Below are 109,917 nucleotides of genomic sequence, written 5' to 3' on the forward strand. Positions count from 1 at the left end.
TGAGAAATCAGAGAGAAGAGCTGAGGGAAGTCTTGGGGGGAGGTTTTGAAGGGGGAAAGGGGGGAATAATGAATATAATATGTTTTGATAATTTGTTATGTTGAAATTGTTAATAAAAACTTTTTAAAAAAGAAAACATAACATAAAAATAAAAGACTTGCTTTATGCTGTAAATGGCCTCCTTATTTACTTCTTGTGTACTGTTTCTTTTATATGTGATTATTACCATTTTTCCTAATTATGACTTTAAAAACCACAAAGTCTCCTATAGAAATTAATCGAAACAAGTCCAGGTGTATATTTGGGGGCACTGTTTGGTAAAGTATTCTCTGCAGGTTGGTGCTGTTAGCAGAAGGCAAACTGAGTTCAGTGGGCAGTGCCCCTGTTTGCTTTAATGCAGGGACGTCCAACTCCCAAGAGACTGCGATCTATAAAGAACTGGCTGGGATCTACCCATTGGGGTTTTTTTCAACTTTTTAAAGGGACCAAGTCTAAATTTTTGACCTTTTTTTTGGGGGGGGGGGGACAGCTGATACTTCTGCCGCTTTTCTGGTGGGGCTGCGGCATAAATAGATAAACAATAAGTCATCCTGCTAGTGGAAACTCCATCTTCCGTTCTTGAAATTGTGCACGATAAAGGACAGAGGGAGGGGGCGAGGTCGAATGCTCCCCCCCCCCACGGACGAAAAAGAGCCAGCGATCGACCGCGATTGACTTCTAACAACCGGGGGTTGACCTGCCGATCGAAGTCGACCTGTTGGACATCCCTGCTTTCATGGATCAGCCTCCAATGGGTTGGAAGAACACATGTACCTCGGGTTAAGAACTTTGCTTCAGGATGAGAACAGAAATCATGCTCCGGCGGCACGGCAGCAGCAGGAGGCCCCATTAACTAAAGTGGGGCTTCAGGTTAAGAACAGTTTCAGGTTAAGTACGGACCTCAGGAACGAATTAAGTTCTTAACCCGAGGTACCACTGTATATACAACCGTGAGGGTCTCACGGCATTGACAGCCCATCAGACCTCGCTTCTCCATTGCTCACAGCTTTGGCTCCAGCACAGAGCAAGCGGGTCTCTGTGTCTCCAGCTTCCAGCTCAGCTCATGCACAACACTCTGGGCTCTCCTTCTCCTACCTAGCAGCAAGGTGAAGGGGTGGAGGAAAAGCTAAGAGGGCCCTATCACTTAGTTGTAGCTCTTGCAAAGGAGCTCATTCCTTTTTATATATATCAATTTTGTTTTTAAAGGTTTTACATACATTATTATTTGCATTAGTCCACAAACAATCTCAGTATCTTTATGGGGGTTCTTCCAACCCCTGAACTTCCCCCCCATCCCTCTCCCCAGTTTCAAATAATTATCTCTTCTCTTTTCTGCGTCTAAATACCTGAATCCAAACTATTCAATTTCCTTTTTAATATCCTTTGTCAAATTATTTTACAAGTACTAGTCCAATCCTGCTAACTTTTTGAGATATTTGCAGTGCTCCTTCATATATTCTATAAAGTTAGTCTGTTCTTTTTTAAATTTATTGTCCTCTTGGTGTCTAATCTTCCCAGTCAATTTTGCCATTTCGGGATAGTCCATCAGTTTCAATATCCATTCTTCTTTCAATGGGGTTCTTTCTTCCTTCCATCCCTGGGCATACAACATTCTTGCCACTGTTGTCGCATACATAAATAGATCCTTTTTCAGCAAATGAGCTCATTCTTTTGGGATGATGATGAGGACACTTAAATGGCCAGCTAAAGCCATTGTCTTGCTTGCCCATCCGGTTCTGCAACTTCTTCAGGGCAACATCCAGACTGACTCACCTAAGTTCCTAACAGTATGAGTTATGAACAGTCTCACACACCAAAAAAAATATATTTTAAAGGTTCAACATTGGGTGGTATAAATTTAAGAAATAATAAATTTAATAAACAACAACAACAACTGTCAAAACAAAAAAAATTCCTTGCAGTAGCACCTTAAAGACCAACTAAGTTAGTTCTTGGTATGAGCTTTCGTGTGCATGCACACTTCTTCAGATACCAAGTGTGCATGCACACGAAAGCTCATACCAAGAACTAACTTAGTTGGTCTTTAAGGTGCTACTGCAAGGAATTTTTTTTGTTTTGACTATGGCAGACCAACACGGCTACCCATCTGTAACTGGAACAACAACTGTGACTGTGTGGCGGGGATCATTCTATTATTATTGTGTCATGCATTTTGTGGTTTTTATGTTGTAAACTCTCCTGTGATCTTTGGGTGAAGGGTGGAATATAAATTAAGAAAGAAAGAAAGAAAGAAAGAAAGAAAGAAAGAAAGAAAGAAAGAAAGAAAGACACCTTCATTACATATCTTTAGGGACCAGGGGGAAATATTTCTGTATAACCAGGCCTTTGTCTGATTAACATTATATCACCTTTTAAATGTGTTTTTGTTTTATTATGTATTTCCCCCATTTTGTAGTTTCATGTTGTGAACTGCCTTGTGATGTTCAGGTGAAGGGTGGTATACAAATTTAAATTATTATTATTATTATTATTCATTGACCCAATGAAGGCAGCTGGAACTACGCAAAAGATTTTAATAGAATGAAGACTCGGACTGGACTACCCTACAATTAGACTCTTTGAAACAGAGGACTGTCCTTTCTTAAGTAGGACACCCAGACACCCTATGATTATAAGCATTCAGAGTTGCTAAGAATGTAAATATTAAAGGGGAACCAATACTTGCTATCCTGATCTCCATTGATCTGCATGTGTATGTGATTATTCCATGTCAATTAACACTCCAGTTGGAGCAATTGTATTTCTGGGCAACAGAGACATCTGCTGGGAACTGTGGTGGAAAGCATGCTGGTTACACATGGATTTTCATTCACACCTTTGGTACACTTCTATAAATTAAAATATCAGATATAAGAACATAGGAATAATAATAATAATAATAATAATAATAATAATAATAATAATAATAATATTTGTTTATACCCCGCCCTCCCCAGCCAAGGCCAGGCTCAGAGCAGCTTACAAGCAATAATAAAAACAAGTTGAATGATTACAACTTAAAAACAAAATTAAAATACAACATTAAAATATTGAAACATTAAAATATTAAAATGTAGTCTCATCGCAGGAGGAGAAGGAAAAAGAAAAAAGAAAGAGAGGGAGGGAGGGAATCAAATTGGCTCCAAGCCAAAGGCCAGGCGGAACAACTCTGTCTTACAGGCCCTGCGGAAAGAAATCAGATCCTGCAGGGCCCTGGTCTCATGAGGCAGAGCGTTCCACAAGGCCAGAGCCAGCGTTGAAAAGGCCCTGGCTCTGGTTGAAGCTAATCTAACTTCCTTAGGGCCCAGGACCACTAGGGTGTTGCTATTTATGGACCTTGAGGCTCTCCGAGGGGCATACCGGGAGAGGCGGTCCCGTAGGTACGAGGGTCCTAGGCCATGAAGGGTTTTAAAGGTCAAAAGCAGCACCTTGAACCTGACCCTGTACTCCACCGGGAGCCAGTGCAGCTGGAAAAGCACTGGGTGAATCTGCTCCCATGGCAAAGACCCCGTGAGGAGCCTCGCTGCAGCATTCTGTACCCGCTGGAGTTTCTGGGACAGCTTCAAGGGCAGCCCTGCGATGAGCGAATTACAGTAGTCAAGCCTGGAGATGACCGTCGCATGGATCACTGTGGCCAGGTCGGGGCGGGAAAGGGAAGGGACCAACTGCTTGATGCGGCGAAGGTGGAAAAATGTCACCTTGGCTGTTGCTGTAACTTGCGCCTCCATGGAAAGGGAGGCGTCAAGGATTACACCCAAACTCTTAACGGAAGGCAATGGCACTAATTGGGCCCCCGCAAGAGAAGGGAGTTGGTCCCTCATCCCCATGCCATCCCGACCTAGCCATAGGACCTCTGTCTTCGAAGGATTTAGTTTCAATCGGCTCCCACGAAACCATCCAGCCACAGCTTCCAAGCATCTGGTCAGTGTGTTCGGGGCCGAGTCGGTGTGGCCATCCATCAGCAGATAGAGCTGAGTGTCATCAGCATATTGGTGACAGCCCAGCCCAAAGCTCCGGATAATCTGGGCAAGGGGGCGCATAAAGATGTTAAAAAGCATTGGGGAAAGGATTGCGCCCTGCGGCACTCCACACACCAAGGAGTGGCGTGACGACATTTCCCTCCCTAGTGCCACCCTCTGTCCCCGACCAGAGATAAAAGAGCACAGCCAGTTACGGGCTATGCCCTGTATCCCCACGTCTGCGAGGCGGTGGTCCAGAAGATCATGATCGACCATGTCAAAGGCTGCTGACAAATCTAAAAGGATCAGCAGTCCTGACCCGCCTCGATCCAGTTGTCTACGGAGATCGTCTGTTAGGGCAACCAGAGCCGTCTCGGTCCCAAAACCAGGACGGAAACCGGACTGAAATGGATCTAAAGCCGGCTGGACAAGGCCAATGGCCCATCTAGCCAACCTGTAGAAAACTAGCATGCAGGAACCAGGAACTGGTTTCACCAGTTTATTATTATTATAAAAAAAAAGATGAAAAGGGAAATTATTTTCACCAGATAAATTTAACTCTACTGACTTTGTCTCACCACGTGGAAAACAGACACAGCTGTAAACTTTAAACTGGACCTTTTACTTGAGATCTAATTTCTAGATACAACAGAAGCAAACGAGAAAAGTGAAAGGGAGATTAAATAGATTACTCAGGAGTAGACCATTGAGTGTTCTGTTTTTGGGTGCACAAACCATTCAGTGACTGATTTTACCTCAGTACTGTTGCAGGAATTTATGAATAGGTTGGGGGGGGGTTGCCCCTCCAGCAGATATCATGCACATGCAGCCCACTACCAAAACCAACACAATCACTTTTGTGACTTTTGTGATTTGTCCCCACAAAGCACTTCATCACAGTTTCTTCCTATCTATTCAAAGGGCCTTTGCTGCACGATATACCAAATGTAAGAATTCACTGATCAATGTATCTATGTACTGGCTCACTGGGAAAACTTCAGAAATTCCTATAGACATGTGAGCTCAGCTACTCAGCAGCCCCTCTACCTGAGTGATAATTCCTTGCATCCTGATACCTGAGTGCCAGACAGGTAGCCATTCCAGAAATAACAAACCCAGATCAAGACAAAAGGGTGTGATTAACTTGGCTGGGAAACAGGGAAATGTAAAGATCTTTTTTGTTACACTTGATGGGTGTTTGGTGGAGGGCAAGGAGAACCATGGGGCAGGGTCCAGGATGCTCAGATTACTGCCACCCTTAATCTCAGGGCTGTCCTTTGAGCCCCATGTAGAGCAAAAGATTCGGTCCCGTCTAACTTTGCAATTCCATGATTCTGTAATCTAAGGGCATTGCTTTCAAGGGAAATCATTCTCTGCGCACTCAAACACAGTTCAAACACATTCAAAGGTTTTAATAAAAAATAATCTTTATTAAATATTTTTCCAGATGAAATACATTGTTTCCGAGAGATTTGCATGGGGAAATCTTTTCGATTCTGCAATAATAAGGGGCAGTGGGGTGAGGGAGGCCAGGGCCACATCCACACCATTTCATGCGCTGTGAAGCCGCTTTAAACACTCATGGCTTCTTCCCCCAAAGAATCTGGGAGCTATAGTTTGAAAAGGGTGCAGAGAGTTGTTAGGAGACCCCCTGCTCCCCTCCAAGAGCTACAATTCCCAGTTCCCTTGCAAAAAGGGAACTCTACCCCTACCCCTACCCCTGATGCTAACCCTAACTCTAACTCTAACCCTTAACCTTTAACTAGAGCTACAATTCCTAGAGTTCCCTGGCAAGAAGGTAACCCTACTCCTACCCCCTAACCAGAGCTACTATTTCCAGAGTTCCCTGAAAAGAAGAGAACCCTACCCCTACCCCTGACGCTAACTCTAACTCTAACGCTAACCCTTAACCCTTAACTAGAGCTACAATTCCCAGAGTTCCCTGGCAAAAAGGGAACTCTACCCCTACCCCTACCCCTGATGCTAACCCTAACTCTAACCCTAACGCTAGCCCTTAACCTCTAACTAGAGCTACAATTCCCAGAGTTCCCTGACAAGAAGGGAACCCTACCCCTACCCCAACTCAACCCTACCCCTGTTGTTGTGTTGTTTAGTCGTTTAGTCGTGTCCGACTCTTCGTGACCCCATGGACCAGAGCACGCCAGGCACCTCTGTCCTCCACTACCTCCCGCTACCCCTACCCTACCCCTACCCTACTCCTAAGCCTAAGCCTAACCCGCCTAACAACTCTCTGTCCCCTTAACCACCTACAGTTCCCAGAATCCCTGAGGGGAAGCCATTCCTGTTCAAAGCGTCTTCATAGCACTTCCAATGGACGGATGGTGCGCCTAATGTGGCCTAATGTTTCCTCCCTCTTTTTCTTCTCTCCCCCCACTGCCCCATCACTTGCAATGCAGCAGATGTCCGCCTGCAGTCTGCCTTCAAAGCTCCTTCTCTCAGGTCTGGCCACGGCCTTGTCCATTCTTGTCCATTGCTCACTGCCAGTATTTCGCATTCATTTCTCCGATGTAAATAGGGATGTCCTGTGGTTCTCTTCATGATTTTGGACTTGGGGAAAACCTCACCGGCTCCGGACATCCCTGTAAGGCAAAGGCAAACAGGTGAGTGGGATGGCCCCCATCCAACAGCGTCCCCCCAGACTCCTCTCTGTTTGGCTGCCTGTTAACAAACAAGGCTTCCAAACCACTTTGCATCCATCTCTGCCAGCGTAGCCTCACGGCATCCACTAGCCTGAATGCAAACTCTTCCAACAACCACCCACCAGCTGCAGCCTCACCAGGTCCATCGCCAGACATCAACTAGCTTCAGAGCTGAATATCAGTCGCCTTCAAGTAGCGATCCCACCAGCAAGTAAACTTTGTACTTGCCTTCTCCTTGCTCCACAGCATCCCAGCACCGGGTGATTGCCTCCTTCCGCTTGCCAGCTTGCCACCACGGGGCAGGAAACCACCAGGGCTGAGTGCCACCGAGCTACCCGTTTCTCACTGGGGAAGGCAACTGCCGAGGCTTGTGACTTGGCCCACATTTATACCCACTCAGCTGTCAAATGCTTTTGTGGCATCACAGTCAACCCACAAACAATGGCAGCAGATGGGGAGGCATCACCATCACCCCCTCAGCCCTCACAATGGGGGGTACAGCTCAGCAGCCACCACCATTGGTTGTGCCAATATCTGTGAAGGCCACACTGGAAACCCAAGGGGGCAGTAGGGGACATTTTTCAGCCCAGGGGCTGCATTTCCCTCCACACAACACTAGTCAAATGCACAAGCCTTATCTTTGCACAGGAAGCTGTGCAAGGAATGACATGCAGAGAGAAAGTTAGCATCTCAGTAAAAAAGCACTTTTTCACCAATCAGTCAATCAATCAATCAATCAATCATTTATTGTATTTGACTAAAAGCCATTATAGACCCAGTTACAAAAGCACCAAACCCTATAACCCAAACTATAGCTCCCAGATTCGTTTGCTCTTCCGATATCTGGACACTCCTTTTTCAGCTTGTCATAGTCTGCATTCACCGCATAGAACGGAAAGAGGGCAGCACGGTTAAGCGTTATCTCCAGCTTGGACTACTACCATGCGCTCTACGTGGGGCTACCATTGAAGGTGACTTGGATGCTACAACGTTTGCCTCAGTGGGGGAAAGGATCTCTAATCATTCAACTTTAATGGGCTTAAAAACAATTTTGCAGAAAGAACCACAAGTCAATGGCAGAAACTCAGGGATCTATCCTGCTTATTCAGTCAGAGTTTAGAAGAGTGAACTGGAGAGGAGAATGAAGCATCATAGAAGGAACCCAAGGGTCATCTAGTCCAACCCCAAATGCTGTGATCACACACACCAGGCCTTCCAAAGCTGAAGCTTATTATTCCTCCCATTATTATTATTATTATTATTATTATTAGCCCATCTTCCGTAGATTTCAGGGATGGGGCTGATGGGAGTTGGAGTCCCAGCAATCTCTGCTGGACACCAGGATTCCCATTCCTGGCCTATAGGATAACCAGCATCATAACCCTAGTTAAGTATTTTGTACCATACCTTGTACTGGTCGTTGGGTCACAGCTTGTTCCAAGGCTCTGGGTTGCTCTTTTTGTCCCAGCCAGGCAGAGAAACGTGACCAGAGGCAGACAGCAAGGAGTACATCTTTGTAAGATGAAGAAAAACATACAGCATAAAGCGTGACGCTCTGTCCAACTGTTGGCACGTGGTTCTCACCAAATTTAACAATCATGGCCTCCTCAGTGCCACCAGAAGAGCACACTTCTTTTATAATGTGGGATGTAAAAAAGGTCCATCGTACCACAAGTATTTGTAAAAGCCCTTTAAAGCCAGTTAACGCATAGTTACCTAAATGCAAGGGCAGCTTCTCACTGCCTTGCACCAGAGACAGCGGCAAGTTTGTGAGGCAGTGCTGGACAGAACTCGATGCTGGCGACCCAGTCCTACACTTTCTCCATGACAGGCCCCTGCTACACTTTGTGCTTTCTGCACACACAGTTCATTGGCTTTACTCTTCCCAAATACCCGGGTGGCGCTGTGGGTTAAACCACAGAGCCTCTTGGGCTTGCCGATCAGAAGGTTCGAATCCCCGCAACGGGGTGAGCTCCCGTTGCTTGGTCCCTGCTCCTGCCAACCTAGCAGTTCGAAAGCACGTCAAAGTGCAAGTAGATAAATAGGTACTGCTCCTGCGGGAAGGTAAACGGTGTTTCTGTGCGCTGCTCTGGTTCGCCAGAAGCGGCTTCCACATGACCTGGAAGCTGTACGCCGGCTCCCTTGGCCAATAAAGCGAGATGAGCACCGCAACCCCAGAGTCGGTCGCGACTGGACCTAATGGTCAGGGGTACCTTTACCTTTACCGCTCATTGCAATGCCTTGGATACAACTTGGCTGAGGAATGGCAATGCTTATATGGTTGGTTTTCTTACTCTAAAGCTAAGAAGCTGACGCTAATGTTTTACTGTGGTTTTATAATTTGTTTTATAACTATTATTATTATTATTCTACCTCTGGAGCACAGCAGGCAATATTTTATTCAGGTGGTGCTTTAAGATGCAACACTAAAAGAAGTGGCAAAAGGTCTGCCCCCAAGGAGCTTGGAAGGGTGCTTATCAGGCTGGCCCAGCCAGGCCACCAGTCCCTGCCACTGGGTCCCCAGACGCTCTTCAGTGGCAGTGTCGCCTCTGAAAAGAAGCCAAGCTCACTCCCATCCACTCAGGCCACGGATCCCTGTGGCTAATTCTGAGTTGCGTAAAGTGGTGGGCAGCTGCCACGGATGGGAGTCCAGCTTAGGCCCCATTCAAAAGCGCTGCCTCGCATCCATCAGTGAAGGACACCCAGGGGCCACTGGGAGGCGGGGAGCACGTGACGTGGTTTTGCGGGGATGGCAGTTGTCAGCACCATGCCAAGGGCTGATCCTGCCCTGAGGGGTGGCACTTACCTGACATCAGGGTTGCGAAGAGCAAGGCGCATGGTGCACAGGCCGGTCCCTCTGATTCCAATCAAGACGAACAGAGGAATCAGCTGTGATAAACAGAACGTTTTGAGATCAAAAGCCGAAGTTGAAAACCGGAATAAGTCGCCTAAGACAGTGTGCGTGGGAGAGGTCAACTACGAATGACACCAGATTCAGGTGGAAGGCCATGTTGATCTGTCATAGTCATAATAAATAACAGGATGAAAAAATATTTTTTAATAATTCCAGTTGCACCTTAAAGATCAACTCAATATAAGTTTTCAAGGTATGAGCTTTTGTGTGTAATACACACTTCATCAGATACTTCAGCCTTATAACTGTTGAGGACTGTTATGGCAGTTGGTTCCACAGGGAAGGGCAAGGGATTCTTAAAGAGATAGATGGCCAAAATTAGCTTCTAACTGCATTCTATACAAGATCTTAAAGGAGCTGTCTTATTGCAGAAGAATTTTAGAAATACACTTGAAAGAGAAGTTGCCGAATTACAACTCATTACCAAACTAAAAACTATGGAGAGAACTGATCTGAATGGAGATATTGGATTCATGTCCCATTATACATAGTAAAGGTAAAGGTACCCCTACCCGTACGGGCCAGTCTTGCCAGACTCTAGGGTTGTGCGCTCATCTCACTCTAGAGGCCGGGGGCCAGCGCTGTCCGCAGACACTTCCGGGTCATGTGGCCAGCGTGACAAGCTGCATCTGGCGAGCCAGCGCAGCACACGGAACGCCGTTTACCTTCCCGCTGGTAAGCGGTCCCTATTTATCTACTTGCACCCGGAGGTGCTTTCGAACTGCTAGGTTGGCAGGTGCTGGGACCGAACAACAGGAGCGCACCCCGCCGCGGGGATTCGAAGCCCCGACCATGCTATCGGCAAGTCCTAGCCACCCGCGTCCCCTGCCATTATACATACTAAAGCTAAATTACTGGAATTATTAAAAAAAAGATCTTTTCATCTTTCATCTTGTTATTTATTCCGAATGACACCGGGAAGTCTGCCATGGAGGGGTGCAGAACATTATATCCCAAGAGTATCTCTCGTTGCCCCTTTCATAGCTTCAGCAAGCTTGGCTCCAAAGCGGCCGTCAGTCGCGGCTCCCGGTCTCTTAGTGCAGCCTCCTCCAGCTAGCACTGAGATGGTTTTTGGCCTTCGTTCTCCTTCTTTTCCCCAGCATCTTTCTCCAAAAAATCAAGCCTCCAGTAAAACAACCCTTTTCCCTGTCACCTCGGCAAACCCCTGTTTTGCACAGACCTGAGAACCTTCTTAAATACGTAGATGCCCGGCCACTGTTTCATCTTGGCTTGCATTCAGCCAGCTTGACCAGGCTGGTTTGAATAAGCTGGCGAAGTTCTGTAGCTTGCATTTCCCCTTACTATCCCAAATATTAGCTACAGTATTTTTTGCTCTATAAGACACACTTTTTTCTTCCTAAAAAGTAAGGGGAAATGTCTGTGCTTCTTATGGAGAGAATGCATTGTCCCTGGAGCCGAATTGCCCAGGGGCGAAAAGCAGATTGTTAAGTTGTGGGTGAACATATCAGACAACACAGCGATTCTTCAAACAGCTCTTGTTTATTCACAGGTCAGAACAGAACTGAACTGAAGGGTTCAGCCAGCCTGGTTATATAGAGCTCCACTACAAAGCAACTGTAACAACTTTCTGTAACTATCCAATCACTGAACGTCACTTTCAATCCCTTATTTGCATATGTGGACCTGAGTGAAAACTATCTACAGTATCCCCCTGCTGGCCCAGGGTGAGAACTTCAGTACATAACACAGATCATGCTCTCTCTTTTTTTGCTCTTTTTTTTTGAAAGAGGGAAGGGGGTGTTGAAAGGAAGCCACTGATCGCAAACAATCGGAAGCGAGATAAGGGAGGCTAGCAATAAAGGAGGCTGCCTGGGAGGGGGGAGGTAAAGACAGCAAACTTGCAAAGGGGGGAAACAGGAAGACTAAAGCAATAAGGAGAGAAACTAGAAGAAAAGGAGGAGCAAAAAACTGCTCCAGCTAAGGAAAAGACACTAAGGCAAACAAGAGGGAAGGGGGTGTTGAAAGGAAGCAGCTGATCGGTGGGATCGGGAGGGAGATAAGGGAAGCTAGTGATAAAGGAGGCTGCCTGGGAGGGGGGAGGTAAAAGTCCATGGATCCTCAGGATTTTTGCATTGGGTCACCCTAAATTCACCATCAGATCACATAGCATGTCCATGGCTACAGCCTGCACCAAAAAAATCACGCATACACTGTTGCGTGGGGCCAGAATGGCGCAAAAACATGGTTACAAAGCACGGATTCACATGGATCCTCAGGATTTTTGCATTGGGTCACCCCAAATTCACCATCAGATCACATGCCTGTGGCCACAGCATGAACCACAAAAATCATACATCCACTGTTTCGTTCAGAATATTTTTTTTCTGGTTTTCCTCCTCTAAAAACTTGGTGCATCTTATGGTCAGGTGCATCTTATGGAGCGAAAAATACGGTAGATTCTGACATTCATGAATTTATTTATAACTATGTGAAGGAACACCTCTTCCCGTGTACCAACTCCCCTCTGCTGTGTTTTCCTGAGGCCTTAGGCTGAATGATGCCCCCACTGTCAGAAGCACAGTAAAATCGCTTTGAGTCTTGGGGTTTTTGTTTTCTTTTGTTTTTTTAAATCAAGCATTACACAAATTCTTTTAAACAAACAAATAAATAAAATCCAGGGCCTTTTCAGTTGTGGCACCAAACTGTGGGACTGCCCAGCTAGCTCTCTGCCTACCGTTAGAAAATAAAATAAATCGGTATTTTTATTTATGTATCGCTCAATCGCAAAACATCCAGAATGTGTGTACAGCAGTATAAAAAAACATTCAAAGCAGTGCAGAAAAATCTGCAAAATGGCTGGGTACTGGGGGAAAATGGTTCAAGCCACTGTTGCATAGGCTTGTGGGCATAAATAAGTCTTGATGAAGCAGGAAATTTAATTCAGGGATATTTAATTCTATATATATATAGAATAGTAGCCACAATTGAAAGTATCTGAAGCATCCGTCCAATTCAGATCAACAGTCCACTCCAGTTGGACTTTAAAAGACAATCTCTGGTTCTGAATTAAATTTCCAAGGAGCTCAAAGGACAAGATCCATCTCTTTGTGGCTTCTGGATGCTTCCTCGCTTTTGACTTTCACGTGTAAAAAGCTTCATATACAGTGGTGCCTCGCAAGACGAACGCCTCGCAAAACGAAAAACTCGCAAGACGAAAGAGTTTTCCGTTTTTGAGTCATTCCGCAAGACGGATTTCCCTATGGGCTTGCTTCGCAAGAAGAAAGCCCATAGGGAAATCTCCGGGGACCTCTTTTAAATGCTGGCGGTGGGGAGCAAAGCCTTTCGCCCACCGCCGGCCTTCAGAAGAGGTCCTGGACCTCTTCTGAAGGCAGGCGGTGGGCAAAAGTCTTTGCTCCCCCCCCCCCGCCTGCCTTCCCGGGATAGCGGAGAAGCGCAGCGCGTTTCTCCGCTATCCTGGACGGCTTTTGAAGGCAGGCGGGGGGGGGGGAGCAAAGACTTTCGCCCACTGCCTGCCTTCAGAAGACCTCCGCTGTCCCGGGGGCTTTTAAAATGCTGGCGGGCGGCAGCAAAGCCCTCCTGTGCCTGGAGCTTGCGGGGCGGGAGGTGGGGAGAAGGGCTTTTCTTCCCACCGCCAGCCTTCAGAACAGCCTTCTGAACGCTGGGGGTGGGAAGAAAAGCCCTTGTCCCCCCCCCCCCAGCCTTCAGAAGAGGTCGGGGGACAGACTGTCCCCGGACCTGGTCTGAAGGCGGTTTCCATAGGAACGCATTGATTGATTTTCAATGCATTCCTATGGGAAACCGTGCTTCGCAAGACGAAAAACTCGCAAGAAGAAAAAACTTGCGGAACGAATTAATTTCGTCTTGCGAGGCACCACTGTATATATAACTGATACTTATAGTTGGTGTGTGACAGACTATGCATTGCAAACAGGAAAAGTGAACCAAATAGGGAGCTGACCTGAGAAACAATGTTTTATATACAGGGTGAGTACTTTCAAAGAGGCCCCGTGGATACTCTTTTAAAAGACTCACCCTGTATATATATAAAATCAGAAACTAGGACAGCTTCTGTAAACCTGGCCAAAAGAGAGCTTTGGAAGGTCTGAGATGGGTCTGAGTTTGAGACTTTATATCACACACACACGCATGCTATATAAAAACTTTTTTTGGGGGGTAAATATCTGAGTGTTTTATCTGCATACTCCGTTACACAACACACAGAGATTTTATTTTATTTTTATTTTTATTTATTTTTATTTTATTTATTTATTTATATTTTATTTTTATTTATTTTTATATTTTATTTTATTTTATTTTATTTTATTTTTTGTAAATATCTGAGTGTTTTATCTGCATACTCCGTTACACAACACACACAGAGATCCGTCTCTGTATTCTCTCCCGAGACACACGTTATATACACCCTTTTCGTGTAAATATGCGTATGTCTAGAAGACACAGAGACACGCGTGTTTCCAGTCACTTTATTTGCATTCATTGACAACGTGCAGCCGTGAGGGAAAAACCGGGGCGAAAAGCGAACGCCGCCCGTGAGGGCTGAGGCGGTGGGGGGAGGGGGCCGCGGCGTCACTTTATACAGCAGGAGGAGGAGCCTCCTTCCCGGCCCGCTCCTCTGACTGGGCGCGGCCGACCCACCCTCGCCTGGCTATTGGGTGTGGGGGGAGAAGTGGGCGGGGCTCCGGCGGCGGCCGAGGCAGGCGCGGGCCTTTTCCTAACCGTCGTCCGCGGCGCGCGCATTAACGGACTACCCTCCCCCGCCGCCACCATCACAAACAAGCAACAGCGGAGGAGGAGGAGGAGGCTGGCGGTGGAAGGGCTCATGAATATGGAGGAGGTGGGCGTGGCCGACGCGGGGGCTCCTTTCCCTCCCCTCACGCCGTGAGAAAATGGCGGCGGCGGCGGCGGCAGCATCGGCGGCGGCGCTCGGCGTCCGGGCCGCGGGGTCTCCGCCGCCGCCTCCGCTCCTGCGACGGGGCCGGGGCCGGAGGAGGCGGCGCCAGGGCGGGCCTGAGGAGAAAGAGGCGGCGGCGGAGGGCGGCGGGCCCCGGCGCTGCCCGCCTCAGGGCCCCGGCCGCCCGTTTTGCCGCAGCCGCCTCGGCAGCTTCTCGCAGCCGGTTCGGGCCCCCTCGGAAGGCGAGACGCCGCCGCCTCCTCCTCCGCCGCCGCCCGCCCAGACAGAGCGAGGTGCGGCGACACGTATCGTGTGAATGGGTTACGTGTGCGTGTGCGAGTGAGAGTAAGAAATACACGCGACTCGTTGACGTTGTCTGGGCGCGCGCGTGTGCCTGCTTGCGTTTCTGCCTACGTGGGCAGCGGAGCCTCGGGGTGTGTGTGTGGTTTTTGGACGGGCGCCCCAGTTGCCAGCGAACCACGTCGGGATGCGCCCAGGCGCGGCGCGCGTGTGTGAATGGGTAAATTTCACGGGGGCGGGCGTAGGCGCCTGGGTCTGCGGGCAGGTGGCTCTTGTTGTTTGTTAATGAAATTTGCATTCGTAGATCTCGGGGCAGTTCGCAACATGAAAAACACAAGATGCAAACACGAAATTCCGTGGGCCTGTGGGGCTGTATCGCGCGGGGAGAGCAACTCTGCTTGGGGCTTCCCGAGAACGCAGTTTATTTCTAGCTAAATGGACACAGGCATGAGATGCGTGTGGTGGCTGCGGTGGTTTTGCAATGCCTTCAGAGCCGGATGATGCGTGTTGGCCCACCTTTCAGGTGACCCCAAAGACCCGTGTTTTCCACCTGCTTTTAAACACTCTCTGCGAGTCTTGCTGAAATCGATTCCTTCAAGCTTTATTTCCAGAAATAATTGGTTAAATACCCAGAAATAATTGATCGCTTTCTTAAACCTTAATACCCAGAGTTACAAAATGCAAGTTGGCTCCCAAAAAAGAATGGTTTTAAGGAATTTGCTAACCACAACATTGGTGTGTGTGTGTGTGTTTGTTTGAAAACATCAGCCGTGTGCTGGAGGTTCATGTTTTATACATCTTTGGTGCACTTGAAGGAGGAGTGTAACAAGCACATGTATTGTGCAGTCAGTTGCAATTGGCTGTGCTATTTTGTGTTTGCATTCTTGTGCATTGTCCTCACCCCTTGGCACAGTTGGCATCTGTCTGAAGTGTATCTTGTGAAGTGAAGGAGTCCTGTGTGTGTATTTCTTCTCGCAGGGCAGGTCATTCAGGGGAGCAGTCTCTAGACATGCCCCGTCCAATTTTCTTTCTTTATTGCCTTTATATCCCACTTTCTCTCCCAAGTTGCTCAAGGTGTATTCTTCCTCCCCATTTCCCCCCCCCCCCCAACAACGCTGTGAGGTAGGTTAGGCTTAGAACTAGCCCAAGGTCACCCTAGGACAGCGGTTCTCAACCTGTGGGTCCCCAGATGTTGTTGGACTACAACTCCCATCATCCCTGAGCTCTGGCCTTGTTAGCTCAGGGTGATGGGAGTTGTAGTCCAACAACATCTGGGGACCCACAGGTGGAGAATGGCTGCCCTAGGAGTTTCATGGCTGAGCTGGGATTTGAGTCCTGGCCTCCCAGCTCCTAGTCTCTAACCACTACACAACATGGGTTGATCATCCGTTGGCTATGGGGCATGGGCAGTGTGTGTGCATCGACATCCAGCGCACAGGACTTCCGGGCGTGTTATTGTGAGGCTTTTCAAGTGCGTACCAGAGGTACCAAACAGTACAGCCTTTGTGGGTCTCAAGTGTTGTGATAAATTTAGTGCCTGATTGACTGGGTGTGTGAGGCTTGCTTTCATAGAATAGAATCATAGAGTTGGAATAGACCACAAGGGCCATTGAGTCCAACCCCCTGCCAAGCAGGAAACAAGCTTTGAGTCAGGTGTTGAGGGGTGGACAGAGGAGAATGTAGCATTGAAAGCCCAAGAAATGTACAGTGGTACCTCGCAAGACGAATGCCTCGCAAGACAAAAAACTCGCTAGACGAAAGGGTTTTTTGTTTTTTGAGCTGCTTCGCAAGACGATTTTCCCTATGGGCTTGCTTCGCAAGACGGAAACGTCTTGCAAGTTTGTTTCCTTTTTCTTAACACCGTTAATACAGTTGCGACTTGACTTCGAGGAGCAACTCATAGAACGCAGTGTGGTAGCCTTTTTTGAGGTTTTTAAAGACTTTGGTGATTTTTGAAGCTTTTCCAAAACTTTCCCGACACCGTGCTTCGCAAGACGAAAAAAATCGCAAGACGACAAAACTCGCGGAACGAATTAATTTCGTCTTGCGAGGCACCACTGTATTGTGTTGTACATTTGGGCCACAGACCACTTCATCAGTGTACAGTCATACCTTGGATTGAAGTAGCTTTGGGTTGAGCTTTTTCGGATTGTGCTCTGTGGCGACCCGGAAGTAACGTGTTCCGTTGCCTCCGTGTTTCGCCGCTCACGCATGCGCAGACGGTCAAGATGACACACGCAGAAGCAGCGAATCGTGATGCGCAGACGCGGGTTGCGTTCGCTTCAGGATGCGAACAGGGCTCCAGAACGGATCCTGTTCACATCCAGAGGTACCACTGTAAAGAGAAATGGGATGCGTTTGGTGTGTGAGTTAATAAGTGCTTGGGTGTGATAGTCATGCACATTGGGAAAATGCGTATACATCACTAATTGTTTGTGGAGTGCAGTGTTATTAGAACAATATGACACTTAGTAAGTGAGGTGATGTTCCTAAGAACAAGAGGTTGGCTGTGTAATGATGCATATACAAAATATTTTTTCTTAGTCTGCTAATTTCCTGTTCTTGGTTACTGATGGAACGATGGCCACTCCTTGAATCACTTACATGGATTGCAATTGTACACAAACATAAGATGATTCTTTTTTTAGTCACTCTGCCTGTGTATTTGAAAACAACTAACACTCATGGTGCTGAATTAGTCCAAAATATATTTCACATGGTTTAAAGCAGGGCTTTGTGTATGTGTGTTTGAGAGTTTTATCATGGAGTGTGAATTTGCACCTTTTAAACCTGCTCTGGAGATGAGCAAGTGTGAGTTTAGTTTTGCTTCTTGTGTTGGTCATCTATTTCTTGACTTTGTGGGTAGATGTATTGAATGTTCTGGACATAGAATTAAATCATAGAATTGTAGAGTTGGAAGGGACCACAAGGGTCATCTAGTTCAACCCCCTGCAATGTTGGAATCTTTTGCCCAACATGGGCTTTGAACCCACAATCCTGGGATTAAGAGTCTCGTGCTCTACCTACTGAGCTACATAATGTATGCTGGACACATAATGCTGCCAAAAAGAAGATGATTGGTGAATTGAGACGGTGATAGTATGGGGAAAGATTTTCCTAAGGTGTGTATACAGGGATTGGCCCTGTCCCTTCTCTGGTCAAAGGTGCAAGGGTCACCTGGATTTACTGTTATTCTCCAATTCCTACCGCCTTCGGCAAGCTTGTTATTCTGTCCTACAGCAAGGGATTTGATGGGTTTTAACAACCACCACTACCTTGGGCACTGAATCAGATGTCATGAGTAAATTCAGTTTTGTGCCATTTTCCTTTACTTGTCTGGGCTGGATCTCCACTAACCAGATTACCTTCACTATGCCTGCCATGTGTGTGTCCAGGGCTTAACCCTTCTTTTTTCTTGTTATTGAGAGAGCGTTCCTTGTGCAACAGGTCCCTAGATTCCAGTGTGCCATAAAACTTTGTGTTCTCTATGCTGAAAACCTTTTCATCTCTAAAAGAACTTCAGTGCCACTAATTTTATCGGCTCCCCCCATAAATTGACAGTTTCTGGTTGTTCTGGTCTGCTGTACAACTACAGAAAAGAATGAATAGCTTAGTGTTGGACGGAAAGTCTGGGTTAGGTGTAGTTTGACAGGTTTTCTGAAAACTGCTTTTTGAAATTGACTGTTCAGTTCAGGAGAATTCCTCAGATAATGCTGTGTTGAGCTTTGGCCTGCAAGTTGCGCTTTTGCCACTCCTTGATGTCACCTGAGGGGGACACAAAGAGTTAAGGTGGAGTCTTGTGAATCTTCAGATCTCAACCGTTGGCTTTCTTTCTTTGAACAGAAGTCACTGGTTGATTCTTGAGCACACAAAATAGGGGTTGTAATTGCAGTGGGGGGAGTGCACAGCAACATTCCACTGTTGGTTTGATTTGGGGGAAATTACAAATGAAACTTGAATTCATTTATTTTCTGTTATCATATGTACTAGGTTACATTTGTTTGCAATATCCAGCTCTTCTATCTAAATTGGATTATCAGAATGGACAAAAGTGTTCTGTCAAGATTGTGTATGGCATGGTTTCAGGTTAACTAAACGCAGTAAACTGTCACAAACATGTTAAGAAATAGTTTATTCAAAGTCAATTTTTCTTCCCTAGCCTTAAGCATCTAGGCACTGACCAAACTCTGACCTGTTAAACTTCAGAGAGGGTCTTCTGCATTTAGGCCCTGCCCTGCCCTGTCATTAAACTTCCTCAAATAGGAAACTGGATTTTGTTTTGTTAATCTAGGAAATTCTGTCTAGTCTTGAGCAACAGTTCTGTCAGATTTCATGCAAGCCAGTTTTGGGTCACTTCAGAGCAACATCTGCCATGGGGACATGTTGTTTTGTCTTATGGGAACCTTGCACGAGTACACAAAGTTGCTAGATCTGTCTCTCCATACACACACTTCTTCTTATTTGGCGATCACTCGTAGCCAAGTGAGATTGTCTTCCATAAACACTGTTTTAACAATGAGTCCGTAAGTGACTGTGGAGGCCAATTCTGGATCCACATGTCCTTCCACAGTGGGGACACAGGTTTCCGGGTGGGAGTTGATCATGGTGAGGGTTTGCCAAGCGTGCCTTCCTCTTAGCATGTTTCTCCCTTGCGTCCTGAGTTCGAGTGTCTTCAAAGTTCATGACATCTTTGGTAAAGGCTGTTCTCCAACTGGAGCGCTTGCAGGCCAGTGTTTCCCAGTTGTCAGTGTTTATACTACATTTTTTAGATTTGCCTTGAGACAGTCTTTAAACCTCTTTTGTTGACCATCAGCATTACGCTTTCCATTTTTAAGTTCGGAATAGAGTACAGTCATACCTCAGGTTGAATGCGCTTCGGGTTGAGCGCATTCAAGTTGCGCTCCGCGGCAACCCGGAAGTAACAGAGCGTGTTACTTCCAGGTTTCGCCGCTTGTGCATGCGTCGACGCTCAAAATGACGTCACACGCATGCGCAGAAGTGGCGAAAAGATGTGTTGTCGCTAGTTACGTTTGCTTCTAGATGCGTACGGGGCTCCGGAACGGATCCCGTTCGTATCTAGAGGTACCACTGTAGTTGCTTTGGAAGACGATCAGGCATCCACACAACATGACCAGTCCAACGAAGTTGATGTTGAAGATTCATTGCTTCAACACTGGTGCTAAACCATTATTTTTTTTATTTTTTTTTAATAAGTAAAAAATCGACTTGTTGTGAGGCTTCCCTGGTCCCTGGCAGATAAATTTTGCTCACTGCAGCTGACTGGCTGTGTAGCTTTGTGCATGCCTGTGTTATGGGTGCTGCTGGTGTGGGAATCTTGGTGTGTGTGCACACGCGTGCTCCTCCCCCTGTAGATTTATCGTGACCTTGTGCCAAGAAAGGCAAACTAACCTGTCTGGAAAGTAAAAGATACATTTTGCCACTAGAAAGGACTACTGAGAGGAAGACGTGGTTCCCTTTAAGCATTTCCACTCTGTTATACAATCATGCTCCCTTTCAAGTGATAGGGAAATTCAGGACAGGCTTCCTTTGTATAAAGGAGAGCACATTTAGAGACTCTTTGACTTTCTGGCAAACCCTGACTTTTCAAATGTTTGTTAGGGAAAGAATTGACATAAGTCCCTTAACACATGTATGCAGTCTGTGATAATGTACATTCAATGCTGGATGCAGGCACCTTTTTGGGGTGCTGTACATGGGTGGCGCTGTGGGTTAAACCACAGAGCCTAGGACTTGCAGATCAGAAGGTTGGCGGTTCGAATCCCCGTGACGGGGTGAGCTCCCGTTGCTCGGTCCCAGCTCCTGCCAACCTAGCAGTTCGAAAGCACGTCAAAGTGCAGGTAGATAAATAGGTACCGCTCCGGCGGGAAGGTAAACGGCATTTCCGTGCAGTGCTCTGGTTCGCCAGAAGCGGCTTAGTCATGCTGGCCACATGACCCGGAAGCTGTATGCCGGTTCCCTTGGCCAATAAAGCGAGATGAGCGCCGCAACCCCAGAGTCGGTCACGACTGGACCTAATGGTCAGGGGTCCCTTTACCTTTACCTTACACATGTCACCCCCATGTTATCTAGGGCTGGGCAATATGTCGATAAATCGTCCAAAACCAGTTTGAAGTTTGTGATAATGGCTTCATAATTTTTGACCTGGCAGTATATCACAAATGGGCGTTTGTAGTCCAAGCTGATGCCTAGAAGATGGGACAGTGACAGAGGCACACAGTACATTTTTTATTTTTGCTTCTTGCACTTATGTCCACACACTTAACGTTTGAAAATAAACATGCCCACGTGATACTGAAATGGGTCCTGAGTTTTGTAACTTAAATGTGGAAAGTTTTCTTCAAGCTAGCTGGTGATACTGTGTGGGCACAAATTGTGGATTGGCTAACCTGTCCCTTTTCAGCTTCTTATCAGTGACTTCTATTTGTTTTGCGATAGTCTCTTCTTTGCAAACATGATGAGATAAAATTGGATGGCTTTATGGATGACTTGGTCTTGAATTCCTTTGTAGAGAATCTCTGGTTCCAGAGAGTGACTTGCCTGGGCATGTGTTTTGCCAAAGTGGGTGTGGTTTTTAAAGTTGCTGTTGAGCTTTTTACTAGAGATGGCACCGGAGGTAGTGCGACATTTTGAACCCTGCTTAGTTTCACTCAAGTTGCATAGGTAGGCTACCATTGTTTCACTTAATTTTTTAAAAAAAGTTTTGAGAGGCTAAGGGCTGCTTTTTGGATCGCTATTTTAGCATGCAGTTGTCAAGTGGATTCATCTCCTTGTGGTGAGCCCCAGTATGAAGGAAAAAACACATTTCTGATATAGTAGTAAGAATAACCATGCTTAGCTGCATTTCTGTAGCATTTCTGTGAATTCTCAAAACGCTAAACAACTCCTCCACCCCTCTTTCTGCCTGCAGATTTTATATTCAGAGCACCCATCACGTTAAGCAAGCCAGGAGAGCTGCATGAGGAATACAAAAGCCAGCTACGAAAGGTAAGACAGTTGCATTCTGTGATAAGTTATTGCAGCCATGTCATCAAGACCAGGATGGGCAATTTGTGGCCCTCCAGAAGTTTCTGGAGTCCCTCCAGAAGTTTCTGGAGTCCACCACCCATCTACACCAGTGTGGTGTAGTGGTTAAGAGCGATAGACTCGTAATCTGGGGAACCGGGTTCACGTCTCTGCTCCTCCACATGCAGCTGCTGGGTGACCTTGGGCCAGTCACACTTCTCTGAAGTCTCTCAGCCCCACTCACCTCCCAGAGTGTTTGTTGTGGGGGAGGAAGGGAAAGGAGATTGTGAGCCGCTTTGAGACTCCTTCGGGTAGTGATAAAGTGGGATATCAAATCCAAACTCCTCCTCTTCTTCTTCCCCAACACTTTGGACCTTCTGGGGGGGCTTAGTGGGAGTTGGGAGTCCAACAACATCTGGAGGGCCAGATGTGCTCTGCCCTTGTTCTAGGTCTATGGCTGTTAAAGTTTAAAGCAGTCACTGCTACATGTGCCTAGTGTGTATCTGTCTCCAGCATAGAGCCGGTGTTTATTTTGTGCTCATCCTTTTGTAGTACTGACAGATATTCTTGGGGGCTGATAGGATCCATACCCTATTTTTAATAAGCATTTTGCATTCAGGGGTGTTAAGGCATGCCGTAGAGTCTTGCAGATTTCTGTTGTCTTCTCTTTCTGAATGTCAGATCAATTATCTATCTATCCATTTATTTACATCAAATTTATACACATCTCTGTAAATGTGAATTTGGGCAGAATTTTACTACTGAAGGCAACTTGTTAATTGTTGTTCTCTTCCTTGACTAAGAAAGTTTGCTCGGGCACAGTTGAGAACTTCTGTTTCATTTTGTTGGAATCTTTCTCAGCCGTGGTAGAGGATGAGAGAAAGAGATTAGGTGGAGCAAAGGAGATAACTGCGCAATGTTTTCCATGCTTTCTGCAAATTATTATTGCAAGAGCTCCCAACCCTTGTGGAATGTTGAGAGTGTGCCAGAGCTGTACACCTCAGTTTCTCTTCTTGTCTTGCCACTCCCAGTGCTGTCATGACACACAGATGTTGATCCAAGTCATGGATCTTGTGGATCTTGCGTGATTTTTACATGGGGTGCCAACAAAATGACAGTACGCACCCATGGACGCGTTTGGGGGAATCCCTTGTAAAAATCACACAAATTGTATCATGTTTTTAATATTCGGTTGGGAGCCGCCCAGAGTGGCTGGGGAAATAGGCTGGGTATAAATAATAAATTATCATTATTATAAATTCAAGTTGCTTTGTTTTATTTCCACGGGATTCTACTTTTGCCAGGCCTGTGGAAAAGCAAGGAGGACACATGCCTGCAGGGTGCTGTGTGTGCCTGTGTTGTGCAAGTCCTTTGTCTTTTGTGGGTAGAAGACATTGTGCAAACCAGGCTTGATTGATCCCCACACCCATACTCATTCCTCGTTATCGCTCTGCTCATTACCCTCACCTCTTCCATCATTCTTTTTCCATCTCCATTGCTCTTTTTGCCCCTACCATCTCCTCCTTAAAACTATTTTCACTGGGTGGTTGGACACACTGCAAAGCAGTGCCCTAGCTACCCACCATTTAAATTTTCTCCAGAGGGACTCTAGGCCCCATGTACTTTCCTTGGTAAAGCACCCAGTTGCCCTGTAGAAATAGTTATTAGTTTTTAATCCTCCGTGAAGAGCCTTCTGGGAGATTCATTCAAAACTGCAGGATTATAAATAAGATGGCACAGTTCCCTACTGGCCACCAGAGGGGGAAAAATAGAAATGTTATGCATGCAGTATCATAGAGGTGAAATACTGAATTCCTTATACAGATCTTGTAGTTTTAAAGCCTGCAGCAGCAGAAGCCCGGTGACTTTAGGAAAGGGAAGCTGGGAATTGCATATCCTACACAGCTTCCTTGTTGAAACTGCACTAAGATTTACTTCATGCTGTAGAAGCATTCCTGGCAATAGTTCTAATGATTTCCTTTGCAGCAATTGAGGAGAAAACGTTCTCAAGTGTTTCTGGGGCTCGGACTCTGCCACGTGTGCAGTTAGTTGGGAGACAGCTTTTTGTCCACTTCCTGTTTGGCTTGCTGGCCCTGCTCTTTTTCTTCAGACACACTGGCAGAACTGAGATGTGCTTCCTCTCAAGGTTTAAACGCCTTTTCTGAACTTTAAACTGGGCCCAAATGAAGCAGATTCCTAAACCTATGCTCAGGTGGGACTTGTCCCGTGCCTAAATTCAGGAGTTACTGCCAAGTCTTGGGATTTAGTCCTATGCTACACCTGATCTTTTCACTATAATTTTTGCATAATAGATAGGAAAATAGGAGTCAGACCTTTGCTCCATCTTGCTCAATATTGTCGACACTGACCGGCCGTCTCTCTCCAGGGTTTCAGACAAGACATTTCCAGCTCTATCTGGACATGTCAGGGATTGTTCCTGAGACTTTTCTGCATGAGGAACAGCTGCAGCCCCAGTCTTCCCCATAATAACTGCCTTATTTTTTATTTTTTAAAAAGCAGAACCTTGCAACACCAAAAATAAGTAATTATATTTCTAAAATGGCTACCATGAGCCAACTTAGGTGCCTCTTCCAGGCAAGGTGAGTGGTGACCACAATAGGGGCCTTTTGATTGTGGGACCTGGATTCCGAAACGTTCTTCTCAGGGAGGTCTACATGATGCAGAGTCAGACCTTTTCAGTGCTAGGTGAAGATTATCTTCATTTGTTTCCGCCTTTTAGTGTTTTCGGGTTTTAATGATGTGCTTTATCTGGATTTAACGTTACCGTTGTTCAGCTGTTTTATTGTATTTCTATAGATTGCTTTGTTTTTAAGTTACGTTAACTGCTTTGGAAGGTTTTGCCTTAAAACCAGTGTAAAAGTCACTTCTCCAGGCTAAAGAGATCCAGGTCTTTCCATCATTTGTCATACAGTTTGGTTTCCAGTCTCCTCACTATCCTGGTCACCCGTCTTGGGACACACCGCAGTTGGTCAATGTCTCTTTAACTGTGGCACCCAAATGTAGCCGCAGTAATAAAACAGCTGCATTTTTTAAAAAAGAGCAGCAGCCAAAGCAAGATTAAACCAGGACGTGAATTCTCATTTGCTTCTAGTTGAGGGATGAAAAACTGCAAGAAGAGAGGACCTCTGATGATTTTATTCACAAGCTGATTGTTGAGGACGCTACTGATGCAGGGAAAAGAAAAACAGAAGATCAGAAGAAAGAGGAGTCCTTAATGGTCAAAATGACCCAAGAACGTGTAAGTAACTGTGGGTTGTGCTATGCTGCTTTGTCTCACCACCACCACCAAAAAAAAGCTGTATACTTACCTGCCATAGCCAGGATAGCCTGGAGGCATCAGAAATAGAACCTTTTGTGGGCAAAGCATGTGCAGTGCCCCCCCTCCAAAAACTACGATTTAGTTACAGTAGGGTTACCAGATGTCCCCAGTTCCCAGGGACAGTCCCCGGATTTGCAAATCTGTCCCCGGACAAATTCCGTCCCCGGAATGTCCCCAGATTCGCAAATCTGTCCCCGGGAAACGTGGCAGCGGCAGCCTCAGCAGCCCAGAGCCAGCCAGAGCCAACTGCGCTACCAGACTGACTCTAGCCTGCTGACTGCCGCTGCCACTGCCGAAGGAGAACCGGCGGTACAGATCTCCTGTCCCCTTCCCGCTTTGTTTTGACTGATCGGGGGAGGCTCGGGAGTTGCAGAGTTTTTAAAAAACTGCACATTTATGTTTCACAGGGTCCAAAAGAAGGGCTTTGCACCTTGCCTGGCAGAGAAACCGTTCGCCTTGCGCCCTTCCTGGGCAACAGCCACCCGCCCGCGACTCCCGAGCCTCCCCGATCTGTCAAAACAAAGGGGGAAGGGGGCAGGAGATCAGGGGAGGCTCAGGAGTCACAGGCATGCAGCACGCCATTGTCCAGTTTTTTTAAAACTCTGCACATTTATGTTTCACAGGGTGCAAAAGAAGGGCTTTGCGCCTTTATACAATATGCACGTGTGCTTGGGCCCAGGGTCTTTTGCCTCGCCATCCCCACTACTGACTCCCTGTTGCTACTCAGCTTCCTAAAAAAAAAAAGTGTCCCCGGATTCATTGAAAAGAATCTGGTAACCATAAGTTACAGTACATATGGTGGATGTAGGATAAAAAAAAAATACTGCTGCTTTTAATGCAGAAGCCAATAATTTGGGTGTTCCTCCTAGAAATATCTTGCAGACACTAGGGACTATGTCACGTGACGATGGCACATTGTTTTCTCCTGGGACTTTATTGTCAGGTTCATGGCCACACCAAATTCAAGTGCAGAATTGAAGGGGGAACTTTTGAGACCTTGTTTCCTCTGGAAAATCTTGCCGTAGGAAACCACAGATTTTGTTGTTCAGCTGTGTGAACCAACACAGGACAAAGATTCCCACGAATATGGAGTGCAGGGATTGAAAGTGCTGAGCGGGCTCCTCCTCCCTAGCTATAACTACATGAATGTACGGACAAAATGCTGAATGGGATAGGAGAAGGGGGCATCTAACTCAGGGGGTCAGCAACCTAAGGCCCATGGGCCACAAGCGGCCCATGGGGGTCTTTTAGCCGCCCCCGAACTGAGCTGCCTGCTCGGTGAGTCCCCATGCACTGCGCTAAACTGGCACAGCGCGGTGCGGGGCCTTGCTTCCATAGCGCTGGAAATCGTGTCTGCGCAATTTCCAGAAATCGCTGGCGCGCTCATTCTCACACACGCGTGATCTGGCCCACGGAGGGATCTCCGCTGGAGTGAACTGGCCCAGGCGAGGTAAACTTTGCCCACCCCTGATTTACCTAGATGACAACCCTAACCTTAAAACTTTGCTCAAAAGAAAGCCTAGTTGATTTCAGTGGGACTCGCTTTCAGACATGTGTATCAAGAGGTACAGAGTAATCTCCCATGGGATGTTGATGAGCTAAGGATTTTAGGACCCAGGCATAGAAACTGGATTGGCTAGTATCCCTTTCCCTCTGTAATTCCCCGGTGACTGGTATTCAGAGGCATACTCCCTGTGATGTTGGATATAAATCTAGCCATCATGACGTATTAGTTGTGGATAGCCATAGCTGCCATATTACAATGGTATCTTGGGTTCCAAACTCCGCTAACCCGGAAGTAGTACCTCGGGTTGAGAACTTTGCCCCAGGATGAGAACGGAAATCGCACAGCAGCGGGAGGCCCAATTAGCAAAAGTGCACCTCAGGTTAAGAACGGACCTCCGGAATGAATTAAATTCGTAACCCGAGGTACCACTGTATTTTAGTCCCTTAACTCTGAAACCATGTGGCTATATACTGGTCAGGATTTTACTGTTGTGAGTTTCTTTACATCATAACAACAACAACAACAACAACAACAACAATAATTTTATTATTTATACTCCGCCCATCTGGCTGGGCTTCCCCAGCCACTCTGGGCGGCTTCCAAAAATATTAAAATAATGTAATACATCAAACATTAAAAGCTTCCCTAAAAAGACTTCCCTGAGACTTTGCAGTGATGAGCATGTAGAAATCTATTTGACAGTGATGTAAATCACCTTCAGACACAGAGGCAGTATCCCTTTGCATTCCAGCCTCTGGGGAAGAATAGCGGGAGAAAGAGCCGTTTGCCTCTGTGTCATGCTTTTGGGCTTCCCAGGGGTATCTAGGGGCCACCAAGGGAAGCAGGATGCTTGACAACATGGTCTTTGATCTGATCCAGCAGAAAGGCTCTTCTTTTGTTCTTCTCCTGTTGTCTCAAATTTTGGTTACTGCCAACAAATCCCCCTCCGCTCAGTGCGTACAGCGGTGCCTCGCAAGACGAAATTAATTCGTTCCACAAGTCTCTTCGTCTTGCGATTTTTTCGTCTTGCGATGCACGGTTTCCCATAGGAATGCATTGAAAATCAATTAATGCGTTCCTAGGGAAACCGACTTCAGACCAGGTCCGGGGACAGTCTGTCCCCCGACCTCTTCTGAAGGCTGGGGGGGGGGGGGACAAGGGCTTTTCTTCCCACCCCCAGCATTTTAAAAAACCCCGGGACAGCGGAGGACGTCTCCGCTGTCCGGGGCGATCTTAAAATGCTGACGGGCGGCATTTTAAAATCACCCGGGACAGCAGAGGACTTCTCCGCTGTCCGGGGCGATTTAAAAGCCCCTGGGAAGGCAGGCAGGGGGGACAAAGACTTTGGCCCCCGCCAGCCTTCAGAAGAGGTCCTGGACCTCTTCTGAAGGCTGGCGGGGGGCGAAAGTCTTTGCTCCCCCCGCCTGCCTTCAAAAGCTGTCCGGCCCAGGCTTCGCGGACCTCTCCGCAAGCAGCGGCAGCGCTGCCGCTGCTTGCGGACAGGTGCCAGCATGCCGAAGCCTGCGCGCGCTGAGATCAGCGCGCCCAGGCGTCCCCCCCCCCCCCGCCGCCCGGGATCGGGGCATCGTCCCAATGGCGGGCGGCGGAGGAGGCGTTTCCCCCCCGCCGCCGCCCGGGATCGGGGCATCGTCCCGATGGCGGGCGGCGGAGGAGGCGTTCCCCCCGCCGCCGCCCGGGATCGGGGCATCGTCCCGATGGCGGGCGGCGGCGGAGGCGTTCCCCCCCCCCCGCCGCCCGGGATCGGGGCATCGTCCCGATGGCGGGCGGCGGGGGGAGGCGTTCCTGCCCCGCCGCCCGGGATCGGGGCATCGTCCCGATGCCGGGCGGCGGCGGAGGCGTCCCCCCCTGCCGCCCGGGATCGGAGGAGCCAGGCTTCGGAGGAGGTCCAAGGACAGCGGGGAAGACGCGCTGCGCTTCCCCGCTGTCCCGGAGATTTCCCTATGGGCTGTCGTCTTGCGAAGCAAGCCCATAGGGAAATTCGTTTTGCGAAGCGCCTCCAAAACGGAAAACCCTTTCGTCTAGCGGGTTTTCCGTCTTGCGAGGCGTTCGTCTTGCGAGGTACCACTGTACTTCAAACGTAACTGCTCTGCGGAACGGAGGCTCAAAACACTGTTGGAAGAAGCAGTGAACTGCCAGAGTGAGGCTGTTTGTGGTCCACTGTATGCCACATTGGTACTTTTTGTGAGTTGGCGGTTTAAAAGATTGTTATAAATAAGGAAAGTGTCAACTAATCTTTCCTTGATTCCTTCAGTTTCCTGAACGCCTCTCTGATTCCGAGAATGAGGAACCATTCCAGGGCAAATCTGCACATCGGTCAGCTTTTGTCTCCAAGGGAAGCACCTATTCAATAGCATTGGTGGCAGGGTAAGTCCTTGGTCACACTCTGGGTTGTCTTTAGGGGAAAGTTCCAGCTAAGACAGTGGAGGGAGGTGGGGCAGGGAATATTAGGAGAGTGAGCAGATGACTCTGGACTGTGTTATAGCGGCCCAGAATTTGTTCCTGGAATAAACTGCAAATTAGAAACCACTTTGAAATTGTGTGCACATTTATGCAGATGTGTTACAGGGACTGGGGCACAAGGAAGTTGTGACTCCTGGTTTTTGTGGAGCTGTAAATGGGGGGGGCAGTGTTGCATGAAGGGGCAATTTAGCTGGATTTTGTTTGCCTGCTTTGAAATCTTTTTGGCAACCGTGGACCAGAAATGCTGAACAGTTGGAGCTCCTCTCTATAAAGATTTCACAGCCCCTTCATGTTCTGGGTGAGGGGACCCTCTGTAGGTCATGGGCCATTAGTAAAAAATAAATGGTTTTTATATCATATCTGAAGTATCCTTATTACTAATGGGTTCACAACATTTAAAATAAAGCCCAGTCCATTAGAAGCAATAAAACTAAAACTAGTGAAATATGATTTCTAGATAGAGGGATGTGGCTGAACCAGAACAGTACCTTGTTCAATACATGTAAGTCTACCTGCATATATACTGTGGGTCTGTGCCTCTAACTTCCCCCAGGTGAGACGAAGAGGAACATATTGCACAAAGATCAAACTGTTGTTTAATGATAGCATTATGTAGGCATTGTGTTAATTTATTGTGCTTTCCCCACTAAGCTTTTGTTTTCTTTACATCTTTTTAGAAGCTTGAGCTCCAAGGTAGAAAGGAGCCAGAGTTGCAACGATACCCTTCGAGAAAGATCCAAAAGCAGGCAAAGATCAGCTCCAGTCAGAACAAAGGTGATGATGATTTTGAAAATGGTGGCTATCGTGTTGGGTTCCACTGCCTCAAAATGTCCTGAGCTATACAGTGGTACCCCGGGTTACATACGCTTCAGGTTACATACACTTCAGGTTACAGACTCCGCTAACCCAGAAATAATACCTCGGGTTAAGAACTTTGCTTCAGGATGAGAACAGAAATCGTTCTCCGGCAGCGCGGCGGCAGCAGGAGGCCCCATTAACTAAAGTGGTGCTTCAGGTTAAGAACAGTTTCAGGTTAAGAATGGACCTCCGGAGCGAATTAAGTACTTAACCTGAGGTACCACTGTATTGCAGAGTCTTTGATTTGACCAGGGGGCTGCTGCATCTGCTGGCTATCTGTAATACTGAATGTGTGTTTCTTGACATATTCCTTTACTACTGCAGAGGTTCCTGTGGGTGCTTCCATGGGGCAGTTTGTTGTTGACTCAAGCCAAAGACCCACCTAGCTTAGCACCCTCTTTTCACAGAGGTGCCCATAAGACACCCCCAGGCAGGACCTGAGTGCAATAGCGCTCTCCCTACTTGCAAATCTCAGCAGCTGGTTTTCAGAGGCATTTCAGAGGCTTTTACTGCCTCCTGTAGTGGAGGTTGGATGCAGCCTTCATGGCTAGCAACCAGTGGGAGCCTCTTCTATGAATTTGTCCCTTGTCACCTGAAGTTTGGGACATTGCTACAAGTACATCATTTGGGAGTGAATGCCATAGTTTTAACTATGCACTCTGTGAATAAGAACTTTCATCTTTCTGTTCTGAATCTTCGATCATCTAGCTTCATCAAATAACCTTGGGTTCTTACTATTGTACTGCACTATTCTGTCTCTGTCCCCTTTGCCTTCACCATCCATAATCGTTATACACCACTATCATGCCTCCCTCTTTATCCACCTTTTCACTGAATTAATCCCAAATGTTGTGTAACTTCTCCTCATTGGTGAATTGCTCCAGCCCCACAATCACTTCAGTCGTGTGTGTGTTTTTTTAACCTTCCAGCTCTCCAATGTCATTTTTGAGGTGTGTGTTGTACCATAGTTTTGTATAACGTCATGATATTGACAGTTTGATTTCCAATCCCCATTTTTAATGATCTATAACATGGAATTTGCCCCCTTTTTTTTTGTAATGTGCTTGGAGGGCTGTGTTACAGCTGTTTTCATTATTACCCTGAATCTGCCTTCCATGTTAATGTGCAGCAGTAGCAGTTCTCAACGTAATCTGTGAAAATCGTTTTTATCCAGTGGTACCTTGGTTTGCATGCGTCTTGGTTTGCATACGTTTTGGATTACAAACACGTCAAACCCAGAAGTGCATGTCCCGGTTTGCAACCTTTTTTTGGATTGCAACCCATTTTATTTGGATTGCGAACAAATTTTTTTTGGAGGCCCCATTGGCGAAAGCACACCTTGGGTTACAACCTGTTTTGGTTTACAAACGGGCGTCCAGAACAGATTGTGATTGTAAACCAAGGTACCACTGTACTTTGTAAACCCCTTTTGGCATTAAGCTGTGTGTAAATTAGTTAATAATGATACCCACTTGCTCCTTGCAGATAAACCAGTTATCTGGCGCGCCTGCTCCCCTCGTTGGAGTTTTATCGTCCACCCAGAACAATCGCTGCCTCTCCGCCCCAGACCTAACAGCTGATAAGCGCCTTGTCTTCCATGCAGCTGCTTCCTTCTCCGTCCTCCAGAAGCCAGAGCGCTCGATCAGCCCCGAGAGCAATGACAGCATTTCAGAAGAACTCAATCACTTCAAGCCCATTGTCTGTTCCCCCTGCACACCTCCAAAGCAGCTTCCCGACGGTGGGGTTCTCAGTCCTCTAATTATCAAGTCTACTCCGAGGAACCTAACGAGGAGTTTACAGAAGCCAACCACTTACGAAGCCAGTCCCAGGATCTTGAAAAAATGGGAGCAGATCTTCCAGGAACGGCAGGTGAAAAAGACTCTTTCTAAAGCCACCCTAACATCCCTGGCCCCAGAGGCGGGGGAAGATTTTCTGGTTCCTAGTGTGAACTCACTCGTCAAAGAGCCCCCGCAGATATCAAACGATGTGCTGCCGCCTGAAAGCATCACACACGTGCAGGCAGCGACAGACTGTTCTCCTTCCGTCTGTTTTTCAAAGTTTGAAAGCTCTGGCAATATCAGGAGAGACTTGGAGGCGGTGGAAGCACCCGTAGGGAGACCCAACGAAAGCACCCTAAACGCCAGGATTTCTGAGGTCCCCAGCACAAAAGCAGCCTTGCGGCAGACGGAAACGTGTCTGAACGTCGATGCCAAAATGGTGACCCGGAAAGTGATTCGAGTCAGCTCGGAGTTTCCAGAGAACGGGGCCCTCGGCCCATCGGTCAAGGCGGCCGGCAGGAAGCAGCTGAAGTACCTGAACGAAAGTGAGCGGAGCAACTTCCCGAACGGCGTCTGTCTCGAGAAAGCCCTCGGCGACGAGGCCTCGCCTTTGAGGAGGGGCCGAAAGAGACAGTGCAAAATGAAGCACTTGGAACAGGCCGGCTCGGTCAAGAGACTGAGGCAGGTGGCCTGTCACCACGGGGCGCTGGCTGCTCCCGAACCTCCGAGGAAGAGGAGGAGGAGTGAGGCGGAGCAGAGGCTGAGGCAGGAGGAGGAAGACCGCCGGCTGGCCTTGCAGCTCCAGCGGAAGTTTGACAGCGAGAACAGGACAGTGGCAAGGCGGAAAGGGAGAGCGGATCAGTATTTCCTGCGGTCAAAGAGCACCACGGGTGCAAAGTAGCACTTAATGAACAATGTTGCCTTTTCTAGTTAATGTGAGGTTGGTCAAAATGATCTGGGAAGGAGGAAGACCTGTTTTGTTATCCTACCTCCCCCTCCCCCAATTGCGTTTCCTTTTTTTTTATGGTAAGGTGAGTTAAATCCAGTTCACGCTACAGTCGAGGTCTTTGCACAGATGTAGGCTACACTTTATTCTTTTTACTGAAGTTGTTTCTGAGACTCTTAAGACCCACTCACAGGAATGCATTTAAATTTCACTGATCAGAAGGGCATAGACCCGTGTCTACAGCTGAGTCCCATTGGTATGCAAACTGCTTCCAGGTTGCGAGTAGATGACACTATTGGATTGGCATTTTTTGTCACTGAAACCAGTTGCTGTAAGTGATCTTTTAACCTCAGGAGCAGCCTTGAAAGGGAGGGAGGCCAGTCACTTTGAACTGTGGGATACACAGGAATGTATTTAACTATACAGTGTATTATTGAGCATTCACATATATGGAGGCCTGTTTATACAGACCCCAAACTAATAACCTTTTGCCAGATCTGTGGCTGCTATTTGTGCTGTCCATCTCTTAACACCTGGCACAGTCCGTTTGCATTGCCATAGATTATTTTTTGATCCCAAGGCCATGTTAATAGGAGTCAGATTTGCAGTGTACAACTACAAGGCTTCCCACTCTGGCAAGACAGAACTGAAGGCAGAGAAATTGCACCTAGTCTCTCTCACTACCGTGGCGATTTGTTTGTTATCCCAAGCCTTTCTCTTGGTCCTCATCATGCACAGCTTTGGGGGTATAAACTATGACAGCAGCGGAATGACTTCTGTGACTGGAAATGTGTGCGGATGTGTTGTGTGAATGAGACGGCCGTGGAGAGTGGATTCTGTTGAACTCTTCCAGTGTCTGGTTTTTGAGATTGCTGAGTTGAAAGGCCCAATGCAGATGACTAAACTGTCCTGTTTAAAGTGGGTTTTGAATTGGAGATAGGTGGTGTTGGTAATATTTTCTGGACACCCGCCCTAACCAGTGCTCACTTGGTCAACAAGTTAAAGTTTCCACATGTGGAAGTGTGTCATATTTACAATCTCTTCAGCAATGCTTGTTTTCTGGTGTGCTGCAGAGGCTTGTTTTTTGTTTAGTTTTGCTGTATCAGATAGGCTTTTCACAAGCCTGCTTTGTCGTAAGAATTTGAAGAGGATAAGTTGACTCACGATGACTTCAGAAGTGGCCACTGCAATCAGCCAGGTTTGTCCCACACTAGGAGTAGGTGTTTTTAAGCCCCTTTGAACTACGTAGCATGATAGATTGACATTGAGGCCTCTGGGTTTGCTGCTCAAGAAAAGGTGAAAGCCACAAAAGGTGAAATACAGAGTAAATAGTCTATACGTACATCACCCTAGTATGGTTAGAGCCAAAGAAGCTCTCAGTGGGTGGAAACTTGTAATCTCTAAAGACAGGTTGCAGTTTAAAAATGCGCTTAGCACTTCAACAGTCACTTGTAGACCCAGGTTTCTGTGTTGTGCTGCTGTATCCCTTTGGAGGTGGGAAGCTAAAACTTGGCATACTCTTCTCAAGGCTTCCTGGATCACGGGCAAGAGAGCTACCCCCACCTGTCTTCCAGCCTGACTCATTCATTCCAACTCTGCCTTGCGGAGTTTCCTTGGTTATCCTGCAACTTCCTCTCTACAGCTGTTTGCTGGAGGGGCAGAGCTCTTGCGGTCTGCACTGTCTAGCATCAGCCTTGACACTTGCTTGGACCAAGCAAATCTGGCACGTAAGAGAATTCTCTAAAAACTATGTGGAGGAAAGTGTTGCTCTCGCCCTTTGAACTAATTCCAAATTGGTTTGTTTTCCTGGCGAACAGAACTAGAATATGTTTTGGTTTCACTTTTGCTTCATTTCCTTAGGTCCTTACCATTCTATCATATTTAGTTAGAAGGAAGCCCCACTGATTTCAGTGGGGCTCACTTTCTGGTAAGCTTGAGTAGAACTGCAACCTTAAATTTTGCTGATCTGTTAGAGACAGAAAATGCTTATGTAAAATGCAATGTTTCCTTGCTGAAAACCTGGAAGCCATCAGTATTATTCTCAACATGCCAAAGACTGCCATTACAGTAAGGAAACCCTTATGGAGACCAGACCTTTTCAGGCCCTTTGGAAAGATGTGGCCCCTTGGTAAGAAAAGGGGATTGGAAAGACACTTCAGAGGAGGAGAACTGGGCCTTAAAAACTTGGAAAGTATGAGTTCACTTCAGATGCTTATTTCAGCATAATCTCTGGTGAATGTAGAGCACTTTTTCCAAGTGATCACACATCGAGTAACATAATTCGGGTGAGCTGATGATCATGTTTCTTAATGGAAATTTAGGATCATCACTGGAAGAACTATGTGGATTTCCAGTTCTTTTGTTGCACTACTGTACACAGGTAGTCAGGCTCTCTGTTCTGTGTTGTCCCGGCGCATGTTGCAGGGGCTCAGCCCTCGAGACCCATTTAGGGCCCAGTGATGTTCCCTTCGCCCCACAGGCCCTGGCAGGAGATGAATGCTAAAGGCTCCGGCTTAAGGCTGGCATGGAGCAACAGAGAATATCACTCTGCCATGTCTCATTACTGGTAACAATGAATGGGTGAGAGTGAAGGCCTCTTCACCCACGGATGTTAGACTTTTGATCAGTACACCCTTGGGGTGTAGAAGTGATTTAAGTGAGTGCCAGAAACACAGGGCATCCTCAAGGTACACCTGTTGGCAAACTGGGATGGCAGAAGCAATGGCGAAGTCAGATGTGTGATATGGCCCTTAGGCCATAGAATTTGGAAAAGCATGGTCTTGGTCTTGACAGTCTGTGGGAAAGGTAAGGAAGCAAAGCTTTACCCATGTGGTATCTTCACACCAGCGGTCTCCTTCAGGATATGCTGTGAAAAAGTCTAGTGCCATCCATGTGGTCTCAGACAAGAGACTGCCTATGGCTGCACTTTTCTTTGTGGGGTCATCAGGATTTCACGATAAGAGGCACAAAGGACAACTCCAGAAATTATAAAGGAACAAACCCAGATTTTTGACTGATTATGCGCTTGGAAGGAAAGCGAAGCCAATCTGAGCACCCTGAGGAATGTAATGTACCTGCACATAGCAGTGGACCATTTAAGTAGCCCTATGGCCTAAGGGGCGCCCAGTAGCATTCTGGGACTTTCCTCCTTTTTGAAGGAAACACACCAGTTGCAAAAGAGCTCTAGCCCTCTTGCAAACAGAGATCTGCTATATTCTCTTGTAATACAGGGCAAGGTCTGGAAGTGGGAACAAGGAGCAGTATTTGTTGTTTAGTCATGTCTGACTCTTTGTAACCCCATGGACCAGAGCACGCCAGGCACTCCTGTCTTCCACTGCCTCCCACAGTTTGGTCACTCATGTTGGTAGCTTCAAGCAATATTATCCCCTGCGATTTTGCTGCGTGAAGCTCCAAACCGAAGCACATTCTGAAAGTGGAACTATTCAATGAGCGAGCGGCCTCAGCTTGGTGTTTCAAATGCAGGCATTCCGGAAGAGGGGTGTGTATGGAACGCAGACACGACTGTTTCAGGACGTGAACAAGATTCAGGAGTAGGAGGCCAAACAAGTCTCTTGCGTGTGTGTGTGTACATGTGTGTGAGCGAGAGATCACTTATTAGATGAAGTCATGGCTGTGAACCTCCCTGCCATGCGTCATTAGCTAGTGGGGGATGTGGCGATGGAACACTGCAGGGATGTAATCTGACGAGGTAGCTGTGTGGCCCTTACATCCTCTATACTGGTCCTTGGATAGGGCAGTTGCAAACTACTACAAGAGTGCTTTTGCCCAAGGTTCTGGCTGACCTGATGCCAGACACGAATCTCTTTGGACATATGAGCCTATAGGCCACTGAATGTATTAATGGGGCCCTTTAGTCTAGATAGATGTGGGGGGCTTTAATCTTGCAAGGTTGGTTGCCCACCTCATCGCCTAAAAGCGTGCCCTTGTGTTTTTGTGTTTCCCTTGCCTTTGAGAGATCTGCCCTCATTTGGTCGGAAACTGACCCAGGCTTGCCTACTTATCGAGAGCACTACCGTTGGGCCTGTCACGGAGGTCAAAGAGTGTCTTGCCATAAATGTCAGTGGGTGTGAACTTCCTGCTTACCTGCTCTTGCCTTTGTCAGACTTCTGGTTCCTGATGAGGTTTAAAAACGGGGTTCTGTTTATAGCTCAGTTGGGGGGGGGGGAGAGATCTTGACAGTGAGTGAATGAATGCAGCTGCCAAAGACACAATCTGACCCTGAAAATCCGCTCTGACCCTCTTGGATATCCCTGTTTGGAGAAGGGAGCGATGCAAGTTCTTCACTTGATTACGGATGTCGGTGGAAATAGCGAAGATGGGGAAAGTGCCAAAAGATTGGATTTTGTACGATGATTGTATTGCATTTTATTATATAACTGTCAGTATTCTTTCTCTTCAAATGTATTGTGGGGCATGTCATGGACTACAGGTCAAACCCAAGCACTTTGTTGAAGTTCTCTCAATGAAGGCAAAGGAAGAGGAAAGTACAAGCCTTAAAGACTTTCTATAATGCATTGATTCCCCCCCCCCCAAAAAAGGGACAAAAAACAAACATTGCTTCAACGAGCACCCGCAACGCTTCTTGTTGGGCTTTTAAAAAGGATCACACTGGGATCTTGATTTTCATCTTTACCAGTGGATTAAGGCAGCCTTGCCTTCAGGAAGGTGCCGCCCAAAACCAGTTTCAGCTCTCGGAGAGGACCAGATGCAGTCGCTTCAAAGTAACATTCCTTGCCCAAGAACTGACTGGATGTGAAAGTCCATCAATTTCGACGCCGGTCTGTGAGATACTCTGTGCTGAGTCTCCACAGTAAGGTCAAAACGGCACTGCTGAACTCTACAGCTGGTGCCTCCATCTTCCTAAATGTTGTGTTACTAGGAATCTGATGGAAAACATTGTTCCTTTCCCAACTATTTCAAACACTGCAAGCAGGTATAGAATTAGCTATCCACTATGCAAACAAAGAAAACACCTTTTTTTTTTTTTGTTACCATTGGTGGGATTTTGTGTAAGCTAGGTTCTACTGGTGTTTACTGTCAGACTGTTCCCAGAAAAATTGATGTTGCTGCATTTATCTACTTCCCTTCTCCCAACACCGCCCCCCTCCCCGCAGTATGCTTTAAATCATTTTGTGCTTTGGTGTGTATCCTCCGCTGGGTACTTGAAAACCAGTGCAGTACAAGACAAAGCATCATTTTGGAGATCGCAACTGAATCACTGTGGCTTCATCAGATTTTTTGATAAAACAAATCTGTTTACTGAGAAACGAATGCGTGTGTCTGTCTTTATGGGTAAAGGTACACAAGTCTCCCTCACTAAGTTTTTAGAAATGGATTTTGGGGGGTTGGGGGAAGGGGATTTGCAACAGTAAAAATAAATAAATTGATGTCCTTTAACCCAACCCAGCTACAGATTCTAACACAATGAAATTGCATGCTTTCCTCAATCTCCCTCTTTGACAAGCCCCTCCACCTAAAATAAGATAGTTGAGTTGACCAGGAAATGACTGTGGAGAGTGGATCATTTTTGTAGTTATTCAGCGTAGCTTTACCTACATTGCCACCCTGAACAAGGATCAATACTTAACTAGCAGTCAGATAAATTGGAAGTGGGAGGGGACTTAGCCCATCTTCCATGCTGATCCAGCACTTCTTTAGAAATGCTTTTATTTCTCCAATCTACTTACAAGTTTCTTAGAATTTTCCAAGGCCTACTCAGACGCACATTCAGTAGCCTATGCATGCAAGCATTCGTCCCCTACCTCTGTCTAGTTGCCCCACTGTACCAACAAGGTAGAATGCCGCCCCAGACTGGCTTGGGTTTCAAGGAATTTTAGAGAGTTCTGTGCAACAAAAATAGATTTTGATCTGAGAGGGTGAAATGTGCTTCATGCTCCAGAGAGGGGGCTCACAGAGGAGACAGGCCATACTGATCTCTGGGCATGTGCCTTCATGCTCCATGTACATGCTCAGGGAATGAGTTGCAGGCATTCCGATGCATGGGCAAAAGAGAAGTGCTTGAATCTAGAGAAAACATTACGGTGACTCGGTGTGAGGAAGCCAAGCCATTCTGCCTGAGCGCATGGGGGGAAAGCCATGGGACTCGGAAGTCTGGAGTATGAGGAAGAATGGGACTGAGGTGGGGTCCTGTGTGTACATGATAGACTGCCGCTGGGGTGGCCATTGCTCTTTCCCTCCCTGCAGAACTGTACTAATTTAAGTGGTTGCCCTTTTAATCTCGAGTGGTCTTAGGAGGGAATTCTGCCTTGGTAAAAGAAACAGCGAGGTTTGGCCCATGAATTGCTCCTGGGTGGTTTAGCTAACTGATCTGAAAAGACCACATCTGCAAATGCCAATTCTCTTCGAGCTCAGAGAGTGGATTGTGAAGGATTACCGGGTACGTAAAGCAGAATATTAACTGCACAATTACCTTAAGGATTAAATATTTAATTCCTTTTTCCCCCCCTAGAGCCACAGCCTAAGGGGAAACGAAAGAGTCGGGGCAAGCGGTCGTGAGGTGCCGGGGGCAATTTAAACCTGCAAAGCAAAAGAAGTGTGCAAGGGACAACATGCCCCTTTACCGACACCCCTGGTTTGGGGCAAGCAGAAGGGAAGTGGGGAAATGTCTAGCAAACTACATGGGCAATTGGGGTCTTACAATAAGGCACTGGAAGTGTGACAGAGCCTTTCTGTGCCGGTCATTGCTTCTATGGAAAGCTGTCTCGGCATGACTTCTTTCCCTCTCCCAACAGATTCTACCAAGCTTCTTCCATCTGAACAATTGTAAAAGGGGGGACTTAGGCCGTAGTCATTTGATAAAACCGGAGGCCCACCATGACACATTTATTTCACTGCTTTTGCGGCGGCTGCCCGGGTTCAAGTCTCATGATTTAGATGGGAACTGCATCCTGAAACAGCCTTTCGGAGTGCGCCTAGCGGTTCCCGTCGGTTTTCTGTTGCGCTTCTGAACATCTGCACTGAAGTGGAGCCTGGACTACTCTTAGCCTGTAACCCTGAGCGGGTCAAACCTTCGCAGAGGGTTTTGGAAGTAGGTAACCTCCGTTCCTATGGTTGCTAGTTACACCACTATGGCCTCCTAGGACAAGGGGCTCTTCGGAAAATACGGCAAATAGCTCTATGTCTTGTAAAAACAGGAGGTTCTTCAGCAGTCCGGTTTAAATTGAGCTTTCTTCGGATTGGATGGAGAAAATCCTTTCTCCTCCGTAGGGACCGAGGATTCTTCAAGCGGCTGCCCACCCACCTCGGCCTCCGGGAGACCCTCGAGCATCAAGTTTTGACTCGTCTCCTCTGCGCTGGTACCCTTCTTACTAATGGCTTTGGACTCGACCTGCTTGTTGCAGCTGGCCACGGCCGCTTTATACTCCTTCCGGAACTCCTTCAGCATCGCCAGGGCCTGCCGGTACTCGCGCCAGTTGTCCTTCTTCCTCCGCAGGATGCACACTGCAAAGCACACGGGAAAGAAAGAGCCTCTTCATGCCGTACACGGCTAAACTAAATTCAAAATCCTTTATTAAGCATAGCACACCACACATTAACAAACAAACATCATATACAGACTGTATAAAATACAGGCTCAGCGAACACAATTTATCCCAGTCCTAATCTTAACTCCAAGAAATAAATCGATGTACATAGATAATATAATACAACACAGCAACATCACCTACCATTAAAAACCACTAAGTCTCTTTATCATGGCCCATTCTTTCTTCATGGACAGCACTTAAAAATTCAGCCACTATTAAAGTAATTTGATCATCGCTGTCCGCCAGCAGGTCCTGAACAGTTGGTTGTGTAAAAATCTGTCTATTAAATTTTAGGGCCTCAAATAATTGTCTTCTGGCATAACTGCCAAAATCACAGGAAAAAAATATATGCTCTAGAGCAGGGGTCTGCAACCTTTAAGACAAAAAGAGCCACTTGGACCGAAGAAAAAAAAAACTGGGAGCCGCAAAACCATTGTGACATTTAAAACAGTGGGGAGTGTCAGGGCACACAATGTGCCTCCTCCCCTTGCTAGTATCCGCCCCGGAGCCGCGGCAAAGGTGTAAAAGAGCCACATGCGGCTCTGGAGCCGCGGGTTGCAGACCCCTGCTCTAGAGTATCGGGTTCCTGTTTTCTGCATTTGCAGAGACGCTCTGATTCTGGGATAGCTAAGTATCTTCCTCTCACTCCCACCGAGGGAAACATGTTAAATCTGGTCAACATAAACAGCCTACACGATTCATGTTTCTTCAGATTTGTCATGTATCCCTTTTGGAAATCTCTACGCAAAGGGAGATTTAAGTGGATAGGAGAGCAGGTGCTGTGCTTTGCAACCTCAAGCATGGCGAGAACACTTTTTTCTGTAAGAGTCTTCCTGATAATTTCGCATGGCTAAACTATGGAACTCCCACAGGAGGTAATGATGGCCACCAACTGGGATGGCTTTGGAGGATGATTATACAAATGCATGGAGAGCTATTGGCTACCAGCCACGATGGCTCTCCTCTGATTCCACAGCTGGAGGCAGTGATGCTTCTGAATCCCAGTTGCTGGAAACCACAGCAGGGGAGAGGGCCCTTGTGCTCGGATCCTGCTCGCCAGTTTCCCACAGGCATCTGGTTGGCCACTGTGAGAACAGGATTCTGCATTAGATGGGCCATTGGCCCAGTCCAGCAGCCTCTTGTGTTCTTATTAACAGAACCAAACTGCAGTCAGGCAGGTCTGTTTTTCATTGCATTTGCATAATGTACAGTGGTACCTTGTGTTACAGACGCTTCAGGTTACAGACGCTTCAGGTTACAGACTCCGCTAACCCAGAAATAGTACCTCGGGTTAAGAACTTTGCTTCAAGATGAGAACAGAAATCGTGCTCTGGCAGCGCAGCGGCAGCAGGAGGCCCCATTAGCTAAAGTGGTGCTTCAGGTTAAGAACGGTTTCAGGTTAAGAACGGACCTCCGGAATGAATTAAGTACTTAACCCGAGGTACCACTGTATTCTTCTTCTGCCAGCTGAGAGAGGAGCAAGGGAGGTTAGATGGAAAACAGGCTAGCGTTGCTGTGTGAGTGAGTCTTAATCTCTTAGTCTATTTTTGTTTTAACTTTTCAGAAGGTTTCATAGAATTGTGGAGTTGGAAGGGACCCTGAGGGTCATTCAGTCCAACCTCCCTGCAAAGCAGGAAAGGGCAGCTACCCCAAACGGGGATCGAACCTGCAACCCTGGCATTCTCAGCACCACCTTCTAACCAACAGAGCTAAAAAAGGTAAAGGTAAAGGACCACTGACAGTTAAGTCCAGTCACGAAGGACTCTGGGGTTGTGACGCTCATCTAGCTTTACTGGCCGAGGGAGCCAGTGTTTGTCTGCAGTTATTTCCGGGTCATGTGGCCAGCATGACTAAGCCGCTTCTGGTGAAACCAGAGCAGCGCACGGAAATGCTGTTTACCTTCCCACCGGAGCGGTACCTATTGATCTACTTGCACTGGTGTGCTTTCAAACTGCTAGGTTGGCAGGAGCTGGGAGAGAGCAATGGGAGCTCTCACTCCGTTGCAGGGATTCGAACCACTGACCTTCTGATCGGCAAGCCCAAGAGGTTCAGTGGTTTAGACCACAGCGTCCCCCATGTCCCCCACCAACAGAACTAAGTGTTGCTCATTTTTCTTAATTTTTCTCACTGATCCTTTTGTTGCTTTACCTTGTTTGTAATCCGCTCAGAGGTTTCTCCTTTCTTTCTGCAAGCAAGTGGTGCGTTAATTTTATGAAATAAATAAATACCTAGTGGCATCTGTATGATATTTGTGGGGTTGCGCATCTTCAGGAGGATTTCTTCCAGCTTCTGCAGCCGGGTCTTTTCAGCTGGTGGCGGACGGACACTCAAGGCCTGCACAGAAAGCGGATCAAAATGAGAAGGCCACGCACAATCCCCGCATCTTTACTTACCGTTCCCTCTATTGGTGATGCTCAGGAGTGTGGGCCGATCCTTATACAGTGGTACCTCAGGTTACAGATGCTTCAAGTTATAGACGCTTCAGGCTACAGACTCCGCTAACCCAGAAATAGTACCTTGGGTTAAGAACTTTGCTTCAGGATGAGAACATAAATCGTGCTCTGGCAGCGCGGAAGCAGCAGGAGGCCCCATTAGCTAAAGTGGTGCTTCAGGTTAAGAACAGTTTCAGGTTAAGAACGGACCTCTGGAATGAATTAAGTACTTAACCCGAGCTACCACTGTATAGCCAAAATGGTGCGGGGGGGGGGGGAGTGCTAAAAAACAATGAGGCAGCTGGATGAGGACTGAGCATGCTCAGGGGCCACGGAATGGCCAGTGTCTGCTTTTTTTTCCGGGGGGGGGGGGGGGGCAGGAGAGGAGGGAGGAATGCAAATAAGCATCCTGGAGGGTGTTGTGTCTGTCTGCCAGCCCTTCACGCTCCACGCTGCAACCTTTTGCTGGGGATTGCCTACCGAGGTATAAATAAAGGTACAGTGGTGCCCTGCAAGACGAATGCCTCGCAAGATGAAAAACTCGCTAGACGAAAGGGCTTTCCGTTTTTTGAGTCGTTCCGCAAGACGAATTTCCCTATGGGCTTGCTTCGCAAGACGAAACGTCTTGCGAGTTCTTGCAAGTTTGTTTCCTTTTTCTTAAAGCCGCTAAGCCGTTAATAGCCGCTAAGCCGCTAATAGCCGCTAAGCCACTAATAGCCGCTAAGCCGCTAATAGCCGTGCTTCGCAAGACGAAAAAACCGCAAGACGAAGAGACTCGCGGAACGGATTAATTTTGTCTTGCGAGGCACCACTGTAAAGGACCCCTGACAGTTAAGTCCAGTCACGAACGACTCTGGGGTTGCGGCACTCATCTCACCTTCAGGCCAAGGGAGCCGGTGTTTGTCCGCAGACAGTTTTTCTGGGTCATGTGGCCAGCAGGACTAAGCGGCTTCTGGAGAAACCAGAGCAGCACAAAAATCTGTGCCTCCCCCCGCCTTCCATTCTACATCATAGTTGCGGTGTCCCTGAGGTTCTGCACCTAGTGTGACCGAACCGGTTGTGTCCCCCTAAATCCGCCTCTGTTGTCATCTTCCTTAGTGCTATTCTGAATATTGCTTTTTATAGGGTACAGTAATGGAGACGGGCAGTGAGTTTACGGAACCTAAAGGCGGGGGGTGGCTCCGAAAAGTTTGGAAGTCACTAATCTAGAGGGTGACCCCAGTAGAATTTAGCATCGATATTTTGCAAAGTATTTCACAAAGTGCTTTCTTGATGTGCTTGTTCATTTGACAACACGTCCCCTCCCCTTTTTATCTTCCCATTTTACAGATAGGGGACTGAGGCAGAGAGGAACCGTTTGCCAAACACCCCTCCCCTGAGCAGAAGTTTGAGCTCCAACCTCCCAGGTCTAGAGGCAAGAGTTTTACTTCCCTAGATACCATTTACCGTATTTTTCACTCTATAAGACGCACCTTTTTCCTCCTAAAAAGTAAGGGGGAATGTCTGTGCGTCTTATGGAGTGAATGTGTGGTCGATCGCTGGCTCCCTTTCCTGCCCCGGCCCCTTGCCCAGGCCTCCATTCTTGAATGTTCTGCATACGGAGGCTGTTTGTTTCCCCAGCGACATGAGACTGGCTGATTAGATTATCTGTCTGGAAACAGTAGAAACGGCACCCTTTCCTTTCCTAAAGAAGCTGCAGAACTGTGAGTTGAACCCCATAAAAACAAGATTTTTTCCCTTTGCAAAGTAAGCTGCACAACTTTGAGCTGATCCTCAAAAAAATGGGGCTTTTCCCCTTTGCAAAAGAAGCTGCATAACTGTGAGCTGATCCTCAAAAAAACCGGGGGTTTTCCCCTTTCCTCCTCTAAAAACTAGGTGCGTCTTATGGTCTGGTGCGTCTTATGGAGCGAAAAATACAGAACCTTTTTCTCTGCAGGCACATAAGGCTTCTGGTAGCTGTCCAGCCTGGCCTTAGATTCGCGGTACACACGGGGATATCGGAGCGCCTTCTCCAGAGCTTGGACATTTTGCTGTATTCCTGGATGAAATAAAAACGGGAGCAGAGGGGAAATTGGGGGTGGGAACCATGTTAACATAAACTCTGTTTAGAAGATCTCTCAGGAATTAAACTAGAAAATAAATTCCACCACGACACCACAAAGCTCTTTAAAATAAGCAACAAGCAATAAGATACACCACTCAACTATTTCTGAATTATGTTAGGGTGGGAAAGAGCAAAAGACAACTGACCCCCTGCTTCCTCCTCCCCATACAAGATTATGAAGGGAAATGAATCCCTTTTACTCCCCCAACAGAAAGCCCTGAACCTTTTCTCCTCTGCAATTGGGGAGGCTTAATCCACTCTGAAGTGGCCTGCAAATTTAATCCACTTTATCCAAAAAGGGGGAAAGTTATACAGTGGTAGATCGGTTTTCAAATGGTCTGGAAGACCATTCGAGTTCTGAAACGTTTGAAAACCGAAAACACAATACGGAAAATTCGATGTTCGACTTCCGAGGCATGTTTGAAAACCGAAGCGTTTACTTGCAGGTTTACGGCGTTCAAAAACCGAAATGCTCATCAACGGAGATGTCCGAAAGCCGAGGTACCACTGTAGTTGTTTTTAGATTTACCATTCTAGTGAACGGGGACCACAGAGCTTCATTTTACACACAGCAACTCAGCACCCGAAACACAGATCAATGCAGAGAGTACAGAGTGACTTCAAGAAATAGATGTGCATTTTTAAAAACGTGAGTACATACACTAGGTGAATCTTGAGGGCCCATGCAGTGCAGACAATGCAGAGACAGATGGACCTTTGCAAAAGTTAGATGGTAGCTCTCTGTGTGATGGGAGAGGAAAGTTCAACCATGGCATGGACCCCAGCCAAGATCCTTTTGTCAACTGGAACAAGGAAGGTCAAAGCCTGCACTTGACATTTCCAGCAGTCCCAGGTCAACTCACCCACTGGGTCAACGAAATCCGCGCCAGGGTCTCCGCCGAGCAGCTCTTCATAACCCTTGTATTTTTCGGGGACTGGCTGGGCTTGTCTTTTTCCTTTGCCTGACATCTTACGTGGGGATGCCACCCTTTCAGTCTTCGGCAAGGGACCAGACTCCTCGTCCACCTTCAGACCCAAGACAGAAATGGAGGTATGTGAGAGTCATACACAAAACCCACACAGAAACATATCATTGCTTATTTCAACTCGCTTGTGGAAACAACTCAGAGGCCATGAAAGAAGGAAGGTTAACAACAGGAAGATTTAAAGGAACTATTGGAAAGACTATCCAAGGCAGCAGAGATATGAGATGATCAGAGCCCCCCCCCCCCCGAACGTGAAGCATGGGAAGTCCTAACAATTTTTTTAAAATAATTTAGGCAGAATATTTGGACTAGAGGGACGCGGGTGGCGCTGTAGGTAAAACCTCAGCGCCTAGGGCTTGCCGATCGTATGGTCGGCGGTTCAAATCCCCGCGGCGGGGTGAGCTCCCGTCGTTCGGTCCCAGCTCCTGCCCCCCTAGCAGTTCGAAAGCACCCCTAAGTGCAAGTAGATAAATAGGTACCGCTTTATAGTGGAAAGGTAAATGGCGTTTCCGTGTGCTGCGCTGGTGCTGGCTCACCAGAGCAGCTTCGTCACGCTGGCCACGTGACCTGGAAGTGTCTCCGGACAGCGCTGGCCCCCGGCCTCTTAAGTGAGATGGGCGCACAACCCTAGAGTTGGACACGACTGGCCCGTACGGGCAGGGGTACCTATTTGGACTATTTGATATGTATATGTAGTCCCAAAACATCTGGAGGGCCGAGTTTGGAGATGCCTGCAATATGGACTTCAAACCGGTTTTGGGACGATACATTGTCTAGTGTAAACTACAGGTTGGGATTCTAGAATGGCTTCATTGGTAAACATCTCTTGCTTAAATACCATGGCGTACTGCCAGCTGACATACCTGCGTCATGAAAATGGATTCTGTTTCCTCTGCCTCCACGAACTCCCCGCTGCTGCTAAACACCTCGCCCTCACTAGAAAGACTATCATATGTTTCAAAAATAGGCTTCGTGCTCGAGTGGACTTTGGCAAAGAGCATGTAAAGCTCCCTAGAAGACGACCCAGACAGGCCACATTCCACAGAAGTTAAGCTGGCTGGTCGAGATTCTGAAAACTCCTCTTCCTCTGATCCATCTTGGGGCTCGGAACCTGATCGGTCGGGTTCTTGGACCGGTGAGGTGGCCGGTGGAACGGGTTCCAGATGATCCTGCCCTCCTGGAGGGGATCCGGTTGGTTGCGAAGTCCAAGAAAGATTCCGTTCAGCTGAAGGAGGGCTTGGCTGGGCCAAGTCCTGCTCCCCTGGAGGGGATCCAGGTGGTGGAACGGGCTCTGGCGGAATCTGCTCTTGTGCAGGTGAGCTGGGCAGTGGAGCAGGTTCCAGGTGATCTTGTTCTGCTGGAGGGGATCCAGTTGGTGGAACGGGCTCAGAGGGAGCTGGTTCCTCCAAGCGGGGCATCGATGGAGAGACGGGTTCTGCCAGGTCCTGAGAGGGCTCCACCTGATCTTGCCCTTCTGGAGGAGAAGTGGTCGGCAGGAGAGTCCCAGACAAGTGTGGTGGAGCAGGTCCAGGCAAACTTTCAGAAGCTGAGCTGTGTGGCAGAGTTGGCTCCACCTGATCTTGACCTTCTGCAGGAGAAGTGGTTGGCAGGAGAATCCCCGGTGGACCTGCGGAGGTTGATCTAGTAGCTGAGACAAGTTCTGGCAAATCTGGTACTTGGGGAGCTGAGCTGGCTGGTGGGATGGGTTCCGGGTGATCACCCTCCACTGCCGGCGGTCCAGCTGGTGGAGAGGCATCAGGAAAGCCCTGTCCCACCGACAGGGATCTGGCTGGAGACCCGGACAAGTCCTGCTCCCCTGCGGGAGAATGAGCTGGTGGAAGAGGTTCTGATCTACTTTGCCCTGGCAAAAGCGAGCTACGGGGTGGAAAAGGCCTCAGCTGATCTGGTTCTGCTGGAGGACCTTCGGAGAGACCCTGCTCTTGCAAAGGCAAAGGTGAGTTGGGAGGAGGGACAGGAGCCCCGTGATCCTGCCCCGGCAAAGACAATGAGATGAACTGAGGCCTCCTGGGCAAGTCTTGTCCCTTTGAAGGAGCTGTGATGAGAGGGCTGGGTTCAGGCAGATCCTCTTCTGGTGGGAGAGGTTCAGGTGGGAGCTGCTCCACAGGAGGTTGAGTGGACGCAACATTTCCAAACACTAAGTCAGCTAGCGAAGACTGGCCTTCAGGAACGTCTTCCAGCTGGTCTGCTGAGAGCTGGTCTGCTGAAGCATCACAAGCACAACACTCCAGAGAAGAGGGTGCAGATATTTCCTCCTCCTTAAGAGGCAAGACGGGCTTCTCTGGTTTATACGGTAGTGAAAATCTCTTGATGGGTGGAAGAGGCTCGTCCAGACTCACTCTTTTATTGGGATCCAGATCTGCACCTGTCCACAGCTGCCAGAAGGTGGTCTCCAGGTGGTCTTCTAGCATCTGAGGCCGCTTTTGGACCTTGGGCAGCTGTGCTTTCACCTGCAAAAGACACAGAAGGCCATGGTGTGATGCATTCTAGACCTGGGAGGACCACAGCGCAGCAGTCTCCTGTCTTTCCAAACCCAGCACCCATCCCTGGCCGCAACCTACAGCTCTTAAAACCCTAACCATTAATCAGCAGAGCTGGCACTATTTCAGCTGCCCCATGGTGCCCATTCCACATATGTAAGGCCTTCTTGTCGTTGTTTTGCAATCAAATGGTGCAAAAACTTCATGAAATAAATAGCCACAAGTGTCGTTCTTCCTGCACCCCACCCAATCATAGCTGTCAACTTACAGATTTGAAAATAAGGGACCAACAGTCTCAAAAATAAGGGATCAGCAGCCAAAATAAGGGATTTTGCTTAGCTTATGCACGTCGGGGCTGCTGTCGGCCTGGCGCGAGGAGTTCCATCGGCCCTTCCCCGCCCGAGAGAGAGGGAGGGAGGGAGAGAGACTCTCACCCACGAGCCTGGCATGAGGCTGTTGCGGCACAGGCGCAGCCGCTGAAGCACCGCCCTTCTCCATCCCTCCCCATCCCCTCCTCTTCCTCAGGCCGCTTCCTCAGCCACTGCCGCCTCCATTCTGAGCCTAGAAAGGGATGCATCAGGAGGAGGCAGGACTTTGGAACAGGAGGAGGCAGGACTTTGGAAGGGAAGGAATGAGATCTTGGATCTGGGTTGCCAAATAACAACAACTGGTTGTTGTTGTTGTTGTTGTTGTTATTTCTTACCCAGGATGGGGGGAGTGGGGGTATTTAGTGTTTTTATCTCGTATTTTTATGCTGTGAACCGCCCTGATACCTTCGGGTGATGGGTGGCGTACAAATTTAATAAATAATAATGAAATAATTCATCCTAAGGCCCAAGGGCAGGTCATAGCAATTTGATATGAAAACGAGTTTAAAACAAATGACCGCCGCAGCAATTGGTCGGGTCCTGGAAATGCACATTTCAGGTGTCAGGGGCCAGGGAAAGGAGGTGTGCCTTCAGCTTATGATGGAAACTACGGTATGCAAGGAAGTTGCCAAGCGTACCTTTGTGGGGAGGGAATTCCATGGCTGAGTGTCTGTGACACAGATTGCATTCTCCCAGGCCACCCCCACCAGCTTGCGCCTGAGAGTGGAGAAACTACTAAGAGGGTCCCCCCTCTGCTGATCTTAACACCTGGGAGGATCTGTAGGGGAGTAGCAGTAGATGGGCAGAAGCTAAAATTCACATATTAAACTGAACTCCCTGTGCCAGCCAAATCTTTAGGTTATGAGTCTCTCTCAGCTGCAGGGAGGTTCCTTGGCCCTTGACGAGCAACAGTGGAAACATCATCTTCCTCTTGCCCCCATTCTCCTCACTAAACAACAACAGAATCGTAGAGCTGGAAGGGAACCCACCGGTCATCTAGTCCAACCCCCTGCAATGCAGGAATCCCAAAGAATTCCTATGCCCCCAACCTCTGTTTAAAAGCTTCCCATTCTGAAACGGACTTCCTTAACGCCTTCCTAAAGGGGTCCTACCTTCCGGCTAGGCTTGTTGGGTATAAAGATACGTGGCTTTTCCAGTTTCGAAATTTTCTTCCGAACCATTTTAATCCCCAGCTTGTTCTGAAGGAAACTGGTGAGTAAAGGTGGGTCACCTGGAAAGGAAGGGAAGAAAAGGAAGGGGGAGGGAATCGCCATTAAGCAACTGGGTGGTCTATGTTGAATAGATTACAGTGGTGCCTCGCAAGACGAAAAGAATCTGTTCTGCGAGTCTCTTCGTCTTGCGGTTTTGTCGTCTTGCGAAGCAAGCCCATTAGCGGCTTAGCGGCTTGGTGGGCTTAGCGGATCAGCTGATAAGCGGCTTGGCGGCTTAGCGGATCAGCTGATAAGCGGCCTAGCGGCTTAGCGGATCAGCTGTTAAGCGGTTTAGCGGATCAGCTGATAAGAGGCTTAGCGATCAGCTGTTAAGCGGCTTAGCGGATCAGCTGATAAGCGGCTTAGCGGATCCGCTGATAAGCGGCTTAGCGGCTTGGGAAAGGGGGGGGGGGACCCTGCAGGAACTCGCAAGACATTTTCGTCTTGCGAAGCAAGCCCATAGGAAATTCGTTTTGAGAAGCACCTCCAAAACGGAAAACCCTTTCGTCTAGCGGGTTTTCCATCTTGTGAGGCATTCATCTTGCGGGGCACCACTGTAGCTTCCTTTCCATGATGGATTTCTGCTAGTGACAAAGAGGAACCACAAGGCAGCACAGAGAGCGGAGACAGCTGCAGCAGCGCTGTGCAGACTTGGGACTAAAAAATTGCACCTGGGCGCTCCAAACTCTATGAATTCTGCAACCTACATAAAATGTGTTGATTGAGGCAACGTAAATTTTTTCTTATGCCTTTGCCCTCTTTATTCTGCCTCTCCTAGTCACAGGAAGAGGTGAGATCTGCAGAGCACAGAAAATCTAATTTAGGCACCTTCTGGTTTCAAAGGTTTCACAGCAGGCATTTTCATGCCTATAACCACAGGGACAGGGACGCAGGTGGCGCTGTGGGTTAAACCACAGAGCATTGGACTTGCCAATCAGAAGGTCGGCGGTTCGAATCCCCGCGACGGGGTGAGCTCCCGTTGCTCGGTCCCTGCTCCTGCCAACCTAGCAGTTCGAAAGCACGTCAAAGTGCAAGTAGATAAATAGGTACCGCTCTGGTGGGAAGGTAAACGGCGTTTCCATGCGCTGCTCTGGTTTGCCAGAAGTGGCCTAGTCATGCTGGCCACATGACCCGGAAGCTGTAAGCCGGCTCCCTCGGCCAATAAAGCGAGATGAGCACCACAACCCCAGAGTCGGTCACGACTGGACCTAATGTTCAGGGGCCCCTTTACCTTTACCTAACCACAGGGACTAGAAAATGGTTGCTGCTGTTCTCGTTTTACCGCTGCGCGATGTGGTGAAAGGGTTGCCGTGGAACGTCAGCTCGGTCAGCGATGGGAAAAGAGCCACGGCTAACAAATCTTCCTCGTGTTCGATCTGCAAATCAGAACACAGCAGCGCTTTCAGGCTGGTAGGCGACCGTGAGTCACGGCTGTGAAAGGGAGCCAGCATTAAAAGGACCAGCATTAAGATTTAGGCTTAGGAAGGAGGCTGGTGCATTGGGGCTACCCCACTTCAAAAAGGGGCTCACAGGACCAAATATCCACACAATCTATCCATCCATCCATCCATCCATCAATCAATCAATTCCTGGACATAGAAAATGCAGCTAGCATCAAAGAAACAATGCTGAAGATAATGCAGACATTGTCTTTAACCTCAGGTAAACATCCATATGCGCATAAACATACTCCACTGATGTGCTGGTGAGCATGTGGGAACAGAGGCAGCTATAGACACCTGTGGTGGACATGCACAAAAGTGGCAAATTGGGGGGAACAAGTATTTAACGACATAAGTAAAATTACTCATGAGCATATTGTGAAGTCTCCAGAGCCTGCGCTATAGAGCCTGTGTTTAAGCGACGACTGAAATCAGGACTTGGTGGATGAACCAATAATTGGATTTCATTTAGCGGCAACACATAGGGTTATAGCCACATTCGGAAGAGACTTAAAGGGTGCACATTCGAACGCTTGGTACAAGGGAGGGTAGCGTTTTGCCCTGAGGGAAAAATTGCCTCACAAATTAAGACTGGCAGGTGGAAGAAAGCAGAGAGGTGCCTTTGCTGGAGCTTCATTCCGTTCACTAATTATCCAGGAAACCGAAGACCAGAAACAAAGGCAACTTGTGGGTCACTTCATAAGAACATAGAATCATAGAATCATAGAGTTGGAATAGACCACAAGGGCCATCGAGTCCAACCCCCTGCCAAGCAGGAAACACCATCAGAGCACTCCTGACATATGGTTGTCAAGCCTCTGCTTAAAGACCTCCAAAGAAGGAGACTCCACCACACTCCTTGGCAGCAAATTCCACTGTCGAACAGCTCTTACTGTCAGGAAGTTCTTCCTAATGTTTAGGTGGAATCTTCTTTCTTGTAGTTTGGATCCATTGCTCCGTGTCCGCTTCTCTGGAGCAGCAGAAAACAACCTTTCTCCCTCCTCTCTACATGTTTTGCAGATGGTTAGATACTATTTTAAGTTGAGGTGCATGTATAGGAATATAGGCCTTCGTAATATATATATTGGGGGGGGGTCTTTCTTTTGAAGAAAGAAAGAAAGAAAGAAAGAAAGAAAGAAAGAAAGAAAGAAAGAAAGAAAGAGAAAATTTGCATGTCAGGGAGAAGGATTAGAGCCTTGCCTCCTCCCTGAGGGGTCTAGATTTCTGTCTGAAAGATTGGTTTTGGGAGGGTGTTTTTTATGAAGAAGAATGATGGGCACCAACTTGCAACTCTGAAGTGCCACAGAGATTTGCCACCTCTGCCACCACTTGTTCTTAGTGGTGGCGTCTGAGTGTTGTCATAATATTTTCTAGGTGTGGCAGAGCATCTTTTTGGCATGCAAAGGTGTTTCCTGCCCCACCCTATACTCCTCTGCCACCAGAAATACCTGCCAGGGAGGGGCTTTGAAGCCTGAGGTCCTCTAGACACCTGAAAGAGCGTCTCCATTCCCATCGTTCTGCCCAGACACTGAGGTCCAGCTCTGAGGGCCTGAAAGACCTACATTGGCTCCCAGTAGGTTTCCGAGCACAATTCAAAGTGTTGGTGCTGACATTTAAAGCCCTTCAGTCCAGTATACCTGAAGGAGCGTCTCCATCTCCATCATTCTGCCCGGACACTGAGGTCCAGTGCCAAGGGCCTTCTGGCAGTTCTCTCGCTGCAAGAAGCCAAGCTACAGGGAACCAGGCAGAGGGCCTTCTCGGTGGTGGCACCCACCCTGTGGAACGCCAACCCTCAAATGTCAAGGAAATAAACAACTATCTGACTTTTAGAAGACACCTGAAGGCAGCCCTGTTTAGGGAAGTTTTTAATGTTTCAAGTTTTATTCTGTTTTCAGTTCTGTAGGGAGCCGTCCAGAGTGGCTGGGGAAACCTAGCCAGATGGGTGGGGTATAAATAAAATTATGATGTTGAGGACTAGAAACCAGGTCCTCCAACGGGGCGATATAAGATCGTAGCGATTCCTAGACATACCCGCCTCTACCATTTGTTGCAAAAGATCAGTGTTTCTCGTTAACAGTGGAAAAGGAAGGATCCAGTCACCTGGTTGTTGGCCAGGCTGAGAAATCTCAGCTCCGGTAGGGGAAGAGTGAACTCGGGGTTGAAACTGGCACAGGAGGCCTTAGAAGCGATCTGCGGTGAAGGAGAGCTGTCCTGAAAGGAAGGCAGAGGAGAGGTAAGAAACAGAAACCAGGCCAGCAAAGAAGAAAGAGGAGCTGCCCCAATGCATCATGGGTTGTCGTGATCCTTGCCCTTATAATCTCTGCATATGGGTGTCTCAGTCTCTCCCTGGGACTGTCCAACTCCAGAAGGCAAGTGGTGGCTCTGTGATGCCACCTGACAATAACATATAATAATAATACCTTTATTGTCAAAGTACCACCTGTGTACAATGAAATTAACCGAGCCTCCCCACCCAAACACTCAGTCTCATTGCACTCTGTGTGCTTGTCGCACAACACACCAACCCCGAAAGGCAGTTGCACTATATTATTTTTCATTCAGCAGCCTAACAGCCCATGGATAGAAACTGTTTTTTAGCCTGTTGGTATGACTGATTATAGGGACGTGGGTGGCGTTGTGGGTTAAACCACAGAGCCTAGGACTTGCCGATCAGAATGTCGGGGGTTTGAATCCCCGCAACGGGGTGAGCTCCCGTTGCTCGGTCCCTGCTCCTGCCAACCTAGCAGTTCAAAAGCACCTCAAAGTGCAAGTAGATAAATAGGTACCGCTATGGCGGGAAGGTAAACGGCATTTCTGTGTGCTGCTCTGGTTCGCCAGAAGTGGCTTAGTCATGCTGGCCACATGACCCGGAAGCTGTACGCCGGCTCCCTTGGCCAATAAAGCGAGATGAGCGCCACAACCCCAGAGTCGGTCACGACTGGACCTAATGGTCAGGGGTCCCTTTACCTTTACCTTATACTTCTAGATCTCCTGCCTGAGGGTAGAAGATTAAAGAGGTGCTGGCCGGGGTGTGAAACGTCCCTGAGAATTTTCCTCGCTATCCTAAGGCATTGATCCCTTGAGATGTCATCTAATGGGCTCAGGGGACAAACCATGATATCACCACCCTCTGTAGAGATATGTGCGTAGTACCAAGCTTCGGGGAATCAGATCCCTCCCCCAGTGGCAGTAAATAAGGAGATCAAACAAAAGGAGCGTTCTTACCAGTTGAAAAAAGGACCCCTGACAGTTAAGTCCAGTTGTGAACGACTTTGGGGTTGCGGCGCTCATCTCGCTTTATTGGCTGAGGGAGCCGGCGTTTGTCCGCAGACAGTTTTTCCGGGTCATGTAGCCAGCATGACTAAGCCGCTTCTGGCGAAACCAGAGCAGCACACGGAAACGCCATTCCTTCCCGCCGCAGCGGCACCTATTTATCTACTTGCACTGGTGTGCTTTCGATCAGAAGGTCAGCGGTTCGAATCCCCGCGACGGGGTGAGCTCCCGTTGCTCGGTCCCTGCTCCTGCCAACCTAGCAGTTCGAAAGCACCTCAAAGTGCAAGTAGATAAATAGGTACCGCTCCGGCGGGAAGGTAAACGGCACTTCCATGTGCTGCTCTGGTTCGCCAGAAGTGGCTTAGTCATGCTGGCCACATGGCCCAGAAACTGTACACCGGCTCCCTTGGCCAATAAAGCGAGATGAGCGCCGTAACCCCAGAGTCGTACGCAACTGGACCTAACAGTCAGGGGTCCCTTTACTTAGAGCCGATGAGGATGACTTGAAAGAAAAGAAAAATCTTACCTGGGTTGGTAGATCTGGGGACCAGGATGGAAAGATAACTTCTGTTTTTTGTAAAAATAAAATAGAGAAAGAATAATATCAGTATCAAGATGCTGAATACAGGTGAAGGATAAACAGGATAAACTAAGATGGCAGCCCTAACCATGGCTATATCCTATGAGATTCAATGGGGCACTTCCAAAGAAACCGAGAGCTGTCACCAAGGGTTGTTCCTGACTTGCTGTTCATGGTTTGTTTTGGGGAGAAAAACTCTGAACTGCCTTGGCCCATCCAGCGGAGTTCTGTCTATTAGTATTGTTGCTGCTGCTGCTGCTCTTGTTACCACCTTGCATTTCATTGCTCCCACACATACTGAAGAGTCTTCATTTTCCAATTTTCCATTTTCCAATTTTCCAATTTCTCTTCTCCTAACTAGGTCTGTCAATTCTATCATTTGCACTGCTCCTCGGCTAGCCATACGTCTAACATCGAAGAGTTAAGATTTTCACCCAATTAATAGCCATAAGAGTGGCTATCAGTACCGTATTGGCCCGAATATAAGCCTCACTTTCCCCAGGTGTGAGTGTCTGCGGAATTTTAAGGGAGTAGGTATTCAGGTATTGTCTTTTTCTCTCTCTCTCTCTCTCCCCCCCCCCCACCTTGAATAAGGTGTGGCTTATATTTGGGTGCGGCTTATATTCGGGCCAATACGGTAAATAATAATAATAATAATAATTATTATTATTATTATTATTATTATTTATTTATTTATTTATTTATTTATATCCCACTCTCCCCAGCCGAAGCCGGGCTCAGAGCTGCTAACAACAGTAAAATGATACAACATTCTAAAATCATTTCATTCTAAAATCAGTTCAAATCAGATTAATGGCAGCCATTGGGCTAGAGTTCTGTGAGGATTCCCAAAATGTACTGTCAGTTCTCTTATCTTCTGATAAAACCTGGTCCTTAGGTTAAAATTTTATGCTGTTAACAAATGGCTTGTTTTTTGTTTCCTAGGCTTGGTTTGCTTCTTTCACCATCATCCACGGGGGCGAGGAGCACCAATGCACTACAAAGGAATAATATATAATTATGGCCCACCAGTCCTGTCTGGGTCCTTGCTGTTTTGGAAGACAATGTACTCTGGCTGCCCACCACCAGCCGGGGACTTATCCTGGCGGATCTGTTTCCCAGCACTCTTGCGGCTGCGCAATCCTTCCCTGATGCCCGACTTGGCAGATAAAGGATGGATGGAGAATCGGCCGCTGTCCAAGTGGTGGAGATACGGCACCTCTCTGATTCCGTTTCTGTCCAAGTTTAACTGCTTCAGGCTGAAATGGAAACAAGGAGGCCAGTGGTAAGGCCAAGGTTTGCAGAACTCCTGCAGAGACCAGGGCAAGGCACAAGATTGTTTTCCAATTATTACAATATAATATTATTGCTAAATTTATAGGTCACTTTTTGCCACAGGACTTACAAGACGACTTACCAAAGAAATAATAATCATATATGAAAACTTGGGGTGGGTGGGGAATACAGTACAGTGGAACCTCGGGTTACATACACTTCAGGTTACAGACTCTGCTAACCCAGAAATAGTATCTCGGGTTAAGAACTTTGCTTCAGGATGAGAACAGAAATTGTGCTCCGGCGGCGCGGCAGCAGCAGGAGGCCCCTTTAGCTAAAGTGGTGCTTCGGGTTGAGAACAGTTTCAGGTTAAGAACAGACCTCCAGAACAAATTAAGTTCTTAAGCCAAGGTACCACTGTAATACATCCCACACTCTGTAAAATGCCATAAATAGTTAAAAGCCAAACAAAGGCCTGGTTAACAAGGAACTGTTTTGCCTGTTGCCAGAAAATACATAACAATGGTGCCAGGAGAGACTCCCTGGAGAGAGCATTCCACAAACAGGGAGCCACCACTGAAGAGGCTTGTTCTCATGTTGCCACCCTCCAGACCTGCCATGGACGTTTCCTGCCCCCATTGTTCAGCACAGACACTGAGGTCCAGCTCCGAGGGCCTTCTGGCGGTTCCCTCCCTGCGAGAAGTGAGGTTACAGGGAACCAGGCAGAGGGCCTTCTCGGTGGTGGCACCTGCCCTGTGGAACGCCCTCCCACCAGATGTCAAGGAAATAAACAACTATCTGACTTTTAGAAGACATCTGAAGGCAGCCCTGTTTAAGGAAGTTGTTAATTTTTGATGTTTTATCGTGTTTTTAATATTGTGGTGGGAGCCGCTCCAAGTGGCTGGAGAAACCCAGCCAGATGGTCGGGGTACAAAGTAAAAAATAATTATTAGCAAGCACAGGAGGTCTTCCTTACCTGCGAAGGTTGGCGAGGCTGACAAAGACGTTGGCGTGGGAGAGGCGGTTGTCGTCCAAGAGCAAGACTTCCAGAGCCGGGAACCTCGGGGAGCTCTCACTGCCAAGGGAAACATACAGTGACTTTGGCTGCGCCACATCACTTAGGAAAAGGCAAAAGGGGAGAGAAGGGTGCAGTGTAAGACTTTGACAGGGAAAGGAAGAAATGTGGACCCCTCAAGATGCTGAACTACAACTCCCATCATCCCCCAGCTAGCAGATCCTGTGGTTGGAGGCGATGAGAATCGCCCCGACCTGGCCACAGTGATCCATGCGACGGTCACCTCCAGGCTTGACTACTGTAATTCGCTCTACGCGGGGCTGCCCTTGAAGCTGTCCCAGAAACTCCAGCGGGTGCAGAATGCCGCAGCAAGTCTCCTCACGGGGTCCCTGCCATGGGAGCATATTCACCCAGTGCTTTTCCAGCTGCACTGGCTCCCAGTGGAGTACAGGGTCAGGTTCAAGGTGCTGCTTTTGACCTTTAAAGCCCTTTGCGGCCTAGGACCCTCGTACCTACGGGACCGCCTCTCCCGGAATGCCCCACGGAGAGCCTCAAGGTCCATATATAGCAACACCCTAGTGGTCCCAGGCCCTAAGGAAGTTAGATTGGCTTCAACCAGAGCCAGGGCCTTTTCAACACTGGCTCCGCCTGGTGGAACGCTCTGTCTCATGAGACCAGGGCCCTGCGGGATCTGATTTCTTTCCGCAGGGCCTGTAAGACAGAGTTGTTCCGCCTGGCCTTTGGCTTGGAGCCAATTTGATTCCCTCCCCCTTTTTCTTTTTCCTTTCTCCTCCTGCGATGAGGCTGCATTTTAATATTTTAATGTTTCAATATTTTAATGTTGTATTTTAATCTTGTTTTTAAGTTGTATTCATTCAACTTGTTTTTATTATTGCTTGTTAGCCGCCCTGAGCCCGGCCTTGGCTGGGGAGGGCGGGGTATAAATAAAAATTATTATTATTATTATTATTATTATTATTATTATTATTAATGCACCACGTTGGCTTTCCCTGATCTACAGGTTCCACAAACCCCATGCGGCCCGACCTCCGCCCCCCCCCCCAACAAATAAAAACTCTTGCTTGCCACCTTCCTCTCCCCATGGGCTTACCTCTCGGGGGCAGCCAGGTCGAGGGGAAGCGAAGTGAGCCCATTGGCGGTGAGATGGAGGGCTTTTAAGTGGGACAAAATTCCCAGGGCTCGGACGTCCTCAGGAGAAAGGTTGTTGTATGAGAGATCCAAGACCTGGAGCAGAGGCAAAGCAGGCAGTTCCATGGCTGGGGAAGAACCAGCGTCACCTCTAACCCAGCCACAGCAGGTACGAACGACACTGTGAGATGTTTTCATTGCCAATGGTTTTGGGGGTGAAATAAAAAAATTAAGGTCTTATATATAAAAGTACCAAGCAAACACGTACATAAATATATAAACCACATGTCTGAAGCAGCACAGGAAAACAGCCCTGAAGCCATTTTGGCTCCCAAACTGACCAAATGATTTCTTTGCAAGGTCAAGGAAAGTGGAAAAGCCTCCCTATTGTCTTTTCATTCACAAATCCTGTCTTAAGGGAATGTCTGCGTATGAATAGGGTGAGTCTGTGACCTGGCTCAGGAACTAAGTATTTGTCATTACAAAAGACTGGCCAGGCTCCCCAGGGTATCCAATCAAGTGACCATTAACAGGTAACCTGCCAGGTAGGAGGTAAACAACACATTCAGATTTCTGTTCTAGACCACCCTTTCTGTGATGTATGTATGATGTTTCTGGGGGGTGGTCTTGGACTCCAAGGCGGGGAATTTAAAACGTCTATATAAGGATGGGCACACCTTTGTTCAGGGTCCTCCTCCTTCTCCTGCAATGTGAAGGGGGCACCCTTTTGCAACAGTTCAACAAAAATCAGGCTTACTAGCTGCTTTGCTTCTCAATATTCTCTGGTTGGCCTCTGTTATTTTCTCCGACCAATGGAGAACCTGCAAAGGACTCTATACGGGCTCATGTGTCCTCCATAAGGGAAAAAAGGCAGGTTTTCGTTTATTGTTGTTGTTTAGTCGTTTAGTCGTGTCCAGCTCTTCGTGACCCCCTGGACCAGAGCACGCCAGGCACTCCTGTCTTCCACTGTCTCCCGTAGTTTAGTCAAACTCATGCTGGTAGCTTCGAGAACACTGTCCAACCATCTTGTCCTCTGTCGTCCCCTTCTCCTTGTGCCCTCCATCTTTCCCAACATCAGGGTCTTTTCCAGGGAGTCTTCTCTTCTCATGAGGTGGCCAAAGTCTTGGAGCCTCAGCTTCAGGATCTGTCCTTCCAGTGAGCACTCAGGCCTGATTTCCTTAAGAATGGAGAGGTTTGATCTTCTTGCAGTCCCTGGGACTCTCAAGAGTCTCCTCCAGCACCATAATTCGAAAGCATCCATTCTTCGGCGATCAGCCTTCTTTATGGTCCAGCTCTCACTTCCATACATCACTACTGGGAAAACCATCGCTTTGACTATATGGACCTTTGTTGGCAAGGTGATGTCTCTGCTTTTTAGGATGCTGTCTAGGTTTGTCATTCGTTTATTACAGGGGCCTGAATTAATGTGACAGGTTTTGCCATGGGTTACTTTTTTCGAGTCATTTGTTTAGATCCAATGGGATTGTCTTCTCTTTGCTTTCTCGTTTTCCCATCATGAGACCTCCAAAGGCAGGTGGGAGGGAGTGGAAGGAGGAATTAAACAATCACGTTGCAATGTCTCCTCCTCCCTGCTGTAACGAATGTCATAGTTTGTATGGGCCTAAAGATGGCTGAAGAACACCACAAAATAGATGTGATGTCTTTGAACTGCCAGTGAACTGTTTGTGAGCTGTGTTGTATAAGTGATAATGGAATGTAGGAAACATCACAATGTTTTGGCAAAAACAGTGTGTGCTAGGAACGGTACAGAACAGCACATACAGATGAACAACGAGGTGTATATATGGCAAATCCCTCCAGCCTAAGTTGTGAGCCAGACATTGACTGCGCTGTCGTCCGCCAATCGTGGCTCTTATTGAACCTGATCAATCCAGTGAAGAGTGGTGAGTATGAAAGGTGTACAAATGGATGTATGGTTGAGTGCATATTCCTTGTCTTAACATGTGAATTACTTGTTAATCAATAAAGCAATATTATAGAGAAAATCCAATATTGGTTGTCTGAGGTTTACTTGTGCCTTTCTAGAGTGTACTGGGTCTCATCTATGTTAAACACCTAAACAGATTAAAAAGAACCTAACTGGTCATTTCACAGGGACCTGAGAGTTTAAAAAAAGACAGGGACTCGTCAGAAAATTCCAGGCTACATACGTTACTCTCAACATGTACAGTGGTGCGAAAAACTCGCTAGACGAAAGGGTTTTCCGTCTTGCGAGTTCTTGCGAGTTCTTGCGAGTTTATTTCCTTTTTCTTAAAGCCGCTAAGCCGTTAATAGCTGCTAAGCCGCTAAGCCGCTAATAGCCGTGCTTCGCAAGACGAAAAAACCGCAAGACGAAGAGACTCGGCGAACGGATTAATTTCGTCTTGTGAGGCACCACTGTAAAACTGACATCCGGGGCACTTTTTGAAATTGAAAAGTCACTTTGGGGAGGGGGAATGTGAAGCAGAGAAGCAGATGAGGAGGAAGAGGGGGCTGACCCACTCTCTCCCGGTGGATTATTCCCCAGCCACCCCCGGCGAGGTTCCAAAGGCACATCTGCAGGGACACAGGAATGATCAAATGACTTTAATAGTGGCTGAATTTTTGAGTGCTGTCCACGTAGAAAGACTGGGCCATTACAAAGAGATTTAGTGGTTCTTAATTGATCGGTGATGTGGTAGTGTTGTATTGTATTATTTATGCAAATTGATTTCCTCTGGAGTTAAAGATCTGACTGGGACAAACCTTGTTGTGCTGAGCTCGTATTTTGCACAATTTGTATACAGTGTCTGATAATGTGTGGTTTGCTATGCCTAATAAAGGATATTTGATTGATTGATCTGCATGAACAGAGGAAGTGGCCTTATGAGGAGCCAGGCCATTGGTCCATCGAGTACAGTATAGCCTGCACTGACTGGCAGTGGCTCTCCAGGACTTCAGCACAGGGGCTCCAGACATCCCTGGAGATTGAAGCAAGGACCTTCTGTTACTGAGCTACAACCTCTTCCCTAAGTTAAGAATCCAAAGGGGAGCATAGGAAAGTGGTCAATCAACTCGGTATTTTTGACACTGATTGGCAGCAGCTCCCCAGTTTCAGGCAGGGAGCCCCTCCCAGTACTTCCTGGAGTTGACAAGGTGTAGTGATCAGGTGGGATTGCTATGAGGAATTATACCAAATATGGAGCAAGCCATCTGTGTCAGCAATGAAAGCATTGCGTTGACTGGGTTTAAGCCATTTTGATATGATTTTTGATCAATCCACGCCTCTGCATCGCTGTCCTATTTCTCTTGCAAGACAAGTCACGTACACAGCCCAGTCGCCAGTTGCTTCGCCAGGCATCCCGGGTCATAAAAGATAATAGGCAGTTTCTCTGATGTACCCTTCCTTGGTTTTGTTAATCTTAGGGCCTGGAAATAGTTTCACAGGAAGGTGATAAAGATCCCCTATCTCCTTGCCATCCTTCCTCTCATGTTTATTGCTTGCTTATGACTTCTGGGGTTGCTGAATGCTTTCCTCCTTTTTAGTCCTGTTTTATTTACCCTAGAAGTATGCATGCCTAAATTAGCTTTTGTAGTGTAACTTTGTCCCCACGTGGGGTTTTTTTGAAATGCTCAGAGGAAATCTGATTGGTTCTCACGAACACTGTGTAAAAAGTTCTTTTGTGAATAAAACGACCTGGGCTGAGGGGTGGAGAGGAATTATTATACCCACTCCTCCCAGAGTCTTGCTGGTTAAGCCTCTGGGTGTATTTTATTAATCAGAGTTCAATGCTTCCTTGCTTTGGGAACGCCACAACAAGGAATGGACGCAGCTCTTCCAGTGAGTTCCAGGCCGTTTCCCTACATGACACGAGAAGCTAGCCCCTTAAGCACTATAAGTCACCCCTCTGACTTACTTCCAAGTGTGGAAAGTCCCCGGCGTTGACTTTTAGATTCCTTAGGCCATTCAAGGAGAGTTCCAGTTCCCGGAGCCCAGGAAATGTACGGAAAGCGTCTGAATGGGTGATAAAAGGGGGGAAGTCAACATCAACCGAAAGAATCAGGGCAGCAGCGGCCGATTGTTTTGGATTACTGGGCACAAAGAATGTGGATGGTATAGCCACACACACCCCATTTAGGACTCCCCAGATGTGCATGTTCGTTTAGGCAACACTGAGTCTCCAAAAAAGGGAACCACACAAACACACTTTCTAAGCAATTGGAGGGCCAGCTCAAGGCATTTTGCCGCCCAAAGCAAAGGACAAGCCGGCTGAATCTCACTTCAACACTCGGAAAGGGGGCAGGTCCTCCAGCGTCCCTGAGGGCAGAAGTCTAGCTTACAGGAACGCCCTACCACCAGACGTCAAAGAGAACAACTACTACCAGACTTTTAGAAGACATCTGAAGGCAGCCCTGTTTAGGGAAGCTTTTAATGTTTGACGGACTACTGTATTTTAATATTTTGTTGGAAGCCGCCCAGAGTGGCTGAGGAAACCCAGCCAGATGGGCGGGGTATAAATAATAATAATAATAATAATAATAATAATAATAATAATAATAATTATTATTATTATTATTATTATTATTATTATTATTATTATTATTATTATTTGCATGGCAGGTCTATGGCACATGCTGCTCTGATCACCAGCTAGGGATGGGGGCAAAATTGGGTTCAGTTCATAATAATAATAATAATAATAATTTTCTTATTTATATCCCACCCAGCTGGCTGGGTTTCTCCAGCCATTTAAATCGAAATCGATCAAATTGGCAGTTTCCGAAACAAGACGAGAACTGTAACACAGCCATCCTTCAGAATGTGCCCTTCTCTGAACCAAACAATGCTTACCAAAATACATATATTGGGGGAAAGTGTGCATAAAAATGAGTATGTTAGTGAAAGCTATGTACAAATAAAACATAGGAATGGGCTTGCAAAAATGTGTACGTTGGTCAAAGCTGCATACAGAAAAGGACTTGTTAAGGTGAAATTCAAAGGAAAAGACTGGTTAATTTTCATGAGGATTAGGAAAAGAAGAGTTTGCCAATTGCTGTAGAAGTGTAAAGGACCATATTTAAGATTGGAAAAATGAGAAACCGAGAGATGCAAAATCGGACAGTTCCTTTCATCCCTATCTCCAACAGAGGAGGAATGGGGGTGGAGCGCCTGGTGTAATTTTTTTAATGGCTGTGGGTCATCGCCAGCAGGCCAGATTGGAGCCATCAAGGCCAAGAAACACAAGGTAATGTAGTGTTGTGAGTTTGTGGGGTGCCCGGACTACTCTTCTAGTTCCTGGACCACCACCCCCTTCCTGAGTGCCAGTCAACTGGATTTAGCACACTAACATTTGGGCGAAACCAGCTTCCCGTGTTCAGGAAATCACCTGGGAAAAGAAAAGAACTCATACTGAAACTCACCTACAGGTGGTACCTAACACCAAGGAAACTAGCGCTAATACACCCAGGAACCTCACCAAAATGCTGGAGAGGGTGCACCTCCACAGGCACATACCTCCACATGTGGTGGGAGTGTCCCAAAATCCAACTATTCTGGACGACAGCCATACAAGAAATATGTACAATAACTAAGCAAGTAATAGACACCACCCCAGAATTGGCCCTACTAAACATCTTCCAAGACAACAATGCCCATTTACACCACAAAGAACTCATAACCCACCTGCTCTCAGCAGCCAGAAATACCATAACCAGACACTGGAGAGACCTGTCAGGAGTAAGCATGGACCAATGGTACCAAATAGTATGGGAAACAGCCCTACAAGAAAAATTAACTAATAAACTGAAACTGACACGGGGACAAACAGAAGAAGACACCTTCACCCCGGTATGGCTCCCCTTTATCACACACACAGCCCAACAGGACAATGACAATAATCCACCAACAGCATACAAATCAATATGGCTAACCTGATCCAAAACACCCACCCACCTCACTCACACACGAAAACAAAAATCACCACAGCCAATCACAAGCAAACAATCACACCCTAGGCCAACCCCAACCTCTCTCACCACCAAAGGAACACAAGTGAACAACACAAACAACGCTGACACCAAACTCTACATACATTAAACATAATAGAAACACCGCCACCCGACCCCACCCCCATCCATCTTCCCTCTCTCCACCCCCCCTTTTCCTTCTCTCTTTCTTTTTTCTTCTCCCCCTAATGTCTCAACAAATGAAATGGATTTGTAAAAATGTTACATGAAAAAAACAAACAAAAAACGAGGCACTACACTTCTGTAAAACAAGAAAATCCCTAATAAAATATTTAAAAAAAAAAGGGGGATAAAACCATTAAGAAGGAAACGTCTGAAGCGGGTGGGACCCCTCCTCCAGCTCTGAGGAAGCCTAAATCTACATCCTAGTGCAAATTAATTGAAACAAAGCATGTTTTCTAAGAGAAGCTTCGTGATTGCCACATCGATCAGTCTGTCAAGCACCCACAAAAGATGTTTTGGTGATGCTTCTGTTATTATGGTGTCGGAAGCCTGCAGCCAATAGAAGGAATGATGCGCTTGCCACAATATATTGAGGTTCTATGAAAGAGAGTTATTCCAGAGCTGGAAAAGAGGTATCCTGACGGTACTGGGATATTGCAGCAGGACCTAGCCCCCTGTCACACATCGAAAGTGGTGAAGGAATTCAGGACAGAGCAACAAAAACAGGTACTTGATTGGCCAGGGAATTCCCCGGACGTAAATCCCATTGAGAATTTGTGGGCTGTATGCAAAAGTCGCCTCCGTTCTGTAGACTGTACGACTATGGAGAAGCTCATTCAAGCGCTGATTCAAGTGTGGTACATGGATCCGAAAATCAACAGTGACTGTTTGTAACTAGTACAGAAGACTCCATGCCGAAACGTGTTCAAATGCTGCTTAAAAATAGTGGATGTCATACTGAAATACTTTATTGTCACTGGTACAACTTGTATACAGTGAGATTACACGAGCACCCCTCACTCAGCTCTCTTAGTCTTAATTCCCCTCGTTTACTGACGCACACCCACCAAACCCGAAAGTCAGTTGCCCTGTTGTTATCTTTTCATTCAGCAGCCTAACAGCCCACAGACAGAAGCTGTTCTTTACCCTGTTGGGGCGACTAATCATGTTTCTATGTCTTCTGCCCGAGGGCAGGAGATCAAGAAAGTGCCGGCCAGGTTGTGAATCATCCCTGAGACTTTTCCTCACTCTCCTGAGGCAATGTTCTTCCGCGATGTCATCCAGCGGTTTCACGGGACAGCCCATAATATCTTGTGCTGTGTTCACCACCCTCTGTAGGCACTTCCTATCAGATGATGTCAAAAAGGATGTCCGTTACTAATGTACGTATATGTGAGCTTTGTACAATAAGCTACTAAGCTCATTGTTTTGTTTCAATTAATTTGCACAAGGAGGTACCCTAACAGCCGTTGTGCAGGCGCAGATGACAGCTGAATGAACGGGAGTTGCAGGAAGGCAGGAGAACCCAAAAAACCATGCATTTCAGGTGAAGACAGCCCCACCCCATTTTGATGCAAATATCTCTGTGTAAATGCGGAAAATGACCTCTCTGCCTTTCAAGCCACCCATGTTAACATGCCCACTGATTCTTTATCGCCCACCCAACAGCCCAATTAAAAATAACATGCCAATGCTGCAGCCCACAAACTGCCACGCATTCCTTACCCAACGTCAAGAGGTTTTCTGTGGCGTTGATATAGGCAACGCAGTCAAACTGCTCAAAATCTTCTTCTTTGGCCTGTAGAAGTGAAAAGGAAACAAGCTCCATCCACACAGAAGCGGGGCCAGAATGGTTAAGCTTGCTCTCAACTGCAGAGCAAACTGGAATCCTCTGACATTCATAACCATGGACGGACCCCAGCCCCCCAACTAAAGCAAAGGTAAAGGACCCCTGGACGGTTAAGGCCAGTCAAAGGCGACTATGGGGTTACGGCACTCATCTCGTTTTCAGGCCGAGGGAGCCGACATTTGTCCACAGACAGCTTTCCGGGTCATGTGGCCAGCAGGACTAAACCGCTTCTTGCACGACAGAACAGCATGACAGAAACCAGAGCGCATGGAAATGCTGTTTACCTTCCCGCCGCAGCGGTATCTATTTATCTACTTGCACTGGCGTGCTTTCGAACTGCTAGGTTGGCAGGAGCTGGGACAGAGCAACGGGAGCTCACCCAGTCGCGGGGATTCGAACCACAGACCTTCCAATCGGCAAGCCGAAGAGGCTCAGAGGTTTAGACTCCAGCGCCACCCACATCCCATAGAAGCCCCCCAACTAATGGTTGCATAGCAACATGACTTTCCAGCCTTGGGCCATGGCTATATTCAGCCAGTTAGGTGGGTTGCCGTTCCAACCCATTTCACCAGAGCTGCTGCTATCCTAGTACAACGCACACCAGAGTAAATTCACAAGGCAAGCCTCCTACTCACCATGACAAAATTTTGGTTACTGATGTCCACAGAGCATAAATGTGACGGGCTTTTCACATGGTGGAGCTTAATCTGCAAATAATAATAATAATAATAATAATAATAATAATAATAATAATATATTATTATTTGTACCCCGTCCATCTGACACTGGCAGCTTTCAACATAATATAAAAACACAACTAAGCATCAAGCATTAAAAACTTCCTGAAACTTCCTTATTTATGTATGCTACTACAGTGGCAAGTATGTTACTTGCCCAAAAATGGAAAGAAGAAGTCGCCCCAGCAAAGGAAGAATGGATACAAAAATTCAGGGAATATGCAGAAATGGCAAAACTTACTGGGAGAATAAGAAATCAAGATAACAAACTGTTTATAAAAGAATGGAAATGATTTATTGCATATTTACAAATAAATTGTAAACAGATAAAAACACTGGCAGAATTATTGTAATAACCTGCAGTTTCATAAGAGTATATATTTAAAGAAAATGAACAAATGAGAAAGTTAAGATAATTAGGATATGCAGAAGATATTAAAAATAAATGTAAGGAACCACAGAAAGAGGGGGAAGGAAGTCAAGTTTTGAAATGTCAAAATGATTGTAAAATCAGTGAAATGTATAAACTTGAAAAGTATAAATAAAAAAATTTAAAAAGGGGGGGGGGAGAAAAACTTCCTGATACAACAAGCCGGAGAACAGGGTTGTGGACACACACTGCCCAAGGAAGGCAGTGTGGCCTAGTGGCCAGGGTTTGGGACCAGAAATCTCACTGGGCGACCTTGGGCCAGTCACCAGCCACCTCAAAGGATGATGGGGAGAGCCATGAAGCCCCCTTTGAGCTCTTGGGAGGAAAGGTGGGATTTAAATGCAGCAATACAGAAAAAAGAAAAATGCAAAATCCTCTACCAAGGAAAGCCAAGATCTGGGCCTCTTCTAATGATGCTTGAGTTTTTCATGCTCTCAACCACCCCCAAATGGTACAACTAAAATGATCAAAGAGCTGAAGAGCCTGCCCTAAGAGGAAAGGGGGAGGGGGAAGAAAAAGATGACAAAGGCAGGGAGGAACAAACTTTATGGAGGGTGTGACAAGAGCAGTGTGGGAAGCTTTTTCTTTCTCGTATCATGGGAACTCAAGGCAACTCCCTGGAAGAGGCTGGAAGCAAGACTGACCAAAACCAAGGTGGTTCTTCGCACAGTCCACAAATAACAACACTTTGGAGGTCCCGAGCCTCAAGGAGGTTAGATTGGTCTCAACTAGGGCCAGGGCCTTTTCAGCCCTGGCCCCGACGTGGCGGAACGCTCTGTCACAAGAGACCAGGGCCCTGTGGGACTTGACATCTTTCCGCAGGGCCTGCAAGACAAAGCTGTTCCGCCTGGCCTTTGGTTTGGACTCAGTCTGACCCTTCTGTTTCCTTCCCCTTACGGTTTTGATTTATGGGCTACTATTAAAATGAGGCTGCATTTTAAATTGCATTATAACCTGTATTTTAAATTGGGGTTGTTGTCCCCCCCCCTCTTTTCCCCTATTATGTTTTTACTGTGATTTTATATTATTTGTGTTAGCTGCCCTGAGCCCGGCTCTGGCCGGGGTATAAATAAAATTTATTACTACTACTACTACTAATAATAATAATAATATTACTGTGGAACTCACAGCTACAAGATGCATCTAACTTGTAGCACCTGCCCCCCCCTCCCATTGTTGGACTCCAGCTCTCACTAGCATGGCCAATGGTCAGGTGTGATGGCAGTTCAGTTATAGCCCAAAGCACCGGGAGCGGGCAACAGCTTGGGGAAGGTTTGCCTTCAAGAGCTGCTGCCAGTCAGAGTAGGTAGGACCCAGGAGAGAAAAGGTCCAACTCTCCCTAAGCCAGCTTTGAACTTTATTCAAGCTGAACAAGCAGGTCAATTGTGTGTCCAGGGCAGCTGTCTTCCAGCTTCTTCTGCTGCGCAGACTTAGACCCTCCCTGCCTGCAGACTGCCTCGCCAGAGTGGTGCATGCTCTGGTTATCTCCCGCTTGGACTACTGCAATGCGCTCGATGTGGGGCTACCTTTGAAGGTGACCCAGAAACTACAACTAATCCAGAATGCGGCAGCTATGCTGCTGACTGGGAGCAGCCGTTGAGACCATATAACACCGCTCCTAAAAGACCTACACTGGCTCCCAGTACATTTCCGAGCACAATTCAAAGTGTTGGTGCTGACCTTTAAAGCCCTAAACGGCCTCGGTCCTGATGGAGCATCTCCACCCCCATCGTTCTGCCCGGACACTGAGGTCCAGCTCCAAAGGCCTTCTGACGGTTCCCTCGCTGTGAGAAGCCAAGCTACAGGGAATCAGGCAGAGGGCCTTGTCGGTAGTGGCGCCTGCCCTGTGGAACGCCCTCCCACCAGATGTCAAAGAGAAAAATAACTACCAAACTTTTAGAAGACATCTGAAGGCAGCCCTGTTTAGGGAAGCTTTTAATGTTTAATAGGTTGTTGTATTTTAGTGCTGTGTTGGAAACCGCCCAGAGTGGCTGGGGAAACCCAGCCAGATGAGCGGGGTATAAATAATAAATTATTATTATTATTAACGTGTTTGTGTGAGGATTGGCATGAGTCTCAAGCTGTACGGTCTCTTCCTTGAAGTCACTCTGCATGCACAACAGAAAAGCAACAGTACCCCAATCGTACTCACCAGCTGTGCGCCATCGAGAGTTTTGTTGTCCAGAAGCCTGTAAGCCCCACTTGCCGTTTCTGGTCTTCTCAGTCTAACCTGGGGGGCTTTTGTCCCAAAAAGCAACTCGATCTTGGTCTTCTCCGCTGTCCGGCGGGCCACTTGCCAGTGGCCAGCCCCTGAGGAGCCACGACAGAAAACGGCCAGCATCAAATCAGGAGAAAGTGCACTGTGGATTTGCCACACGTGGCCTCATTCATTTATTCCTATTCATTTCATAAAATTTCTACACCGCTCCATGTGAACTTCGGTATATAAACAGCTCTGACCTGGTCGCTCCAGCCGCATGGCTTCAACCACCCTCTTTTGTTTCAGACCTAAATGGAGCCTGTTTTTCTACACCAATAGTTCAGAAACTTCTACCGTTTGTAACTAAGCAATGTTTTAAACTGCCTGTGCACCTTGTCTGACTGCTGCATGGAAAACCACATGAATCTGACCTTTGAAGAGCTTTGTAAGTAAACCATGACTTACCGAATGTGTGGTCTATCTCGGTGCTGGGGAAGTGGGAAACCTTGGAAAGAGCTTTGAGAAGGGGACACTTTAGGACTTACTGGAAGGGCACATTCTAAAGCTTTTCGGTGCTGCATGTTTTGCAGTGTTAAATCTCTGCTGGGGTTCCCTCACAAAAGAGTACTTGCCCCAAACTTGGCTTCCAGGAATCTAAAACAGGAACACTATGCACCAGCTTAGCCTTGCCTGCTACTGGATTGCCTGCCTGCACCGAATCTGACCACGGACGGCTCTGACCTTGCCTCTTGCCTCACTCTTGTTGTGGTCTGTCCTAGCCTGGACCCAGACCATGATCAGGCCCTGGATGTTACCCTATTGGTGTTGCTTGTGTTGAGTCCTGTGTTTACCCAGGAGCCCAGGGAGAACAGGACATCTACAGGACATCTGCTGCTCTCCCTATTCCTGCCTCTAGCCTCACCCACCACTGGGGTGCAGCACCCAGGTTGCCCTTGAGGTGGGGGAAGACCTAAGAGGGAGCCCTATTGATCTCCAGGAAATTTATTTCCACATTATCAACGTCGGGATGGGTTACCTTCCTCGTATCTGGACCGCAAAAGGCTCCGGGCCGGAAAGCAGTTGGTGGGGCAGCAGTTTCCATCGTCCAGTTTATACATTCCTTTGGTAGCCATGTTGTCATTCTAGCACCTAAAGGCAGCAGAGAAAGCGATGAAAGATTTCCTAGAACAGCAAGGCTCTCGAGGCTAAATCAATGGGTTTTTTTAAGCACCCTAGGAAAACAGAACTGAGTCAGAAAACCTTATACTGAGTCACACCTCTCCTACACCAGCTCCTACACCAGCTCCTACACCCACCTCTCCTACACCTCTCCTACACCAGCAGACTCTCCAAGCGTCGCTATTTTCCAGGGACAGTCCCAGATTTACAGAAGCCGTCCCAGTTTCTGATTCGATCCTGGAATGTCCCGCTTTCCCTTAGGATGTCCCTATTTTCATGACCGGCTTGTCCCATTGATTTCAATAGGTCTAATCGAAGCACAATGAATAAGTCTGGATCCAACCCAACATGTTTATATACATGTTGGGTTGGATCCAGGTTCTCTTTTTATTTAGATGTTTGATGATATTTTAAAGCCTGTTTGGATTTTGTAATGGCCATTAGCTACGCAAAAGGATGACCGATGGGCTGATGCCGTTTTCTTTGTTTGGATAATCTATATACTGCTTAGCTACAACTGTCTCAGGGAGTGCTGACAATATTGCTCTGGGTGGGCCAAAGATTGGGCTCGTGTCATGAAGCTGCCTGCATCAGATCACTGGTCGATTGAATCCAGGACTGTCTGCTGTGACAGCTCACTAGGGCTGGGAGATACCTGGTTTTCAACATCACAATATATCACGATGACTGAAATAAGGATGGAACTACGTAGAGGCGAACAGTAGGGTGATATCTGGTTTTCAACTTCATGGTATGCAGTGGTACCTTGGGTTATATATGCCTCAGGTTACATACGCTTCAGGTTACATACACTTCAGGGTACAGACTCCGCTAACCCAGAAATAGTGCTTCAGGTTAAGAACTTTGCTTCGGGATGAGAACAGAAATTGTGCAGCGGCGGTGCGGCAGCAGCAGGAGGCCCCATTAGCTAAAGTGGTGCTTCAGGTTAAGAAGAGTTTCAGGTTTAGAACAGACCTCCAGAATGAATTAAGTTCTTAACCCGAGGTACCACTGTATCACCATCTAAACATTGTGATATACTGATATATCACAATGTCTGAAATAAGGATGGAGCTGGTTTTCAACTTTGTGATATATCACTAGCTGAACATTGCTATATCCTGATATATCACTGTCTGAAATAAGGATGGCGCCATGTAGAGCCATTGGCTGGCTTCATGGTTTTTCCCACATTCCGATTTTGCATACCACGCATACACACACATATCATGATTCATGATATATTCTCAGGTCAAGAATTATGAAACCGACATCACGATATGGATTTCAAACCGGTTTGGGATGCTATATCAATACATTGACCAGCCCCACTGCCCAAAGCCTTTCCCAGCCCTGATGCCCGAGACCCTTCTTCTAAACGGGAGGTGCCAGGGATCTGCCACTCAGCTGCAGACCCTCAAACTCACAAGTGCGAGAAAATGTGCATGGCATTGATCGAATCTTTAGGGGCCTGGCAAAGTGTGCACGTACTCGGGGTCCTCACGTTTGCATGATTCCCTTCTCCGAGGAACGCAGGGTACAGATGGAGCTATGTCATTCTTTCCTCTCAAACAGTCGCAAGCCCTTATGATGGGGCTTGTGTAGAGATCAATAGAGGTGTAATATTCTGCTTCCAGCCACAAGGACTGTTCTGTTTCCAGTATCGGAGGCCATATGTTGTTGAATCCCAGTTGCTTGGAATCGCAAGTGGGGAGAGGTCCATTGTACCCAGTTCCTATTGGTGCCGCTGTGGTCTAAACCACTGAGCCTCTTGGGCTTGCTGATCAGAAGGTTGGCGGTTTGAATCCGCGCAACGGAGTGAGCTCCCATTGCTCAGTTCCTGCTCCTGCCAACCTAGCAGTTTGAAAGCACACCAGTGCAAGTAGATAAATAGGTACCACTGTGACGGGAAGGTAAACAGCATTTCCGTGGACCCTGGCACTCATCTCGGTCCTCTGTGCACCAGAAGCGGTTTAATCATGATGACATGACCCGGAAAGCTGTCTGTGGACAAATGCCGGCTCAGGCGGGCCAGGGCAGAAAGAGAATGACTTGCTCCAGGGCAGCCAGGGAACTGCATGTCTGAGCAGGGGTTTGAGGCCAGGCCTTCCAAATTCAAGTCCAATGCTCCATTCAGCTATCCCACACGGGGCTTTGTCTACTGCCGGTCGTTCCAAAAATTTCATTAGAATGCAAGAAGAGGCTGCTGGATCAGGCCAATGGCCCATCGAGTGCAACATCCTGTCCTCCCAGTCAGATACTTACTGGGAAGACCACCAGTAGGGTAAAAAGGTAAAGGACCCCTGGACGGTTAAGTCCAGTCAAAGGTGACTATGGGGTTGCGGCGCTCATCTTGCTTCAGGCCAAGGGAGTCGGCGCTTGTCCACAGACAGCTTTCCGGGTTATGTGGTCAGCATGACTAAACCGCTTCTGGTGCACGGAGAACCGTGACGAGTGCCAGGGTGCATGGAAATGCTATTTACCTTCCCATCACAGTGGTATCTATTTATCTACTTGTACTGGGGTGCTTTTGAACTGCTAGGTTGGCAGAAGCTGGGATAGAGGAACGGGAGCTCACTCCGTTGCGCGGATTCAAACCGCCGACCTTCTGATCAGCAAGCCCAAGAGGCTCGGTGGTTTAGACCACAGCGGGACCAGTAGGAACTGGGTACAATGGACTTTTCCCCACTTGCGATTCCAAGCAACTGGGATTCAACAACATATGGCCTCTGGTACTGGAAACAGAACAGTCCTTGTGGCCGGAAGCAGAATATTACACCTCTATTGACCTCTACACAAGCCCCATCATAAGGGCTTGCGACTTCTATGTACTGCTGCTGCTCTAAGTAAACCAGTGTGATGTCTTTGCTGAGCAAAGCAGCCTTGCTTCTGTGACACAACACAAAGGCCCCCTTCCCGCCAGCCCCCTCTGCAGAGGGGCAGAGCCCAGCAAGCACCATGGCATCGCGGCAGTGAGGATGGTCAGCGATGCGGGTGACACATGGGGACGTGAGGGTTAACATCAAGCTGCAGCCATGTTGCGACGTTCCCAGAGAACGCCTACAAGAAAAGACCTCCTCTTCGCCGCTGCCTTCCACCAGCAACAGAACGAGGAGGAACCATGGCAGGGGACGTGAGGTATAGCCAGGAGCGTCGTAAAGTTCAGCCTCGTTTGTTTAGAAGTCGCGGGCTGACCCCCAGAAATCACGTCTTGCCTTAATGGTTTGGGTTTTAACAGATTAGCACCCCATCTTTTCCCGAAGGAACAACGGTGGTATGCTGAAGGCTCATCCCCTTCCATATGCCCCTGTGTGAGAGCCAGTGTGGTGTAGTGGTTACAGAGTCAGACTAAGACCTGGGAGACCAGGGTTCGAATCTCCACTCGGCCATGATGAAGCTCGCTGGGTGTGTGACCTCGGGCCAGTCACTGCCTCTCACCTGAACCTACCTTACAGCATGTTTTGTGGGGATTAACTGAGGAGGGAGAGAGTCTCGTATGCCATCTAGAGGTCATTAAAGGGGAGGGGGAAGGAGGGATATAAATACAATATATAATAAAATATATACGGGGTCCTCGCCGCGGGATCACATTCACCATACCAGCTGCATTGGCTCCTGGTGGAGTGAAGGATCAGGTTTAAGGTGCTGGTTTTAACCTTTAAAGCCCTATGCAGCCTAGGACCCTCGTACCTATGGGACCGCCTCTCCTGGTATGTCCCACAGAGGACCTTACGGTCTTCAGATAAAAACATATTGGAGATCCCGGGCCACAGGGAGGTTAGGCTGGCCTCAACCAGAGCCAGGGCTTTTTCGGCTGTGGCCCCAATCTGGTGGAACGCTTTGTCACAAGAGACTAGGGCCCTGCGGGACTTGACATCTTTCCGCAGGGCCTGAAAGACAGAGCTGTTCCACCAGCCAAGGCACAGTCTGACCCCCTCCTTCTGTAAACCTCATAGAACTCTAGCCCAATGGTTGTCATTAATTTGATTCTGAATTGATTTTAGAATGAATTGATTTTAGAATGCATTTCAATTAATTGACTGTGATTTTATGTAAATTGTGCTATTTTTGCTGTTGATAGCCGCTCTGAGCCCAGCTTTGGCTGGGGAGGGCGGGATATAAATAAATTATTATTATTATTATTATTATTATTATTATTATTATTATTATGGCAGGGACAGGCAGAGGACTGTTCCAGATTTCGTACCTTAAGAAATGCTGTAGGAATCTTCACATAAAATCCCGTTCCTTAAACTTCACACCACAGCTTTAGTGTTGGAAACAGAGTTCAGGAGCTGGAGGCTGCACAGACAGGAGCAGAGCTGATTCTCGATAACTGGGGTCAAAGCAGGCCAGGATCAGTGTTTCTGCAGGACACGCTGCGACTTCCTCCCGTTGTAAATCAATGGTTGCTATTCATTCCTTGAAAGAAAAGCAATGGTCTGCTCTCGGAGACAGCATTATGCCCTCCATGCTGGATCCTTAAATGCAGGGATTTATTTTTTAGCATATAATGGGGGGCAGGAAGAGGAAGGGCCGTAGCTCAGGGGCCCAGCAACGGCTTTGCCTGCAGAAATCTATCCACAATGGCATCTGCTTCCTATGTATGTTTTTTCAAGATTAGGGCTCTGTTTATTTATTTACTTATTGCATTTACATCCCACATTTTTCTCCAAGGAGAAAATGCTTCTCCCACTCATCATTTAATTCCCACAACAACCCTTCAGGGTAGGGTAGGCTGAGAGGCAGTGAGCTTCGTGGCCACGTAGGGCTTTGAACCCCCGTTTCCCAGGTCAAAGTATGATACTCTAACCACTACACCACACTACTTCAAGCATGGGATACTTGAACACTTTGCCCCTGCCCTCCCCCTCCAGTCCTGATTACAGTGGACACTCGGGTTGCGAACATGATCCGTGCGGGAAGCACGTTCGCAACCTGCAGCACCGCATCTGCGCCCGCGCAGGTCGCGATTCGGTGCTTCTGCACATCACAAAGTGCAATTTAGCGCTTCTGCGCATGCGCAGAAATCTGAAAGTAACCTGTTCCGGTACTTCTGGGTTCGGCGCAGTGCGCAACCCAAAACCACGCAACCCGAAGCGTCTGTAACCCAAGGTATGACTGTATTATTATTTTTCAGCAACCTGCACAGGGAAAATGCAGCCTCTCCCATTTGCTTCAGTTGCAATCAGCCAGGCACCCCTTCCTCCTTCCTTCTCACTTGCTCTCACACAATCATAGGATCGTAGTTGGAAGGGACCTTGGGGGTCATCTGGTCCAACCCCCTGCAATGCAGGAATCTTCTGCCCAACAAGGGGCTCAAACCCATGACCCTCTTTGTGCTCTGTGGACTGAGCTACCCACACCTCTCCAACTACTATTCTACCTTCCAGGCACCCCACCCCACAGCTGCCATGAGGACTGGAATTTTGCAAGCTTACAATCCTTGCCTTTCCATCTCACACACCCTCCAGTGTCCTAGAGTATGATCCCAGCCCCTTCCCTTATCCCATTTTATCTTCTCAGCAACCCTGCGAAGTAGTGCCTGGGGCTGCTGAGAAAGAAACAGAAAGAGAGAAATATAGATATGACTGGCCCATTTTATCTTCACACTGTAAGGCTGCCACCTGTCCTGCACAATACAGGATTGTCACATATTTCGATGTAAAATACTATGTCCTGTACTTCTCTCTCTCTCTCTGCCAAGTTAAGGATCCTCTCCAAATGCATGTGCTTGAAAGGATGTGCAAAAGGTCATGTATTTAAGTTCTGGGTAGCCAAGCGCAGGCAGATTTACACATTCGTGTGTGTGTGTGTGTGTGTGTGTGTGAGATAAATTCCAGAGGGGCCACCCTGTTGCCTGCAATAGATTGTACTTGATTGCTTTGAAGTCACTTCAGCACCAGGTGGGGAACCCCCCCCCCCCATGGGTGTAGCCAGGGGGGAGCGGGGGGGGGCAGCTGCCCCCACCTAAATCAAGTAAATAAATAAAAAGATTTAACTAAAAGTAGAAATTGTAGAAAGATTTTGACAGATTTTTCTGAGCCCTTGGGGTCAAAAGAAAGTAATTTAAAACAACTCTTGCTGAGACATTTCATTCTGAATCTGCTAGCTATGCCCATGGTCCTGTCCTGTATTTTCCCAGAACAAAGGTGACAACACTGCTTCGCAGCCACCCAGTGCCTGGGGCTGCTGAGAAAGAAATAGAAAGAGAGAGACAGAGAAAGATAGATAGATATAGACAGATGAGAGAATGACTGGCCTGTTGTATCTTCACAGCAACCCTGTGAGGTAGTGTCTTGGGCTGCTGAGAAATGGAAACAGAAAAGAAGAGAGAGAAATATATATATGGCTGGCCCGTTTTATTTCCACAGCACCCTGCGAGGTGGTCTGCTGTGAAAGAAATAGAAAGATAGATAGATAGATAGATAGATAGATACGGAGATAGATAGATAGATATGGCTGGCCCATTTTGTCTTCACAGCACCCCTGCGAGGTAGTCCTTTGGGTTGCTGATAAAGAAATGGAAATATATATAATAGATATATAGATATGGCTGGCCCATTTTATTTCCACAGCACCCCTGCAAGGTAGTTCCTTGGGCTGCCAAGAAAGAAATAGAAATAGAAAACATAGTCATAGACATGGAAATAGATAGATAGATAGATAGATAGATAGATAGATAGATAGATAGATAGATATGGCTGGCTCATTTTGTCTTCACAGCACTCCTGTGAGGTAGTCCATTGGGTTGCTGATAAAGAAATAGAAATATAGATAGATAATAGATATATAGATACAGAAATAGATAGATAGATAGATATGGCTGGCCCATTTTGTCTTCACAGCACCCCTATGAGGTAGTACCTTGGGCTGCTAAGAAAGAAATAGTAATAGAAAACATAGTCATAGACATGGGAATAGATGAATAGATAGATAGATAGATAGATAGATAGATAGATAGATAGATAGATATGGCTGGCTCATTTTGTCTTCACAGCATTCCTGTGAGGTAGTCCCTTGGACTGCTGAGGAAGAATGAGAGAAAGCAGCATCTCTTCCTGGTCCCCAACACGCCCCGCCAGCCATCTTCACAGCTGAGGGGGGTTGAGGGCAGGCCTGGGGCTCTGCACCCTGAGCCCGACCCCCTCACCTGTCCGGGGTCACCTGTCCAGGTGTGAGGCAGCATTGGGGTGGGGGGAAGCCATAGAGGCCGAAGACCTCCAAGGGCTAGAAAGGCGGGGACAGAAAGAGAGAAAGAGGGGGGGGGGTTGTTTTCATTCTCTACCACGCTTTACCTGGCCTTTGCCCCGCAGCAGTCAGGCTACTCCGCCCCCTCCGGAGCAAGACCACCCCCCACCCCCCGCTCGCCTTCTTTCCCTTCCCCCCTTTACGAGGAGGCCCCGGTTCCCATGTCCTCGCCCGGCCACGCGGTTGCCACGGTAACGAGGAAGCCGGAAGCCGGGGGGGGGAACTACGCCTCCCAGAATGCCACGCGGGGCGGCGGCGAAGGAGAATCCGGGCCATTGTCGCGCTTAGTTCTTCCCAGAATTCCACAGTCCATTTTAAAAAACAACAGGCAAACCCTCCAATGCGCAGGCGCGCACGCGCCGGCCTGTCTCCCTCCACGCCCGCCGCCGCGTTCCAGACTACCAATCCCGCCGTCCCTTGCGCGCCTCGTTCCTCCCGCTGCCGGCCAATCAGCGGCGAACAGGTCGCTAAGCAGGGAGGAGGAGGCAAGATGGCGGCGAAAGGCGGCGGCGCTGGAGGAGGAGGCGGCGGAGGCGCTAACAAGAACGGGATATTGGAAAAGGTGGACCGGGCTAAGCGGGCTGGGGTCGTTCTGCTTCGAGGGACCCGGGCGGGAAGGGCCTCGGCGAGGGAGGAGGGAGCAAAAAAACAAACCACGCGCGCGCGCCTGGACGAAGGCAGTGGCGGGGAGTTCCGTAGGCTAAGGAACGTTTCCGAGCACAATTCAAAGTGTTGGTGCTGACCTTGAAAGCCCTAAACGGCCTCAAAAGCCCAGTAGACCTGAAGGAGCATCTTCACCTCCATCGTTCAGCCCGGACACTGAGATCCAGCGCCGAGGGCCTTCTGGCAGTTCCCTCCCTGCGAGAAGCAAAGCTACAGGGAACAAGGCAGAGGGTCTTCTCGGTGGTGGCGCCCGCCCTGTGAAACGCCCTCCCACCAGATGTCAAGGCAATAAACAACTATTTTACTTTTAAAAGACAACAGAAGGCGGCCCTGTTTAGGGAAGTTTTTAGTGTCTGGTGCTGTATTGTTTGTAATATTCAGTTGGAAGCCGCCCAGAGTGGCTGGGGAAACCCAGCCAGATGAGCGGGGTATAAATAATAAATTATTATTATTAGGCTCCATCCATCTATTCCCAGAGGAGCCACAAGGCAGCTTTCCCCCTCCCCCAATTCCCGGTTCTTCGCGCCATTAGCGCGCAGAAATCGCTGGCGCTGAGTTCAGGGCGGCCAGCAATTCGGGTGGCTTTGGAGGAGTAGGAGGTGCAGCGGCTGCGATGCCACGAGGGCCATCTAGTCCAGCCCCCTGCAATGCAGGGATCTTTCGCCCAACGTGGGGCTCCAGCCCGCAACCCTGAGAGCAACAGCCTTGTGCTCTACCCACTGAGCTCTCGTGCCGCTGCTATCATGTGAGGATGCTGGGCGGAAGGTTAGGGGGTGTCCCTTTGGCCTGACCCAGCTGCAGGGCTCTTGTGTTCCTTGATGTTGTTAGTGTCCACCAGCTGCGTTGGCTTTGAAAGAGGGATGTTCATGGAGGAGGAGGCTGTTCTCTCCCTCCCCTGCAGCATTTCTTTGCACAATTTAATAATAATAATAATTTGTTATTTGTACCCCGCCCATCCGGCTGAATTTCCCCAGCCACTCTGGGCGGCTTCCAACAAAGATTAAAAATAAATTAAAATGTCACGCATTAAAAACTTCCCTGAACAAGAAGGTTATTGACAAGCTGGAAGGTGTGCAAGGAAGGGCGACCAAGATGATCAGGGATTTAGAAGCTCAGCCTGATGAGGAACGGTTGAAGGAGCTTGGGATGTTGAGCCTGGGAAAGAGGAGACTGAGAGGAGATGCGATAGTTGTTGTCAAATATATGAAGGGACGTCACGTGAAAGATGGCGCAAGCTTGTTTTCTCCAGCTCTGGAGGGTAGGACTCGAACCCATGGCTAGACAAGAAAGGCAAATGCTGACTAAACATCAGGAAGAACTTTCTGATGGTGAGAGCTGTCAGTATCACCTACACTGATGGGCAGCTGCTCTCCAGGGTTTCAGACAGGGGACTCGCACAGCCCTAGACTTCCAGAGTCTTGAACAAATCTGAATTGTTGCCCTTCGTAGGATTATATCATATTATCCACAGGAAAGCTTGCTTTCTGTCTCCCGTGTTGGAAAGGGATGGATTCAGAATTCCCTTTGAACCTTGGGCAGTTGAAACGCTCCCGCTGTCTCAAGAAGGGTGATGTGTACTTTAAGAAGGGTGATGTGTGTGTCTGTTTTAGAGTTGTAGCGAGTAACAGGAAGCAACCTGCAGAAATGGAAGGAGGAAGGAAGTTCATGGCTTAGCCTCTGACCGCTAGGCCACATTAGCTCTTAGTATCTTTATTAGGCAGGGCTCCATTCAGTCATACTCAGGAGTAGGAATTGAGGGACGTGACTAACTTCGATCTATTCATTACAGCAAGTAAAACTTCATTTAATACAGCCTAGGGCTTATGCTTCAAGCTTGTGCATCTTTTCAAAAGCCTGTGTTGATTCCTGCTACGATGTTCCACAAACATATGTATCTTAACAACTGTTTATAACCAAATGTGGCGGAGAGTTTTTTGTTTGAACATGCAAAATGGATCATTTCGCCCTGTATTTTCTCTATGCATGGGGAGAGGGGCTTTCACTCTTTGCCCTACCACAGTCCTGCTCCAATCTTCTTCTTGTGGTGTGTGTGTGTGGCATGGTCCCAACCTGGCTCTGCTCACAAGCAAAAACCCTGTAGCATAAAATGAAGCATGTCAGGGCTGAAGACATCAACACCACATCTTTTTTCGCCCATGGGGGTCGTTTAACCAGCCCATGGACCCCTGCCGCCTGCCAGGGACCCCCACTGCCCGCTCAGAGCAGGGACCGCCTTCTGCGACACTAGCCGATTTCCCATTGGCTTCAGGAAGCTCCTGCAGCCAGTGGGAAGCTGCGCATGCATCCTCTGCGCCGGAAGGGGCGCCATAAATAGTGTTTTTGCCTGCGCGCGCACTCTAGCCCACTGCAGTGTCTGCGGGACTGTGAAACAGCCCAAGCCACAAAAACTTTGCCAACCCCTGTGCTAGAGCCTGGGTTCTTGGAAAGACTCGTGATCTGCCTGCCTCTGAGCTGTGGCTTCCCCTGTTGTAATGGTCAGTGTTATAGGGTTCCCTCTGATATGTGAGGTCCATCGATCAACCCCTGACTGCAGGGAAAACTATTACAGTGGTACCTCGGGTTAAGTACTTAATTCGTTCCAGAGGTCTGTTCTTAACCTGAAAGTGTTCTAAACTTGAAGCACCACTTTAGCTAATGGGGCCTCCCGTTGTCACTGCGCTGCCGGAGCACGATTTCTGTTCTCATCCTGAAGCAAAGTTCTTAACCCAAGGTACTATTTCTGGGTTAGCAGAGTCTGTAACCTGAAGTGTATGTAACCTGAAGCGTATGTAATCCGAGGTACCACTGTATAGACATTTCACCTTTTTGGATGTAATCCAGTGTATTTATCATCGCGTTTAATTGCAGGCAGAGGAATTTGGCAAGCTGCACCTGGTGTTCCTCTCTGCAGCACAAATTATTCCGTCGCTGTCAGCGTTGCACATTTCAGGAGCGCTGCGCTGAAAACATTCACTGGGCCCCAAATTGGAAATGGTTTGGGAGCCAACCAGATGCTGCTGTTGACATAGAAGAGATGATTATAAATTTAACAGACACACAAGATGACCGACCGCTTTCACCTGCGATAATTGAGGTGCACTCATTGACGCAACTCTTGTGTTTTTGTTCCTTTACCCCCACAGTGGAAGATTGATGACAAACCTGTAAAAGTGGACAAGTGGGATGGTTCAGCCGTGAAGAACTCGTTGGACGATTCCGCCAAAAAGGTACCATTTCCCCTCCCTTGTGGAATAGCCGGGTATTTCCTTCATGGTTTTGCAGGCTTCATTTACTCCTTGCTAGCCCCCTCAGCAGTCAGTTGGGGAATACTTTGCTAAATTCCTGCATCTCCCCATCGCTCTGATCCTATGACTCCTCGAGGTCTAGATCGGGTTTGCTCTTTCCTTTTTTAAAGGCGCTTCTTTCCCCCCTCTAGGTTCTGTTGGAAAAGTACAAGTACGTGGAGAACTTCTGCCTGATAGATGGCCGCCTTGTTATCTGCACAATCTCTTGCCTCTTTGCCATCGTGGCTTTAATATGGGATTACCTTCACCCCTTCCCCGAATCCAAGCCAGTTCTTGCAGTCTGTGTTGTATCATATCCTTTTTTGGTGTGGGGGCTTCATACTCCCCCAAGCGTTCATTCCCCTTCATGGCTTGGTTGCCGAAATCAGATCTAGCCTGCCCTTAAGAGGGTGTCTTGTCAAAGCTGCCCCCACCCCGCTTGCGCAAGACGGAAAGTGCAGTTGTGGAAAGCCCTGGGATAGCTCAGTTGGTAGAGCATTAGACTCTTCATCTCAGGTTTGTGCGTTCGAGCCCCACGTTGGGCAAAGATTCCTGCATTGCAAATGGTTGAACTACAGTTGCAATCAAAATTCAACTCCCATTGCAAATCGGGTTTATTATTAAAAATTTACAGGCTTTCAGCTGTTTGCAATGGGCAAATCAAACAAAAGCAATTGAAATACAGTGGTACCTTGGTTTACAACCATAATCCGTTCAGGAGGTCCAGTTGTAAACCAAAACAGGTTGTAACCTATGGCGCGCTTTCACCAATGCCCCCCCTCCCAATTGGTTGTAATCCCAAAAAAGGGACACACACTTCCGGGTTTGATGTGATTGTAATCCAAAACGCTTGTAACCCAAAGCAGTTGCAAACCAAGGTACCACGGTAGTTTGACACAACAGATGCTTCAAGTGGTTTCCCCGGATTCAGCTGAAAATGCAACTTCTACAGTGGTACCTCAGTTTAAGAACAGCTCTGTTTACGAACTCTGCAAAACCGGAAGTAGTGTCCCGGTTTGCGAACTTTACCTCGGTCTAAGAACGGAATCCATACAGTGGAAGGGTGCCGGCAGCGGGAGGCCTCATTAGGGGAAGCACACCTTGGTTTAAGAACACTTTCAGTTTAAGAACAGTCTTCTGGAATGGATTAAGTTCATAAACTGAGGTACCACTGTACGTTGATATTCACTAGAATGTCAAATGCAATGGCATATAAAGCAAACAACAACAATGAAATATAAATATAAAATAAATAAATTGTCCACTAGCACCTTAGAGACCGCCACCCCAGAGTCGTCCGCGACTGGACATAACAGTCAGGGGTCCCTTTAAGTTTGTTCATGGTATGAGCTTTCGTGTGCATGCACACTTCTTCAGAAACTGAAGAATACTGGAGGTATCTGAAGAAGTGTGCAAGCACACGAAAGCTCTTACCAAGAACAAACTTAGTTGGTCTCTAAGGTGCTACTGGACATTTTAAAAATATATTTCTACTGCATCAGACCAACACGGCTACCTACCTAAATCAACAACAATGAATTCATCAAGACAATTCAATAAAGTCATAGTAATACATGACTTCCTAATCACATGGAACCTTACTCCAGAACCCTGTCCACACAAGAGGAAAGGCCACACTGCTGGGAAACCCCCTTTCTGATTTCTTGCGATTTTGTATAGGATTGCAGAGTTAGAAGGGATCCAGAGCGTCATCTAGTCCAACCCCCTCCCCCCAAAAAACGCAGGCATCCTCCCATCCAATGTGAAACCCTACTGGACCATTGCTTAGCTTTGCAAACGCGCTGGCAGTTTTATTGCTGCTCCCGTCAAGTGGGCTTGAGCCCGGTGGCATTCCTCGTTTGCAAAACCGTCAGATCCGGGCCCGTGGCTTTCATAGGGCAATAATTCTCTTTTCCGGCACTCTTTTCCTTAATGTCTCCCCACGTATTTTGTTATGATGGGGATTCTGACCATCTATACCTCGTATAAGGAGAAGAGCATCTTCCTGGTAGCACATAGAAAAGATCCAGCTGGAATGGATCCCGATGACATCTGGCAGCTTTCCTCGAGTCTGAAAAGGTACCAGCCTCTTCTCTCCCCTCCCGCCCTGGGAGAAACCTTCTAACGATGTTCAGGGCTTTTGAGTATTCTCTCCATTTCTGTATTTGTACCCCGCAGCTGTAGGGGCTGGTTTCGGCTATCGAATTTGGCGCCCTGAGAATCTCGGTCATTTGTTTCTGGAGGAAACACAAATTTCTAGCCCTGGATGTTGCGCATGTAGCTCAGAGTCAGAGCATCTGTCTTGCAGACAGACGATCTTCTTACATGCCTAGCATCTCCCAGCAGGGCTCGCCAGGACCCGTCTAAAACACTAGGGAGCGGCTGCCTGCCAGTGTAGACAGTACTGAGCCAGATGGACCCAGTAGTCTGACACTGTGTTCCTGCATAAGCTGAAACAGCATAAGACAGAGGTGGGCAGCTGAGCAGAGTTTCCAAGGTATAGGACGGGAGGTTCCTGAGATTTGCATATTTGCTTGGCGACCAGAATCAGTTAGGCCAGGCATAGGCAAACTCAGCCCTCCAGATGTTTTGAGACTACAATTCCCATCATCCCTGGCCACTTCGCTAGGATGGTGGGAGTTGTAGTCCCAAAGCATCTGGAGGGCCAAGTTTGCCTATGCCTGAATTGGGCCCAGTAAACAAGCGTGGTGCAGCTCTAGTTAATTTGCAGAGTTCGCTCAGGCCATGAATGCTGCTCCTCGGTGCAGAAGCAACGTTTCCCCGGCAGAGCCTTGCTATCCTCAGTTCCCCATTTCTGCCCTCTTCCTGTTTGCCAGCTGTGCCACCTCATTTATTTATTCTATTTATTAAATTTATATAAAGCCCTTCATCAATAGATCTCGGGGCAGTTCACAGAATAAAATACAAGTTAAAGGTAAAGGGGCCCCTGGCCATTAGGTCCAGTCGTGACCGACTCTGGGGTTGTGGCGCTCATCTCGCTTTACTGGCCAAGGGAGCCAGTGTTCAGCTTCTGGGTCATGTGGCCGGCATGACTAAGCCGCTTCTGGCGAACCAGAGCAGCGCACGGAAACACCATTTACCTTCCCGCCGGAGCGATACCTATTTATCTACTTGCACTTTGACGTGCTTTTGAACTGCTAGGTGGGCAGGAGCAGGGACCGAGCAACGGGAGCTCACCCCGTTGTGGGGATTCGAACCGCCGACCTTCTGATCGGCAAGTCCTAGGCTCTGTGGTTTAACCCACAGCGCCACCCGTGTCCCTTAAAATGCAGGTTAACAACAAGTAAATTAAGTAAAACCAAACAATAACCCCCACTTCCCACAGACACATTCATAAGACTATAGAATATTAATTTGCCCAAGGCTTGGTTGAAGAGGAACATTTTTGCCTGGCGCCTAAAGATCAGTGGTACCTTGGTTTTTGAACAGAATGCATTCCAGGAGTCCGTTTGACTCCTGGAACCGTCCGAAAACTAAAGCGCGGCTTCCGCATCCTGCGGCCAATCAGAAGCTGTGCCAGATGTTTGGCTTCCAAAACTCATTTGAAAACCTGGACACTTGCTTCAGGGTTTTGATCGTTCGGGAGCCAAGACATTCGGCTTCCAAGGTACGACTATATATAGAAGAGCACTCCGCAAATGGGGAGCCACTGCAGAAAAGGCCCCGTTCCTGTGTTGCCACCCTCCGGACTTCACATGGAGGAGGCACACATAGAAGGGCCTCGTGATGAATGCAGATTCCAGGATGGTTTATATAAAGAAAGGCGGTCCTTGAGGTATTGCGCTTGTAAGACCTTAAAGGAACCTTAACCTTGCCGTCGCAGAGTATAGCAGCCAAATGTTGCCCTCACAGCCCTGCAGACTGCCTCGCTTCTAATTATTCAGATTAAGCACTTGAAACCCGCTCATGCTACACGATCACCATTATCCCTAAGAAAACAGTGACAATTTGAAACAGACAATTCTTGGCTTGCGAGCAGGATCACGCTTCTGAAAGCTTGTTCTTCACCACGGTGCTAAACTGGAGGTGGGAGGCTCTTGCCCAGGAAAGCTGCATGCAGAAAAATCCCTTCCACGTACAGAGCTAGGATTTGCTCTTTCGGGCTAATTTTCTATGAGGACAGTGGGAACTGCTTGTGGAAAATCATGTTTGCCTTCTCCTCTTGCCCCTGGAATGGTTCAGCCTTCCCCATTGAGAGTCGGGCTGAACTATCACAAGTTATTGAGTGCTATTAGGTTGGCTATGCCCTTTTTAAAAGTGTTGGGGGGGGTGTTACTGGGTTGTTTTTAATTTTTATTATGTATTTTGTATTTTTTTATATTGTGGTTTTATGTTGTAACCACCCTGAGACCTGGAGGCGTAGGGTGGTATACCACTTTAATAAATAATAGTAATAGCAATAATACCGGTTTCTGGAAATCAGAATCCTGCTTGCAGGATTCCCAAAATCTCCTGATTTCCCAAAGTCTCCTGATTGGCCGCTGTGAAAACAGGATGCTGGACTCAATAAGAAGTGCAGGGCGTCTAGTGAGATTCCGATCCGTTTAACCAGACTAATATAATCATAATTTATACCCCGCCCATCTGGCTGGGCTTCCCCAGCCACTCTGGGTGGCTCCCAACAAAATATTAAAAATACAATAAAACATCAGAACTATTAGCTTCAGCTCTACAATGCAGCTGCAAGCAGAACTGAAATGGCTTGACCTCCAGCTCTCTCTGCTCCTGCAACCACCTCTCCAGGTTTGACGACAAATACACCCTGAAGATGACATTCATCAGCGGCAGAACCAGGCAGCAGAGGGAGGCGGAATTCACCATGTCCATCGCCAAATTCTTCGACTGCAACGGCACCTTAGTCATGGAAGCCTTTGAGCCAGAAATCTCCAAGCTTCACGACAGCCTGCTCACAGAGAGGAAGATAAAGTAGGAGGCTCCGTCCGGCGTCCACCGTACCCGCTGGGCTCATGCTGAATTTAAGCCAATAAAGCAAAATAGCAACGAATGTTAGCCTCTGTTTTTGTCCTGAGATCTCTCTCTTTCTCTTTCTGTTCTTCCTTCCTTTCTCTGTCTCTCTCCTGTGGGGGGGAGAAAAGATTTTAAATTTCAGACATACAAAACAGATGCAAAGACCCAGCCAGGATTCGCTTTGCCTTGCTTTGAGAACGTCTTCAACCTGCTCCATCAGGTTCCTTTGCTACTATGAAGGTGGACTTGCTAAGGACTCTCAGAAGGGGGGAGGTTGCATAGCCCTCTGTAGAATTATTTTTATTTTAAGCTGGCAACTGCTTTAGGAGGCAGCCCTGCACCACGCAGCATTTATCACAAAAGCTCTGCTGAATTAATGTTTGTCTTGGCTGCTGGCTGCGAAAGGATTCTTAGGTTTTTATGTTAGGGATTCAAGACAGGACTTGCATTATTAAGCCAACGTTGTCCATTTGCAAGCAAGTTTTGGTTTTTTTATATATATTTATCAATCAGGCGGAAGGAAAATGATTTTTTTTTAATAAGAAAACCTTTTATTGGATGGGAGAGAGACCTGGGAAGGAAGCTGAGTAAATCTGCCAGGGTGTATTTCAGGACAAAGGCATCGGCAGGAGTTAGTAAAAGAAAACAACAAGGAGGGGTTTAAAATCCATTCCATCTGTTTTTTGTCCCATCTGGTGCATTTGATTCGTGCTGAAAAATCTCTTCTATCCCTTCTGTGAACAACCATTTTCTAAAATGACTTTTTTCTCCAATAAAAGGAACAAATTTACGTCAAAACAGTGTGAAAGTGTTCATGGGATTGGGAGTGGAATCAAAGCGGTCCTGTTGTCTCTCTTGCAAATGTAATAGATTGTGTGACCTCAACACACTCAATAACAGATATGCGTAACACAAACGTACACCAGCAGCCAAATTCGGAAACCTTTTTGAAAATATGTATTTCTGAGGTTTGATGGCGCATAACAGCAGCCTTTTAAAAGAGTAATACCATAAGATTATATATCATTAGAAAAATAATATAATGCAGAATATAATGCAACAAACAAGGCAGTGACGTCAGGAAGAATTGGAATTAATTTTAGTTGAGAAGCTGCCTTCTATTGAGTCAAGGACCTACTGCATGCAAGCAGATGTTCTGCCTCTGAGTTCCATCTCTTCTCCCAACCAATGCTTTTAATCTGCAGCCTTCTGGTAAATACTGTATTTTTCGCTGCATGAGACGCACCTGACCATAAGACACACCTAGTTTTTAGAGGAGGAAAACAAGAAAAAAAAATTCTGAATGAAACAGTGGCTGTATGATTTTTATGGTTCAAGCTGTGGCCGCAGACATGATATGTGATTTGATGGTGAGTTTGGGGTAAAGGTAAAGGTACCCCTGCCCGTACGGGCCAGTCTTGACAGACTCTAGGGTTGTGCGCCCATCTCACTCAAGAGGCCAGGGGCCAGCGCTGTCCGGAGACACTTCCGGGTCACGTGGCCAGCATGACAAAGCTGCATCTGGCGAGCCAGAGCCGCACACGGAAACGCCGTTTACCTTCCCGCTAGTAAGCGGTCCCTATTTATCTACTTGCACCCGGGGGTGCTTTCGAACTGCTAGGTTGGCAGGCGCTGGGACCGAACAACGGGAGCTCACCCCGCCGTGGGGATTCGAACCGCCGACCTTTCCATCGGCAAGCCCTAGGCGCTGAGGCTTTTACCCACAGCGCCACCCGCATCCCATGAGTTTGGGGTAGCCAAATGCAAAAATCCTGAGAATCCATGTGGATCCGTGCATTCAACCATGTTTTTGTGCCATTGTGGCCCCACGAAACAGTGGGTGTGTGATTTTTTTGGTGCAGGCTATAGCCATGGTCATGCTATGTGATCTGATGAAGAATTTGGGATGACCCAATGCAAAAATCCTGAGGATCCATGTGTTTTTTCCTTCCCCTTCCCAGGCAGCCTCCTTTATTTCTAGAGTCCCTTATCTCCCAATCCCTTGCCAATCAGCTGTTCAGCGGCTTTGTTTCAACACTCCCTTCCCTCTTGTTTGCCTTAGTGCCTTTTCCTTAGCTGGAGCAGTTTTCTGCTCCTCCTTTTCTTCTAATTTCTCTCCTCATTGCTTTAATCTTCCTGTCTCCTCTCCTTGCAAGTTCACTGTCTTTACCTCCCCCCTCCCAGGCAGCCTCCTTTATCTCTAGCATTCCTTATCTCTCTCCCCGATCCGCAAACAATCAGCAGCTTTGTTTCAACACCCCCTTCCCTCTTTTTAAAAAAGAAAGCATGATCTGCTTTTCGCCCCTGGGCAATTCGGCTCCAGGGACCACGCATTCACTCCATAAGACGCACAGACGTTTCCCCTTACTTTTTAGGAGGAAAAAAATGAGTCTTACGGAGCGAAAAATATGGTAATTAAATCACCGCCATCGTTTTATTTGCAAGGCACCTTTCCGCCCACAAAAAAATCAAAGCGACTTACAACAACAAAAACAGCGATGCATCTCAAAATCGATCTCAAGAACAATTTGATAACGTGAATACCAAAACTACAATGTGATAGCAAATACGGTACGATCACATCTTATGGAGTCAGAGAATTGTAGAGTTGGAAGGGACGTCAAGGGGCATCTAGTCCGACCCCTGCAATGCAAGAAGATTTTATGCGCATTTCGCCTGAACGGTTTGAACCGAACGCGTTTGAAGGCAGGCTGGTTGAAATTGCGCATGTGGGTGTCTCTGCTCATGGATAGCTGCTGAGAGTTACATGCCCTCACCATGCGGCAGCTAGACTGGTGACTGGGAGCAGCCGCCGAGACCACATACTGTATTTTTTGCTCTATAAGACTCACTTTTTCCCTCCGAAAAAGTAAGGGGAAATGTGTGTGTGTGTCTTATGGAGCGAATGCAGGCTGCGCATCTATCCCAGAAGCCAGAACAGCAAGAGGGATTGCTGCTTTCACTGCACAGCGATCCCTCTTGCTGTTCTGGCTTCTGAGATTCAGAATATTTTTTTTCTTGTTTTCCTCCTCCAAAAACTAGGTGCGTCTTGTGGTCTGGTGCGTCTTATAGAGCGAAAAATACGGTAACACCGGTCCTGAAAGACCTACATTGGCTCCCAGTATGTTTCCGAGCACAATTCAAAGTGTTGGTGCTGACCTTGAAAGCCCTAAATGGCCTCAGCCCAATAATAATAATAATAATAATAATAATAATAATAATAATAATAATTTTTTATTTATACCATGCCCTCCCTGGCCAAAGCTGGGCTCAGGGCGGCTGACACCAGTACAATTACAATAAAAACATAATGGGGGGGGGGAGGGAAAAAAACAATTTAAAATACAATTTAAAATGCAGCCTCATTTTAATAGTAGCCCATAGATCAAAACCATAAGGGGAGGGAAACATAAGGGTCAGACTGAGTCCAAACCAAAGGCCAGGCGGAACAGCTCCATCTTGCAGGCCCTGCAGAAAGATGTCAAGTCCCACAGGGCCCTGGTCTCTTGTGACAGAGCATTCCACCAAGTCGGGGCCAGTACTGAAAAGGCCCTGGCCCTAGTTGAGACCAATCTAACCACCTTGCGACCTGGGACCTCCAAAGTGTTGTCATTTGTGGACCTTAAGGTCCTCTGCGGGGCATACCAGGAGAGGCGGTCCCGTAGGTAGACCTGAAGGAGCATCTCCACCCCCATCGTTCAGCCCAGACACTGAGGTCCAGCTCCAAGGGTCTTCTGGCAGTTCCCTCACTACGAGAAGCGAGGTTACAGGGAACCAGGCAGAGGGCCTTCTCGGTGGTGGCGCCCGCCCTGTGGAACACCCTCCCGTCAGATGTCAAGGAAATAAACAACTATCTGACTTTTAGAAGGCATCTGAAGGCAGCCCTGTTTAGGGAAGTTTTTAATGTTTGATGTTTCATCGTGTTTTTAATATTCTGTTGGGAGCCGCCTAGAGTGGCTGGGGAAGCCCAGCCAGATGGGCGGGGTATAAGTAAAAAATTATTATGATTACATTATTATAGTAAGCAAAGGAGGTCTTCCTTACCTGCGGAGGTTGGCGAGGCTGACAAAGACGTAGGCGTGGGAGAGGCGGTTGTCGTCCAAGAGCAAGACTTTCAGAGCCGGGAACCTCGGGGAGCTCTCACTGCCCAGGGAAACATACAGTGCCTTTGGCTGTGCCACATCACTCAGGAAAAGGCAAAAGGGGAGAGAAGGGTGCAGTGTAAGACTTTGACAGGGAAAGGAAGAGATGTGGACCCCTCAAGATGCTGAGCTACAACTCCCATCATCCCCCAGCTAGCAGATCCTGTGGTTGGAGGTGATGAGAATCGTAGCCTAACAACAACCAGAACGCACCATGTTGCTTTTCCCTGATCTACAGGTTCCCTGTTTAGGGAAGTTTTTAATGTTTGATCTTTTATTGTGTTTTTAATAACCTGTTGGAAGCTGCCCAGAGCAGCTGGGGAGGCCTGGCCAGATGGGCGTAGCATAAGTATTATTTATTATTATTATTATTATTATTATTATTATTATTATTATTATTATTATTATTATATCCTCGGGATCCCAAATCTGTTAGTGAGGCAGAGTTTCATAATTCCAACCAAACCGGTTTCTAGATGATTATGATTGTTCTGATTATACTTCACACCGGCTGCCTTGCCCTGCAGCTGTTACAGAACGTACTTCCATTTGACTTCCGAAATGTTCAAAAACCAAAGCGCAGCTTCTGATTGGTACACTTTTTACCTTTTTTTAGCATGTCCACCACATGTCGAAGAACATTCCTTCTGCTTCTTTACACTTCCAGCACAGAATTGGTTCTGTTTTATACAAAATCTGTTAGTGAGGCAGAGTTTCATTAAAGGTAAAGGTACCCCTGCCCGTACGGGCCAGTCTTGCCAGACTCTAGGGTTGTGCGCTCATCTCACTCTATAGGCCGGGAGCCAGTGCTGTCCGCAGACACTTCCAGGTCACATGGCCAGCGTGACGAAGCTGCTCTGGCAAGCCAGGGCAGCACACGGAACACCGTTTACCTTCCCGCTAGAAAGCGGTCCCTATTTATGTACTTGCACCCGGGGGTGCTTTCGAACTGCTAGGTTGGCAGGCGCTGGGACCGAACGACAGGAGCGCACCCCGCCGCAGGGATTCGAACCGCCGACCTTTCGATCGGCAAGTCCTAGGTGCTGAGACTTTAACCCACAGCGCCACCTGCGTCCCTAGAGTTTCATTAAGTCCAGCCAAACTGGTTTCTAGATGATGATGATTGTATTGATTATACTTCACACCGGCTGCCTTGCCCTGCAGCTGTTACAGAACCTTCTTGTACCTCCATTAAAAAACGTCTGGCGCTCGTTCTGGCATGGTGGCTCCTCACCCAAAGATGAAGATGTGAAACTCGTATTGACAAGACAAGGGCAGAAGGAAGGGACACCTGTCTAGGTAAACGCATCCTTTCATAAATTGTGCATTCGGGATATATGCTGAAGGTATCCTGACGGTATCAGGGCAGTTCTATCTGATTCCACTTCCAATACTGTGCTTGTTCCAGCTGGTTTCTGGATGGACATTCCTCCTTTGTTGCTGTGCTGATCCCGCGGGGGTTACCGTGCGGCGTGCTCTGAGTCTGGTGCTGGGTCAAGGGTCTGGAGGCTGTCCGCCAAGGACGAAGCGGGGTCCAAGGCAAGGAGCTGGGTGTGGTCAGGAACTCTGGAAGAGCAGGACAGGGTGCTGGCAGGAACAGGTTTCCAACGATGTTGCTCCCGCAACCTGGGACTGGGCTGACTGGCCTTTATCTCCTCTGGGCCCTAGGACGGTCCCGGCCCACAGGTGACTCGCCTCTTCTGGCCTTCAGTTGAGCACTCCTCCTGAGAGAACTTAGTTCCCTCCCCTTCTCTGCCCTGAGCCTCTGCAGCTCCGGAGAGGATGGAGGGTTACTGGACCCAGGGGCAGCTTCACCTTCCCCTGACAGGACTGGGAGAGGGGCACCTGCAGGCAATGGGTCCTCAATCACCTCCGGAGCCAGAGTGGATTCATCTGGTGTCTGCTCCTGAGGATCCGGCACAGGTGCGGGCCCTTCAGATTCAAGGCCCTGCCCCAGTTCAGCCGGCCCTGGAGGCGGGGACTCCTGTGCAGGCTGGAATTCCTCCAACTCAGCCTCTGAATCAGATTCCCAGGCCATCACAGTTGCCATTGTTGCCTGCCGGATCAGGTCCAAAATGGCCCAGCGTCCTGGTCTCACAGTGGGCAACCAATTGCTTCTTTTGCAAAACCTGCAAGCGGGATTTGAACACAAGAGCAATTCTCTCCTCTCCTGTGGTTTCCAGCAATTGGTGTTAAAAAGCATTGCTGCCTCCAGCTGAGGAACAAAAGCACAATGATCCTGGTTAGGTCTAGGAGCCATCGATAGTCTCCTCCATGGATTTATCTGTTGTTGTTTAGTTGTTTAGTCGTTTAGTCGTGTCCGACTCTTTGCGACCCCATGGACCAGAGCACGCCAGGCACTCCTGTCTTCCACTACCTCCCGCAGTTTGGTCAAACTCATGCTGGTAGCTTCGAGAACACTGTCCAACCATCTCGTCCTCCTCTGTCGTCCCATTCTCCTTGTGCCCTCCATCTTTCCCAACGGCAGGGTCTTTTCCAGGGAGTCTTCTCTTCTCATGAGGTGCCCAAAGTCTTGGAGCCTCAGCTTCAGGATCTGTCCTTCCAGTGAGCACTCAGGGCTGATTTCCTTCAGAATGGAGAGGTTTGATCTTCTTGCAGTCCATGGGACTCTCAAGAGTCTCCTCCAGCACCAGAATTCAAAAGCATCAATTCTTCGGTGATAAGCCTTCTTGATGGTCCAGCTCTCACTTCCATACATCACTACTGGGAAAACCAAGGCTTTAACTATACGAACCTTTGTTGGCATTTGTCCAGTCCTCTTTTAAAGCCATCACGTCTTTGTGGAGGTATTTAATTGCTGTTAGGGGGGGGGGGAACCTGGTGTACATGTGATACATACCACTCTACCTTGCACCTGCAGGTCTTGTGGCCAGCGTTTGAAAGTCACTGTGACCCGGCAACTGGCCGAAGAACGAGAGAATTTTTGAGCTCCATCCGAGAAAGAGTGCCAAAATAAACCGATGGAATATGCAGAAATAGCAAAACACACCAAAAGAATAAGAGATCCAAATGTCAATCAAATACAGTGGTACCTTGGTTCTCAAACTTAATCCGTTCCAGAAGTCTGTTCCAAAACCAAAGAGTTCCAAAACCAAGGCACACTTTCCTATCAAAAGTAATAGAAACAGTTTGATACAAGCCAGACTTAACAACCCCTAAAACAGCAATTTAACATGAATCTTACGATCCGACGAGACCATTGATCCTTAAAATGAAAGCAATAATCAATGTATTGTATTATAAAATAAATAAGACAGTATTGTAGATGATAAAAATTAAAATTATTTTTTTCTCTTACCTGCACTGATGATAGTCATTGTTTGGATGGGTGGCATTTATCAAATTCTGCAGTCACACAGTCAATCAAATCAGTAGCTGAACTGGGTTCCACACAGTCACAAAAACAAATTAACCCAAAAAGCCTCAAAAACAAAAACGCAAAACATACTGCGGAAGACAGGAGGGCCTGGCGTTTTCTGGTCCAGGGAGTCACGAAGAGGCGGACACGACTAAACAGCAACAAATTTTCAAACATTTTCTTTAGCTCATTATACTGTATACCATTTCCCAGAAAGCCTTTTACCTCTTTACAGGTCCCACCCCATGTGGTAGATTAAGAACAGTTTCAGGTTAATGGAGTTAATGGAGCCTCCCTCTTTTTTCCTGGCTGATCTGTCTTTGTCTAAAGTTGGAACTCCATTTAAGTCTCCCATTAAGATAATCTTTTGATCTGCAAATTCAAGTAGTTCTGTTGCTAGTCTTCTGGAAAAAAAATTGCTTTTTTATCATTAGGGGCGTAAATACCAACCAATATCACTTTCTCTCCCTGGATTTTAATTTGTATTATTAAAATTCTGCCTTTTCGTCCTTCTGAATCAATTTGGGTTCAAGTGCAGGATGAACTGTTCTTAACCTGAAGCACCACTTTAGCTAATGGGGCCTCCTGCCTCCGCCGCGCCGCCGGAGCACGATTTCTGTTCTCATCCTGAAGCAAAGCTCTTAACCCGAAGTACTATTTCTGGGTTAGCGGAGTCTGTAACCTGAAGCGTATGTAACTCGAGGTACCACTGTAGTTCATAGCTGTCAACGTTTTCCCTTTTTAAAGGGAAATTCCCTTATTCCGAATAGGATTCATTGCAAGAAAAGGGAAAAGTTGACAGCTATGCGTTAGTTATTGTCGCCTCTGCCTCTTTCTTTCTTTCTTTCTTTCTTTCTTTCTTTTTTAAAAATATTTTTATTAAAATTTTCAAAAAGTTACAAAAAGAAAAAAGGAAAAGAAAAAATACAAAGTGAAAACAGTTAAAAACAATTCAATCTTTCCATATCTTATCTTTCATTTGCTTGTTCCCCAGACCTCTGCGCACCTCCCTTTTTTGTAGCCAGTTCAATTAGTTGGTTCAGCAAATCCTTTCCCTCTTTGTTTTTATCCTAATCTTTAATCTTAATATATTATAATTTAGATTATCACCTGTTAACAAACCATTTTTGCACACCTTTATAACATTACTGCTGAAAACCACTTAACTTAAATCCAACATCATTCTAACATTCATTAATGTCGCCTCTGCCTCTTCCCATCCTCCCAATCCACACACCTGCTTTGCTCAATTCCTGACGCAACGACCGGGGGGCCCGGCAGGTGCTGCAGAGAGGAGGCGGGTGGAGAAAGGATAAACTCCTCCTGCCCTGGTTTTTGGGCTGGAGAGGCTCCGCTCCCTCCCTGCCATCACTTGTGGGGTTGATCCTGCCCACGAAAGAGCTCCCTCTCCCCCTGATCTCGGAGGAGCTTGCTGCCTGGTGAGTGATGGAGATGAGGATGGAGGGGATGGCGGCGGCGGGGAGGACAACCGAACTGGGCGGCTACCCCCGAATTATTCCCCCATTATTCTCACCCTTCATGCGAGGAAATGAGCTATTTCTCCCCCCCAGCACCGGCTCACAACAAACACAGCATCCCAAGCGTGGAAGGGGGTCGTTCTAGGGCGCGCTTTTAAAACTGCATTTTGCAGGCGAGGTGGGTGAAGAGGGAGAGAGAGATAGAGAGAGAGATAGAAAGAAAGATGCGCGGAGCCGGAGGAAGAGTTAGAAGGGAGGGAGGCAGACTGCAGGGGTGCAGACCCATAATTATTTCTTCATTCCTGTGTGTGTGTGTGTGTGTGTGTGTGTGTGTGAGAGAGAGAGAGAGAGAGAGAGAGAGAGAGAGAGGGAGAGAGGGAGACCGTGCTGTGAAGATGCTATCAGGATGCCAAGACCTTTGTTGATTCATTTAGGTACAGAGGCTGGATTTGTGCATGTAAGACTATAGCTTTTCACAGGACAGGCCCACGCGTCCATAACCCCCCCTGGTGGGGCTGGTGGTTTATTTAGTTTTTAATTATTTCTCTCTCTCAAAGAGAATGTCCTAACCTACCCTGAATACTCCTTTCTGCCGGAGGGGCAATTAGAGATAATCATAGCATTCTAGAGTCGGATGGTTTCTTTTTAAAAAATATATATTTTCAGAGCAAAAAGAAAGGCGTGCCCAGTCCATAAAACTAGGGGGATAATGAACCCCAGTCAAAATCTCATTTAGAGAATATACCTCTTCAGCATCTTCAGCAGGAAATGATTTCCCCTCTGCACATCCTCAAATCTGAGATGCTCTGCAGTACTCCTCTAGCACAGAGTAACAGCAAAGCCCCCTTCTCTAAATCCCAGAGCCTTCTTTGCAGCGCTTTCTATGTGGTCCATTAAGCTGCAATAGATTCTTCTTCCCCCTTTCTGTGTGTCTTGCAAACAGTCCCATTAAACCATGGGTAGGCAAACTAAGGCCCGGGGGCCGGATCCAGCCGAATCGCCTTCTAAATCTGGCCCACGGACGGTCGGGGAATCAGCGTGTTTTTACATGAGTAGAATGTGTCCTTTTATTTAAAATGCACCTCTGGGTTATTTGTGGGGCACAGGAATTCGTTCATTCCCCCCCAAAAAAAATATAGTCTGGCCCCCCACAAGGCCTGAGGGACAGTGGACCGACCCCCTGCTGAAAAAGTTTGCTGACCCCTGCATTAAACAATCTCCCCTCTTAGCCCCCTTCCCCCAAATGCAGAAAACCAGTATGCTCTTAAAGATCAACCTGCTGTCCAGTTCCCTGGTCCACCAAGTTTTGTATATGTAGCCCCCACCCTTGCACCCACCCTGGGACGAGTTTCTACACTGTGACTGTTTTCAATGTACTTCTTTGTATTACATATTTTTATATCCTGCGCTCCATCCATTCTGGAGCAGGATGTGGCCACCGGAGCAATAAAACAGCCGCAAAACAGGACACCAGTTGAAATTATTGTTAACAATATAAAAGGGCTCTAGGGGGGGTGCCCAGACAGTCATGATTTAGACTTCCGGAGGCGGCGCCAATGGCAATGGCGGTCTCCTTCTAACTCGGAGGGAGAAGCTCTGCAGAAACCGGGTCTATCCGCTACGGCGCAGCGGAGACCCTTTCAAAAACCACAGGCAGGGAAATCCTGCGGCCATGGGACTCGGCGGGTGCCAGAAGCGCCCCCCCAAGTGGCGAAGCGACCCCGTGAGGGGCTCTGGAGCGGAATGGGGTGGCGCGGCACTGATTAGTGGGGTGCCTAGACAGTCATGATTTATTCCTCCATCTCACCTGATGCACACACACTATTTTGAAGGGTTCTTGGGAGACAGGGTGCTGTCAGCAGAGAAACCAAGCCAACAGCAGAAAGAGCAAGCTTCTGGATAACAAGGAACTCTTAGGGTGCAAACTGGGAGATCCACGGGACCATTCAGATTTGGGTGGCAGCGCTACCAAATTCAGAGCAGTACTGCAGTAAGGGAAGGGTTTAATCCTCCTCCCTCTGTGCCATTTTCCTGATTAAACTCATTCCCCCATTCAGCCATTTGCCCCACAGGAGAAGTGTACAGACCGTGCCGGATTTACGTGTAAGCTAAACAAGCTATATCTTAGGGCCCCACTCTCTTGGGGGCCCCCAAAAAAATTTAAGGAAAAAAAACACTGGATGTACATTTCCAAAATGTAAGATAAAAAACCAAATAAAATAAAACCTAGATACAGCAACAGTGTTTTGTGTTGTGTAGGCTCCTATGATGTAAGTCATGGGCCCCGCCTGCTAGCCTGCTCCCTAAAACATCACTGGTTTGCTCCTTTCTATATATAGGGTGCCTACATTCTGCATCGACTGGTTGCAAGGCAACATGTGCAAATGGCTTGAGATACCTGTTAGGTCCATAAATCACCATATAGCATATATTCAACACAAAAAACAGCGACCATTTGTTGTAGACAAAGGACAGCTGGACATATAAAGGGCCCTATTGCCTTCAGGAGCTTAGGGCTTCATCAAACCTAAATCTGGCCCTGCTCTCTTGCGATTCTCCGTGTTCAGAGGGATCACTGCTTCAGATAGTGGAGCTGAAACATGTCCATTGTGACTTGCCCTGAGTGCAAAAACTCCATCCTCCTGAATACCTCCCTGTTTTCCCTCCTGGGGCAAACAGCTTGGGGTACTTAATTTATTGGGGAGATGCATTGTTCGTTTATCTAAAAACAAAACAAAACAACCCAACAAACCCCTTGATCGAAACAAGCATTCTCCATGCAGCACATGTGAAATGATCCAGCTAAAACCCACAAACCCAACTGCAAGCAAATGCCCACGAAGGATTCGTTGAGAACAAAGAGAAATGTCAGCAAGACAGGTGTCTAGCTGGGCCTGCCAAAACAGAAAGGTATTTTTTCAGGCGCTTAAAAGGAGGTTAGTGAGGACACCTGAAGACACCTGGTCAAGAGCTAGGGAGTTGCAGAGAAAAAGATGTCGCCACATGAAGGGAATAACATCGGGGGAATGTATGTGTCAGAGACAAGCCAGACTGGTTTAAATTACGCAAGAACCTGAAAAGAGCCTGCTGGCCGATGTTCCATCTGGTACAGAATCATGTTCTCCAGTTTCTCAACCAGATGCCTTCAGGAAACCCGCAGGATTCGAACACAAGAACACTCCGTCCCTCCTGCTTGGGATCATGGAGACACAGCATTCGCCATTGTGGACAGAAGCCATTCAGAGCCGCCTCCTACTCCTTGAATTTGTCTAATCCAAACCAACTCCCTTCTCTTGCGGGGACCCAATTAATGCCATTGCCTTCCGTTAAGAGTTTGGGTGTAATCCTTGATGACTCCCTTTCCATGGAGGCGCAGGTTGCAGCAACAGCCAAGGCAACATTTTTCCACCTTCGCCGCATCAAGCAGTTGGTCCCTTACCTTTCCCGCCCTGACCTGACCACAGTGATCCATGCGACGGTCACCTCCAGGCTTGACTACTGTAATTCGCTCTACACGGGGCTGCCCTTGAAGCTGACCCAGAAACTCCAGCAGGTGCAGAATGCTGCAGCGAGGCTCCTCACGGGGTTCCTGCCATGGGAGCATATTCACCCAGTGCTTTTCCAGCTACATTGGCTCCCGGTGGAGTACAGGGTCAGATTTAAGGTGCTGCTTTTGACCTTTAAAGCCCTTCACGGCCTAGGACCCTCGTACCTACGGGACCGCCTCTCCTGGTATGCCCCATACCCTAGAGGTCCCGGGCCCTAAGGAAGTTAGATTGGCTTCAACCAGAGCCAGGGCCCTGCAGGATCTGATTTCTTTCTGCAGGGCCTATAAGACAGAGTTGTTCCGCCTGGCCTTTGGCTTGGAGCCAATTTGATTCCCTCCCTCTCTTTCTTTTTTCTTTTCCTTCTCCTCCTGCGATGAGGCTACATTTTAATATTTTAATGTTCCATTATTTTAATGTTGTATTTTATTTTTGTTTTTAAGTTGTAATCATTCATCTTGTTTTTATTATTGCTTGTAAGCCGCTCTGAGCCAGGCCTTGGCTGGGGAGGGCGGGGTATAAATAAAAAATTATTATTATTATTATTATTATTATTATTATTATTATTATTATTAATCCTCAGCCATCCAAGTTTGTGGCCATCATTGACTTGCTGCAGAAGGGAGTTCGCTAGAACTATGTGTTGCGTGAGGAATTAACTTTCCTTTATGGCCACAGTTAATTTATTAAGTAGACTACTACCCTTCGGTGATTTACACTTAAGATAATTAAAAACACTTCTTCTTTTTTTTAATATAATTTTTATTAACAAACCAATCAAATCACATTAGTTCCAAATTACAAAGCCACATTTTTAAATTTTTGTTGGGGGTACCCATGCTTCGAGCTCAGAAAGGGATCCAAACATCTCTCTCGCTGCTGCTTTCATATTCCCAGTTCTGTCCAAATAGTATTCACAGTTCTATCCAATCTTCTCTTTATTGTTTTCCTCATTTTTCTTGTTGTTGTCATATATTCCTTTCTTTGTGACCTCTGATAGACTCCACAAGCGGGTTGAAAGCAGACGTTGTTTATCCTGTGTGGATTTTCCGTTCCTCCGAGAGCCTTATACAAACAGACAGACACCATTTCCACACTTCCGAACAAAACATTCTTAAAGTCTGCCCATTAAATCCTCGCAGGCCTGTCAGTCTCTCCTCAATCTTCTTAGGGGGTTCTGCCAGGTCAAACTTGTTGGAAATTCAAGCCCTTCTCATGAGAAGCTGGCAGCAGTCCCAGGCACCCGGCTTGAGTTCCCTGTTGACCTCCCTGGCTGCATTCCCCAGCAGACGCAGGCAAGGTCTCGATCGGCGATTCTTCTCAAACGTGAGAAGAACACACCCCTCTTTCCTGCCTCCCCAGGCAGGGGAAAGAGATAGACAGAAAACGTACTTACATGCTTTTATTTCTGTCTTTGCAGCGTTACAAAAAACATGACTGCACTCTTCAAATTCCAGCAGTCAACTCACTAACTCCTCCTGTACTTCCTGTACAGCTCATATTACACTCTGAGGTAATTCCGGTGATGCACACTGTGAAATGACTGCCTCTTTGTTCCCACAGCAGTTCCAACATTCCCATCATGTTTACATTCCAAGCTAGGACTTTGCAGCAGCATTGCTTCATTATCGTAACATTCCAATACCATGGTCTCCTCCCCCTCGATCATAAACCCAGTAGCCAGTCCTGCTTATTAAACAAGTCTCTTTTTATGACTGCGTCATTCCGAAGGCTCTTCATTCCTTCCCCGATGTTTCACAAACCATTTCTTTGATTAGTACTTCATTTCCACACAGTTCTTAATCATCCCGCTTATAATCAGTAATTGCAACAGTTCTTCTTGGGGGGAGGGTTGTTAGGTAATCACATAAGATAAAAGAAAAGTCCCCCCCCCCATTCCGTCCCGTTCCGACATACCGACCCTCTGATGTATCTTCTTCTTGTTGTTTTCCTGTTAAATCCAACCGATTGCTCCACTTCACAGAGGTCACTTCAATTAGCAGTCTAAACTCCCATTATTCGCTCCAAATTTGTGCATTTGCTTCTCTCTAATTGTTTATTTTGAGCTCCTGCAACCAGGCCGCGGGATCAGAGACAGCATCAGGGAGCGCCGTCCCACACGGGTGCTGTGCACCTAGTGCCTTCACCCCCTTCTTTCGAACGCGGGCGTTATTTATGGCAACCGCAGGCAAGGCAGTGTTCCCCATTCCCTTGGGGTAACAAGGGAGGCTGCATACTCCAATATCAGCCTCTTAATTACCTCGTGTGAGTCGGAGAGGTGGTATTGTCGGCCATCTTCCAATGCGCCCCTAGCGGACCCCCAAGATAATTAAAAACACTTCTTAAGTGTTTTTAATTAACACTCTTAATCCTGCCAACCCAGTGGTTTGAAAGCACACCAGCGCAAGTAGATAAATAGGTACCGCTGTGGCACAACGGTAAATGGGGTGTGATGGCCTGGGATTCCGATTCGGAGGATGAAACAGAGGAATCCCAGCCTGCACAGGAGTCCCCGCCTCCAGGGCCGGCTGAACTGGGGCAAGGCCTAGATGCTGAAGAGCCTGCACCTGTGGCAGTGCATCAGGAGCTGGCCCCAGGTGAAGCCCTTCTGGCCCCAGAGGGGCTTGACGACTCAGTGGCCACAGGTGAGCCTCCTCCAGGGCCCAGTAACCCTTCGGCCTCTCCTGATCTGCAGAGGCTTAGGGCAGAGAGGCGAAGGGAACTGGTTGCCCCCAGGAGGAGTGTTCGCCTTAAGGCCAGAGGAGGCGGGGCTCCTGGGGGCCGGGACCGCCCCTGGCCTTAGAAGAGGATAAAAGCCCAGTCAGCCCGGCCCCAGGTTGCGGGAGCAACGTCGTTGTTGGCTTCGGACCTTCCTGTGTTCCTGATCCCTGCTCGGCCTCCTGTTCCTGACTATCCGGTACTCCTGTTCCCTGCTCGGCCTCCTGTTCCTGACTATCCGGTACTCCTGTTCCCTGCTCGGCTTCCTGTTCCTGACTATCCGGTACTCCTGTTCCCTGCTCGGCCTCCTGTTCCCGACCATCCGGTGTTCCTGTTCCCTGCTCAGCCTCCTGTTCCAGCGTTCCTGTTCCCCGCCCGGCTCTCCACCTCGGACCTCGCCCCTCTTTGTGTGGACTCTGCTACACCCACGGTATCTTACCCCCGGGACCAGCACATGGCGTTTCCGTGCGCTCTGGCTCCCGTCACGGTGTCCCGTGATGCCAGAAGCGGTTTAGTCCTGCTGGGCACATGACCTGGAAAGCTGCCTGTGGACAAACGCCGGCTCCCTTGGCCTGAAAGCGAGATGAGCGCCGCAACCCCATAGTCGCCATTGACAGGACTTAACCATCCAGGGGTCCTTTACTTACACCTACCACTAGTTCAGACATCATGGGAGCATATGTGGAAATAATATTTTTATTTGTATTGCCTCAACATGCATCGCTTTACGCTTGTTTGCGTTGAATTGCGTTCGCGATTCACGGAGCATGGAGAGGTCCTATTGGAGCTCTTCACAATCTCTTTTTGGATTAGCACTGTCTATTTAGTATCATCAGCAAACACGGCCACCTCACTGCTCACTCCTTTCTCTAGGTCAATTATGAACAAATTAAAAAACAGCAATCCCAATACCGATTCGCGGGGATTCCACTTTCTACATCTCTCCATTGGAAAAACTGTCCGTTCCTCTGACCTCTCTTTTTCTACCACGCTCAGGAAACATGGCCCAAGTTGGTTCAGGGAAGACAGTTCTTTTCCACCAGGAAGGCCCAAAAGGTCTCACCTACCGCATCCCAGCTCTCCTCTACCTGCCGTCTGAGTCTACTTTCCTGGCATTTGCTGAGGAGCGCTCAACGCCCAGAGACGAAAATGCCAAGTTCCTGGTGATGAGACGAGGGAGAAAGGAAGGAATGTCTGTTCAGGTAACACCAAGAGCAGAAAGCGTAACCTAGCCATATTTCATTCCATAATTCTCTTCTTTCTTCCTATATACATAAAATGTAAGGCTGTCATCACGCAGCAGTTCATGTGGCCACCAATATGTGGCCAAACCAACTCCAGTGTGAAAACAGGGTGGCAGGTGGCCCAGGTGAGCTGTTTAATGGTGCTCTGTGAAGTTCCTGGTGACAAGGTGTTCCAGGTAACACCAGGTGCAGGAAATGTAACTGTGCTTTTCCTGATTTGTCATTCTGTGTAGCATTTGAGTTGGGTTCCAGGTACAAAAGTATTGCCAGGAAAGAGGATTGGCTTGGAACTGACCGCCCAAGGAAGTGTCTTGAAATCATTGTGGACAGCTTATCTGACTCCTTTCAATCTGAAATGTTAGTTGACCTGGCAATGACCTGGTGTTTGTTTTAAACTCATCTTCTTTTTTATTAATGTTTTAAGTGGCAAATTTAACAGAGAATAAATGAATAAATGTATAGAAATAATATTAGTACCAATATTAGTACCAATAATCATTTGAACTGTGGCAGAATTCCAGAAAATTCCAGAATGGCTTCATTGGTAAACACCTCTTGCTTAAATGCTATGACACATTGCCAGCTCACATACCTGCGTCATGAAAATGGATTCTGTTTCCTCTGCCTCCACGAACTCCCCGCTGCCGCTAAACATCTCACCCTCACACATCATGATTTGCAATATATTGCCAGGTCAAAAATTATGAAACCAAAATCAGGATATGGACTGGAAACCGGTTTTTGAGGGTTTCCATCCAGCCCTAAAACACATCATGATTCATGATATATTGTCAGGGCAAAAGCTATTAAACCGATATCACGCTATAGACTTCAAACCGGTTTTGGATGATATAGGGATACATCACCTGGCTCTAGTGAGAGAGCCACCGGCTAACTACTCCATCTTTCTTCCCTTCTAGTGGGGTCCTCAGACGTCTCTGATGGAAGCCACGTTGCCCGACCATCGCACCATGAACCCTTGCCCCGTTCTCGAGAGGAAGAGCGGACGCGTTTTCCTGTTCTTCATCTGCGTGGAGACCCACGTGACAGAACGGCACCAGATCTTCACAGGGAGGAACGCCGCCCGGCTCTGCTACGTCGTCAGCCAAGATGGCGGCCGCACCTGGAGCCAGACGACCGACCTGACGGAGCAGGTGATTGGCAAACATTTGAGGAACTGGGCCACCTTTGCAGTTGGGCCTGGGCACGGCCTGCAGCTGAGTTCTGGGCGCCTGGTGATCCCTGCTTACGCCTACTACATCCACAAGCGATGTTTCGGGCACGCGCTCAACTGCTGGACCAGACCTCATTCCTTGGCGTTCTACAGCGATGACGGCGGGCAGAGTTGGGCCCGAGGACAGCTCCTGATGCACTTGAACACATCCGAGTGCCAAGTTGCGGAGCTGACCCGCCGGGATGATAGCCAAGTGCTGTACTGCAACTCCCGCAGCCCGGACAGATACCGGGCCGAAGCTTTCAGCACAGATGGCGGAGAACACTTTGAGGAAGGGTACCTGTCGGAGGACTTGTGCGAGCCGCCCAGTGGGTGCCAGGGCAGCGTGGTGAGCTTCTTCCCTCAGCCGGAGGGCAGCTCTCGCTCCTCTCTGGCCTCGTTCAGCAGCACAAAGTCCTGGCTGGTGTACTCGCACCCCACAAACTGCCACAAGCGCTTAGATTTGGGCATCTACCTGAACAGGTCCCCGTTGGAAAAAGACTCTTGGCGCCCTCCCTGGGTGCTGTACAAAGGCCCCAGTAGCTACTCGGACCTGGCTGTGTGCCAAGAAGGGGGGAACACACTGGTGTTTGGGTGCTTATTTGAGTGTGGGGTGCACCATCCCATTGAAGAAATCGCCTTCCAGCTCTTCACCAGTGATGAGCTTTTGAGGAACGTGAGGGAAGGATGATGTTGTGACACTTCTCTCCCCCTCCCTCTCCCTCCCTCCCCTCCCTCTCCCCCTCCCTCTCTCCCCCTCCCTCCATCTCTCCTTCCCTCCCTCCCTCTCCCCCTCCCTCCCTCCCTCTCTCTCCCCCTCCCTCCCTCCCTCCCTCTCCCCCTCCCTCCCTCTCCCCTCCTCTCCCCCTCCCTCCCTCTCCCCCTCCCTCTATCCCCCTCCCTCTCTCCCCTCCCTCCCTCTCCCCTTCCCTCCCTCCCTCTCTCTCCCCCTCCCCTCCTCTCCCCCTCCCTCTCCTTCCCTCCCTCTCTCCTCCCTCTCCCTCTCTCTCTCTCCCAAAGTTTGAGCAAAACTTGAGCAGCGTCCAACACACCTGTTCCATGTTTTTAATGTTTGAAATTTTATTCTGTTTTTAGTGTTCTGTTGGGACCCTGCCAGAGTGGCTGGGGAAAGCCAGCCAGATGGTTGGGGTATAAATAATATATTATTATCATTATCATTATTATTATTTATTACACTAAAGGAACAAGTGTGTTGGACACCATCCTTTTCACCCAAGGACAGCACTCCAGGCTTCCTCAACCGCGGCCCTCCAGAAGTTTTGAGACTACAGTTCCCATCATCCCTGACCACTGGTCCTGCTAGCTAGGGATCATGGGAGTTGTAGGCCAAAAACATCTGGAGGGCCGAGGTTGGGGAAGGCTGTTCTACTCTTGTGCACATCTTGGTAAAGTCATGGGCTTACAAAACTGAGGTCTTCGGAAATGGTCGCTGTTTCTAGTGAACAACAATCAGGTCCTCCAAACTTACCTCATTAGAAAGTGCACAGAAAACCACCTGCTCCATTCAGATGCTTGGTGCTTCCATATAGTGTGGAAAGGTGTGGTTTCATTCACTTAACATTTTGGCAGATGCATTCTCTACTTTCCCTGAGGCTCCTTCATCAGAAGAAAGTCTGGGTTTTGGTGATATGATCTCTGCTGATGCAGACACCTTTAGCACCACGTCTCCATCATTGCCAAAGGAGGGGTTTTAAATTCATTTTTATTTAACAATATTTTTATACTCTGTGTGTGTACACACACTATATAGGCATATTCTTCAAGCGGTTCCCCACTCCTGATATACAGAGAGCTGGAAAACTTTTGGGTACCAGACAATTTCATACCTGGACCATCTTTTTACACACCCTGCCATTCTTCAAGGACTTGAGGAGAGTCCCAAGGGTGTTGGAAAGACTGGGACGAGAACGGAATAGTACTTTGTGCACAGAGTCAGACCATTGGCCTAGTTAGCCTCGGCCCAGTAGACCTGAAGGAGCGTCTCCACCCCCATCGTTCTGCCCGGACACTGAGGTCCAGCTCTGAGAGCCTTCTGGCGGTTCCCTCATTGCGAGAAGTGAGGTTACAGGGAACCAGGCAGAGGGCCTTCTCGGTGGTGGCACCCGCCCTGTGGAACGCCCTCCCACCAGATGTCAAGGAAATAAACAACTATCCGACTTTTAGAAGACATCTGAAGGCAGCCCTGTTTGGGGAAGTTTTTAATGTTTGATATTTTATCGTGTTTTTAATATTCTGTTGGGAGCTGCCCAGAGTGGCTGGGGAAACTCAGCCAGATAGGCGGGGTATATATAAATTATTATTATTGTTGTTGATGTTTATTGTCTACACTGAATGTCAGTGACTCTTCAGTGTTTGAGGCAAAGTTCTCTCTCTCAGCCTCATCTAGAGACGCCGGCGATTGAATTCTGAACCTTCTGGCCCCGCACAGGACTAAATGTTGGAGCCTAAGCCAGACCTTTGTGCCAAAATCTTTATACTCAGTTTTGAACTCTTGTGCCAAAACGCTTGCAATCTGCTGTGCTTCTGTAATGTTGGATGAACTCGGCTTGGCTGGAAAAGTATTATGTGTCAAATGCTACAAATGTATATCGGGTTTATACCAGTTTTAACTGTCATGGCTTCCCTCAAAGAGGATGCTAAGATAGGGCTGCAAGCAACTTTGCTGAGCTATTTTTAAACAAACCCCAATTTCGGTGCTGTCCTGGTTTCTACTTTTGGAAATATGGCAACCCTAGCCAAGAGCTATCTTTGCTTTTTAAGCCAGCAGTGCTGTCAGCGTGGTCTGTTTTCCTTGGGTGCCTTTGTCCATTTCACAGTAAGGTCTTATTGTGCTAAAATTATAGCTCAGCCAAATTTGAACAAGCCTTCTCAGCAACCTTCTTCCCTCCCTGGTGCAGCCATAAGGAGGAGATTGGAAGTTGAAGTTTCCATTTGTCTCTTGTTTCCTGTGTTATGTCTGAACCTCGAGAAACTGTGGTTGGCCTTAACTGTGGTTTACTGAAACAACCAAACTTCAAAACGTTGTTTATGAAGTTGGCTTGTTTTCCTAAAGCAGTGGCACATTCCCTGTTGCCCACCATCTATGCCTTTGCTTGGTCCAGCTGTATTGCCCAAGTTTCTGGCACCAACGCCAGCCAAATCCCAGGACATTGCACTGTGAGCATGTGGGAAATAAAAGCGGAAGCTGTTAACGAACAATAGCCTACAGGGAATGTGTTTAAATAAAATGATCTGCTGTCAGTTCCGTTTTCTGCTTCCTTCTTTTTTTCTGGAGGGGTTTTTGCATACATCAAAAACTGTAGCACGCGGAACGCACACTGTATGGCCCAACGCCATGTGATGAATCTAAAAATCCTTTTCACGCTTCCGGTTAGGACAGGGGTCTGCAACCCGCGCCTCCGGAGCCGCATGTGGCTCTTTTACACCTTTGCCGTGGCTCCGGGGTGGATACTAGCGAGGGGAGGAGGCGCATTGTGCGCCCCGACACTCCCCACTGTGGCGGGCGCTGTACTGGCTGTGACGTCGCATGGGGGCGGTGCGTGCGTTAGTCACGCACCGTCCCGACGTCACCTGCCCGCCCACCCGCCCGCCCGCTACATTGTAAGGGGCATGTAAGGTGGTCACTACTACATTGTAAGGGGCATGTATGCTGGTCACTACATTGTAAGGGGCATGTACGCTGGTCACTGCATTGAAAGGGGGCATGTACACTGGTCACTGTTTTGAAGGGGAGTGAAGAACACACACACACACACACAAAAGGTAACTTGTTAATTTAACGTTTATTTCTATGAGGAGGAGTAATTTTGAGGGGTCAAACAAAGAAATAATAAAAAAGTGACAAAAAAGTTATTTTTATAATGACAAGGATGACATTGGGCCCTCATTATTAATTATTATTTACATCAGGCACTGATTATGATTTATGGTACACTGGGGCCCTGATTAATTTTCTATGTCGCAATGGTTTTGCGGCTCCCAGTTTTTTTTCTTCGGAAACAGGTCCAAGTGGCTCTTTTTGTCTTAAAGATTGCAGACCCCTGGGTTAGGAGAAAAACTGGTTTCTTCTCTGGGAAAGGAGGAGGGCAAAACACCATGAGGTTTGTGCCCCGCCCCAAAGCCTGCAGGAACAGGCAGGCTAAATAAAAACTCATTTTTGTGGGCATCCCTTGTTTTATTGCATTGTTCAGCTGCCCAACGTCAAGATTTCAAACAAACAGTATCTAACACGGCCGTCTTGCTTCACCAAATGGGGTGACAGACATCTTGAGTAGGGATGGCAGAGAATTGAATACAGTCTGTATTTTTAACTGAACTATGAATCTGGATATGGATTTAAACAGGTATAATAATAATAATAATAATAATAATAATAATAATAATAATAATTTATTATTTGTACCCCGCCCATCTGGCTGGGTTTCCCCAGCCACTCTGGGCGGCTTCCAACAAAGATGAAAAATACACTAAAATGTCACATATTAAAAACTTCCCTGAACAGGGCTGCCTTCAGATGGATTATTTTCATATGGATTAAAAAAATATATAGAGTGCCACCAGTCACACTGTATAAGAAAGAGATTTTGCAGGCATCCCTGGTTTTGACATTCTCTTCAAATTCTTTTTTAAAATGCTAACAGACCTTTGCAGGTGTTTATTTTGTACTTTGCTTAACCCATTACCTTAACAATGGTCTTCTTCTTTTCTTGGTAAATTGTGTTTTATGTATTATTACACCACACTCGTATTTTATTATATGGCTGCACAGAAATATCCCCCCCACCCCCGCCATTATTCAAGCCTCCTAGTGATGCAGCAATAAAACTGTAGCACATTTGCAGAGATAAGCAGAATCTGGCGTGGTTTCAAATAGGATGGGAGACCATGTGTTGACCTTCCTTCATTGCAGGGGGTTGGACTATTGGGTTTCTTTACAATTCTGTGAAAGCTGTGTCTCTCGGTAAAATGTTGTTGTTGTTGTTTAGTCATTTAGTCATGTCCGCCTCTTCATGACCCCATGGACCAGAGCACGCCAGGCACTCCTGT

General features: G+C 47.7%; 4 protein-coding genes across 10 annotated transcripts; 3 read left to right on the forward strand and 1 right to left on the reverse strand.

Moving 5' to 3' along the window:
- Positions 1–14,446: 14,446 nt before the first annotated feature.
- On the forward strand, positions 14,447–37,987 carry RNF169 (ring finger protein 169). Of its 2 annotated transcripts, none has more exons than XM_028725827.2 (6): positions 14,447–14,759; positions 21,695–21,771; positions 24,902–25,048; positions 28,909–29,021; positions 29,795–29,891; positions 31,461–37,987. In XM_028725827.2, the coding sequence occupies exons 1-6, from the start codon at positions 14,462–14,464 to the stop codon at positions 32,652–32,654; spliced, it is 1,926 nt and encodes a 641-aa protein (XP_028581660.2). In that variant the 5' UTR covers positions 14,447–14,461; the 3' UTR covers positions 32,655–37,987. The 2 variants fall into 2 exon arrangements, with proteins under 2 accessions (XP_028581660.2, XP_077782999.1); XM_077926873.1 differs by lacking the exon at positions 14,447–14,759 and adding an exon at positions 14,825–14,986.
- Positions 37,988–39,547: 1,560 nt separating this feature from the next.
- Positions 39,548–78,448, reverse strand: XRRA1 (X-ray radiation resistance associated 1). 6 transcript variants are annotated; one of them, XM_028725825.2, is made up of 19 exons: positions 78,243–78,383; positions 75,152–75,246; positions 70,802–70,914; positions 69,718–69,875; positions 67,034–67,105; positions 66,275–66,347; positions 62,497–62,594; positions 58,563–58,696; positions 57,413–57,511; positions 56,191–56,420; positions 55,108–55,148; positions 53,409–53,519; positions 51,149–51,242; positions 49,768–49,886; positions 46,653–48,257; positions 45,667–45,829; positions 44,622–44,737; positions 42,496–42,601; positions 39,548–40,181 (listed from the first exon to the last, which is right to left on the reverse strand). In XM_028725825.2, exons 3-19 carry the CDS (start codon positions 70,896–70,898, stop codon positions 39,883–39,885), a joined length of 3,615 nt encoding a protein of 1,204 aa, XP_028581658.2. In that variant the 5' UTR covers positions 70,899–70,914; positions 75,152–75,246; positions 78,243–78,383; the 3' UTR covers positions 39,548–39,882. The 6 variants fall into 6 exon arrangements, 4 of the variants coding, with proteins under 4 accessions (XP_028581658.2, XP_028581656.2, XP_028581659.2 ...); XM_028725823.2 differs by having other exon boundaries at positions 75,152–75,366; positions 78,243–78,382; XM_077926872.1 differs by lacking the exon at positions 39,548–40,181 and adding an exon at positions 40,236–41,352 and having other exon boundaries at positions 75,152–75,366; positions 78,243–78,448.
- Positions 78,449–78,599: 151 nt separating this feature from the next.
- On the forward strand, positions 78,600–87,168 carry SPCS2 (signal peptidase complex subunit 2). The gene is made up of 5 exons (XM_077926874.1): positions 78,600–78,757; positions 82,002–82,085; positions 82,295–82,454; positions 84,086–84,221; positions 86,907–87,168. Exons 1-5 carry the CDS (start codon positions 78,686–78,688, stop codon positions 87,091–87,093), a joined length of 639 nt encoding a protein of 212 aa, XP_077783000.1. The 5' UTR covers positions 78,600–78,685; the 3' UTR covers positions 87,094–87,168.
- A 15,987-nt stretch (positions 87,169–103,155) lies between these two features.
- Positions 103,156–105,575, forward strand: NEU3 (neuraminidase 3). Its single transcript, XM_028725829.2, has 2 exons — positions 103,156–103,595; positions 104,558–105,575. The coding sequence occupies exons 1-2, from the start codon at positions 103,395–103,397 to the stop codon at positions 105,539–105,541; spliced, it is 1,185 nt and encodes a 394-aa protein (XP_028581662.2). The 5' UTR covers positions 103,156–103,394; the 3' UTR covers positions 105,542–105,575.
- Positions 105,576–109,917: the final 4,342 nt, after the last annotated feature.

Source organism: Podarcis muralis, chromosome 4, assembly GCF_964188315.1.
Source record: "Podarcis muralis chromosome 4, rPodMur119.hap1.1, whole genome shotgun sequence".
NCBI lineage: Eukaryota > Metazoa > Chordata > Lepidosauria > Squamata > Lacertidae > Podarcis > Podarcis muralis.

Coding starts and splice junctions, on each gene's coding strand:
- RNF169 (XM_028725827.2), top strand. CDS start 14,462: ATGGCGGCGGCGGCGGCGGCAGCATCGGCGGCGGCGCTCGGCGTCCGG. Junction 21,772..24,901: donor ACAAAAGCCAGCTACGAAAG/GTAAGACAGTTG, acceptor ATTTGCTTCTAG/TTGAGGGATGAAAAACTGCA. Junction 29,892..31,460: donor CAGCTCCAGTCAGAACAAAG/GTGATGATGATT, acceptor TGCTCCTTGCAG/ATAAACCAGTTATCTGGCGC.
- NEU3 (XM_028725829.2), top strand. CDS start 103,395: ATGGCCCAAGTTGGTTCAGGGAAGACAGTTCTTTTCCACCAGGAAGGC. Junction 103,596..104,557: donor AGGAAGGAATGTCTGTTCAG/GTAACACCAAGA, acceptor CTTCCCTTCTAG/TGGGGTCCTCAGACGTCTCT.
- SPCS2 (XM_077926874.1), top strand. CDS start 78,686: ATGGCGGCGAAAGGCGGCGGCGCTGGAGGAGGAGGCGGCGGAGGCGCT. Junction 82,086..82,294: donor TGGACGATTCCGCCAAAAAG/GTACCATTTCCC, acceptor TCCCCCCTCTAG/GTTCTGTTGGAAAAGTACAA. Junction 82,455..84,085: donor TCTTGCAGTCTGTGTTGTAT/CATATCCTTTTT, acceptor AATGTCTCCCCA/CGTATTTTGTTATGATGGGG.
- XRRA1 (XM_028725825.2), bottom strand. CDS start 70,898: ATGGCTACCAAAGGAATGTATAAACTGGACGATGGAAACTGCTGCCCC. Junction 58,697..62,496: donor GGGACTTTCCACACTTGGAA/GTAAGTCAGAGG, acceptor CCTCTGCTCCAG/GTCTTGGATCTCTCATACAA. Junction 57,512..58,562: donor GACCTGGCTGCCCCCGAGAG/GTAAGCCCATGG, acceptor TTCCCTTGGCAG/TGAGAGCTCCCCGAGGTTCC.